Consider the following 121896-nt stretch of genomic DNA (forward strand, 5'->3'; position numbering starts at 1 on the left):
AGCGGTGCGGCTGCCTGCTGCAGGCCTCAACATTTTGCCCGGCACCTTTGCAGCGTTCTGTAAATTTCAGATGGCTGGCAGTGAAATTGAACTGTTTGAAACATAAATGGGATTAGATGATTTTTGTTCTTCAAAAAGAAAGCGAAGATAACCCCGTGTCCATTCTCCTCTGCTGGCTCTGCAGTGATAAAATGTGATTGATATTGATCATCTGATTATTTAATAATCTCACCTTACTGGCATGACATGGTTAGTGTGCAGTTTTACATGCCTTCCTGATAAGCAAGTAGAGAGGAGAGGGAACCGTTTTACTGTATATTTACCTCCATACCAGGTTTGCAGAGTATATGTGATTGTATTCAATTCGAATAGAATAGAATGAAATAGAATAGAACTTTAATTGTCATTATACATACAACGAAATTAATCATTATACAACAAATTATATAACGACGTTCCGTCACAATATAACGAAATTGGTTCGAAACAACCATCCATCAGAATTCTATTGAATACTTATATTCTGTTTAAAATAATATTTTCTTAATCTGTAAAAGCAACATATTTTTTATAATTCTAAATAATACAGTAATATCAGTATTTGTTAAACATTAATTGGAATCTATGATTGATCCTTTCATGGGGTTCACTACTAAAATGTTAATTTGGAGTTACTTCACAGGACTACACTGTTTTATATTCCATATTTAGAGAGTATAAACCTGCATTACATTGACACACATTTTGGAACCTTATCATGTTACCAAAGTATTTGATCAAATATTCTACAACAAAGCCTCAAACAATGCCAAAATACTTCACTCGCATTGCACCCAGTTCCCTCACAACAAAAGAGGGCTAAGCAGCCCCAAAAAGCTACCGTAAGCCCTTTCTTGGCTCAGCGGAGTTGAATCTCCAGCTGCGGAGATGCATTCTAAAATTAATGTGTGCATACATTAATAGGAATTCAACCTTTGTCAGAGACATTATCTTTCTTTTATGTCAGACTTTGTTTATCTGTCGCTGTCTGAACTGCCGCTCTATCTTGAATTCATTTTCAAGTTATATGGACCACTGGGCTTGAAGGATTTTCCTGTTTGTGTTTATAAGAATATTTTATTATGACTTTTTATCAATACACAATATAGACTACATAATATTACCATTACAGTGCATGCAAAGAAGCTTTACATGCATCCTTCCTATGTTTAAAGTCCACTCTCTCTCTCTCTCTCTCTCTCTCTCTCTCTCTCTCTCTCTCTCTCTCTCTCTCTCTCTCTCTCTCTCTCTCTCTCTCTCTCTCTCTCTCTCTCTCTCTCTCTCTCGACTTCCCTTGTAGATTTTGTGGATACAATCTTAACTGACAAGCTCAGCTGTTTTGCATGCAGGGTGGAAACATTAAAGACCGAGTTAATCCTCTCTGATTCCCTGCTGCTGTCACTCACACAGTCTCAGTAAAAGCCACAAAATGTTCCAGAATCAAATAACACAGCATCATACCTTTGATCCGCATGTAATTTAAGACTAAAATACAGTAATACTGCATCTTTTGAAAGGATTCCAATTGTTTTTGTGGTAATCACTTGGCAGATTACAAGGGAGGAAAAAAAAAAAGTACATGAACGGAGATGCTTTAGCTACCGCACATGAAAGATGATTCCATTGCAGGTTGAGCTGCCCCAAACCTTAAGGAGACATTTTGGGGTTCAAAGATTAAAAAAAAAAAGGAGAGGAAGGAGGAACAGCAAGAAGAAAGCAGAAGGTTGACAGGGTGCTCCTTGCTGAGCTTTGGATGCCTGTGATCAAGGTGCTTTCCAAGGTACATCTCAGAGTCCCCCTTGATTGTTGTTTTTGTCATTAATTTAATGATTAATCATTTAAAATCTTTCGGGAGCAACTTCCAAATTAATTTGCCTGCAGCAGCTCTGTTGCTGCTCATTAGCATATTGTGTTCCACTCCTTGCTAAATAAACTTGTCCAGTAAAAAGATCACACGCTTGTGTACATGCAAATACCCAAATGTGATTTTGGCACTAGTAGAACAGCAATGGAATAAAATATGTTCACTATAAAAAATCTATACAGTATAAATGTTTCATGGCACATGGAACTAATGTTGCTATTTGTGTAATACTTCTTTTGTTCATTTTTTTTTTTTTCACGAGAGCTCCACCCAGTTCTTCTGCCATTTATTTATGTGTCCATGGCCTGACTGTTGTTCTCAAATTCTTCTCAAAGTCATGCATTTAATGATCTGTCACATCAAAAGCCTAAATCCATGCAGCTTTCACTTGTTTACAGATTGTCTCCTTGTTGATGTGCAAATAAATCAAAGTGAGAGATAATGTCAAAGTGATGAACAACACATGCTGCTCAATATATCTTTTAAACTTGAGTATTTCACAGCAGATTAGAAAAGGACACAAATCCGCACATCAGTGTGACATTTAAAAGTATCTCAAGGTGAATGAGCATTTTGGCATTTCAGCCAAAATGTTTATGAAATGCAATATTGTTTGCATTCCAATAACCAATGTTAAACTCAGTAAGGATTAAATTATCACAAAAGTTCCTTTCATTGTAGAAATGGGATACAATCAGAGTAATGGGACTGCACCCACTTCCTTTTTACTGTTCTTTAAGTAACAGTTGTCTGGTTTAAAGATCCTCTGTGAAATGTTCAGAAAATCATTTTTAATAATGACACTGGTAGACATCAGTATCCTGGGCATCAGCCAAAATAAAAAAGTCACATACATGAAACTAAACGTGACTGACTGGCATTATTACTGAAGGTACACTGTTATTATGTTTTGATAATAATTTACATTTGACAGAATAAACTATATTTGACTCACCAGTCTGACACCATGCTAAAATGAAGTGTGGAGAGAAGTTTCTATGCTTTTAGTGCCATTTGAATTTGAGCCTCTGTTTCTAAGCTAACATTAGATAGTATTGCTGACAGGCAGCAGTGTAAGAAAGCACTTGGTAGTATAGATGGTATATAAATGATTGCTATAATCACCTGTTGTTTTTTTGAAGTCCTGTCTTGAAGCCTTGTCAGCATTTTGGCATCACAGTCTTGACAGGAGACGTCATGATTGAAGGATCTGGATCCAGATCTGATTGAAAAATCAGAAGGAAACAGAACACTGCACAATCATGTGACAGCAACGTTTGAAAGCTAAGCCCACCTTAAGCCATGCTCTCAAGCTAATAGCCACTAGTTACACAATGAAAATCGTGTTATACTCAATGAGCCTTGAAACTAGAGACTGAGACAATAAATTCATCAGGAACGTGTTGAATGAGGTCCCAGATCAAATGATCCAGACAGCTGCTTTCTACTAGACTTCTGTACAGTCAGACTTCTTTTTGCAACCAGCATCACTTCATCTGCTTGCTGGCCTTTTAGCTTGCAGCCAGGAACCTGAGACTGAGGACAGATGAGCTCATTGTGTGTTGTTTGTTTAGTGTGCGTCCTAAAAAGTTGCTCACTGGGGGCGCTCACTGAACTAAGCCAGCGTACTGAGCACAAAGACATGAGAAAAATCACATTTTTAAAAATGTCAGCAATAACTACATAAATGGATTTAAACAGGCTTTCACATTTTCACAGGAATCTTTGCAGTTCTGTGAAAACTTATTACATCCTTTCTGTTCCATAGGAATTAAAAAGGGCAAGTAGCAGCCAGGTACTGCTAATCAAATGTCCGACAACTAAAGCTTGGCCAGTACTGGGTCACACAAGAGGACAATGATCCCAAGCAATGCAACAGATTGACTGAAAAAGGTCAGAGTTCACACCTCATCTAATTGAAATACTTTGAAGGAAGCTTGAAACAGCTGTGAAGAAATGATTTCCCACAAACCTCAATGAACTGAAGCAACGTTGTGGGTCAAAAATTTCTCCACAACAATGTGACAGTGATAAAGTTACACCGAAAACAATTACTTCAAGTTATTGCTGCCAAAGGTGGTTCAACAAGCTGCTGAATCACAGGGTGTAATTAGTTTTTACAGGACTGGACATCTGGTATGGGTGGTTTTTGGTATTTAATGTGTGGAGGGCGTGGTAAAAAAGCATTCTACCCTTTGATAGTCAGATATAAATTCACAACATTTCTTTAAATAATGCAATGCACATTGAGCTTTGCTTCTTTCTTTAAAACATCACATCCTTGTTTTCCATGTCACAAATCTCACAGAGCATTTTCTGTAAACTGAAATTAAACACCAAGATGATATTTTCCTCAAAGGTCTGCTGCAAAGGGTTGGCTAACAGACAGTTACATCTAAAACAAGAAGCATTTAAGTGAAGACTTACTGATTATTTGTTTGGCTAAGGTCAGATCTATAATTCAGTTACCTCACTTAACTGCCCAACGTATTTAGTGAAAGGCCATTCTCTGTGAGACAGAGACATGTGTAGCACTGTGGACAAACAACAACATGTATTATTCAAAAGTCTCCACTTTTTCCTCTGCCTCAGTAATATATAGCCAGAATTTCTTTTCTCTTTTTGTTCCTGAAACATATCCCATAAGGGGAATTTACACCAACACACCACAAGCAACAAAACTCCATTGTGCTTTGCAAATCTAAAAATGTCCAAAAAAGAAAAAAAAAGAAAAAACAAAGAAGAAGAAAATAGTTTTTTGGGGGGAGTCGGGGCGGTCAGTTGTTGCTTTGCCGTGTATGGGTGCCTGTAAAGATTAACATAACATACATTGAACACTTTAATAAAATTTAATGGTTGGGCAAAAAAGTTATATGGCCCACAACCCTCCTGTTTATCAGTTATGATGTTGAATAACATCCATCCATTCATCCGTCTTCTTCCACTTATACAATTCAGGGTCACAGGAGTAGCTGTATCCTTTCTCAACTGCCACAGAAGAGGCAGGGTATACCTTAAACTGGTCACCAGCCTATTGTATGGCCAACACATGGAGACAAACAAGCATTCATGCCCATATTCACGTCCACAGCCAGTTTAAAATCACCAGTTAACCTAGCATACATATGTCTTTGGAGTGGGTGTTGCTGGTAGAATACTGTGATTAAATGGAGATAAGGACACACACAATTCAAAAATGTAAAAAAGTGGGTGACAGGCTAACAAACAAGTTAAAATAAAAGTAGAGTCCACACACTAGCAAAAGCTCCTGAATGATTTTTAATACAATACCACGTTCTGCTGGGAAACATTGGGTCTTGCCATCCATGTGGATGCTACTTCGACACATACCAGCTACCTAAGCACTGTTGCAAACCATGTACACCCTTTCACGGAAATGGTATTCCCTGATGGCTGTGGCTTCTTTCAGCAGGATAAAGCACACTGCCACAAAGCAAAATGGTTCAGGAATGGTTTGAGGAGGAGCAAACATCTTGGTGCAGATACCACAGCATACCTTCAGGGGTCTAGTGGACTCCATACCTGGACAGGTCAGGGCTGTTTTAGCAGCAAAAGGGGAACCAACACAATATTGGACAGGTGGTCATAATGTTATGCCTGATTGATGTATACTGTGACAGCACAGTGCTTACTGTACACAGTCATGTGAAAAAGAAAGTTTTCTAAGGACTGTCTACAGTCCCATGGAAAACTAAGTATACCCTATGATTCAGTAGCTCATAGGACCAGCTTCTACAAGGTTTAATCAGAATTATAGACAGTAAACTTGATTAGCAGTGGCCACTAATGAAAAATAAGGTGAAGATGTATGTTACTTCAAGACAAACAAGCATACTGTCAGCATTCATGCAAATTAAAAAATGCAATAACATATGGTTCCTTTTCAGTCTAATTATTTCTACATACTTCTCTGTACGATTATAACTTCCTCTCAGAGTTTGGAGTAATTCTTTGAAATGTCCAAATGTAGACACGACTAAACATGCATCATCTTCACTGACCTTTAAAGATGAATCCCTCTGCGTCTTCGATGCCTAGAAGTGGTTCAATAGTCCCTTAGAGAGTCGGCCTCATGATGGGCAAAATCAATAACCGGTTTTCACACAACATTCATCTTGGTGTTTATGTTTGCCTAATCAGCAATAGAAAAATCACTGACACTCTGTTCAACTCTCACAGGCCCCACTCAGTAATAATGCTGTGTGCTAATGCTAATCTGTTATCTTGTGTGCGCTGGCATTTTCTGCTGTGGAGTGCCTGATAATTGGCTGTGCTGCCCTGATGTTTGCTTATTAAAGCTATAGCTTTGGTCTTCTATCTTTGCTTCATGTCTTTAATTTGCACTGACCCTCTAACATACTCTGTAATTAGGATATTTACATAGCACTGTTATGAGCCTTTTATGGAATACTCAATTTTTAGGTTCTCTATATTTCTTTAAGCCATGGACACTGGGAATGCCAGGGCCAGATTTACATGTCTTTGTGCTGTCACTTCATGTTCATGCGCAGGAAGTGCTTTGAGTGCTCATGTAGAGTAGAAAAGTGCTATAAGAGAATCAGTCTATTTACTATTTACCAGGAAGTTTATATCTTTCTAATTGTTTGTGGTGAAAGTCACAAATAACAGTATGTATATGGTAATTATTTCAGTGACATATGGGGAAATTTTGCTTAGTGCACATAAAATGCAGAATAAAACACTGATGTTCTTTTTTTTTTTTTTTTTTTTTTTTTTAAAGCCTGTCATGTCTGGTAGATCTTGCAAGCAGAACTGTGATCTGAATGCGTTGTTGTGCCAAACATATTTGCTATTTCAAGATGAGCTCTATAGGTTCTCAATAGGCTCTTCTTGTTGATGTTTTAACCCTTTATTTTATTTATCTGAGTTATTTTTCCACATACTATGTAACAGCCAGAGCTGACAGGCTGAAGAAGAGGAAAATAAATATAATAAAAAGGGAGAGAGAAAGGGAGCAAAAAAAAAAGGGGAAAGAGCACAAGTCTATTAATCAGATACTTCATCACTTTAACATATAAAAAAATACTATCAATACTTGCAAAAATAAATTTGTGTGTGAAAAACAAAACTAACAAAGCATGTTACGCACCAACAATTTTGTTGAGTTGTGATTGAGTGGGCGTTTGTGTCTGTGTCATGTTTGTGTCTGTGTCATGGAACGTACTTACCAATGAGGGCAAAACGCTGCAGCTCCACCCATCAGAAGCCAGAGGCAGGTACGGAAAGCCCCCGGAACCCCAGGCCACCAGCAGCCCACCAAGAGCCAGGAAGACCCCCGGCCACTCAGTCCAAAGACAACCGCACACCTACCCCAGCAGACGGGAGAGGGTGGTCTCAGACGGAGCCCCCCCAGTCGAGGAGCGAGGGCTCCAGGGAACCCAAGGCGATGATAAGCCAGCCCCCCCCCAGCGGCCAGCCCCCGGCACTGGCCGGCGGCAGGGCTCCCGGGCCCACGGCACCCAAGGACCGCCCGACCCTCCACAGAGCCCCCCCCCCACACTGATGTTCTTAATTTTCCCCAGTGCTCATTTTCTACGAAAATCTTGCATTTTAAAGGAAAGCGTCAGAGAACTCAGACCTAACTGAGCATGCAGACAACAAATGAAACTGAACACGGGGAAAAACATGATTGGAAGCATCAAAGCTGCAGACAGAAACAAAAAAGAAACACAAAACATAATTTGAGAATGCTATTGCGGCACATTATTATCGAGTGAGGCCTGTGAAAGTCTGCACGCCCAAGCATGGGCGATACACGGAAAAATGATTTGGTTTGACACAGAGACTTCCACATCTGCATAACACCGCAAAAGCAGGGCTGATGTTTTTAGAGTACATGCATATCCATACGTCTTACCCTCTGATTTCTTTCCGCAGATGTTGGCACAAGGAGGCACCAGCCTTTAGTTAGTTTTCAATTAGCTCTTGCTCATTAACAACAGGAGTGGAACACTAATCTATCTCCTTGAGAATCTCGAATGCTTCCTGCAGTCACAGAGCCACACACATGATTGATGCATCCTCCTCGCTTTCTGTCACAGAGACTGAGCAAAGGTAATAACCAGACCGTAACCCTCTCAAAGACATTTCCTTTTGTCTTGGACACCTTTCTAATGCCACAAACATCCAGACCCAAACAGGAATAGAAGAGAAATGCAGTACATTCACAAACATACACCCCTGTCCTCTGGCGAATCACAGCTGTGAGTCAGCTATTGGAAATGTGGCAAGCAAGGCAAGCACTTGATATGCAGGCATCTGCTTTGTGGCTTATCTCCACTGCTCAACTGTGCAGAGCAGTTGCTGCTTGGCTGGCCCTGCAAAAAAGCTTTTTCTCATTTCTTTTTCTTTCCTTCTTTTACCTCATTTTCTCTGCCGTCTTTCCCGGTTTGGTTTTCTTTGGCTCCCAATGGCTTTGCTGCTCTTAATTGTTATTTTGGAAAGACATTATCAGAATAATTTCCAATTATGTCAACTGCAATCAAATGGATGATTCAACCTTAATGTGAAAGATGGTCCAGTGCCATCGCAAATTATGTTAGTGTTGAGGCAGGGTCGCTGATAGGAGAATGAGGGTAGGATGGAACGCGCGCAGGAAGGGAAAATAAAACGTTCCTAAAGTATAAGAGTGAAACAATAAGGTAACTAAAACCAGACATCAATGCCAAATTAATCCTAATTAATCCCAGTGATTATCTCCACTCCATTTCATCTGGTCACAATCACTCTGTGGGTTTGATGGTCTTGACCTTGTAGACATTTTCTCTAAAGCACATTCTTGCTGTGTGCCACATTTTCACATGCTTCAAGTTCTAAAAGTGAGACTCGCACCACATCTGTATATTTTTTTTCTGAAGTGCCTTTTTGTGAAGAGAGATAGAGACTGTCACACTTTTTTGACAACAGAAAAATGCCAATTTCTGGTTCAGCTGTAGGTCAAATTCTGTTTAGCAGCGTGAGCCACTTGAGTTTTCTGTACACTACAGTCTTGCAAACAAACCTGAGGTTTAATCTCAGTGCAGCCTCTTTTATTTCATACAATGAGAGGAAAAAAAGCTGCAGATTCAGCTGACTGTTCCCTGTATCAGTGCGTTTTCAGTTATAGCCACTTAACTGGGAAAATGTTTATACATAATTACTGAATTGTGTCATTTAGTCTCTATTCATTATTGATCATTTGTCTTAAAGACCTTCCCGTGCTTTCAGGTTTCTTGCATGACATCATTGCTCAGGAGTTGTCTGTCATAAAGGGTGTGATACAGCCACTGGTTGAAAAATATGTATCCCCTGACTGGTTGGTTCCCGGAGGTTGTTGGCGATCACTAAGTGAAACTGATTGCAAAGAGGGTGCTGCACCAAAAACCTCCTTGCAGTTACTTCGGTTGCTAGCAAATGCTCATAGTTTGCATGGAAGATACCAACTTCTCTGTAAACATTGAGGAACTATTCTCTAAGTTGTTGTAAAAGTGTGAAACATGCAACAGAAACCAGAATAAGCACGTGTTTACCTTCAAAGTAAAAGTCGAGCCTTTTGAAACGTGTTGGCTGCATCGCTGAGCCACAACTTTTCTGGTTTGCGTCACACTTTTTCAGTTTTTACTTCTATTCGACTAGTATTAAGTGAGTGTTTACAGATAAATCAGCTTCTTCCAAGCAAACTATAGACAACTGTGGCAATCTGCTACAGACCAAAACAATTACAAGCAGGTTGTTTCCTGCAGCACCCTCCTTTGTGGCCGATTTCAACCAGATGGTCGCTGACCTGTGTAAGGGAGGCTTTGTTCACTTGACCCAACAGCATCACACAACCAAACTGGCAGAAGAGTCGAGCGGTTGGTTGTTATGTGACTGAATATTCTGTAAGTAGGTTCCGTCTGACCAAGAATAAGAAAAAATAAGTTGTATAGACAGGAGAATGAATTTTAAGTTGTAGTCTTTAAGCGTTGACATCTGCTTACGCCACAACCAGAGAAACTGTAACTAGGAGAACTTTGCATTGGTGCAGACGTTTGAATCTGTCCAGTTAGTTAACTGATTCATCGAACACTGAGAACAGAATTCCTGGTTTCTCAGCTGGTCCAAAAAAGGACTGATCAACTATAGACTGCTCCTACTGTTGACTGTGTTTTCTCAATAAATCTCAATAAACATACCTATCCTGGAGACTGGAATATAAATGATTCTGAGATTTATCACAAATATCATACTGCAAATAGAATAAATTAAAAGATAATGTCAGAGTAAGTATTTTTTGTATAGAAATACAAAGAAATATAGCTTTAATGACCTAGTTAACATTACACACATTAAGAAATCCAAATCAGTGGCTCAAACGAACAGTGAGTCATAAAAATAGTCAAGTTGCCTCTACACATCATTACATTTGAGCTTTATTAGGAGGATATAATGAAATGAGTTCTTGTTGAATGCATGTTGTCTTTAGCTGTCCGGCTCTCCTTTAAAGCATCAGAGCACCATTTTTTTTTTTTCTTTCATCCCGTGGAGCAGATCTGAAATGTCACGGGGAGTGTAAGGAATGATCCAGCTCACGCAGCAGCTCAAATGAGAGATTAAAATATTAAAGTGAAGAAAAAAAGTTTAAGGTTTTCAGTGAATGGATGAAAAATGGTAAATATCCGGGGTCTAGTCAAATCTTGGCCGGTTTTGTATAATGTATTAAAATCTTCTGACTGTTAAAAGGACACAAAAAATAAAAATAAAAATACAGCAACACCTCTGAAGACGCAGAGGAGCTTTTGTGCTGTGTAGATTTTGAGCCTCACATGACTGTGGAATTAACTTCTGCCATATCAAATCTGACTGACTTAGAAATAAAAGACATCAAATCCACAATGGAATAAAAGTCACCAAATAATTGTTCTGCTCATAACTGTTTCTGACAGAATGAAAGGTAACTGTAATGCTCATAATTTCCCTTTGGCATGAACTACAAAAGGTAATTAATGTAAAGGAACTCCAGAGATGTGGTGAAGAAATGGTCATGGCAAGGCAAAAAAGTTTCTGATGAGCTTAATGTAGCAGCAAATATGTTTTCTTTTCAAATGTTTATGCACCGAGTTCCTGTGCCATTTAATAATCTTTGCTATCGTTCAATAATTCACCTTCGGGCGTGACTGAATTCATTCTGAACTATAACTGAATAACGCTGATCATTATCATTAAATAGCACAACTGAATTGTTTTGTTGCTGCTTCCTCAGCTTAATTTCTATCCTGCCTGGGGTCTAGCTTTCTCCTCTAAACCAAAGCGTGCATGACTTTATTTTTTACCTGTGCATATTTTCTTATATAACCTTCCATGTAGCGCCCTTTTTTTTTAATCCCCAGGCCCGTGTAACAAGGAGAAAGTAACAGACAAATGATAAAGGACTGTTTGTCAGTTATTCCCAGTTCAGAGCCATCCTATTACTTTTTTTTATGATGGCTTCTGACACATTTTCTTGTGCTCACATTTATCACTTAAAGTTTTCTTATGCTCTCCAGTAATAATCAGGTTGCTTGTGCCGTCTTTATGTAGTTCATTCAATGTCGTTTAAGGACAGGAAGAGATATTTGTAGCGCAGGCATAAAGTGAAAGTGGTTCTCAATGTTTTTCCTCTTAAGTCAATAAAAGACACGCATGATGTCAAAATTATGTATAGAGTCATGATATGCAATATATACAGTACTGTGCAAAAGTCTTTTTTAAGTGGTCTTGAGCAATAGTTCTCCAGGATTTCTGAACGTCTTTCAAAGTTTTTCTTTGGACTTTGGCTGCTTTTTCACTCAATTTCAGTCCAGTCCTTGTACCTGACCATTTTTAGAGATTTTTGTTTGTTTGTTTGTTTATTAGCCACTTAACACTGACAAACTCAAGGGCTGAACTAGTGCTGCCTCTGCACAGACAACTTAAAAAAGAACTTTTTTTGAATTTTAAATGCAATAAAAACAGTACTTTGTTAGCAGCCTGTTACAAAAATACATAATTTGTTCCCATTTCCTTAGTTGAATCTATGGAAAATGCCAAACATTGACAGGCACCAACAAGGTGATTCCTGAAGAGCTATTAGTCAAAAACTTGGTATGTCTCAGCAGGCTCTGCAGTGTGTCCTTAAAAAAATATGAGGAAACTGGACAAGTAGGGGACAAAAATAAAGAAGCACCATCTGTGAAACACAGTGGAGCCCCTGCTTTGGTTTGGGGCCGCATTTCAGCTAGTGTTGCTGTCAAAATTTCTGGAATTATGAACACAGAAAACCGCCATCACATTTTGATCCACCAATCAATACCATCTGGAAAGCATCTGATTGGCAGCAGCTTCATTTTTCAGCATGACAATGATCCCAAACATGCTGCCAATGCAGTAAAAGCATACCTGGATAGAAAAACACACAATAGAACGCTATCAGTCACGGATTGGTCTCCCCAGAGCCCGGACCTTACCATTATCGAGGCAGTGTGGGATCATCTTGACAGAGAACAGAATAAAAGTCAGTCAACATCCAAAGAAGAGCTTTGAATGTCCTTCAAGAAGCCTGGAGAACTATTCCTGAAGATTAAGAAATAACAAGAAAGCTGACTAAGAGAATTCAGGCTGTGTTGAAGAATAAGGGTGCACTTACCAAATACTGACTTGTAAGCTTGTTAGAATTGTACAACTACATTTTTGCCTTTCACCTGTATTTCCATGCATGCTTGGACGTGTTTCAATCAATCACTGTTCCCATTTTCCTATGCAAAATATGAAGAATGAGGAGCAACTCAAGACTTTTGCACTGTACTATATACCGGACTTAACATAAATAGTGCTTTCCAATTAAATCCCCCTCTAACTCCTGTAGCAACTCTCCGTTTCTCTTTCTGCGCCTCTTGTTTGATGTCAGTTATACTCCGAGCCATTTGCCATGCTGCCTCTGATTGCTCACTCTGGCTTCATTATGTATGTTTATTGAACAAATAGATTCACAGAGACCATTAACTCCTCATACACACCCAAATGTAAATGCTAATTGAAATGAGTCTCAAATTACGTTATCTTAGGGTGGTAATTTACCCCGAAGTATTTCCCCCTCGCAGTGTTTGTAGTGAACTATAATATAGTTATTCACTGACTGTCAGACTTAACAGTTGGTCCAGGAAGACAAGTGACACTGAGTACTTCTCTGGAGTCAGACTGAGTGCCTTGGGGGAGACTTTTAAGTGCAAGCTTGGTATAGCAGCTGTCTGAAAATTTGTTTGGTGAGACGTGGTCAGTATAACTGATTGTGCTGTACTTAATGGATCACATGTCATGTGTCAAATGACAACTGTTACCAAAAAAAAAAAGATTTTCTTTTTGTAAAGCAAAGAGACAAACCAGTAAGCTTTACATGAAGATGAATAAGACAATGAGCGCGGGTTTTTATTGCATATCAATCCACCTGCGTGACATCCATTACATTTGACAATGGCGGCATGAAATATGGGTGCAGTCCAACAGCGTGTGTGATTGATAATTGCTGTAGTGTGGCTGTCTGCCTGCCATCTCCACTGTGGCCTGCCAATTCATCAGGCATCAGAGGCAGATTGGGCTGATGACTAATGTCTGCGTCTGTCTGTGACAAACCATGGCTATATGTTTGCTGCTGCAGCTAGACAGCAGTCTCCTTGCAAATCTGCTTTATTAGTTGCGGTGACAGTCCAACTCTTGAACCTGGCATCAAATAATAAAACAAAAGGGAAAGAATTTGTTTGAAGTGTCTAACCCTTCTGAAACTTCAAAAGTAAACGTAGCTTAAACCACAGTCTCAACGTTTCGGCTACTTTGTGTGCTATTAGCATTTTTTAGCCCTTCTAGCAATTTTTTTATCCTTTTTTTTTAGTAACAAATAAGCAGGTACTAACAGCCACTTTCCATGCACTGCACCCCTGTAAATACAGCGAGGATAAACCAGCTCTCTCTGTTGTTTTCTGACTGACTTCCTATTTCAATCCCTAATCCTTCAGCAGGGCCTGGTATTAAACAAATTAACTGTTGCTCCAGTGAGCTTTGTTATCAGATAGCCACGACTGAAGGTTAATGACAGTGTTGTGCAATTGGGAAATTAAAATTCAGGGAGGACACCACCTAGCATGATGCCCTGTTTTGTACATGCGCCCTCTGACCTGCTGTCACCTGTCTCTGGAAGCCTGACTCTATGGGCATGCAGTCTGTTAGAACAGGCGGTGCCAGATGCTCAAATCTAAACAGAAACATCATTAATCAGGGCAGGGAAAGGTGCTCTTAGTTTACTTCTCACTTGAATTGTTTATTAGAGTAATGTTCACCGAGCAGGCAGGCTGGTTGTCATACGATAAATTAGCTGGCAGTCAAGGCAAAGGCAAACAAGATTCAGAGGCTGACTTGAGTGTGCCTAAGGTGGCTTCAAATTGAACACTAGGCTAGACTGTAATTTGCTGCACAGTTTCACACTATATAGTGGGTCCCAGGATTGTACTTCTCATTATTTTGTTATGTTAGGAATAATATTTTTGTGTGAAGATGCTTTGCTGGTGGCAAAATGGTAAAAAGTGACAGGACTCCTGACCTCAGAGCTACTCTTCAGCATCTGCAATTAAATGCTTTCCCTGCTTGATTTACTGTTACACCCTGAATAACATACTCCCTTGTACTATTATGTTGCTTAACTCTGTGGTAAATTGGTCATGTGCATTGTTAAAGCCATTTGCACAGCTCTATAATTAGGTTTTCTGTATTTCCCTGTCAAAGTGAACCAAGCAAAAAACAACTAAGGAGCTTCTCCTTTTGACAAATCCATAACCGCACCAAAAATCTTTTACCGCAGGTTAATTGCCACGTTTGAAAAGTCGAAATCCTTTGCCAGTCTTGAATGAATCCCTTTTTTTGTCTCCTGTGTGCCAAACATGAAAAGAAGAAAAATAAACAGCTAGAATCCTAAGGGTTGGCACTGCCAACAGACATTGTGCTTGGCTCGGTGCCTGGTTTCAAGAGAGGACTCTTTCATTTACAGCAGGCTTTCCTCACTCAACAGGAGGATAGAGGTGGATTTACCTGTAATGCTCCAGAAAATCATTCCTTTAATTTGAAATCTGGGTGATTTTGTTACTTAAGACTTTAGTGCAGAAATGTTACAACTTTTCTCTGATCAGCAGCTTAGTGCACATCATATTTAATTTGGTATTTTAGTATAATAAAGCACAGCAGAGGATTCAGGTGGGTGTTCATGTATCATTAACCCTCTTTATAACTGACTTATTCCCATTATTTAAAGAGTTATATAAACAGCTCATAGTAAACCAAAATTCTGGTTTAAAAAATGACCACAAAAACAGATGATGTTTCAATGTGGAGATTAGCAGTTACAATGCAAATGTCTGTCCTGCTGTGTATTTCTGTGATTTTCTCTCTGTGATTTTCAGCCTTGTGTTTGAGGGGTGGGACCCGCCAGGGTCTCAAGGTGATCACCTCACCTGATGCCACTATTTAAAGTGGGGTTCTGCGATCAGTCTTCGCTGGATTGTTAAACGTACCACAGTTAGTGAAGCCAGCTCCTTCTTAGTGACTGCTTTTGCTCTGGTCTCATCTTTGCTCAACTTACCTTGCTGTGTCCCCGTCATGTAGATACCCTGGAGGTTTGGAGAAGGAGAGGCTTCACTATTATGGAGAGACTGTGGATGAAGAAACTGTGGATTGATCCACCTGGCATGAAACAACCCAGGAGTCCGGATGTGAGCAGAAAATGCAGTTTTAATGCTGAAGTCTTTCCAAACAGGACACAAATAGGAAAAACTAGGAATTCAGACAAGGAACTGGGCCGGAACATAGTACAGCGTATGAGGGACAAGGCAACAAAGGGCAAGGGGACAATTTATAGACAAGGTGTAGGTGGGAACACAATGGAAACAGATCAGGAAAAACGAGACAGAGGAAGTCAAACTAGATACAAAGTACAAGCAGCAAAAGACCACCAAACTAAAACAGGAAGTCACAGATAACAAACTTACACATGCTAATTTACAGAGACAAAAGACAAATGCAGAGACAAGCCTGAAAGAAAAGAATGGAAACACCAAGGGCATAACAACTAACCTACTAGAGCAGGCGAGGAACTAAAGGCACAGAAAACAGGAAGAGAGACATAATCTAATGGGGGAGACAAGATTGACCAGACAACTAAACAGGAACCAAACAACACTGAGGACAGGATACAGAGAAACAAGACAGAAACAGAGACAATAAGGACAGAGACGAGACTAGGACAGACTGAACACAAAGGAACTAACGTCATCTAATGGGGAACACAGGGGAAGCATAATAACTAAACGAAGGGCAGAAAACAACAACTAATAACCAAGAAGAGAACCCTGATAACTAAGACTAAGAGGGTCTGAGAATATGCTTACCAAACAATGATATCAAGAACAAGGAAATAAGCACTGAGGCATTATCATTAGTTAGACACACCACACATAAGAAACCAAGACTAAACCAGACACGGAAACATAAGGGAGACACAGAGATGCAGAGAATACAAAATAAACTGAAACCACAAACAGAACTAGGTAAGGACCCTAAACCTAGTAATATAAATATAGAGAAACAAACCAGGAACTATTAGATAAGATAAGATAAGATAAGATAGTGTTTATTTGTCACATGCACAGTTATACACAGTACAATGCACAGTGAAATGTATTTTGTACCTGCAACCTAATAAACACACACATATAAATAAGAAGAATAAAAATAAAAAAAAGTAATTCACACTATACACTATACTCTATATACTATACACTATACACACTTTTTAAATTATAATATTTACATTGTGCAATAATGGTCCAGTTAGGGCTCAGAGTTGAGCAGACGGATGGCTTGTGGGTAAAAACTCTTCTTCAACCTTTCAGTCTTAGTCCTCAGGCAGCGGTAACGCCGGCCTGATGGGAGCAGGGAGAAGAGAGAGTGTCCGGGGTGGCTGGGCTGTTTTAGGATCTTCATGGCCCTCAGCCTGCACTGCTTGGTGTAAATGTCCTGCAGGTTGGGGAGGGTGGTTCTGATGGTCCGTTCAGCTGAACGAACCACCCTTTTTAGGGCCATGAAGTCCTGCTTGGTGCAGTTTCCCATCCAGGTGGTGATGCTCCCACGCATGATGCTCTCGATGGTGCAGGTGTAAAAGTTCCTGAGCACCTTGAGTGGGAGCTTGAAGTCTCTCAGCCGCCTGAGGAGGTAGAGACGCTGTCTGGCCTTCTTCACAGTGATGTTTATGTGATGAGTCCAGGACAGGTCCTGTGAGATGGTCACTCCCAGGTATTTGAAGGTGTCCACTCTTTCCACCTCAGCACCACTGATGACAAGTGGATGGTAGTCCCTCTGCTGCTTCCTGCTGAAGTCCACGATCAGTTCCTTTGTTTTGCTGACGTTGAGCAGGAGGTGGTTCTCCTGGCACCAGTTCTCCAGGCGGGAGACCTCTCTCCTGTAGGCTGTCTCCTCATTGTGAGAGATTAGTCCCACAACAGCAGTGTCGTCAGCAAACTTGATGATGACGTTGGACTCTGACGTGGCCTCGCAGTCATGGGGGTACAGTGAGTACAGCAGAGGGCTGAGCACACAGCCTTGGGGGGATCCAGTGTTGAGGGTGAGGGAGGATGAGGTGAGGTGACCCACTCGTACCACCTGTGGTCTGCTGGTCAGGAAGCTGTGAACCCACCTGCACAGGGATGGGCCCAGGCCCAGGTCCAGCAGCTTAGAGACCAGCCTGGAGGGAACTATGGTGTTGAATGCTGAGCTGTAATCTACAAACAGCACTCTCACATAGTTCCCCTTACCAGTGTCTATGTGTGAAAGGGTCTTGTGGAGGAGGAAGGATATGGCGTCGTCTGTGGATCTGTCTGGCCGGTATGCAAACTGTAGTGGGTCGAGGGTGGTGGGCAGTGAGGAGGTGATGAATGTCTTGATGAGTCTCTCAAAACACTTCATCACCACAGAGGTGAGTGCTATGGGCCTGAAGTCATTGGGGCTGCTGGGGTGTGGTTTCTTTGGGACAGGGACTATGATGGACTTTTTAAAGCAGGTGGGAATCACACACAGTTTCAGTGAGAGGTTGAATATCACTGTAAACACAGGTGCCAGCTGGTCAGCGCAGGTCTTAAGGACACGTCCACTAATACCGTCTGGTCCAGCCGCTTTCCTGGTGTTTACACGTATAAACGCCGTCCTCACGTCGCGCTCCGTCACAGTGAGTGTCTCCGCCCCTCTGGCCGGGAGCGCAGCGGGCTGTCGGCTTCCCGACTCAAAGCGCGCAAAGAAGATGTTGAGTTCATCAGCCAGAGAAGCGTCGGCACTCACCGGGTGTGTGTGTGGTGCTTTGTAGTCCGTGATGGTGCGTAGTCCCTGCCACAGTCCCCTGGGGTCAGACTGTTGTAGGTGCTGTTCCAGTCTGCGGCCGTAGCGATGTTTTGCCTCTTTCACCGCTCTGCGGACGTTGTATGATGCACCCTTGTAGTCCTCCATGTTCCCAGAGGCGAGGCCGGAGTTGTAGGCAACGGTGCGGGACCTCAGGGCGTCGCGGACAGATTTATCCACCCACGGCTTCTGGTTGGGAAAAGTCCTGATGGTCCTCCTAAGTGAAGTGTCTTCAACAACTTTCCCAATAAATCCCACAACAGTTTCCGTAAACTCCTCGATGTCTCCGCCCGCGCTGCTGCGAAACATGTCCCAGTCGGTTGAATCCAACGCACCCTGCAGAGCGGCCTCTGTTTGATCAGACCACCGTGTCACTTCTCTCACAGCAGGGGGTTCCTGCCTGAGCCGTTGTTTGTATTTCGGCATGAGAAGTACAGAGGTGTGGTCAGACTTCCCAAAAGGCGGAAGAGGCTTTGCTTTGTAGCCATCTTTGAATGGAGAATAGCAGTGGTCTAGGGTCCTCTCTCCTCTGGTGGGGCAGTCGATGTGTTGAATCAATTCCGGTATCACCTTTTTCAAGTTTGCACTGTTAAAGTCCCCGGCTACGATGAGAGCCGCATCACGCTGGTTAGCCTGATAGGTGGAAATAGCCTCATGTAGCTCGGATAGTGCAGTGTTTGTGTCCGCCTGAGGTGGAATATAGACGGCGCTGAAGATGACCGACGTAAACTCGCGGGGCAGGTAGTGGGGACGGCATTTCAGGGTTAGGAGCTCCAGGTTAGGTGAACATGATTGTTTCAGAAGGACAACATTCCTACTGTCACACCAGTTGTTATTAATCATTAGGCACACACCTCCTCCTCTTGATTTTCCAGACTCACTCGTTCTGTCCGTGCGATGAACACTGAAGAACTCCGACGGCTGTACGGCGTGGTCCGGTATGAGGGGAGTCAGCCATGTCTCCGTGAGACAGATGATGTTGCAGTCCCTTATGTCCCTCTGAAACTGTATCCTGGCCCTGAGTTCGTCCAGCTTGTTATCCAGTGACTGGACATTAGCCAACAGGATGCTCGGCAGTGGCGTTTGGTGCGCTCTGCGCCTCAGCCTCTCTCTTACGCCGGCTCTTTTCCCTCGGGGCCTTGTCCGTGACCTGGTCCGTCCTTTGTTTGAGCTGGCCCACTGGAAACGCAGTATGTCCTGAGGCCAAGTCGGGTCGGGAGAAAAAGGTGTCAGAATACAGCCAGAGTGCTGTATTCTGATATTAAAAAGAGTCTGTCTGTCATACGTGATATGACACAGAGCAAGACAAACTTAGTCCTAGACCCAGGGACTATGACAGCTTCCTGTTTTATTTTGCTGGTCTTGTGTCTCGTGTACGTTGTGTTCAGTTTTGCTTCTCCTTGTCTCAGAAGTTAGATTCTGTTCACTTGTGTCTTGTTTTCTCCAGCTGTGTCCTCTCTCCCAAATTACCTCAGGTTACCTCTTGTTGTCTTTATTTTTTTGCATTTCTGGCATCAGTGATATATAACATGTAGAACAAAAATCACAGAGTGCTGACAAATCTAACTGTCAACTGAGTATGCGAGAAAGTTTGCAGGAAGTATGATCAATGTTATAATAGCTGTATATTCCATTAAAAAAAAAAAATCATTTAAACTATACTCACTGGAACGTTGGGATGGAAAGATTCTGCCAAAGCCTTGAAAGCTAAAAAAAAAAAAAAATTGCTCAAAGAATTTAAGCATGCTTTGCCATTTCTCCAAATGGACTGTGGGCAAATAGCTCAATTTTAACTTCATCTGTCCAGTACACTTGATTCCAAAATAGTTCAGTGATTTTGCTCTTTTACTGCTTCACACTTGGACTTTTGTGATGAGGTTCCAGGTGAGGTTTTCTACTGATGACTCCTCTTTGTAGATCCTTTTATGCGTCAGTGCTGTACAATTCATCCATGCCAGTTAAACCTTCCTTCAGCTCTTTTGCAGACACAAGCAGTTTGCTTCCTTCCCGGTAGTTGTGTTTTAGGTCGGGGGGGACGCAAAATTTGGAAAGACTCTTGACCCTAAATTGCATTTTGTACAATGTTATATTATTCTACAGCGCAAGTATACAGTTAGGCCCATAATTTGTTGGCCAAAGACAATTTTTGTAGTTCTGCTTCTGTAGAACACTGAAGTGGATTTTAAATCAAATAATATGTGATCAAAGTGCAGACTTTCAGCTTTAATTCAAGGGGTGTAACAGAAATTTTGCAGGACTTTTTATACACAGCACCCCATTTTTAGAAGCTCAAAATTAATTCAACAAGTAGTAGGGGAAAATAGTATTACTCATTCAGACAATGTCCAGGAAACTTCAAGCTCCGTGGTGCAGGGAACACTTGTGATTAGCAAATGCAGGGACAACATCTTACCAAGTAAAGAACACTCTTGAGGAGGTAGGCATATCATTGTCAAGAGACAATCAAGAGACACCTTCATCAATGGAAATGCAGAGGGGTTAAAACAAGGTGCAAATCACTGGTTATACTCAAAAACAGGACGGACTGATTACACTTTGCCAGAAAACATCCAAAAGAGCCTGTGCAGTCTTGGAAACAAAATCTTTGGACAAATGTAACCAAGATGAACCAAGAAAAATGTGGAGAAGGAGAAAAACAGTTCATAATCAGAAGCATACCACATTATCTATCAAACACGGTGGAGCCAATGTTATGGCATGGGCACGTATGGCTGTCATTTGAACCATATCACTAGTGTTTATTGATGATGTGACTGCGGATAGAAGTAGCAGGATGAATTCTGAAGTATTCCAGGGCCATACTCAGTACAGATTCAGCCAAATGCTGCAAAACTGATTGGTCAGCGCTTCATAGTGTAAATGAATATTGACCCAAAGCATACTGCAAAAGCAACCCATTTGCCTTTCTCAAGGCAAATGGGATATTTAGTCACATGATCTCAATGCAATGGAAAACATGATTTTCAGTGATCAAAGATTAAGGCAGATCTTTGTCCATCAAATTATAGGATTAGCTGTAACATAAGCATTTTTAGGTTAGCTGTACTTACAATTAAGCTTGACAGGAAAGGCTTGACAGAGCTTCAAATAACGAGACACAAATTCTACAGGATTAAAAAGTACACTTAAATGTGTAGATACGCGTACATGTGACAGTTTTCTGTGTGGGTGAGCAGGTTAGTGCCTGTCTGTGGAAGGCTGGTTTTGAGAACAACACTACTGCAATTTTAAGTGGTGCTGCTGACACTAAAGCACCAGAAATGGCTTCTGTGGCTAAGAGGCAGTTTTTTGTGCTTTAAGGGGTCAAAAGGAGTCCTCTTTTCCTTTTGGCTTGCCTTCACACTGAGCACAGCCATCAACCAACTGCCACCCCCTTCATTTAAATGACATGTTGCAGCTTTTCTTTCTCAGTGGGAGGAGGGAGATGAGGAGGAACATCTTCTGTTGGACCTTGAAAGATCGACAATACTGAGTTCAGCGCAAGGAGACATTGATTGCCAGCTAGAGATGAGCCTGCCAGTCAGTCTTCATCTCTATACTCTTGAGAGTGTTGACATTTCTAGTGTGATGGGAGCGTTTGCTCATTTTTAACATTCAGTTGATGTTTTCACTCTGCAGATGATGCTTTTTAGCTTGCATGCAGGGCAAAGTTTGCCAGGCACATGATTAATTAGTTGTACACCAGATAATTACAAGAGATTAAAAGGTATATAAAACAATTCACAATGTCATTAAGTGCATTTTCACATGGAACAATCAATAAAGCAGCTAATAAACAAAATTAGCAAAACATTGATTAACCAATCACTCAATTAATGATTCATTATTCTCGCTTAGAGCACTGAATAAATTTCACAATGTATGAAAAGTAATTAGTTTTGGAGAATATTGTCAATCTAATTCACTGTTGCGAAACACAGTGTGCAGTTACAACATTGCCTTTATTGGCTGCATTAGACATTTTTTTCTATGGCATCAAGACAGAAACTCTTTATTATACAGGCTGCATCTAAAAAGCTTTAAACATGTAAAACTTTCCATTCTATTTTTGGGCTTACATCTTTAATGGAATTAGAAATATAGGAAAATAATCACATTGTAGACTATAGGGCTACGGTGCTCAAGTAGTCTTTAACCTCATGCTAATATGCTGTCTATATAGAGCAAAAATAGAAAAAAACAACTCTAATACTAAGTTACCTTTTATTGCCAGTTTGATTACTCATCATTGGTTTGTTGGCTTGATAAGATTAAATAGAGATACAGTGACGTTTCTGAGACAGAAAAGCCGCAGAATAACAATTATGTCACAAGTTATTGCTCTTTCTTCTTTTTCTCTTTTCTTCTGGCCTTTTCCAGCTGAACTGAGTTTGCCAGCACAACATCAGTGCTTTGGCCCACAATTTCAAACATTTTATCTTGCAGTGAGGAAGAGGAGTGAGCAATTAAACCCATAAATAAGAGGATAAGAGAGAAGCCCTAAACCAAAGGATGCCAGCTAGCCTGTTTTGTCATTGCACTGGGTTCACAACAAGGTCGATTGTTAATTATGGTCCGCCGTCCTGAAAAAGCAAAACTGTGGTGAGGATATCACAGTTGCAGGATTCAATTTTTATAACAAACAATTGTGTCAGAACACACATGCCACACTATCATTTTTAATGATTCATGTTATTCTTATGACAGTATATTTCTTGCTGCTGGAGTTGACCTATTTATCACTCCCACTGTAGGCAAAAAATGGTGTCTTACGTGCTGTATCCAAAGGACAATTGTCACCCGTTGTAACCCACCATGGAATGTTGTTCTGAATGCATAATTAATGCTGTGCAATTAAGTGGGATCAAGCAAGCTAGTGTGGCTTTTTCAGAATGTCAGATAGTTTGTTCTGCTTTCTTTATGTAGAACAAGTATGAGCAAATATGATACCCCAAGACATGAGATATTACTTGAAATTATCATATTTTCATGACTGGTCAGTGTAGTAATGTTAAAGTTGTACTTCCTGCTCACATTAAATGTATTTATTTACAACTTCCAATACTAATGAACTGATTATCTGTAATTTTTTTCAGGTATTCTGAATTCAATTATAAGTTCAGCACTTGTAACCATCATTCCTCTCTGACCAATGTGACAGTTTGGGTAGTTAACAAACACCAAGGTGGACTGAAGAATAAAATTAAAGGAGTGCATGTTAGACAGGTATAGCTTCAGTTTGACCTACATTGGCCCGACCTTTTCATTGCCAGCATGTTGTCTATGTCTTAACAGCAACAGCCTGAGAACCTCATCAGTCTGATGACTCAGCCTCTGGAGGCCGGGGCCAATGTTTTGAGGCTTGTAGTGTGGCCGGCATACACCTAGATGATGGATAGCTTATATCCAAGATTATGAGTTTTGCGTGGGACTTAGGGAAGGTATGACCTTGTGTCAAGGTCGGCTGCGTGGCAGGCGGGAGATGGACAAACAATGTCAGACTAGAAGACTAGGTGTAAACTCGAAAGCAGCTTTATTGCTGAGCTTTAGTAAATACAACAGTCCAAGTCTCAACCCAAAGCAGGTAGCAGGAGAGTTCTATTTGAGGAAAAACTCCAGATGATCGACCCATCCAAGTAGCAGTGCAGTGGAGCTGTTCAAGGGCTTAACCAGGGAACCAACAGAGGAGGCAAAACAGTTCAACCAGGCATCAAGGCAAAACTTAAGAATGGAGGCCAGAAGTGGGGAAAAAGCAGCTCTGGGGCCAGCTGCAAAGACAAAGGTGGCATGGCTGGAGGCCAACAATGATGGAGGAGGCTGGCATTGGCAGAGGTGGCGGCAGGACACTTCAAGAGGCTCGGCCAGCAGCCAAGACGGTGCCCATCAGGAGGCCGGACAGGTTGCCAGCAATGGCGAAGACGAAGCCCATCAAGAAGCCAGTGAAGGAGATGGAACTTCCCTGGTGGATGTTGATGGAGATGACATTCAGGAGGCCAGTGTCGGTGAAAGCGACAAAGGAGAAAGGGTTCCTCTGGAGGCCAGGATAGAGGCCGACAATAGTGGAGGCAACGGGACACCTCTGGAGACTTAGCAGATGACTGACAATAGCAGATGCAGAAACCCACAGGAGGCGCAGGACCCAGAGGCTTAAGCTCTGGCCCCCGCCATGCTCTGGCAGGGTGGAGACTGCAGGTTCGGGGCCCTGAGGCTCAGGGCCCTCGGGCTCAGGTTCAGACTCAGATCTGGGCTCAAGTGACATGGGACCCACTGGCTCTGGCTCAGGTGACACAGGACCCACTGGCTCTGGCTCTTGCCACACTGGACCCACTGGCTCAGGCACTGGGAGCACAGGATACTTGACTGGACTCATAGCCAACTCTGATGACTGGGGTTCTTGCAGGTCCAGCTCAGGCTTAGGATACTCAGGTGGCAAAGCAGACTGAGAGGCTGGGGCTGCACAGGGATCACAGCCAACTCTGCTGACAACCGGGGCTGACAGCTGACAGCCAATTCTGGAAGCTGAAGCTGAGGCTGGGGCCTGGCCGTCTTCACCCTGGGAACAGAAACGGGTGCAGGAACGGGCTGGGCCCTGGTAGCAAATACAGGTGCAGGATGTTCAATCTCGGAGCAACAGCTCCTTGCGGATGCCCTCGGCAGAGCTACAGTCTCAAAATTTTCTGCCTGAAGAATAACAACAGTCTCTGAAAAAGCAGGCCTTTTGGGGAATCCAAACAAACACAACAAACAATCTTAGAATGAGCTGACCGAGTGGCACAGAAAATTTTTTGAGCTAGTCAGTCTTAGAATGAACAGCCCGGGTCTTACTATTGACCGGCTCTTAAGCTGAAAACATTGTCTTTTTAGTTGCTGGCTCAAGAACTGAAAACATTATCTCTTTACTTGCCATCTCAACAATGGAAAACATTCTCTCTTCTTTACTTGTTAACATAGAATTAAAATAAGCAGAGGCCAGCTCAGAAACAAAACACTCACTGGCAGGCACAAAACACTAAACAGTATCTCACAATTGGCTGTTTTAGCAACACCAGACATTATTATATTATAGGCAGTCTCTAACACACCAGACAAAGTTTTGTTTACTGTTTTAGAAGCACAAAATACTGCGTTTTTATTATTTACTGACTCAAAAACAAAGCACACATCTTTAGCACTGATAGGCTCAGAAACAGAAAACTCAGTCTTTAATTCATCTGGCATAGCGCCGCACTTAACTGTCTTTAATCTTTTGGAACTGGGAATGACAGTCCTTATATTAATTTTTTCTGGCTCAGAGAAAGCATGAGAGATAAAGTCCATCTCATAAAGGACAAAGGGAGACTGAGACAATAAATACAAACATAGGATAGCAAGAGAATAGGAAACAGGTGGGAACACAGCTGGAGATAACGAACATAATGAGTTGGGAGGAAGTTAACCCAGACACAAGATACAGAAAAGAACAGTCACCAAAATAAAATGGGAAGAGAATCACATCTGAAGGGGAAGGCAAAACACACACACACACACACACACACACACACACACACACATACACACACACACACACACACACACACACACACACACATATATATATATATATATATATATATATTGTTTTGGTTTTGGGTAAGACTAAAAACAAATTCACAATTATTACCTAATAAAGATTACTTAATAAGAAAGTTTCAAATTATGCATCATATGTACAGCCATACATTGTAATGCTATCAGTACAAAGTGTAATGTCATTTTCAGATAGCTCAGTATCCCACACGTGCTATATGCACTGTAGAGCTGCTAATCCTACACTACAAAAAACGAAACTTACAGAAGGTGCAGAGCTCTTTTACTGGGACCCATGTAGCCTCTGAAGTATGATCCTTGCTACTACTTAACTTTAGATTATCTGACAGGGTAAAGTCCAAACCAGATTTTCAGTATAGCCTTGCACAGAAAATGGTATACTGTCTTTTGGTTGAAAATATACACTACATTGGACAAAGGTGCTGGGCCACCTACACCTACAGGAGCTGCTCAACCATGGAAATCCATGCCAAGAACTACTGGTGCACAGTTTTCATGCTGATGTTAATGCCAGAAGAGGTTTGGCGCTCTGCAGTAAGAGAAACCAGAGTACTGGAGACTTTTACGCACTATGGACCTCAGCAGTCAGCAACCCTGCTCTGTAATTTTACGTGGTCTGCCACTTCATGACTGAGTTGCTGCAGTTCTTAAATACTTCCACTTTGCAATAATACCACTTACAGTTGATTGTGGAACATTTAGGAGGGAAGAACTTTTTGCAATGGTGGTATCCTATTATAGCACAGCACTCTTTAGAATGATCCATTCTTTCACAGATGTTTGCAAAGGCAGACTGCTGGCGAGGTGGTTGATTCCATACACCTCTCAAAGATGAAACACTTGAATACAAAAATTAAGAGTGGTGGGCCAATACTTTTGTCCATATACACCTATATCAGGACGATAACTTGGGTTGAAATGTTCTAACATCTGTTAAATAGATGTTTACAATTTTGAATTTATAAGTTAGTGGCATAAAGATTTCTGCAAAATCAAATGGAGGTGCAGATTTTACATGAACTCCTTCATACAGTTGCTGGAAGTTTCAGAACTTTAAAAAAAAAATGAACAAACGCAGCTTTCACAGATTTCAATAACACTTTTGCAATGAGGTATTGGTTTTGGCTGAAAAGTCTCCTATTGTGTTGGATCATTTCCAGTTTCATCAGCAGTAACCATCTGAAGAAGTGAAAGCAGAGTCAGCAGGAAAAGCTGCTCAAACCATGAAACACAGCACACATAATCCAGCAAACATTTCTGCTTTTTATATTTTTGCCAAAAGCATTGTTATATGGTACTAGTGATTTCCTGAAGCCAATGATGTCATTAAATTTCCTGCCAATTCAAAGTTTATGCGATCATAATTCAAAGCTATTTCACATATTCAGTCAAGTGGATACTGTAAAATGCAGAATCTGTAGAAAGGAGACAATAGTTTTGATACATGAAACTTTCTGGTTTCCATTTGTTGTTCACATTTAGTCCAAATTCTATTGCCAAGTTATATTTAATGAGGGTTTAGCTTAATGCACGTAAACAGTCCATGTGAAAGGCGAAAGAGTGACTACATTTGTGGAAAGGCAAACATGAAACCACTGGCTGTCATCTGATGATAATTTGGCTTTTTTACTCTCTTTATTTATTTGGATTCATAAACACTGGCTCTTAGTGGTCTTAACCTAAATATCTGGCTGCCCTGAAATGTTGGCACATGGATATCACAATACCTACCTCATACAGCTATTTATCCTTTTGGCTTCACTGTCAGTTTGATATTTGCAATAATAAAAAAAAAAAATAGAAGACATGAGAAGACAGATGGCAAATGAGATCAAAGAAGAAGAGAAAAAGTTAAGGTCCGATAGAACGGAGAAGCTTAGAAAAGTGACAGACAACAGATTCTAGAAGAAAATAAAACCTTGCAGGAGAAGCTGTCTGTCAGTGAACATGAGCGCAGAAAGCTAAAGTGTGACCTCCACAAGGAAAACGAGAATATTAGCTTTCTTATCCACCATCTCTCTTCTCTGGAGAAAGCTGACAGTTGAGCAGGTCACCTCTCTTCAGCTGAGGGGCCAAGAGTCTCTGCTGTTGAATACAAAGATTGCAGCACGATGAAGCGTATGGAAGGTAGGTGGCAGAAAGAAAAAAAAGAAAAGGCAGCCAACTTGAAAATATCCTCAGCAAAAGGGACAAGCTGATCAGTGGGGCCAGAGAATAATGGAGCGCAAACACATGGTCACGCACAAGGTGGGGTGCGCTCTCAGCAAAGTGAGTTGCAAAGCTCTGAAGGAAACAGCTGGCTGCCAAAGAGCTACCAGAAGGACTTCCTTCTCTCTACAGAAGTGAGCTCTTCAAACTCTCAGAAAGCTGAAGGAGATCCCAGCATTTGGAGAAGAGGAGAGCGTGAACTGGTAAAGATGCTGCTGGCCAAATCCACAAGGATACAGAGAGAAGAGAACAGGCTACACTACAAAGCAAAATTATCCAGCTCTAAGTCATGATTCAAAAATTATATGAATGAGTTACTTATAGTAAGTTCTATGATAGTCCTGTGAAGGTGAGCTGTGCAGGGTTTACCCTACCTCTCGCCCTGTGACAGCAGAGATAGGTGCAGCCCAAAATTTGTCATGCTTTGAAGTTTTCAGCATTTTGTGTATTACTTTATCCTTTTGCATGTGAATCTGTGGTAGCCATATTGTCATACCACATATAATTAAAGTAGCACAAGTCATTAAACATTATTGCCTGCAACAATTTTACATTATGTTTAACCCTTTAACCTGAGGAGATTGCATAAACCTATATGGCAATTTTATGGCTGTTGCATTTTTCGATAAAGCCACATTTAACTAGAAATCCTGTGAGTGTGAACAATAACAACAAATTAATAGCAGGTGTATAATTTGCACTTAGAAGTAAATCAATAAAATACTCATTAGCTTCTTGATTCCAGGGTTATTTTTGAGAGTGAAATGTTGGAAAACTATTGTCATTTCTCTGGTGAATAATAAGAATTTATGTGTCTCCTATTTATTATTTTTAGCAGCTCAAAAACAACATGTGCCTTGGGATATGGGCTAAGTGGGAAAGAGGGGGCTGGGGAGTTGTGGTGGATGCTGTATGCTGTTGTTGTATGTGCTGAGTGATGAATTCAATTAGTGAACCAATTACAGGAACATCTGAGTGAACAGCACAAGGATAAAGAAAGCTATTCATCATTTAGACCTACAACAACTCTGTAGGTTATAATGGAAATACTCATTTATATTTAAACTTACTAAGAAAGGGTGGCCTGCATTGCTTTAACAGCAGCTTTAACAAGGATTGTAGTAAATGATTGAGTGAGTTGGCAAATACTATTGCTATTATGGGATGCCATACAAGATTGGAGAAGGCTTCTTTATTTTCAGCTTAATCCATCTCCTCTGCCCATCTCTTTAGCTCTTTGATTTCTGTGAATATTCTTCATATTGATTTTTCATCATACAAAAAAATTACAGGGATCCTGTTTTTCTTCCTTTCTCTGAGGGCAGTTTGACAGTAAAATGGTACAGAGAGGTAAAACAGTGACTCACCAAGAAAAGCTTTAGATTCCCACTTTGATTTTTAAACACATTACTGACCTTCTTTGTTTTTAAAAGTGAGAGAGAGAATGTGTGTGTGTGTGTGTGTGTGTGTGTGTGTGTGTGTGTGTGTGTGTGTGTGTGTGTGTGTGTGTGTGTGTGTGTGTGTGTGTGTGTGTGTGTGTGGGCGTACACTAAGGGCAAAATTTCCAGTGAAAGAGAGCTGACAGGATGGATACAGAAAGTTAACCTAAAATATGTGCTATTAGCCACCAGGACCATCGTGTTAGCTATGAGTCAGCTATCATAATGACTACAGACCTCCAAACCTCCACAGCTTCCTGGTGCTTGTTGGTGACTGCTTAGCTTTCCAGATATTAGTCTAAAATAACTTGTCTACAATCTAGCACTTCATCTCCAAATATTTCCACATGCAACACTTAGTGTATGTTTTATCCACATGTTGCAGTAGATGTCCAGCATGAGTCTTAATAAGCCCAAAATGAATACAGTAGCATGTAGCATTATGTCTTATTTGTAGAGTTACTCATGCTAGTGATACTTGGTGTGTATGTATGTGTATGTAAACTATAAGTGCCTCTACACCAGGTCCTTTGACCCAGTGATTTCAGTTTGGCATTGTGGCCATTTCAGTGTACATGAAAGTCTACAGAGATAATAAATATTTGAAGAAAACACAAATGGACACTCTCACACAGAAAGATCAAGCCACTGACAGCTCAATTCCAGCTTTAATTTGTTTCCCACGCATGACTCTGACTAAAATGCACAATGCTACATCCACGGTCTCCTATAGTCTTTATTCATAACAAGCAATTTAATTTGAAAAACATCAAGTGAAAAATGGGGCCTCTTCACTTCCTACAGATTATAGGTGACCACTTTATGACAGAGATATGCAAAGTTCTTAGTTTTTTTTTTTTTTTGCATATTTTTCACACTTACACGTTTCAGGTGATCAAAGAGATTTTAATATTAGCTAAAAAATCCTGAATTCTTAGTTAAATAAGAAGAATACAAAATGCAGTTTTTAAATGATGATTTATTAAGGGAAAAATGTTATCCAAACCTGGCTGGCCCTGTGTGAAAAAATGATTGTCCCTTAAACTTATTAACTGGGTGTGCCACCCTTGGCAACAAGAACTGCAATCAAGCGCTTGCAATAACTGGCAATGAGGCTTTTCCATTGCTCTGGAGGAAATTTGGCCCATTCTTCTTTGCAGAATTGTTTTAGTTCAGCCAGATTTGAGGGTTTTCAAGCACGAACGGCCCGGTTAAGGTCAGGCCAAACCATTTCAATCAGATTTAAGTCCAGACTTTGACTAGGTCACTCCAGAACCTTCATTTTATTTTGCTTTGTTATTTTGTTTGCTTGTTTATTTGTTTGTTTGTTTTGGGGGTTTTTTGGCCATTCAGTGGTGGACTTGCTGGTGTCTTTCGGGTCATTGTCCTGCTGCATAACCCAAGTCCTCTTGATCTTCAGGGCACGAACTGATGGCCGGACATTCCTCTTCAGGGTTTTCTGGTAGAGAGCAGAATTCATGGTTTCATCAATTACAGCAAGTCATCCAGGTCCTGAAGCAGCAAAGCAGCCCCAGCCATTACACTACCACCACCATGTTTACCTGTTGGTATGATATTCTTTTTTATGAAATGCTGTGTTAGTTTTACACCAGATATAACGGGATTCAAACCTTCCAAAAAGTTCAGCTTTTACCTCGTCAGTCTACAGAATATTTTCCCAAGAGTGTTTCTCAGATGTTATTTGATTTCTTTAGATACTGTGTTGCTTTTTAAGATGTTTTATCATAATTCATTTTGCCAGACAGGTTCTATTTAAGTGATTTCTTGATTTAGTAGTTCTAGCTGTAATCAGGCCTGGGTATGGCAAGTGAAATTGAACTCAGCTTTCCAAAAACTGCGGTTAATCGGTGTTAATTCGTGATTTAATTACTTTTTCACAAATGGTTTTGGTAGCATAATGCTCTGGGGTGATATGTGCAGCCTTCTAGACACTAGCTTATTGGTGGCAAGTGACAGCTGAGCGCTGTTACTTGAGCGCGGTTGTCGGAGCTGGAGATGCGGGGTGCTGTTTAATATGCATGGATTCACTAATTACGGCCCTCTTACTCTAACGATGTGGCCTTGAGACCACCATACTGAGGAAGGAGCTCCAATCTGCATGCCTGCATGTATACATGCATTTGGTCTGTTTGACACGCGCGTCTCCCTAAAACACACAACACAGCACCAGTTTGGCTAAGTTTGAATCAATGTGAGAAAGCCCTTGAGCAAATCAGCATGAAAGTGGAAATTTGAGAAGGTGTTGTGTAGGCTGGCACAGTACATGTGCCACAACAGATAAATTAGACTAGAAATAAACTCGGATTAAAAGACCAAAATGTAATAAAATAAAAGGTCTATCTACACGTGAAGATACTGTAGGAGCAGGAGACCAGAGGTTCAGAGAGACAAAATAATTTTATGGCATGCTGAGCTAAAATGACTAAAAAACACACATTACATGAACATGCCCAGAGAAAATTATAATGTCAACTGGCAGATCAGTTGGGTAATTGTGGTACATGAGGTGCTCATGCCGTTACTGCTCCAAAGCTGACAGCAGGACATAAACCTGGGATGCTGCCTCGCACACTGTCACCCAGTGTCAGTGAGAAATCTGCCTCCTGCCATCTATTCCTCTGTTTTCTTCAGCTCCCAAGAAAACACAGCCACAGCTCATAAGCGCACCCTTTCTGTCCACGCACAATTATCACCTCTCTTGAGTATGTTTCCATTCATATGGAAAGCATACATTTGTTTATCTTGCTCTTCTCCCACATATGCACACACACACACTTGCCAGCAGTTTCCAAAGGCATTCTGGGACCTTGTTGTGACAGACACTTTAAACACATGGAAGCAAAGCATCCTGTTTGAGCCGGGGCACACTGACACAACAATGCGGCGACGCTCTTTGATGAGCACTTATCCAAAATTTAGGAAAGAAATTTCAGCAGAAAATACCGCACACTCAGAAGCTGCCCGGTGTCGTGGGAGGTGACTGCATTGTGTTTGCGAAATGCAAATTAATAATTCACACAAGACAGAAACGTATTGCAGTTCCCACGCTCTGTTTGTGCAGCTATGAATTGTGCTGAATTAATTTATGGAGGGGGAAGTTTTTATATTTTATTTTTATTTATTTATTTTTTAGAAGTCTTGTATGAAGATGTACTGGCAAGTCCCTTGCGATAGCTCTGACTAAAATTGCAAGCGAGGCATCCAAATTGTTCCCCAGCCCTCAGCAGGGATTCAGCTCCTGGAATTCCACGGCTCCGTGCTGCACCGTGGCTAGCAATTGGGAGATTACAGCATTGTGAATGCTTTCTGAAGCCATATCTTCACCCTGCTCTGCGGGTGGTTTTCACACCCACAAAATGGGTCAATTATCCAGTCCACAGACACCCATCCACACCACTCACACACAATTAACTCAGCCAGACACATGACAAGAGTACTAGATGATTTGGGAACAGTTTCTTCGGTCATAAAATCGATCTAAATGCATACCCTCTCAATCTTTTCCAAAAAGAACAAATTTGTCTTTTCTTAAAATTTTTATTCTAGCACTCCTTCAGAGCCCATCTTCAATTCCCTCAGTATGATCCCTTAAATTTGACAGATGTGTCAAGTCCAAACAGTTTGGACTTGGACACCAGTAAAGCCCCCAGGCTGCAGTTGTTTGTACAATCTCCAGCAATGAGCCACTCGGCAAAGTCATATCTGTGACAAAGCGATATGCTCTAAATGTGAAAGCCCCCTGCTGTTCTTCTCATGTGGCTGACATAAAACACGGTGTTGCTTTAATTGCTTTCTTGTGCTGAGATATAGAGGACATGAAGGGGTGGAGATAATAATAATATCAACAGATAATTATTTATATTATTGCATAGATAGTGTCATTATATTTGTTTAATTTCCAGCTTGGTCCATCACATGCAGGGACAATCCTTCTAACCTAATACTGGTTCTATTACATGAAAAATGACCCGGCACTAAAGCAGGGAGGGGTTACCTATTATAACCCCGGATTCTATGAGCTGTTTTGCATCTGTAAGTATGACAAGTACTTTCAGGGCAGCATATTATGCAACCTTATACAGTTATTATCTGTTTTTGTTTGTTTATTTTGGCTTTTGTTTGTTTGTTTGTTTGTTTTTCTTGAAAAGAAGGCCTGGAAAATATTGACAGATTACTTGTAAGTTTAACCTAGATCATCAAGGGAGCCTTTAAACAAATTCAGATCCTCTACACCAACAAAAGCCACACATTTCATTTGCCAAGTGTGGTTTAACATGCAGCCAACATACATTTTTAAAGGTATTTATAATCTTCAAGCCTGACTGAAATACACCAGATGTGTCCGTGCACAGCCATGCAGCAGTCTGGTGAAAACCTGATTTGCATCAGTGAGCCTGTGCTTTTCATGTGTAACCGATCAAGTTGTGTATCAGGGATGCGTGCATGATTCATGGTGGAAACACACCTGACAGTTGCTTTTATTCTGTAACATATAAACCTATGTGAGAGTAGAAATCAGACCTGTGTGTGCTGATGTAATCTTTATGTCCTTGACTTTTCTTTAAACAGCTGCATGTACAGAAACCCGCATGACAGTTTTTTTTTACCAAAGCACGAGAAATGCAGCTTCCAGTAATTTCTTAGTACAACCCCAATTCCAAAAAATTTGGAAATGTCTGGACTGCAAGCAGGCCAGTTCAGCACCCGGACTCTTCTGCTATGAAGCCATGCTGTTGTATTAGCTGCAGCATGTAATTTATGATTGTCTTGCTGAAATATGTAAGGCCTTCTCTGAAAAAGGCTTCTGGATGGGAGTATCTGTTGTTCTAAAACTTGTATGTACCTTTCAGCAGTGACGGTGCCTTTCCAGATGTGCAAGCTGTCAGTTTCATAGGCACTGATGCGCCCCAATACCATGAGAGATGCAGCCTTTTGAACTCCGTGCTGATAATAAGCCAGATGGTCCTTCTACTCTTTAGTCCAGATGATAAAATGCACTTTTCCAACAAGAATTTCAGATTTCAATGTGTCTGACCACAGAACAGTTTTCCACTTTTCCTCAGTTCATTTTAAACGAGCTTTGACCCAGAGAAGACTGCAGTGGTTCTGGATCATGTTCACATATGGCTTCTTCTTTGTATCACAGAGCTTTAACGTACATTTGTGGATGGAACGGTGAACACACAGCACACACACACACACACACACACACACACACACACACACACACACACACACACACACACACACACACACAATGATTTCCGGAAGTGCTTCTGTGCAGTGCAGGAACACCTTCAGAAATCAATGCACAGCCTATGCAGTGATTTCATGACAGAATCATATCTGTTTTTAATACAGTGCCGCCTGATGGCCTGAAGATCACTAATATTGATTTTTGGCATTCTCCGGATTCTTTGACTCTTTTGATGACTCTTTGGCTAATTATTAAAACGTATCATTCATTTTCGTTTCTCCTTTGATACAGAAATGCATAAAAGCAAAGGTGAAAACTGTGCAGTCACCTCTCGCGCAGCCCACCATGAACTTGTGTGCTTGTGTGTTTGTGGCTGTGTGAAGGTAATGAAAGGAACAATAAGTACTGGAGGAGAAAGAAAGATGGAGGGAGCGAGAAAAATCCTTGGTAAAGGACAAAACTGCCTCAGGGCTCTGAAGCTGCAACAACTAGGTATCCTCATCATGCTCTGAGATGATCATCAAACAGCACAACAAGGAATAACAATATCAGCTGTGCTACATTCAGTGATCCTTACAAGAATTTATAAATGACATAGTCACATTGCAGCAATTACTTTGAGACAAACTTTTCAGAACAACTCACATTTCCATTAACATATGTTCAGCCAGACATTTTATTGCCTCCCTCGATTTTTTTATTGCTCCAGCAGATGTTCTAGTGGCTATCATCAAAGAGATTTATGCAAGCTGATTACAGCCAAAGAGTCCCCAGAACTGAATAAACATATTCAGGCCGGAAATGGACCCAGGCTCCTTCTGTAGCTAAATAAGGTCTGGTCTCCTTTGGTCTATACAGCTTAACCTGCATGTGCTGAGACACTGGGAAACATGTGTGCATGCAGAAATTGCAAATATGAGAAGTTGTGCTCAAAAACTGAATTCATTGTGCTTCAAAAGTAAACCTTGGGTTCGTAAAGTCAACTCTCACACACAGGATGTGAGTGCAGGAAAAGTGGCTACATATTAAGCCTTGCCTTTCTCCTCCTTTTTCTGCCCTTTGACACTGCAGCACATTGCAGAAATTTGTTATCATGTCATCCCTACTACCAACATGTATGCATTATTTACAAAAAAAACTTGCACTTTTGTTCTGCATTTGCAATAGCCTGCCTTAAACACATTCTGCTTTACTGCTGTTAAGAAGACCCCTAGTTATTCAGCTTTGCTTGGTTACATTGAACCAAGCAAACCCAGGACAATTCTGACCCAGTGTTTGTAATTTTCAATAGCAATGCAGAATTCCAGCATCAGAGGTGTGAAATGTAGCGCAACAGCATTGATGTCTAATATGATATATAACACAGGCACTGGAAATATCAATACTCCAAGCAAAGGATGTTGCTTTCAAAGCATGAAGCTTTGAATGTAGCTGTCTCCCTCTTTGCTGGGTTTCAAAAATGGCAGGTTTGATTCTTGTGAAGGAGTAGCTCTCATGACTCATGTAGTGATGCCCGGCCAATCAATGTCATGCATTCTGTTGATGGTACAATTTCAGCTTGACTTCGCTCGCTTGGGTGAGTTGGTACTGCTGAGTACCGACTCAGCAGTACCGACTCAGCAGTACCGACCGGTCGCAGCAGATGACTGCCCCTCCCTGAGCCTGGTTCTGCTGGAGGTTTCTTCCTGTTAAAAGGGAGTTTTTCCTTCCCACTGTCACCAAGTGCTGCTCATAGGGGGTCGTTTTGACTGTTGGGTTTTCTCTGTATTATTGTAGGGTCTTTACCCACAATATAAAGCGCCTTGAGGTGACTGTTTGTTGTGATTTGGCGCTATGTAAATAAAATTTAATTGAACTGAACAGAAAAGGCACTAAAAAAAATACTACCACCTAATGGAAAACCCTAAAAATCGAGCCAAGTCGGTTTTTAGTCGAGCTGAGTAGGTACTACTGGAAAGAGGCATTAGAGTTTGGTAAATCCTTAATCCTGAGGCTGACAACTCCCTGGCAACCACTGGTTGCTGGAGAAAAATGTGTATTGCCCAGCTGGTTGGTGAGTGTTTGCTAAAGGTTGTTGGCTGCTACTGATTGAAACTGGTCACAAATAGGTGCACAGTGCTGCACCGGAAACGTCCTTGTAATTGCTTTGGTCATTAGCAGATTGCCAGCAGTTGCATGAAAGATGCCAAGTACTTGCTGAGCAGCAGTGAAACTGTGAAAAGTGTGACCCATCTGGGAATGGAGACCATTGCGCCTTGTGAAATATATAAGGCACAGCTTTTACTTTAAGGCGACTGGCCTCTGTGTGTGTTGCCCTTTTCTAAGTTTTACTACTTCTCTGCGAGTAGTTAGTGAGTGTTTGCAGACAAGTTGGCATCTTCCATGCAAACTACAAGCGCCCATGCCAATCTGCTATGATCCAAAATAATCACAAGGTTTTCGGTTCAGCACTATATACCTTTTTGCAGGCAATGTTATATAGGGACTGCCAGCATCCTTTAGCAACCACTGAGCAACCGGTCAGTGAATGCAATTTTCCTTAGTGACCTGTAGTTGCCAGAGAGTCAGCAGCTGATCTCTGTGTGACTGGGGCCTAACTTATAAAACTTTTTTTTTCTTAAAGCAGCCTTCAAAGGCAGATGTAGGCCTACACCTGCTTCCAAAATTCATGGTTTTATTTATGTTTATTGGGAACAGGACTGAGCTTGAAATTATGAAGCATCTTGTTTATTTTAGATTAGAACAAGCAAACAAAAAATCTTGTAAATTACTGCTTTGTCACTAAAATATAAAACAAAATTATCCAGCACTTGCTAAGAAGGTAATTGTAAATGGAAGCCAATTCATTTCCTACACACTTTAAACCATAGCCGGCTGAATCTTAAAGTTAAAAAAAAATCTAATATTGGCTCAGCTTTAACTGGGCAACAAAAATCAGAAAGGTCAAGGTTGGTTTATTGCTGTCTGCACTTGTGTATTTATTTCCACATGTGTCCTCATGTACCTGCTGCCAGTGTTGGAGCCTTTAAGAGACCGTGAACAGCTCAGGCCAAGAGTAACAGCTGACAATGTTATGTGCTTGTTCCCACTCTGTGCCTGCACCGCCGAAGGCTGTGAATTAAGCGGTAAACAGGCTGTTTGTCTACAAGTTTGATTAGAAACTTTTGACTGCATGTCTCCAAATAAACACACAGTCCCAGTTGGCCTGTGCAGGCCTGTGGCCTGACCTATCTATCCTTATTCAACTCCTGGAAACATTCAGTGTTAAATGACACAAATTCATTATAGACAGACAGCGCCAGGGACCACCAAGTCTACTGCTGTTGTCTCTTGGGTTCTGAGTTGTGAATATGAAGGCTGGCGAAAAGGAAACAGCCAAAATCAGCAATCAGATAATAACTTTCTACATTTATTTAGGGCCAACTCTTAACTGATATAGTCAACTGTGACCTGTGTTGCTCTCTATGTGAAATTTAGAGTGGCTGCACAGCAAGAAGTCTGAGGTCTTTCTGTTGTCTGTGTGGAGTTTGCGTGTTCTTTCTGTGCCGGCATTGGGTTTCTCCACATACTCCAGGTCCCTTCCACAGACCAAAGACATTTCTGTTAGGTTAATTTACTGATTCTAAATTGTCAGCAGGTGTGAATATGAGCCTGCTTTTTTGTTTGTTTGTTTGTTTGTTTGTTGGTCTTTTGGTGTTGGTCTTGAGATGGACTAGCAACCCGTTCAGAGTGTACCCTCCTATGACAGACTGGGCAGGCCACTCTCTGTGGAATACATGAGAATGGATGATTATCAGGTCAGATATGTTGTATAATGTTCTATGTTTAATTACTTTACATCAACAATGCTATAAGCATAAGATGCAAACAAGCTCTCTGTCAAGTAATGCTGCTTTTGCATGTTGTTCAGCCAGTTTTGTTAGGCTGCCACACTATGAAATATATTTTTATGTTTCTACTCATAGTTTATATTTAGACTTTAAAAAAAAGGCATTGTTTACCAGAGAAGAGTCGTGCGTAATAGGATTTCTTTTCTTTCATTAAAAGCTTGACTAAAAATTATTTGCATGTAGCTGCTCGGATATTCATGTCTGATGTCTGGGTGCAACAAACGTTTTATTCTAACATCACAGGATCCTCTGAGCAATGATTGTCTCCTATTAGCAAGCAAAAATCTTATCACTTACTGACACAACACTATCCTTCCAAGTCTACAGGGAGTCTGCTGCTTTCATGATTAGCATTCAATGAATACAGAAGAGACTGATTAAAACACTAGAATTATGTCTCCTGCAGCACAGTTGAAATCATTGATTTTCTGGGGGGGTGTTTAAAGTTGATTTTTGTCCTCATTGATTGTTTGACCAACAATTATTGATTATTCTAACTGGTCTGAAACTATAGAGTATGATGACCCCCTTTTTTTTATAGTATTTTCAAACCATAAAGATTTGATTTTACATGTAAGGAATAGGTATAAAACATTCAGTGCATTAGCTAACTATGGTATGTCAGCACCTCCCGAAGTTGCAGTGTTAACATAACTAAGGTGCTTTCTTTTGAAAACAAGGAGGATATTGTTAGTTAGCAACATCACTTTGTGAGCTGGGACAGTGTTACCCACTGGTGCCTGCTCTGGATTATTTACCAGAATTTATTATTAGCAGCTACACTCCACAAACCCAAGCTTTCAAGCAAGCACTACCAAATAACAAATATAAAAAAATAATGTAATTTAGCCAATGAAATATAAATATTATAGTTTCTAAATCTGCTTTTTTTTTTTTAAATTACTATGTTAAGTTGATTTAGATTGCTGCACCAGATGCCTTTATGTACGTCTTCCTGCAATGATGAAATAATGTAAATGAACATACAAACAGGCCCACACACACTCACAGATGAGTCGGGTCTGAGTTGGTACGGGCGTGTGAAGCACCTTCTGCTCCCTGTGGCCTGCTGCTGCCTAAGCCTTTGCTAATTTCACGAGCCACCTTGGCCATACAGTCATCATTAATCATCTCTCGCTTCTCCTTCCCTTTCCTCTTGTCTCCTCCACCCTTCCCCCTCATCCTCTCCTTGTATTTTTCTACCCTGCTGTAGCTAGTGTTCCTGCATTTGTTAAGAGCTACAGTAAAGAGATATCGCCAATAAATAATGGCAAGATTTCAATAAAGTTGACAAAGAATCTAATAGATACAGATAATCCGGCTGTGCTGTTATGAACCACAGTTAACAAGAAAGTGCTATAAACCACAAAAAAAGGAGCTTTACATACCCATACAACCCATGTTGTTGGACTGTGGAACCACAGAGAACCTATGCAGACATGGGGGAAACGTGAAAACTCCACACAGAAAAGCCCCAGGTGGCAATCGAACCCAAGACCTTCTCGCTGTGAAGTGACAGTGCTACACTGCACCACTGTGCCACCCATTTGTTTTTCTCATATTCTTATTTGGAGTTGCAACGAAACTGCATGAGAAAAAGAGTCACACTCTGTCATGGCATTAGCAGTTATTCAAAGTGAACAAACCGATGCGCTCGAGTAAAGAAAATAAAAAAAAGAATCATCTACATGAAAGAGAAGAAAAATGACTCCTTGTCAGCATCACATGAAGTCTACATGTTTTCAGATTTCAGCAATGGCAAGAGCCTCCCTCTGAGATTAATTATTTAGCTGCCATATTGCAACATTTGGGCAAGACTATGATTCACACAAAGATCCATATGCTGCCATGGATTTTTTTTTTTTGGAAGGGGGAGGGGGGCATTAACAATATCTCTGTGGAAGTGTCTATTGTTCACGCCGCCTATTGTTCACTATTACATTACATTCCTTCTTACCTGACTCCTGGCTCTTGAAAATAATGCAAATATTATCTTTCATTAAGCTGTTTGATTGCTAAGGTGTAATATGCTGAATTGTTTTATTTTTTCTTTAATCAGTTTAATGCTGCCCCACTGACATCCACGGCCAATCCCCACTTAACAAGCACATATTTGAACAGCGGGAAGAAGCCAGAGTACTTTACCAGGAACAAACCCGCACAGGCGCGGTGATAAACTCCACAGGAGTGAAAGGCCCCAGCCGACTGGTGAACCCCGCAGCACCATGCTGCTGCCTCATGTGCGAGCCTGTAGGTTAGTTCCATGAAAACTGGTCCATGTTCCATGAAAAATGTTAAGATTTTTAATAAAAGGCAAACATGGAATCTTGCATTCAGTAGCGGAAAGAATGGTGAATGGTGTTTTCACACCAAATGTGAAGTGAAGTTTTTGAATGGCACAATTACACATAAAATCTATGCAGTGAATTGACCTGAATTCATGTTTGTGGTAGTTAAAATATTTCAGCTTCTGTGAAAAAGTTCACTTCACTCTGCACTGGAAACAACCCATCAGCTGGTATCGATGGCACCAACAATCAGAGATGGAGTGCAAGCTTGCTGATGCTGTTTCAGGGCAGCTGGAGATGTTCACTTTAGTTGTCTTCGATGGCCTTTGAGGCCTTTGATGTTGCTGATTTTGCATTCCTTCCTTTTAGGAAATGTATCAAATTATTGATTTGGCCTCTCCTAAAGTTTTTGCTGGCTCTCTCTAGCCTAGTTTATGATCACTGCATTGTGCAACAGGGGTGATGTCATCATCACCCCTATGCTGGCTTTGGTGCCTGAGGGCACGCCAGACTCGGTGGAGTCTTCTCCTAAATGATAGGGATTGGCACTCAGAATAAAGGTCCGCATCAGTGCGAAGTTTTCTGCAGAAAATCTCATCTTTTCACATATGCTTGTGTCTTGTGTGATAATTTTTGGCTCATGCCGCCTTCACAAGGGTGTTAATGACAATAATAAACTAAGTGCAAGGACATCCTCCTTCATTTACATGAACATTTCTTTGGACCACATTTTGAGAGTTCCAGTAAAAAGCTTTTGTTAACCCCATTGAAGTAAAGCTGAAAGTGTGCGCTTCAATCCCATATTGATTGTTTGAATTTATGCCCACTGGTCTGCAAAGGTAACATTGCAAAAGTTGTGACATGATGTTATGTGCATGGTTCTGTTTTGCTTTGGTGAGAGCTTGGTGAAATGTGAATGAACTTGCAGGACGTAAGAGTAACTTGTAAAAATATGCTTCTGTAATTTGTTTCCAGCCATCAGATTCTCTCCTCCTTGTTTCCTTGGCTCATATTTGTTCCACATCCAACATTATAATGGTGCATTCATCCCTAACATGATACAAATTTAGGGAGAGGTCATGGCATCATCAGCACCATCATGATCATAATAATAATAATGTAATTGGTATGGTGTTGCCTCACACTGTTGCCTCACAGACTGGAAACCTGTACAGGTGTACCCTGCCTCTCACTCTGTGACAGCTGGGATAGGCTCGTCTTTCGTTTTCTATAAATTCAGGTAAGTCAAAAGAGAAAATTAACACTCTATAGGAAGAACAGTAAGAATAAAAAACCTCTGCATGACTTTAGATATTCTTCCCAAGGAATCCAACTTGTGAGGCTGAACTTCAAAGTTGGTATAAAACTTTCTCTCCTTTTTCATTTAGACACAATTTCTTGATTTCTTCCATTATAGACATCAACTGGTGCCCTGCGCCCCAGAAAACTGAATTTGTCACACATCAGTGGTTCGGCTGCACATATCAATGAGTAGGTTAGGACTTTTTCACATCACACAGCTTCTACCCCAACAGTGCCTGTAAGGGAGATGAGAAAGCTCTTGTTGGAAAATCGTGTAATGTTATGTAACCATTTTTCTTTTATTTCTGCTTTCATGATATCAGAGTTTATAATTCTTAATACAGAACTGATCATAGCTGATTTATTTTTGGATCTGTGATCCGACTGGATTTCTATTGTATTTTATCCTGATGAACTTCTCCAAAGAAAACACATACTTCTCTCTGACATTTTCCATTGCACTGTCATTGACTGCAGTGCAACTGCTGAGTGAAATGTACCATGCGCAAACACTGTGGTTACCGACAATGGGAAAATTGAGCAAGGATGTTTAAGGGTGAGAGGATCTTAGCAGCCACCGTTTATCTTTAAACACAGGGTCATATATAAAAGGTCATCTCTCCCCAGTACACAGAACCCACCTGGCATTTCAGCAGAAATGATCTCTGTCCATGCCAGCTTACAGTGGGGCGTCACTGAGCACAGGATGAGGACCATTAACATTTTTACACTTCCACAGTTGGGAGTGAGGAGGTGAAAATTAAAAAAGACAAAAAAAAACATATTTGTAATGGTCATTTACAGAATGACCTCAACATGCCATTGCAGCTGACAGAATGCAGTTTACAGTCATAAACTTTTGTCATTTTACAGCAAATGAATCACTGATTCTACACCTTGCAGGTTTTATGAACTGTAGAGTAAATGATAGTTGAATTTTAATTTGTGTGAAAATGCGTACCTGTATATTCTGGGTTTTGCCAATTCAGATTTTCTTTCTAAGAACAATACCTGACAGGATATACGAGCAAAAATCTGCTTTTGTTAATTGCAAAGCATTATTTTTATAATAAAATAAATTATTAAACTTCATAATTTCCCCAAAATGCCCGTAAGCTACAGGACCTTTTCTGACTGAAACAACTGAAAATAAAGTGCTCTACTTATGGAAAGATGTCCAAATTATTAGCTGAAAATGAGCTGGACACCCTGACATATTTCACCTTACCAAACAAAAGCAGATTAAATAACAAAAGAAATGTCAGGTGCTTACATCATTTTCCAGTATGTTTGTATCTTCCCCAGATAGTGAACAGTGCTACCTTTTCTCTTTTTCACTCCTCTCCATATTTTTCCTCATAAATACTTTGATCCTCTGATTACTCGTGGAGGCTGCCGGCTTGTGGCTTCCTCTGAGCGCCGGATAGCTTTAGCCTTAGCATCTATGCCTTTTGTGGTGTCACTGGCCGGTCAATTGGTACATCTCTACAGAAAATATAGAAACAGCACTTTGTCCAAATAAAATATTGCATAATCTTACTCCCTTTTGCATTATAAAAAGTTTTGATTTTGACAAATAAAATGTGTGTGTTGGCAAATTTAATGTTATCCTGTTCATGTGTGTTTTTTTTTTTTTTTATATAACCTGTAACCCCCAAAATAATGTAGTTAGCTAGTGTCATGCTGCTTACCTTTTCAAAATACATATTTGATTGGTGTGAATAAACACCAGATAGCAGTCTGTGTCGCTGTAAGCTGTGATCCTGGTATCATTCCCTCGTCTAGTATATCAATCCAAAAAAAATCCTTTTTTTAGGTGTTGGTATTACATTGGTGGCCTTACTCCTGCGCTGGTGTTATTGCCCATGGAGTGTCACTCCACAGTGTCCATGGCACACGCACACACACACGCACACACACACACACACACACACACACACACACACACACACACACACACACACACACACACACACACACACACACACACACACACACACACACCCTTCCAAGTGGCTAATGAGGTCAAATGACGAATTACACAGTCAGTTTAACCAAGGGGCTCGGGACTTAATGCACAGAACAGATTTCAGAGGGTATGTTGGTACAAATTCTGTGAAACTACAAACCATTGCTTGCTTCATGCCTGATTGTATGGACAGGATGGTGGAGTGAAAAGCATGCGGAGGAAACACTCTAACAAAGAAGTACACTCACACACACATAACTCCTCTCTGTCCCGTAACTAGAGCAGAAATCTGCAGAGCAGACGTAGCAATTCAGCAGACATTTAGGTTCATAGACAGTGCAGCTGCCCCTCTTGGGCTGAGATTAATTGCTGGATGGATAAAGCTACAGTGACTGACGGACGAGGAGAAGCACTGAAGAGACTGAGAGATGAATGCGGAGCAGTTCAAAGGCAAATTTGTACTTAGTGTTTGGAGTTCCTCAAATTATGGTTTGCTGGAACCAAATGTTTGGAGTTGAAGATCATGAGAAGTCATCAACTGCCATAAAGACAGTGGGTGAGTTGTTGGCATTGCAGGTGTTTTTTTCTGTCTTCACTTGCTGACACTGTTAAGCAGTCAGTACTTAAAGAACTATATATTCATCTACGAGTAAGTATCCTGAGAGTGATGCTATTAATCTATCTTACGCCTGTGTGGTGCACAATACTGTGTCCTGTGTCCTTATATTTTAAAATATTCACCCCAAGGGCAGGTAGCTCATGTTGCATCCATCTTTAAATCTAATGGTGTGCCAAGGTAGCAAAGCATGTTTGACCTCTGAAGGTTCTATATACAGCATCATGTATGCACTGTGGAGCAAAATAAGAGCAAAATAAGGCATCAATTGCAGTCGATTTTGCAGCTTTGTTAAATGGATTACAGTCTGTCATTTGTTTTTAATTTGCCAAAGTTTGTTACATTTATACATCTACAATGAAAAGCTATAAAGATGAATGTTCAGTCATCTTTTTTTAAAAATACATTGTTTCTTTAACACGTCCCTGCTCATGATTCACTAATCATTCAAGATTCTCCCCAAGATTTTGCAAATACTGCAAGTGCATTTCTAGAAGAATGGTCAAAAATGATCATAAACACTCCTAAACCTTGTGGAAAGCCTTCCCAGAAGAGTTGAAGCTGTCATAGCTGCAAAAGGTGGATCGACATCACGTCACTCAAGTTAATATGCATGTTAAGGCAGATGAGTGAATACTTTTGGCAATATCGTGTTTATATATAATTCCCCACTCGCCCTGTGGATGGTCTTTAATTGTTTGTCCTCCAAGCTTGGGTCCTCTACCAGAGGCCGGAGAGCTTGAGGGTTCTGCGCAGTATCTTAGGTGTTCCCAGGACTGCACTCTTCTGGAGAGAGATCTTGGATGTCGTTTCTGGAATCTGCTGGAGCCACTCTCCCAGTTTGGGGTGGTGTCACTGCCCTGAGTATATTGATTATCACAGGCACCACTGGCACTTTCACCTTCCACATCCTCTCTAGCTCTTCTCTCAGCCCTTGGTATTTCTCGAGCTTCCCATGTTCCTTCTCTCGGATGTTGCTATCTCTCTGTATTGCTGCATCAATCACTACAGCCTTCTTCCTCTGCTTGTCAACTGGTTAGCCTACAACAGTTTGTCCGTCTGTATCTGGAAGTCCCACAGGATCTTAGCTCAGTCATTCTCAACCACCCTTGGGCTCTGGACATCCAGGCCATACTCAGCCAGCCATACTATGCCAGCCAGTTCATTATGGTATTCTTTGCATGCCCTGCCTGCTAGCATCTTGCACCCTGCTGTTATGTGCTGGATCTTCTCAGGGGCATCTCTGCACAGCCTGCACCCGGGGTCTTGCCTGGTGTGGTAGACCCCAGCCTCTACTGATCTTGTTCTTAGAGCTTGTTTCTGTGCTGCCATGAGTAGTGCCTCCGTGCTTTATCCAGCCATGGTAGGATTTTAAAGAAAAAAAAAATGATTAACTGGTTAATCCAGAGACTAAGCATCAGATTAACAAATAATGAAACTTATTTCTACTGAAGCATAACTTTAAATCTCCACTATATTAGAATTTGTCTTCTACATAACTGCAAAAGTATTGAATGTTATATTTTTCTGCTTTGTTTGTTTGTGTGTGTCAAATATAATTTACCTTCAATCTGATTTTTCACACCTTACCTCATTTTGCATAATTCAAGATGGTCTTTTTTGAGGTAGAGCACAGGACTTAAAATGACATGCTGCATTGCCACCACAAAACTGCCACAACAAACATAAAACCACAAGTAGTTTGTGGGTTATCATCTCATGGAATTATTTTCTTACTAGCTCCAGGTGCAGGGCCAGGATAAAGGCAGTGTATCACCAGAGACCCAGACAGCTAATGTAGCATAAAGAGCAGCTCAAAATTTGCCCGTGGATGGAGCAACCCTTTCTTGTAACTGGGTCCTGCTTAATGAACTACAAGGCGCCTCAAATGACAAATAAATTGTGTTTTTCTTTTTTTTTTTTTTTTTTAAGCCAACACACTGCTCAATGCATCACTAATAAGGTTAATTTGAGTCCCACTGGGCAAGAGGCATTAGCCTAAGTGTTTATCCGCTTTAGCACTGTCCCCTGTTAGAATGACAAAAAGAAAGAGTGTTGGCAGTGTCATCAGAATGACACTAAGTAGAAGGTGAATGCCCAATTTACTCATCAGGTCTGAGCCAAATGAACAGGAAGCAATCATGAATTACTTGCCGTTTTGTTTATGCAGCAGAATAATATACTTGTTGAAAGTGCATTTTTGCATGTTTTAAGTGAAGTTTATGAGCCTTGATGTTTTCAGTTTTGTGGAGGGGGTTGGGGGCGGGGTGGGGGGGGGGGGGGGGGGGCAGACTGCAGGAATGATATTGCCTTTGGACAATGAGCAATTGTGAAATTTAACTGAAGATAAAACAGCAACCAGAGCAGAACATGTGTAATGAATTGCTCCGTCGAACTGGCTGTTTAGCTATGCGCGTGCTGTAAGTAAAATGTATAGTTCCAGACCTGGATGTTCCCAATTCCCCAAACTGATTACAATTACAAATGTAGGTGAGGCCAACACAGCACAATACTTATCTCCAGCCAAATGATAGACTTCCTTAATTAAAAATGGCAGACTTTGAGACTGCTGTTGAATGAATTATTTCTCTGATATTCTCCCACTGCATGCGTGCTGTTGAGTCAGAGAGGCAGTTTATACAGCTAAACTGGAGGCAGCTGTTAAATTCACTAAGGCTACTGTTGCATACAGTGGGCTAGATAAGCCTCATTTGAATAATACCCATATAGCTCTGCTGCTTTATCTCTGAGTCTACCCATCACAAACGTGTGCTGTTGTGTTTATAAAGTTGTCAGATGACGCAGCATCACTGTTGATCAATAACAAGCTTTGGGCACCGCATTGTATGATTTTATTGGCATCCCTTCAGACTGTAAGGTCTATAATAAGCTTTGCCTTTGCTGAGAAATTGACATTTTAAAATCTTTTCAGCCCAGCATTTTTGTTGTGTTTGTGAAATTTTAGAGGGAGCGGAGCAAGCTACACTATGCAGCAGGCTACAGGTTTCATGGGAGTTTATTGTACAGTAGCAAGAAAGTGAGTGGCTAAGCTTTCGTTCTTGTGTGGGGGTCCAAATCCCAAGTCCATTAAATCACTCTATAACAGATTAGCGGGAGCCTATTAGTTGAAAAGAGTTGTGAGATTTTCCACTCCCACAAGCATTCTCAAAGTCAGCGTGGCACCTTCAAAGTCTACATTACCTGTTACAAAACCAAACACTTTTAGAGTAAAGAGTAACAAGCCAATCTCTGGAACAGGATGTAATTAAGAGAAGGACATTAGAGGCAAAAGTGAATCTTTATCTTATAAATCTCAGGAGATTTTATGACCTAGAAAGACATAGAGAGGAAAAGGGAGACAGGACAGGAAACAAAGTTGTACAAGATTCTGTCATGTTGCAAAAGATAAGGTATAAACATCCACTGTCACTAACAGTTTTGTTCAAGCTGCTCCACACTGCAGGGCAAATGCAAACCAGTAACAATAACATAGTCACAGAGAGACTGAGTCCAAGTTTGCCACTGCAGTAGGAGTATCAGAAGATGGATATTGTCTGATGGGAGCCAAAAACTATTTTGGGAGCCTGAGCCCCTGAGTTGTCCCTGGGCACCCTCTGATCAGCTTTGTCATCAGGTGTGAGAGTGACTACACGCTCAGTAGAAGAGTACAGATGCATCCTGACACTCACGCTTCAGGAAAGTCTTTGGCACTGTTTTGAAAAGAAAAGAAAAAAAGAAAGGCAGAAAGAAAGAAGTGCAGTGGAGTTTCTCTGCATCCTGTTATCTTTCCATTTCCTGTAGAAATTGAAAACATGAAGAGGAGAGCAGAATTTCTGAAGATGCCATCCCTGATAACTTTGAAGTGGATGGCAGGTCTAGTTGCTCTATACTGTGAAAGCCTGCTTATATATTTTAGGATAGCTTCCAAACAGAGCAGAAACAATTGAATGCCTTCTTAATCTGATGAAAGCAGGAGATATGGATTGTTTGAACCAATGAAATATGACTTGAGTTTCCTTTATGCTTAACGGTGCATTTTTCCGTTTGTTTGACCACGCACGTACACGTATGCGTTCCTTGCTTGTTTATTTCATTTCCCATCCTTTTGCCTTTTTCTGCTTACCTTTCCATTTCTGTTGCGAGGTGAAATGAACTCTGCAGAGGGTGCTTTACTGTTCAAACACATGCGCGCGTGTCGTGTGTGTGGATGAAGTCGTGTCCTGGAGAACTTTTCGGTGCGTGCGTCAAAAGTACGTGAGGATTGTGGCGCATTGGACGGCCGTAGTCAGTGCTGAATGAACGGGAGGAGGGAGAAGATCTTACATTAGCTCCTGCCGGCTGCGGGGACTCGAGCAGTTGACAGAAGCTCAGGCAGAGGGACACAGTGAGAACAACACAGACAGCTTTGTGAGAAACACGGGGGCGACAAATGAAACCCAAACGAAAATCCACTTAATTTGTTTGTTTGAGGGGTTTTTTGTTTTTCTTTTTGGCAATCTCTTATTTTCCAGAAGATTTTTACGCAGCGCAAAAGAGTACAGAAAACGCCGCAGAGATGAGTGCTGCGTGGTTCTACGTGCTCTTGAAGGATCCTCTCTCTTGATAAAGGGACCAAAGCGGACAAAACAAGGTTGCCTATGATATTTTCTAAAAGAAGATCGCAAAGGTGGAGCGATTAGAGAAGGGCTGATGAAGGGACTATTAATCCTTTCAGTGCATCAAACGCACCAAGGGGTACTAGAAACGTTTGGATGGAAATCGGGCGAGTGTTTGGAACTGTTTTTGGTTTTATATGAAACTGGTGATTAGTTGTTGTGACACATCTGAAAGGATTTTTTTTTTCACTGAGATTTTAATAAGGAGTAAATTTTCGCTTTTTTTCCCCCCACCGAAAGGTTTGATAACATGAGCTATTTCTCTGTGTGAATTCTCAAAAACTTACATCTCTATCTTTTTTTTTTTCTCTCTTTAAGTATTCCCAAATCTAAATGGAATTAGTTGAGCCTGAAGCCGTTTGTGAAAGGAACAGACATGCTACATGGGAACAGCTTCCATCACGGTAAGACATCCTTATTCATCAGCTGAAGCACACTTGCTGAAAAGCTTTTATTGTTTGTTCTACCCAAGCGCAAAAGCAGTATGATAATCTTTTAATCAGTTTATACGGACTGTAAATATCAGAGCAACAGATCGAAGTCAAAATAGCAATAAAATGGTGATTTAGTTGGGATAAACAAATATGAGGTGATACGGGTTGCACTGCATTCTGCAACCTGTAAACTCACAGTGAAGGTCACAGTCTAAGTTTTTATTATTTTTATTATTATGTTAACCTTCGAATGTATTTATGGCAGGAAATACTCGTATTAAGAAAATTGTGCGACTTGTTACAGTTTATAATGTGGGCCTATCGTTTTAAAAATATGATTTTGAAGCCTATGACTAACAGGGTTTGTATACAGGATTAGTGTGCGCTTGAATAGACTTTAGTAGCAGCCTGCAGGTTATGTTCTGAGGTAATGTACTATTATTATTCCAGGTACTGTGTGCTTTTTAAAAAAAAAATAAAATAAATAAAAAAATTCTTTAGGTCAGGACAGAGTTAGTACAGTGTGTAATTTAATACCAGGAAGGTGTTCCACGGTTAGTAAAGGGGAGGTTTTCAAAAAAATATATATTAATGTATCTTTGTGTTCTTATAGTTGTTGCAAGTCTACTCATACTTGGGTTGTGTGGGGCAACAAAGAAGGATACAGCAGGTAATCATCACCAGTTTGTCTCTCTTTTTAGCCCAAATATGTTCTCTTCAAATATTTAACCTCTTTTACTTTTCGTGTAATTTTTCTTTCACTTTCATATGTGTATATATATATATAATATGTGCATGTGTGTACATTTCAGTGAAAAACAATTCTGGAGTAAAGCCTGCAGGTCAATGTGGAACGTGGGTAAAGGAACCAGAAGGAGGGCTCTTCACTTCTCCCAATTACCCAAACAAATACCCCCCAGACACAGAGTGTGTTTACATCCTTGAAGGTAAATCGTCTCTTTAAACACAGCAGTGGTGAAGAAAAGAGGCAACGAGAGCTAGCTGTTTATTCTCAACTAAAGCATTATTGGGGCTATCCTCAGTGAGTGGTCATATATATTGGGTTTAGACAGTGAGTGGCAAGCCTGGGAAGCCTTTTTTAAACTTGAAAAGATGATATTTGATTCATCAGTGCACATAGTCTCATTAAAGTAGTACCAAAGCGAATGTGGAAATAACATCTCTCGTGATTTAGAGTTGAATTGACTACCAGCCAGAGTTTGAGGTGAATGCTGATAATGAAACAAGCTGAACATTCACCACCGAAAGTATGACTAATAGTTTACGGCATTCTTTGTGCTACATAGTAATTCTTTTCACTGTGTCTTACAGCTCCCCCAAGACAGTGTATCGACCTACACTTTGAGGAGAATTATTCAATCGAGTCCTCTTGGGAATGTAAATTTGACAACATTGAGGTACGAGATGGACCGTTTGGCTTCTCCCCGATACTTGGACGGTACTGCGGTCAGCACAGCCCGCCTGACATCAGGAGTAGCGGCAGATATCTATGGATAAAATTTGTTACAGATGGTGAACTGGAAGCAGTGGGATTTTCAGCAAGTTACAACTTCACAGCAGGTACGACTGCTTTTGTACCTTTTTAGGCCCCCCTTTTATTTTTACTTCTTTCATAAGCATATTCAGAATTTATAGCTCTAACAGCAGGTTCCCAAATGAATAACAAACATCATTCGGGGAGCTCGGCCTTGTGGAAACCTCTTAGACTTTTATTGATTGTCTGTCTGCACACGCTCACTGCTACTATTGGCATTATGCTGTCATTGGCTGGGACATTGCTTGCGACTCGTTTGTCTGTTCTTGCTTTTCTCTCTATATGTGGAGGGACGTGGAACAGCTTCATCAGGACTGATTCAGAGGGAGAAGCTAACTGATCTGTGCTGTCGACACCAACCTCGGCATTTTTTAATTTACCTCATCTTTGGTCATGATCGCGTTACTGAAGCCGCATGAGGATTGATGACAAAGAATCAGGGCATAACAATGATTTAATATTCACTCACCCACACTTGACTGGGTTTAATAACACTGTCAACTTTTTTGTAGTGTGTTTGAGGCTTGAAAGGCATAGTGCCAGGAAACGCATAGAGTATGACAATTTATCTCCACACCTTCGGGGGAATTTTAGCATTGGATATTTGCGTGTGTCATTGTTTAAATAATGAACACATGTGCAGTACATCAGCCTTTCATCTGAAAAAACATGCTATTAGCTGCAGGCAGTTGAAAAGAAAGCTATTGGGGTGAAGAGTGGGGGTTGCAGATTTATCTCCAATTGCTTTGTGGGTCCTGTCATTGTGGAGCTCTTCATTGTAAATTGTGGGCTGTTAGATTGTATTGATGAAGTAGCCCAGGGATAAACCCAACTTTTACCTAAGGAAGCATTTCCATTTAATGCTTTTCGTGCTGAATCCTCTTCACCTCTGTTCACACAACAGCAGGATAGTCTTTGCCCATCGTGTCATTGTGTTCAATTTGCATCCAAATGTGCCATGTCTACAATTTGGCTTTGGTTTATCTGAGTCTAAACACACAATTAAGTTCACTCATAAACACAAAGATTATCTTATATTTATCTTTGATCAGCGGTACTGAATTTCAGTTTTCATATGGCAAACTGTCTAAACTAGCCAGCGCCTGGTGATATCCTTATATTCACATTCAGAGGGTGGTGTCAGTTTTCTTATCTCTTGACAAAAATTAGTAGCTATATATGTGAAATAGGCATAATTTCCAAAATGCCAGACTTCTTTTTATTAAAGGTGATTGTAAAACACTGATAGTACTATTTTCTGAGGTTTTATTCTGATTAAGTCTGCAAAGCTTTCTTCCCTGATGGGTGGGAATAAGAATTCACATGCAGTGAGTGCAATTAACATCTGCACTTTCATTTCCAAAAATACTCCTAAAAAAAGAGTCATACATGAAGGATCTTTTTTTTGTTTGTTTGTTTTTTTATCCCTGATAGTCAAAGACTCTTTTTCTCATAGTGTGTAATTCAAGTATTGTTTCTTCTTCCTGCTTCTCCGGGAAGCCCTATTGAAAATTTGCTTAGAGAACAGTGAAAAGCTTTGCCTTTTGACTTGATAGGAAATATGAAGCATGTGATTTCCATAATTAATGAAGATAAAAGTCTTGAATTCACTCGACTCGATGCTCTGAAACCTGGCAGTGTGAATAGTGTCTCACATCTGCAGCTGCTCTGCTAACCATGCTAATTTACACAGCCCTCCTCTGATGAATGGAAGCCAAAAAAAGAAAAAAGAAAAGAAGATGTGGCAACAAAGGTGACATGAATCAGGTCCTCTCGCTCTCTTTCCTCAGTCATTTTAGCAGCTGCGAGATAAAGAAAAAAACTGTGAGCCTCTCCTTCACATTCTGCTAGTGTCCTTTCAGAGCTTTTGATGACTAATTCGATTAATACAGCAGCCAGTGGATGAATAACCAGTGACTGGCATCTATCGATATCTACTGTCATATCATACATGCTGAGGTACTTGAAGTCTGAAGATGCTATGTATATACAGTAAGAGATAGACAGTAGAGATTCAAATATAACAGTCTTAGATTAACTTAGCCTTTCCTGTGATGTGATGCCTTGTATACAGTCTGTTGTGTCACAGAACTTTTACAGCAATCTTTTGATTCACCTCTGCAGACTGTATTGTAGTTTGGTTTTTGCAAAGAAATAAAAGTTATGTTGGGCTTTGACAGATATTTTGGAAGTATATGTACAGCACTTTCCTACTGAATTGTTTAGTCACTCAGACACATTTTTAATTATAATATTTCTTGGCACCTTTGCAAGATTTATAATAGGAGCTTACCAGGCCATGCCAAGCTGCCTGTGTGACTCACTTTAAGCCACCTGACTGAATTAGCACACCTTACACCTAACACATATGGAGGTTTATCACTCGGCGGCATGCGCACCTTGCTCGAGAGTTGTCCGCCATATTGGATGTGATAAAAACGCCAGTTGTGAGGGGAAGAATGTGTATTCTCCAAATGGTTGGTGAGCGGTTCCTGGATGTTGCTGGCTGTCGCTAGGTGAAATCAGTCGGAAGGAGAGTGCTGCACCAAAAATCTCCTTGGGATTCTTTTGATTGCTGGCAGATGACTGCAATCAGATCTAGTTTGGTCTAATTCACTTGACCTTACATTGTCACACATTCAAAATGATGGCCAAGTTAACTTTGCATAGTTAGCGGTCATGTGACTGCACAACCTCAGTAGGTGCCCCAGTCCCCGAATTGCAGGCCGTTTCAAACATGGGGTGTGTAACTCTGTGGGCCTCATGCTTTGTGACAGTTTCATTCAGATGTACCAACAACAGTGACGGAAAGAGCCACGGTGCTCGTGTAATTGTTGCCATACCTTGAAAAGTCTTGTTGCAGTTGTTGGCAAAACATCAGTATGAACGCCAGTGAAGTGTAACTACACTTTTAAACATTTAGTGCACTCCACCACACTCATTAAGAGCAGGGTTTCTGTGTGTGTGCTGCATACAGAAACCCTGCCTCACACACACACACATACACACAGTCTGTAAGAGAAAAACTGTTTGTCTGAAGTGGGAATAGTGATGCACTGTAGACAGATTTCTAAAGCTCACTTTGAATTAGAGGCAGGGTTGGTGAGATAAGATGCTATTATGTACATTTTATTGCTTTTTTAGTGGAATTTCCAGTTTTGTATTGTGTTGCTTGTTTTAGGTTTTTAAGCTGAGCAACTTGCACAAGTGTCATGTTCAGTGTTAATCCTTCATATGTCTCTCTGCTTATGCAAAAGCATGCAGTCCAGACCTGCTAGTCATGCTATTATCTACTGGTGCCCACACTGCAAGAAGTAACCATTTTCCAGCCTTCGCACTAAGCTAAAAGGTTATTGGTGAGACTGGTAGAAGCTTAAAAACGTGTGAGTGGCTTCAGTCTTGGCACCTAACTCTTTGCAAGGGAGCAATTTCACCAGCATATTTCTTAAAATGTAACTCCAGTCTCTCAAAAACATCAAAATGCTGTACACTTAGTAACACCACTTTGAAACAGTACACAGAACTAAGTGTATCTCAGTTTTCATCGCATTCTACTGTCTCAGTAATTCCAAAATAAAACTGGTTTAAGAAAGAAGAGGAACACCTGAGGCTTCTTGTGTTTTAATTTGTGGGATAAGTTTCTTTCCTTTTCATTACAGTGCCTGAATATATTCATGGCAGAACCGTAATGTAATTGTGAACTAGTGGCAAAATGTAAAAGTGTGATATTGAGCCGTTGTGTGCTAAAATCTGTTGTGTGGTGCTATGAAAGGAGCTGAACTATAATGAGCACAATTTAGCTGTCTGTCATAAAAGCCAGCACAGTAATAAGCTTGTTATGCTCTAAAAGCACATGTGAAGTTGCCGCCAATAGATTTGCATCATCAGGTAATGTGCCACATTGACGGGCAGCCTTGTAGTAATGTTGTATAATATGAAATTGCAAGTGGAAGAGTTGAATACAGCATGCGCATCAGAGGAAATTGCTCAGCAGAGGAACCATGGTATGTGTATTTCTGTGTGTAGGTGTGCATTCAAGGCCGTTGGGGGGATTTCAGCAGCACTCTGCTATTCAGGTTGTCCTAGGGCACTGTGACCTTGGACCCTTGTGGACTGGTAGATTAAGTGGTGTTTCAGCACCTTAAGCGAAAGCCAGAGCAAATAAAAGCTGCAAGTTCTCCCCCTCTTGCTCCCCGAACTTGGCTGTTTGCAGAGCCAAGACCTGGAACTGAGACAGATGCTGTTTGGTTTGTGATAAAATATGGAGACTGTGGTGCTCCATGAAAAGTGACCATACATTTATAATGTTGAATATTTTAACGGTTTTCATTGGATCTTTTTGTAATGTTTACCAGACACAATCTAATATTTATCATTGTTTAAACTGCTCAGGAAACAGCTGTTAACAGTACATCTTCTTAATGTTTTTTCCTGCTTAAAATTCAGACATGCCTAATAATCAAGATGACACTGAGTGATCAGGGTGCTTCAGAGCCAACTAAGCTCTAACTGGGCTGAGAATTTTTTTGGCATTTTAATGGCATTTAGTATTATATCTGGAATAGGATGTATGGGCCTATCACAAAGGAGGCAGGGTCATGAGATTGAACCTAGATGGGCTCCAACAGGAAAATTGGAAATTGAACCACAGAGATTGACTTGTCTCTCTTGGAAGCAGCTGAGTGCAGCAGCACCATCGCTGGGGCTGGGTAGAAAGTTCAGCAACTTCCCAGTAACACATCTCTTTCCAAAGGCATTTGCCAGCAACTGACATTTAAATGTTTGAGTCACATTTTGTTTAATTGCATGCACCAAACTCTCAGAGTGAAATTTCTAAAGACACTGAAATTCAGCAGACAGGCTGAGAGATATATATAATAATTAAGAATAGTTGTTTTTTATGGTATTTTATGTGGAACATTAACATAGTCTCACAGGTGGTTTAACTAATAGTAAGGATCTTTTTAAGGGAGTTTTTCCAGAGCATGCCTATAGAGAGAGTTTTGGGTTCAGGGCTCTGTTGGAAAGGGTTTAATGAACTATAGATCTATGGAAATAATCAATAGAAGATGTAGAACAAATATAACTCTGAACTAGCGTAGAAGATTTATGACATATTTTATATGTGAAAACTCACTATGTGTCATGAAAATGAATAAAAAAATAGAAGTGGGATTCACAGAGCATCATCACGATGTGTTGCCCCTGGTTATGATCCTATCATGATGCAGCAATTCTGTGATCTTCAGAAACTGGTAACATAGTTATCTGTGATGTATCACAATAGCTGTGTAACTGGAGAAGGAAAAAAAATAACAACAATCAAGTGGAAAAAGCAGGGATTGTATATTTTTACGTTGCGCTGTAGCGTTTGAGTGTATTGTGTCGTTCAGTTATGTGTCGTACCTGCTAATTTTTTCTCCTCCACTGTAGTTTCTGTTCACTTTACACACGTTTACTTGATAAGTGCCACCAGAAGAAGTCATAGTCACTCTGGTAAGTCAGTCTGAATCCAATGAGCACCTCAATATTTGGTGGCAATATAGCGGTAATTATCAAGACGAAACAATGAAATGTATTGCTGTATCGAAATTTTGAATATAATTGTTGTCTGGACTGTTCTCCCCTGATAACTATTTTTCACCTACTACTGACTAGGTGGATTTTGCAGTTGTTCCTCGCAGCTTTTTGTTTCCAAAAGACAAAAAAAACGATGATGGCTTTTTTTAAAAAAATTAAAGTACTAAACATGCATCCAGTTGTGGGCTGATAACACTTACTTCAAACACATTTGATTCTTGTAGCTTGTGCTTGTGAAATGTGGTCCACCTGCCACCATAAATCCAATAAAAACATTGTCAAAATTGTCCCACACTGGCATAGCACCTAAGGTAGTGGGAGTTAAATTTCAGTTTCCATGGCCCAGCAGTGGTAGGGTTTGAAATTCAGTGGAGCACAGAGAACAGGTAGAAATGAAGAGAGAAATCTCCCGTGGTACATTTTTTTGGGTGTTCTCCAAAGACCTCAGTGTGTTTGCCTGAATAAGATTCTTGCATATAGTCATTACTAATAAATCACAAAGCCACCACCACCAACAAAATGATCTCTCTTCTTATGATTTGCTCCAATGCTTATTGCCATTAGTGCTGCCTACAGTGCAGGTCACATTCTCTGGGAGTTTCCTCCCTGTTTGCTCAGGGCTGCCTGCTGTTTCTCTGATTATTATGGGTTTTTCTTTTTCTTACTGGGAAACCATGTAGGTGTACATTTGTTATGTGTTGTATTGTTTCACCAAAGGAATGCTATCAGGCTAAAGGTTTTGGCAAAGACAAAAAAAGTGAGTGAATAGACACTCTTATGTATATTCCTCTGTGGAGTTTCTTTTCTAACTTTCTGTCTTTGAGTAGTTCCTGCTAAAAAAAAAAAAAAAAAAAAATCTAATTTCAAGAAGAATCTCATGTGCTCGCATCTGATGAAATGGGTAGAATGACAGTTCGAGCTCAGCTGAAGACTCTTTCCGCTTCACACTGAGCAAAACGAGACGGATGGAGCGAGTTAGCATTGCAGGCACACCTCTTGCAGCTGTGGATGAGGTCAGCCGTGCCCTCACTCTCCTCACTCATCTCTCTCTGTTTTCGGCTAACACACTACCTCTTTTCTTCTCTTCTGTTTTCTCTCATGCCATGCATGGTTCAGGCCTTCTATGTGATTCACACCAATTTTATCAAAGGGAAGAGGCGGCGTTCTTGCTTTCTGTGATGCTTCTAAAATTGCAAACTTACATGTTTGAAATACTAAGTAAGCCTCATATATTATAACCAGTGTATTTTTAAAACATATATAATTCATTCCCATTTATGATATTTACACTGCATTGTTTGGATAAAATACAATGGCAACTGAAACCTTTCTGGTGGCACATGGTGGCCCTATCAAGACACTCATTTTCATTTTTTCCTTTAATTTCTCACCTGCGTAGCTCAGAGAACTATTGCAACTAACTATTGCGACTAACTAGCTGGTGTGTTAGTAGTTAGCTCAAAAGCCAGCTATGTAAACTGCTACTAAGTTATGTCTTGTAAAATTGCATACACTGCAAAAACTAGTATAACTTAGCTGTGCCACTTCTCATCTGCCCCACTCAACTCCTCTCACATCCTTTGCTCTGATATTACACCTTGCTCCTTCCTGCTCAGCATTGGAGTCTAGGCACAGAGTGTTCCCTCGCTTATCTGACAACAAGCCTTCACTCAGGGGACAACCAGTCACAGTTTATCGCTCTTGTGGAACTTAACTGACTATCCAGTGGGATAGTTGATATTTGCGTCCTCTGGCTGTTACAGCCACTCCTAGCCAATTACGCTGCAGATCAATCAACAGCTCAGCCTGCCTCCTGCTTCTATCCTCTGTGGCGGTTTGTTAGCCAGGCCTGCTGTTCAGCTACAGATGCTTCGGGGGTCAGGGCATCTCTCTGTTGTAGCTGGAAGTCTGCAGTAATGTAAACTATGCTTGGTGTGGTGGTTTATTTGTAGCACGGTTTGGGGATTGGAGTAGCGTGTGTGTGTGTGTGTGTGTGTGTGTGTGTGTGTGTGTGTGTGTGTGTGTGTGTGTGTGTGTGTGTGTGTGTGTGTGTGTGTGTGTGTGTGTGTGCATGTGTTTGTCTACACCATACAATTCTCCAATCTGTAACAAAATCTTGGCTGCCTTCCTGTTCAAACCCCTGTGTCCTTCCTGTGCTACATCCACAATAGAGTGCGCTAGTGTGTATGCACACTGTTTGCTACAGTGTGCACATGATGCATATGGTCTCCACTGCATTGGAAATGATCTCGATTGTTGTAAGTCTTTTTTTTTTTCCTGTATGCTTCCTACCTCTGTAGGTATAACAGCTTGCCTAGGGCTCTTTGTTTCATTAGCCTATCACAGTGGTGCATCCTTCGCTGTCATGCTGAGAGCCTGACTCCCTCCATTATGCTGTATTAGGCAGGAATGAGATTGAGCTGTGTGTTTTATCTCTATACACATTAAGGCCTCAACCCATCGAAAATGTCTAAGAGAATTATTCCCTTAAGAGCTGATTGAAGAGGTCTTTTGATTTTTTTGGAAGGTGAAGGAGTTTTGTTTGTTCATCACTCCTGATTTGTACCTCTGATTCCATATGACATCACGGAGCAGATTGCTTTCCATGCTTGATGGATTTTACTTTTATTTTCATCTCCTCATCAGTAGGGCACTTCCTTAGGGATGAATGATGAATGCTCTGTTTTCATGATCTACACTTTGCTCCCCCATTTTCTTACATCCAGTTTGGCAGCGGCTTGGACTTTAAATTCCCAGCTTATCATCTAAGAGCAAATGTCCAATTCCAAAGGGACCTAAATCACATTTGGCTTCAGGGTAATCTAATAGGTAATGGCAGGCTTTTGTGTGGCTACTGGAAGAATGATGTCAACAATGAAGGAGGGCAGGACCATGATGGGATTATGAAATGTGGAATGTCGGTAATCCTCGTAATATTTCAGAATAATAAAATAGTTGCAGATGGCCAAACCGATATATAATACTCCCTTATAGGAAATGACAATAAAATGAGTTGATGGTACATTTCATGAACTAATAGTGCAGCTTGGGTCACATACCAGCTATTCCACTTCATACACTGCTGAGACTGTGATGGAGGTTTAATGTATATCATTACCATCTGTTAGGCTTACGGGCAAACCATGACAAGTGGTTTATGGTTTACAACTGAATGAGCTTCCTCTCATTTCAACTTGTTTTATTTATTCTTCTTTTCAAGGTTCAACCACGGAACAAATAGTCAATATGATCACAGCAGAACAAAATTTTTATACAAAGCAGAACATAATGGAGGGACTATGATGCTCAGCAACGCTCACTTTTCCCTCTTGGTTCAGCTGCCTCATCCTGTCTTATCTGTGCAAAGGGTTGCTATGGCACCCAGAGGATCCATTAAGTGAACTTGCAGGGTCATAAATTGTTCTTATAAGAAAGGCCAGTTTAAATTTGACTGCTGGTCAAAGTGCGTGTGACATTTGGTTTCACAGCGGTGTAAACTGGATTGCATGGTATTCATGTGTTATGCTGTCTCAGTTTCCTTTCAGCCGTTTTTGCTGGAGGTGTCAAACATTTTTACTGGCTCTGTATCCTTGAGTCACAGACCTTCAAAAAACTGTCAAAAAGACAAACTTGAATGCATCTTCTTTCATCCTTGTCAAAGCTCAAATTGCTCATTCAGCTACTGTTTTTGAGGTTCGTGCAGGAGAATTTGATTTCCTTCTCAGACCATTGACTGTACGCCAAGTGTGGTGCAGCAAGTCATTTAAGGTCATCGTCTTTCAGTGAGCGACTGAAGTCTGTCTGGCAGATTGGAAGGACCTGGAAAAGTCAGAAAGTTGATCATGTGTTTATCTCTGTTTCTCTCTCAAACAAACACTAACAGTGTGTTGAACAGCATGGCCTTGCTGGCATTTTCATTTTCCATTTGGCAAGCTCGATTAATCACAGCAGTCCTATACAGTGCGACGCACATGGCCACCCACTGCTGCTGGCTCTTATTATTCCCCAGCGTGGAAAAATGTACAGCAAGGAAAACGATGGCAAGAAGAAGAGCAAGAAGAATTCTATACAGGGGGGGATGCTATGTATATATGTATGCATACATGGGTAATAAAAGGAACAGGGAAAGGAGAACAAGTGACAAAGACGGAAGAAATGAAAGAAAGATGCAGTGATACAGAGAGAGGTTTGGATTGCTGTGAATAGGTTATGGCTGCGCTGTGAGGAAGACTGATAAAAGACTGGGGCTGCTCCATGTCCCCTCAAGGCTTCTGCTTCTATCTGAATATTCATTGAGCTGACACTGGCTTTTCTCGCCACCATCTATAAAAGGATGCCAATTGGCTTTTACCTTGTGGCTTCTAATAAGCCTGTGTGCCTAACATGCATACAAATGACTCTTCATAATACACAAACGCTCATAGTAGTTCCACCAACCTTCTCATGAGCAGTCTCAACGCGGCTTAAAGTACCATAACAGTTTGCTCTCAGTATGTTTAAATTGCTGTGCATTAAAAAGAAATTACTACTTTTTTTTTTTTTTTTGTCTTTAATGCCAGTTGTTTGGCTTTATATCTCCGGCACTGAAATTGAGACTTGCTGACTTTATCTGCTTTTGTGCATGCAGTATGATTGTTTATTCTTTATTCATAATGAAATATCTGATCTGCTGCAGGGGAATAAAATTGTTTTAGGAAGTCCTTCAGTTTGTCAAAAAGCAGATTATTCATCCGTTCAGCACATCTGTATCATTTTTACTCAGATATGATCCTGGATAGTCAGGTTTACAATAATGTTTATGATCACATTGCATATTGCGCAGGAGGGCAGATATCTTTGCTGGCAGCGCTGAGTATAAATCTGTTCACTGGAGAATCTGCACTCCGCAGGTGCAACAGCTTTTCTGTGCAAACAACTTTATTTTTAAGGTTTGGTTGTCACTGTTCACGTGGATGGCCGTAGACATACAATCTTGCTCTTTTTGTGCGTGTGTGTGTGGGTGTGTGTGTGGAGAGGATATTTCTCATCCAAGAGTTGAGTCAATCTGGATTTTGGTTGGGCGAAACTGCTCAAATCTGTATGCTGTTCCTAATCCCTGCGCACAAACACAGACATACACTCTGGACCTCCGCTGAGCGGCTACATCTGAACCCTCAGATCAAAAAATCCTTTTCATTTTGTACTCCACTTTATTTGTAGGGGTGACGTTGGTAGGACATTGGTTGGTTGGAATGATGTGAAGAATAAAATGATGTGAACTAGCTGAGCAGCAGAGCTTTATCTTCAAGTGGAATACACACAGTACAATGCTCCACACATTTTGTCAATGTGCACTGGACAATCTTAAATGTTCAGGCTTAATCCTTTTGGGGCTCTGCTGGTAAAATGTAGAATTCAAGTGAGATTTGAATCATTGTCCTTTCCCTAGATAACTTGGTGCCACAAGGACATAATTTCCTTTTCTTAAATTAGAAAAGATGAGGTTGAATCTGCAGAGCTCGGCTGAAAATTTTGTCACCCTCTGGGCAACACTGTATTTCCTAGTATTTCAAACGTCTGCCAACTTTTACCTTCTGACTTATTAGATATTTCACACTCTGTCTCTGCTGTAGAAAGGGGGATTATGTGTATAGGTTGCTGTACTTGTGAGAATGAATTGGACCACCACTTAAATTACACAAGAACACAGAATCCACACTTTCCTGTGTTTCTGATTGCACATCTATGTCCTAAACACCACAGCACAAAGCAAGGTAAGAGGGCTGGAAACAGCATTATAGGGTCATACATCAGATGGAGAAATAAAGAAAAGTGGGAGCTGGAAGATGGGATTAGATTTAAAACCTCCCCTAAAGAAAAAAAAAAAACTTGTTATGTGTTTGTAGCTTATAGAAGAGACTGACTGCGATCAAGAAGAAAGTCTGAGTCATTGATTTTATCGTGCTGTGCCTCTGAAGAGCGAGGCTTTGTGGAAACTTAGATTTTAGTAGAAAAAGCTCAGTGAAAATGCCTAAATTGAGTGCTTGGAGAGGAGGGCTTTGGTGTGGCTTAAATATTCATTTGCTAGTGGCAGTAGCTCTGGAGTAAGGTTTTAGCTCCAAGCAGTGGATCTCTTGACACACTATTTGTCAGACATCAGTGATTTTTGCCCTGTGGGCTGAAGCAAAGCTGATTTCCAAAGCAAGGGGTTTAAATGTTGAGTTACAGAAACATTTATTGTTTTCCTATTAAAAATGAGGTGTTTTTGTGTGTCCATAAAGAGGTTTGCTTCAGTACTTTAGAAACAGTACTGTAAGTGGTGTGTGGAAAGGTGGGTATGCTGTTTCTTTACATTAACTTTCTGGAAATCCGTCGCCCTCTTGCTCTCATTGACAACATTTATTGCTGTGTCTCAAATTGTGTACTTACATACTTATGTTCATTATTTTGAGTGCATAAGTGTGCACAATAAGTACAAGTATCTGGTCCACTTTGGAATGCTTTAGACTGTGGACCACTCAATAGATGTCATGCATCTTGGCTATACAGAGGAAAGGGAGGGACCACCAAACAGCAGGCAGAAGGACTCTACACTATACTGGCAAAAGTATTTGCTCGTCTGCCTTCACACACATAAGAAATTCACTGATATCCCATTTTTAATCCACAGGGTTTAATATGATGTTGGCCCACACTTTGTGGCTATAACAGCTTCAACTCTTCTCGGAAGGCTTTCCTCAAGGTTTAGGAGTGTTTATGGGAATTTTTAACCATTCTTCTAGAAGTGCGATTGAGAGATCAGACACTGATGTTGGACGAGAAGACCTGGCTCGCAGTTATCACTCTAATTCATCCCAAAGGTGTTCTGTTGGGTTGAGGTCAGGATTCTGTGCAGGTCAGTCAAGTTCTTCCAAAGGTGTGCAGGCTTATTGGAACAGGAAGGGGGCCATCCCCAAGCTGTTCCCAAGTTGGGAACATGCAATTGTTCAAAATGTCTTGGTATGCTGAAGCATTAAGAGTTCATTTCATTGGAACTAAGGGGCCAAGGCCAACTCCTGAAAAACACCCCCACACCATAATCCCCCCTCCACCAAACTTTACACTTGGCACAATGCAGTCAGACAGGTACTGTTCTCCTGGTAACCACCAAACTCAGACATGTGATTCATCACTCCAGAGAACACGTCTCCACTGCTCTAAAGTCCAGTGGCAGCGTGCTTTACACCACTGCATCTGAAACTTTTCATTGCGCTTGGTGATGTAAGGCTTGGATGCAGCTGATCAGCCATGGATCTCAACATCTAATCATGACTGGAAATTAATTCCAAATCGAAAGTTGGACTGAAGTCGCAGACGTTACCACAAAATCAGTTTGAGGTACTTCTTAGACATTGCCTAGACATTCTTGTTAGACTTTCTAGCAAGAGAACATTTGTTTTCTACTGTCGCTTTATTGTTTAGAATAAAGTGAAATAAAAAAACAACAAAAAAAATAGATTCTTGATAGAAAGTTTGAGAGCAGAAAAGAAGCAAATTCACAACCTCATGCTTTTGGGTCTACCACGTATCCTACTGAGTTAACTGACTTCACATTTGCATCATAGAGTTCCTGAGTTTAAGCTGCTGTCATAAAAGTCAGATCCATTAAGTTCACCATGCAGTAAATGAAATATGATTTAGATGTGCAAAAATGCAAATAGCAGACTATGTGCCTCCATTCAAGCCTCAACAGTCTATAACACATTCTTTTACAGAATTATTTGGATCCACTTACTGTATTTAAGTAGGCAAATATATTACTTTGCTATGAGTATGCCTTTCTGACACAACTTTCCCCATTTATTGGAGAACCCTGGCTTGTGCCCCCAGTTCCTTAGGCTGTAACACAAGTGTTACAGGTTGTTGCTGCGTGTTGGAAACAGTTTTGTGAAGTTCACCCTTTCACAGCTTCTCAGTATTGGCAAATTTTGAGTCTTAGATGTTCTTTGGTTCTATTCAATAAAGGGAACAATATCCTACTGGGTTCTTATCCTGTGTGCACCTCACACTGCGTTTGTTAAAATGCAAAGCTTCAGGTATCACTGCTTTGAACCATATTCTGAGATTCTGGTGGTAGAGAAAAGATTTTTTTTTTCCTCCTCTGCTGCCAGTACACCACCTTATAAAAAGCTTTATTTGAAGATTAAATCTGCAATTTTCAGCTCATAAATGACTTCTTCCTAAATGGCTTCTTCCTAATGGACAAAGTCATTTATGTCATGCCATTTATGCCAATGGCATGACTTACAGCAACAAAGCTGGATGCTCAGATGTTGGTTAGACTGCAGCTATGAATATGAATTAGTCTCCCCTAAAAAACGTGCCTGTTAACAGTGAAAATACTATGCTCATGTGATATATTTTGATCCTTTAAGTTTAACCATGTTTAAATTTGCTCTTTTGGTGCAACCATGCAAATGGGTATACTATATTGATGATGTCAACAAAACAGCTTTGCAGATATTAGCTTTAAAGGTTAAGTACACTATATTGCCAAAAGTATTCACTCACCCATCCAAATCATTGAATTCAGGTGTTCCAATCACTGTTTTTCAGGAGTTGGGCTTGACCCCTTAGTCCCCCCCTTTTTAGTGAAAAGAACTCTTAATGCTTCAGCATACCAAGACATTTGGGACAATTTCATGCCTTGTGGGAATTAGAGAGAAGACTGTGAGCCAGGCCTTCTAGAAGAATGGTCAAAAATTCCCATAAAAACATTCCTAAACCTTGAGGAAAGCCTTCCCAGAAGAGTTGAAGCTGTTAGAGCAGTAAAAGGGCGGGCCAACATCATGTTAAACCCTATGGATTAAGAATGGTATATCTGTGAAGTTCGTAAGTGTGTGAAGGCAGACAAGCAAATACTTTTGGCAATATAGTGTATGTCTTAACCATAAGAGACACTTGTAGCATTTTAACCATTTTTTTTTTAGCACAGCTTGTGTTTTGTCAGTGCACTGGAAAATCTCTTCTGGGTGTTCTTGGTGCAATGCTGATTGGGACTGGGTTCTTCTTTTCATTAAATATGATAGGGATTTCATCACCTGAAGGCAACAGCTTGCCTGGGGTTCAGATGTGTGAAGCAACAGCAACTATAGTATTTTCCTAAACTAGCAGATGGGATTATAAGATCAGCATTATGAGTGACAAAAGAGTTTACATGAGGGCAGGATATGTAAACCAGTAAGTTCTTCCTCTGCGGGAGGGGAGGCGAGTCCTTATTTAGGCATATTCGATTCCCACCTCTGTCATTGGACTTTTTTTTCTTTTTCACTGCAAGCATCGCTGCTGCAACACGGCCGGCATAATTAGCCAGCGCACCAAAGAGCAGTGTTTCATTACACTGGAGTGAGATCTTTATTTGATCTTTCTCTTTTAGAACATTTCCCTGTTAATACCCCGTCTGATGCCTGATTAAAACTCTCACAGTAATGGGCATACAACCCCCCACCCACGTACACACACACTCCCACATACGCACCCTCTATCAGACACAAAAAGCCAATTTAAGAAAATTAAAAATCTTTTAAAAGGATGTAGTTATCTCACTTTTTTCCAGCGGACATTTTTATGTAACTCAATTGATGCATGACTGTTTCCATTAACTTCTGAACCCTAAGTTGGTATAAATACTCTTTTCAATTTAGATAGCAGCGAGTGGTGAATGGGGCGTTGCATTGGCATGCATGTAGCATACCGACCTCCACCAGAATTCTTGACAAATCTTTCATTCTTTTTTGATTAAGCTGATGTTGCTCTTTGCTCTGCCTGCACGTTTGGAGAACCAGCTGTTTCCAGTTACACACAGATATACAGTACAGCTTTTAATTGCTGTATGGCAGCAATTGCAAATCATTTGCAACACATCTCTGTCATTTTTTTTTCCAGTCAATTTGCCCTCCTCTTCTGTAAGCAAAAGTATCTTATCTTTTATCCGCTTCTTTACTTACTTACCCAGGTTTTATACAGCATCCGAGCAACCTTGTATTTTTGCCCTCAAATCTGTTCCTTTGAGAGTCATAGCATGTAAGCGCTTGCGAGAAAGAGAGAGGGGGAGTTAACGACAGTCTAATAGGGTTTATCAAAGTCAACCTGAGTACACTAACAATCTGGGCCTGGACATCAAAGCAGCTCCACTGCCAACTACTCTGGGCATCCATCAAGCAGGGGAAAGCCTAAATTGACTTAACTGGATGACGGAAATGTTTGCATTGTAGGGACAGATACTGCGATGAAGGTGTAATCCCAGACTGTCATTGTGACTGTGAATAAACCTGACATTTTGAAGAATTAGCTTGCAGGTGTCGCAAGAATCTCTGTCCTATTTGAAACTGTGTGAAAGAGCCAGGAAGCAGCCGTCCTTATCAGTAGAAAATGCCAGAATGCTGCAAGGTCTTCCCCAACATACTTTACGACATGCTATCGATTCAAGAGGAGATGAAAGGAAATGCTGTGTGATTTGATTTTTCATTCATTGGTCTTAATTCCCCCTGACACACATTGAGAAACAGACGGTCCTTTTGATTGCAGTGAATCTGACCAACAGGGTTATTCTCTCTAGGAGATCAGAGTGTTTCTTCCCATTTTTATGAGACTTCAAAGGTTACATGCAGAAATAAATGCAGCTCATATACAGAGGATATATATTCATCTTCTGGTAGCTGTGGATGCACTTTAATCCATCATGAATCTGCATATTTGTGTGAGTCATGCAAATCAATGTTTGCATACTTTCCTGGCAGTAAAAATTAAACAAAATTATAAAAACAAACACGGAGGTTTTGCATAGTAAACCCATCTAAGGGATAAAAATCCATTATGTGAACTGCACTTTGTACTCTCCACAGGTCGCAGAAACAGATATTTGCATATGGTTGATCCTGCTTAACTTTGAATGTGTAGTAACAGCTCGTCTTATATTTTGCCACTCTGAAATGAAGCTTTCTGGTTAGGATTGGCTACAAAATAGGAGAGGATTTTAGTATTCTTCGGCTTCTCAGCGAGATTATAGCCCCTCTCCCTGAGCGTATTTATATCTCTAATGTCTGGAAAGTAGATGAGTTAAGGTGACCATATTGACTGCGTGATTCAGTTTGTGGTGAAGTAGAGCAGGCATAATGCAATCTGTCTTAATTAGTTTAAATCATTTCTAGAAAGTTGTTCCAAATTAATAAAATTTACAGTGTGTCCGCACTGAAGCCATTGTCCGTGTCACGCGCATATCACAGAGCAGATATGCTTCTATTTTAATCAGTCAAGTTGGCTCGTGTCTTACACGCGCCATACATCACATCCAGGAGAGCTACTACTGCTACATTTCATGATAAAATCTGTTCTGCAGAGCTTCTTTCTAGCACGAACTGCAGCATGTTAAACAGAATAGGTTAGCTTGAAGAATTCGAAAAGTAGCACTAAATACAAAATATTTTCTTTTGTGTTTTTTTTTTCATTAGTATTGGACAGGTAAAAATTACCACCTCTTGATTGTACTTCAGTACAATATCATAGGGGATATGATCAATCAAATTTCATGTCACAGTCCCAGTTGATGTAAGTTTGCACTTGAAACCACCACAGTGATTATTGCCGAATCATCAAAGTTATTAGAATAAATCAGGGAATCCAGCAGCAGTTCATAGAGTACTTGTGGAGATGTTTCAGATATGGTGATGATGGTGCATATGTGGGCTAATAAGCAACAAAAAATGGCAGTGCATAAAACTAGCAATACCCCAATACACAGCACTGACAAGAGAATTTTTCAGTTTTAAATGGTACCACTCGGCATTAAAAATGATAATCTGAAGAATCTAAGGCATTGTTTCCCGTGATAGACTGGTGACTTATGTTTTATGAGAGCTGGGGTGTACCCTGAAGTGGATATGCAGTTAAGAAAATGGATGGACCTTTCACCAAAACATTGCGACTAAATTTTCTTGAACTAATATTAATACTGCCATCAGTATAGATTCCAAAATTTGAGTGTCAGTCAGGTTATCTCCATCACGGAGATATATCAAGTGACGGGCAGACCAGCATTGCCATCCCCAGAGTGAGTCTGCTGGCAGAAGTTAAAAATTATAGAGAGTCATCTACAAATTCACATGTCATCCACATATCATATATTTCTATCATAGTGCAGCTACACAGATGCAGTGTAAGCACAACTGCAAAGGCCAGCGCAGGAGTAGCTCACATACACACACAAGCATGCACCCACACCTTAACCGTGTAGTTATTGATTGCTCATCTCTATTTTGCTGAGACAGATGCTGTTTCTCCCAGGATGGTGCTAGACCACTTGGCTGGTGGCTGGTTTCCTGCTAGAAAGCTATCCTTCATCAGCAGCCACACACACACACACACACCCATACCTCGAGTCATCACATCACTACTAATGACCTGCCTCTCTCATCTGAATGTAGACAGCTTGCAGTCCTTTTTCTTTTTTTTTCCCTATCTTTCTTTGCTTCTGTCAGGCGCTGTTTTACCCACTTCCCATCACTAGCTTTTCCCATTTCTCAGTACTGTTTAATAGCCTGGATTTTTTCCTCTTCCCTACTCTCCAGCTCCCACTGTTTCCCAACACTCCGCTGTTTCCATCTCCTCTTTCTACTCCATACCCCCTCCGTGTGTCTGTTTCTCTCTCACTTTCTGTTTCTTGAAAGCCTGGGCCAGTTTGTTTTTTTGTTTTTTCTGGCCCTTGTCAGTCTTTGTGTGTCAGCCTGTTTTTCATTTTGCAGGTGGACAGGTGCTACCCTGCCTCTGTCTCTTAGTACCACATTGGGTAGCTCACTGACTGTGTCATAGTAGATGATTTACTAAGCTTCTGTGATACTTGTCTTCCTTTAGCTATGGGACTAGAGACTGCCACACATCATTTTAGTTTAGAACAAAACTCATTTCTACAAATCATCACAGGGCATCACTATTGATTAGTATGTTTAAATTTCATTAATTGCTTTGTCTACGGTATAAAATTACAGAAAATGTAGAAAAACATCCTAAAGAGACATTTTCAAAAAGTCGCTTGTGTTATCTGGCAAAAGCTATAAATAGGTATTAGTTTCTATTCACAAATAGACATCTTTATTTACATTAAGTTCCTGTTGGCAGCAACTGCCATGGATTCTGATTAACTGGATCGGAGACAGAACACCAAAGCTGATATAAAACCATGTAAGGCAGGGAAACTTGTGTACTGAGTTGGGAATCACTGCCTTTAGATAGACTTGATTCACCTTAAAATCCTTGCTTTCCTTTAAGAGAGCAAGAAGTGTCCCTGTACCTTCACTTCAGATTATAGAACATATACTGCTGAAAAAAATCAAAGGAACACTTTTTAATCAGAGTACGGCATCAAGTCAGTTAAACTTCTGGGATGCTGATCTGGTCAGTTAAGTAGCAGAGGTGGAGGCCACTTTTTCCCCTCCTCATCTTTTCTGACTGATATTTCACTAGTTTAGCATTTGGCTAGGGTCAGTGTCACTACCGGCAGCATGAGGCGATACCTGAGGTACAGAGGTTGCACAGGCAGTCCAACTCCTGCAGGATTGCCAGATGATTTGCTGTGTCTCCCAGCACAGTCTCAAGAGCATGGAGGAAATTCCAGGAGGCAGTTACTCTAGGAGAGCTGGGCAGGGCTGTAGAAAGTCCTCACCTCATCAGCACGACCGGTTTCTGCTCCTTTGTGCAAGGAGGGAGGGGGTGACCCAGAGCCCTACAAAATGACCTCCAGCAGGCCAAATCCTTGGACCCACTGTCAGACCCTACGCTGGTGCAGTGGGTCCTCGGTCCTTGTGGTGCCAGGCCTCCTGTGGTGAGAGTATGCAGGCAGTTCCTGGAGAATGAAGGAATTAATACCATTGACTGCCCCCCCACGCTCACCTCTGGGACATTATGTTTCAGTCCATCCGGTGCCACCAGGTTCCACCTCAGACTGTTCAGGAGCTCATTTATGCCCTGGTCCAGATCTGGGAGGACATCCCCCAGGATACCATCTGTCATCTCATTAGGAGCATGGCCCAGTGTTGTCAGGCATTCATACATATGGGGGTCATACAATCTACTGAGTACCATTTTGAGTTGCTGCAGTGAAATTTTGGCAAAATGGACACTATCCTGCTGCCTCATTTTTCACTTTGATTTTCAGTCTGTCTTTGAATTCAGCTGTCTATAGGTTGATCATCCATCAAACAATGTGGCATCCTTTCATTTCTAACACATCACCCAGTCCATGTCAGTATACATATCCAGCATGATTTTTTTTCCCCCATTGATATCTGATGTGTTTTCAAAGTTTTCCTTTAATTTTATGAGCAGTGGTGCTTGACAACAGACCAATGGCCCTCATTGGTCCTCATTGGTCTGTTCATCAATCTGCATGAATCCATGCAAATTGATGCCTTCATCTTTCCTCTGCACTGGCCTCCAAGTAGGGCTGTGCAATTAATCAAATTTTGATTTCAATTTAAATTTTGGCTCCAAACAATCACTAAATAGTGTAATCGACAAAAATAAAAAGAATATTAATAAAATTATGTTGTCACATTACGCTCCGTATACTCTTAGCCCTGATTTATTCTACCCTACAACGTAACCTACGCAAGTGGCCAACGACGTTGCTTGCACTTAAGCTTGTGCAGGTGCATTAATTACCATTAATTAATTACCATTAATTATCAAACTCTATGTTCCTACCAATGTTAATACCAAACCTTTTGAATACATGTGCAGAATCTGTCAGTATGTTGTGGCACTAAAATGTGAGCAAATTTATTCGGTCTAATTAACTTACTTTAATTTCTTCCTAGTACTATTAATCGTGATAACTGGAATTACCTTACAATTTATTTATCTGTTTATTTATTAATTGTGTTCAATTTGTAATGTATTTATATATATTGCAATTTATTTATGTATTTTAATTTTATTTATATTTTATTTATTTTCTAATTTTAGTATTTATTTTCAAGAGATTGCAGAAATGCACTAGATTTCAAAGTATTCACTGTTCTTTAAGTGCAATAAAAGTGCAATAAATGCAGTTTTTACAATGTCAATGAGTGATTGCTTTAAATAATTGTGTTTTCAATATTGATCAAAATAATCGTGATTATGATTTTTTTTTTCCATAACGAGCAGCCCTACCTTTTAGTCTTCTTGTTAACAGGAATGACAAAACATTTCTTTTCATCCTCAGGTTTTGATCCTGACCAGAAAACTTTGAGCAATATCACATCAGTCACTAAATTTGCTCATAAAGAGGACTCTGCCCTCAACACAGTCCTTAGTAGATCATTAGCAACTGCGCTAAAAGTAATTTACGCCCTGTCCATATTTTTATTATCTTCATAGTCATGATTTGCAATTATTATTGCCATATACAGAACTGGATTTCTGCCAGTGCTTTAAGCAAGTATGAATAAATTGTTGAAATCAAATCTTACCACAGCCAAATCCAGTGGTCAGTCTCTCTAACCTCAGATCACTAGTTTATTTTATAAAATGAAGTTAAGGGTGACCCAAAGAAGACTCAAACCTATTTTCCCCATGTTTTTGTGGATAATTTGATGGACAATTTGAAATACTGTCATTTCCAATATTTGAAACTGGTCTAGCTTGAGCCACAGTTCAGCATTTTCAGTGTGCATCTACTAAAACATGCTTATTTTTTTTCTACTGACTTATTATGGGAATAATCACTACAGAATATTACCCCTTTTTTTAGGTAGTGCCTGATTTTATTTTTTTTTAACTTCTACTTTTTCAAGTGGAATACTGTAAAATCTGTTGAGCTGTTAGCCACTTATTGTGTACACTAACTGAGGTAAGCTAGAAAATTACCGTATGGAGAGCCCTGATTGCTAAATATTAAGTTCCCATTCTAGAAGTGCATTATCAGATTACTTTTAAGAAATCAGTGTGTTGTGCATTGTTGCTCTCACAAGTGTACATGTTACTTTCTCATTGTGCAGATGTGCACATGCCCATCACTGCTGCTTGGTCGCTGATGGGTAGTGCTACATTTACCATACAAAAAATACAATGTAAAATGTTGCAAAGTGGCGCTGAGTTATTCTACACATTCTATGCTGTATGTCTGAGTAGGTCTTGTGAAAGCTATCCCACCAGGATGTGACTCGCTGATTGCATGGCATGCTTTTGACAAGTACAGAGAGATTCAACTGTGGCTTTCACTTTGTTCAGCAAGGTGCTACTGAGCACAACCGTGTCTCTGACTTTTTTGTGTTATGTTCAGCCCCATGATTCATAATAGATAAAAGGAATGTGTAGCATTTACACTACATTGTCAAAAGTATTCACTCGCCCATCCAAATCATTGAATTCAGGCGTTCCAGTCACTTCCATGGCCACAGGTGTATAAAACCAAGCACCCAGGCATGCAGACTGTTTCTACAAACATTTGTGAAAGAATGGGTCGCTCTCAGGAGCTCAGTGAATTCTAGCGTGGTACCATGATAGGATGCCACCTGTGCAACAAATCCAGTCATGAAATTTCCTCGCTACTAAATATTCCACAGTCAACTGTTAGTGGTATTATAACAATGTGAGAGTGATTGGGAGCAAAAGCAACTCAGCAACGAAGTGGTAGGCCATGTAAAATCACAGCGGGGTCAGCGGATGCTGAGGCACATAGTGTGCAGAAATTGCTGACTTTCTGCAGAGTCAATTCCAAACTTCATTCCTACACTGCTAAATCTTGGAGAAAGCCTTTCCAGGAGAGCTGAAACTGTTATAGCTGCAAAGGGTGAACTGACATCATTTTAAACCCTATGGATTAAGAATGGGATGTCACTCAAGTTCATATGTGTGTGAAGGCAGACGAGCGAATAATTTTGGTAATATAGTGTAGCCTACGTCTTAACCATAAATAACTGTTGTCGTGTTTGTTGAATTTATTAATACTGAATTTTTAAAACTGCCTTTTGCAAATTCACAGTAAAAAAAAAATGTCCTTAATGCAGGATAAATTTTCTTTTCAGATTGCACATACTCTGTGTGCAAAAATTCCAAATTTTAAAAAGTGTTTATTAAATTTCACCACTACTAGGGCCCTAAATTATGTTCTGGGCTGCCTTCTGGTCCACAGAAGGCTCCCTTGTTTTCTAACAAGTGAACTGTGACCTGTTGAGCAATTTGGTTGTGGGAACCACAGTTGGAACAGCTTAACCAGCAGTAATCTCTTCATCTGGCACCATGTGCTGTGTCAAACACAAGTGGGGCTTCATTTCACTTATTCGCTGGCATCCATCAAAAATGGATAGAACTATTTTTAACTTGGCATATGTGAAATAATGCATGTGAGGAAAGGATAATGAATGATCATAGCAGGTGTCAGAAGTATTCTGGTGTAAAGCCTTGGGGCTAAGGGAAAATTGGACTGATCTTGCTGCATTTATTTATTCATGCTCAAATCTGGCAGACATGTAGCAAAAGCTATGTTGCAGTACAGCTTCCCTGCTGCTTTGAACCTTACAGCTAGTGCTGAGAGCTAGTGCTTGGCTAGCGTCCTGTTGCCTTCTTATTGTGCTGGTGGCAGGCAAGAGTCCCACTGCCAACTGGGCCTTATCCTTCCTTTTTATATATATATATATATATATATATATATATATATATATAAATATATATATATATATATATATATATATATATATATATATATATATATATATATATATATATATATATATATATATATATATATATATATATATATATAAAATTTTGGGGGGCATCACTGCTGTTGCATGGGGCTTTTTTAATTCCTTCAAACTCAAACTGAAGATAAACATTAACTCTCAAAGTAGTTTTGCCTTTTCAAAGAACAGCTGTTATTTATCTTTCTAAGACTGTAAAGATTACGTGTGTATTTCTCCATGCTCTGATAAAATCTCACTCAAAGTGAGGTAAAATTGAAGGAAATCAGCACCTCCAGTGTTAGTTTTGACAGACTTGAAATGTATATGCTGGTCGAGGAAAGTAAGCCTAATTTGAATTTGAATTATGGAAAAGTTCTGGAAAGCCTAAGAAGTAAATTAATTCAGTTGTACTTGCTTATTTCAGCAGGCACGTAGCTGCCTTTTTTCATTGTGCACTTTTGCAAACCTGTCGCAGAAATCATCAGAATCACCACTGACAGAAAGATGACACTTTCTCATTTTAGTAACTTCTGTGTGTTCCTGTGTGTCTTCAGCAAAATCAGGAAACCTTAAGCTTAAATCTGTATTTAATCTTCCTTGTGGCTGCAAAGGGTGCTGAGAATACTGTTAATGGATACTATAAATTATGTACCAAATTGCAAGTATTTACTGTACCTTTGTGTGCACAGCTACCATGCATACATGCACATGCACTACACACACAGGCCTTAAACAAACCCGCACACGCCAACCCGTATAATCGAATCCACCTCTCCTTTCAAATTTGCCCTCATAAAGCTCATGATGCAAACTCATAAACTGGCACTTATATATAAAGCTGTTGATTTAAAAATGTGCAAATCTGTGATAAAAGTTTTATGAAGTGAAAGAACGCTCATATCTTTGTCATATCTCTATGTCCTGTTGCACTTTATTGGTATGTGGGAAGTTTGTGGAACAGTTGTGTAGCTCTTAGCACCATAAACTACACAATCTGAACTGCTGAGCATGCAGTAGTTTGACATCTCAGGAAACTTAAGAGGGTACTTCTTTCAGGTAAGCACAAGCTGTCAATATCAAAACTGTGATATGAAGAAGACACACAGAGGGCAATGGGGAAGAGCTTGAGTGGTTTTAGAGTTCATTTAGAAACCTTGTTGTCAACATAATCTGCTCTGCAGCTTTGATTCAGCCTTGCTGGTCATCACCATACTCATATATCTGACAGTGTGAAGTATGTGACTTGAATTAAAATGCTTGGCTGCAAATATCTTACAAATGAAACCCACATTGCTGGCTGAGACTGGCAGACTGAATGGCGTAAGACAGTTTAGATGCGATTCACTCGCACGGACACGAAACCCATGAACAATCTGAGGTGCATAATTACTACATGGAAAGTGCCATCACAGAAAGAAAGAAATAAAGATACACTAAATGAATTAAATAGATGAGATTTTTTATTTCCAGGCTTTGGATCATTTTCCACATTTATTTTTATTGTGTGTATAATTAAAATTTCTTCATTTTGAACAAATTGCAAACAGCTTAATTATCATTGCCAGCAACTGCCACTTGTCATAATGAAATTATACTTACTGACTGGCAATATTAAATTAAAGCTGCCCTCTGGAGTTTTTGACCACTATTAGCACAAAGTAGGTTAGTTGTCATCGTTGTTTGTTTGGTTGCTTGGTTGTTGTGGTTTTCTTTTGTTTTTTTTATTTTGCACATGCATGAGGGCAAACATGCAGAGGATTTTTCTTGCTACTTGCATAGTTTTTTCTGGACACTTTGCAGGATCTGCACATTTGAGTGGGTATAGTTCGAACAGACGCTGAAGTGCTCATAATATCACACAGAAAGTATGAATGCACATGGCTGCCCATCAAATTGGGTGTCTTGACAGAGATGTCACTCTGCTAACAGAGAAACAGGCCAGCATCTCTGCCGCAAAGTGATGCGAGGCATGTGTGTGACATGTTGAAATGATGCAAACCTCTGGGCCTCGGTCTGCTGTCTTTGTTTCTGGGTTGTCATCATTCTCATGAGTCCAAGGCTGCTGACCTTAGACCTTCACAATGACAGCGGGACACTGAAACAACAGACCTAGAACCCTATACTAAAGTTAAAGATGTCAGACACGTGAACTCCAGGATATGAAGCTTGGATGTCAAATAGTAACTAATACAATGCCTGCATGGGACATTCAATTTGATGGGTGAAAATGTTGACAGTGTGACATATAATGGTGCAAAGACTGTCGGTTTGACATTTGCAAGTCAGAAATGATGGGCAAAGGCAGGAAGATGAAGGGGGAGAGGGAGGGGAAGAGAGGCTTTCCTAACCTCTCTCTGTTCTGCACCATGGGATAGAGAGCACAAGCAGAGAGAGGTTGACGGGACAGGAAGGAGAAAGGCTGGCATGTTGACAGCTGAAATTTCTCTCTTTCCCTCTCTTTTCCACTCTCTCTCTCTCACACACACATACACACACACACACAAACACACTCTCACGAGTATGCATTTGATTACACAAACAGAACGGAGCCGATTTTTTTATTCAAAAGAGGCATTTACTGTATGCATTAGGCCTCACTCCATTTGTACCTTCTGACTTCTGTCAGAGGTCTGGCATGTGGCTCTTCTCTTAATTTGTTTTAAAGAAAAGCAGGTGCCCTGTCAACACCATCACCTTGACGAATGAACTATGAAGCAAGCTTTTAGAATGCAGAGTGCACCAGCAGCTCCCTGAAGAGCACTTTTAAAATATTTCAGCAGGATATTATTAAAAGTGTACGATGGGAGCAGTGAGAAAGCAAAGCCATCAAAACAAAAAGTGCAGAGCCCATAGAAAGGACTCAGCAAAGATTTAAAAAAAAAAAAAGTTTTCTAGATTAAAACAAACCAAACCCATACTGCAACATTTTGGATGATCAAGAAAAAACTTGTTTTGTTTTGTGGCCGAATCATGCATATAAAGCAAAATACAGCTCAAAGGGGGAAAATGCATTGTTCTGTTATGGACTGCCTCCGCTGAGAGCGCTATGATAAAAAATTCTGCAATTTCACCTTGTCTGCAAGAAATGAAGATTATTGTATCAATATCCACTGAAACAGTTTCTCTCCTTTTATCTGCTCGAAACAGAGAGATATTTCAGTATCCATGGGGCTCAGTCCAGTGGCTCACAATAGAGATTGGAAATAGACAGTTACTAAAGAAAGGTTCATGAAAAAAAAAAAGAAACAGGATATGAATAAGGTCCAAAAAAGAAGCAGATCCACATTCAGTAATTAGACCTTTCACCCCTATTCTCAAGCCTCTGAGTCCCCTGGGTGTCCAGGCTTAGCATCACTACATTTCATGGACATTGTAAGCACCAGGGACACATATAGATTAGCCCTCAAGGGCAGTCTCACACTGCGACTATTGCTCCTCACTGATTATAGATTCAGCTCGAATGTTCCGCTTCCGCTTCAACAAAGGATATCAGTACCAGGGGTTCACTCCGCTCAATTCATTTCTTCCTAAAGTCACAGTGAACATTATTGTAAATATTCACCAAATGCTATCACAGGTGTCTTATAGACATTATTTACCCCTTTTGACAACTCTATTTTACATTCATATGCAGTTCTAAGCCTTTTTTCTCCTCACTTGGAGCCACTGCCAGGAGTTTAAAATGTGCTGTTGTAGTTCAAGTTAAGTAAGTTTCAGCTATTCATGCTCTTCTCTCAGATTTGCACCACTGTCAGCCTCCATCGATCATCCATCCATCCATCCATCCATCCATCCTCTTCCACTTATCCTTTTCAACGTCGTGGGGAGGCTGGAGCCTATCCCCTCATAGGGCGAGAGGAAGGGTACAGCTAGAAGACATGCCATCATAGTCATGAGAAGACCAGAGCTTGAGAACATGCTAAAAGATTGAGAAAATGAAGTGTTTAATAACTGTGAATGATTTTCTTTATGGATGCTGATCAGTTTGTAAGGATGGCAACACTGAAAAGGGATGGATGTGGTTGTGCGTCGTTGCTTCTAGTGTAACGTCTGGCAGTAGTCCAGTCTTATAAAAAGGCATTTCAGCGGCCTTTGCTGACTGAATGATGAGACCGTCACTAAAGACGTGCCCTTATGGGAGCATGGGCGAGCAGTCATAAAAGCAATGACAGAACAAAATACAACAAAATGGAACATCTGGATGTTCAAAGCTGGAGACGCGTGCAAATCTCGAAAGCACACATGCAGCCATGTAATTGGATAAAGGTCCTTATATATGTAGCACATTCCCGCATGTTCATTTTTAGACTCAAAAAAGAAAAACCCCACACTACTGCATGATCTCTTAACTACAGTTTGATCAACCAGAACACCATAACAATCTCATATCTCACCCTTCTCTCAATGAACTCCGTCAGCGCCGACAGTGATCACTCGTGTGCAGTGTGATGACGGCGTAATGAAATCTGGTGTGTGACACTCAAGCATCTCTACCCTGTAGCACAATGACGGCGAGAGTGAGGTGTGAAGAGACGATATGGACACAGTGCTATGTGGGTGGCTTTTAGATGATAGTTCATCAGTAGCTCTGTGTGCATGTAGATATTTGTTGCTGTGCCAACAGGGACTTAATCAAGTGTCACTACAGTGAGTGGAGCCCGAGGTATATTTATGTGTGCAAAGCTATTTGTGCCTGTTTGATAAAGTGGGGGGATTAAACACCTTGTTCTGTTGTAGTGTATAAATCTCAAGTCTTTTCTACTGTGCAGGTGTTGATTTAATGGAACAGTTCGACATTTTGGGAAATAAACTTGTACAGTTTCTTGTCTGTACAGTAAATATGTGGCATACCTCAGCCTTCTCCCCCTGTTTTCCTTCCTTAAGGAAGACAGCCACCCTTCTACTGAGGCCATTTCTAATGAGGCTTCAGTGAACAGTAGAAGGATCAGTTGCAGGGCCAGATGCATTTCTCAGGTCCTGTGTCAGGTCTTTGCTGGATTTTTACCTATTTCTTAAGGACATGATTTTCAGACACTGTTCATCTTCTGCAGATCATTTTTTAGGCATGCCACTTCTTCCTTTGTCCTCCACTTGTCCAGTTTCTTCAGGTTTTTAAGGAGACACTTCACACCAGATATGCCAGGGTTTCAGCAAATTGCTCTTAAGAATCACCTTGTTGGTGCAAAATTACTATTTTATATTGTCAAACTGTGTTTTCTTTGGTATTTTTCATACATTCAGCTAAAGAAATGGAAACAAATTATGCATTTTTGCAACAGGCTGCTAGCAACAAAGTGCCTAAAGATACAATTTAAAATGAGATCTTTGCTAGGTTGTCTGTTATGTGCAGACAAAACACTGGTTAATTCCTTTAGTTGGATGCCTTTTTTATGCTTGTATGATTTACAGGTCAGTGTTAAATAGCTTAGCAAACAAAAAACATTCCTCTGAAAATGGTCAGGTACAAGAACAAAAATGAGTGACAAGCAGCCAATGTCCAAAGAACACCTTTGAAAGATCTTTAGAAAGCCTGGAGAACTATTGCTCAAGACCACTTTGAAAAACTGCAAGTCTGGCTTCTTGGAAGCAAAATATAAAGAAATGAGTGGTGCCTCAAGACTTTTACACAGTAGTGGTAGTGATCTTTCTATCTTTCTATGACTTGTGAAAGAAAAGTAATGAAAGTTTTACTGACAAATCAAAGTATTACTTTAACTGACAGACTAAATATTTGTGAGCCAGATCAGAGGTAGCTATGAACTGGATTAATTGGGTCTTGCCCGCTAAGTCCAAAAAATTGTTCAGCCAATCAAACAAAACAAAACAAAACAAAGAAATAACCCTGAATGTCTTCTAACTTCCAATTGGCAGCCTACCTCCCCCCCCCCTTCTTGTCATGTTCAAGACACACAGATCTTTAAAAACAGGCAAGCTAGGTCTCACTCAGGTCAGCACCTCTTGGTGTCACATTTAATCCACCTTTTAGCATTATTTTTTCTTAACATGCAGAGTTAACATTGTCCATGGACGTATCCAAACACTAATCTTTTCCTAAACTCTATGCAGTAGTTGCATTTGATGCCCTAGTATTGGGTATTGAGGATATTCTATCAGGGATTGGGGTTAGAGTTTACAGGGTTTATAGGGTTAGGGTAATTGGTGATACTAAATTGCCCATAGGTATGAATGTGAGTGTGAATGGTTGCCTGTCTCTTTCTCTGCATTAGCCCTGCAACAGACTGGACCAGAGTGTACCCTGCCTCACAACCCTGAATTGGATAAGCGGAAGAAAATGGATGAATGGATGGATGGATATTTGTGTCTACAGTACAGTATGTATGTGTGCATGTTGGTGTGCTCAGGCCTTAAATGTACATTGCTTGTTATTGATTACTGTCTTCCACTGAGATTGCAGTTAAGGTAGATGAAAACAGTGTGAAAGTACAGAAGTGCTGAGGTTTTAGACCTGGATCAGTATGAGAGGAATTGACAAATCATCAGACATCCTAACCTGGTGTGCCTCACTGTGAGTCCAGCAGGAACTGCTTCTGTCAGCTTTTTTATGCACTCTAGTAGCTGCTGTGAAAGACATCCACCTCTGTATGGATTTTTTACTTGCAGGACACCAGCAAGATTTTCCCAACAGGTCATCATTAGGATAAAACAAGCATGGCTAAGTAGCAGTGTAAAATGTGCGACTTTGGCAGGAGTTTCTGGGTTATGAAAATTAGCTCTCAGTTGACATTCAGCACATCCAGGATTTACCTCAAACAACCTGGGTGAATTTATAATATGACAGATGCATTCTCAAGTACTTGCTGCTGCTCCAAACCTGTCATTATGGGCACAGGTCAAATTTCCTTGGCTCATATTCCACACAAACCTTGATTATCAGTTCATTTTTCAACCTTTTATTGCCATCACTACCATTAAAAAGGGATTAAAGGCAAATACGGTATGGATTCAGATTACTGAACTATTTAATAGAATGAACATCTAAAGCAAGTCAGGCAAGTTAGGCACTGCAGTTCCTTCATTATTCCGAAATTACTGGCAAAATGTAGTCAAACACAAGGGTCACCCATTACTCTACTCTGCTCTGCTGAGAGCTGTGTGAAACACTTTCAATGTGCACATAGAAATTTAAATTCTATTAGTATGTAACTATGGTGCTATTCCACCCTCCAAAAGCCCCCCCCCCCCCCCCCCACACACACACACACACACACACTGTTGATTGCATTTACTTATTTGGATGTAATGGAACTGGCTTGAAAATATGCTATGCTGCATGGAAAGCTCTCTGCTTGGAAATTTGCCATCATTATGCTTAACCACTCTGGGTGATTACTTACCTGCCAATTTCATCTGATTTCATACTTCATGCAACATTATGGGAAGAAATGGCATAGACTATGATGTATAAAAACTGAATTTTCATTCCCCTCCCCGCCAAACAACATCCATAGAAATGATGGTCACGATGGATGTGAAGTCGGATTTGGCAGTTTGCTCCCAGTCACTCTGTCTGAGTAGTCTTTCCAAGAATAAATTGCTGACTGGCGTAAATATTTTCCGGATGTTATGGCCTTAATGCACAATCATGGTTGGACGGCTGCTAAATTTTAACAGGCTGGGGTGTTTTGGAAATAGACTGTGTAGAGAAAGTCAAGGAGGATGAGAGCAAGTTAATGGCAAGTAGTTTAGCCCAGAAACAGTATGTTACATTATTTCTATTACGAGCTCAACAAGAAGAAGTGAGTCCAACTGAGTCCAGTTAAAACTGATCAAACCCTCCTATATTTTTTATGAAATAATGATTTTGGGGAGTTTTTTTGTTTGTTTCTTTGTTTGTTTGTTTTTGTTTTTTTACCGAGATAGGAAATAAAACCTTTTTAAATGAAATAAGCAATAATCGAATTAGAGGGTCAAATATGGATCTATGTGACCCCCGCTACTGGGTAAAAAAAGCCTAGCACTGATTATCATCCAGGCTCATGTGGGATAGACTATATCCCAACAACTAGATAACTAATGTAACACCTGGGTAGGTGGCATACCATACCAACATTTGAGCTAAGGTGACTCTGAAGCAGGTGTTTCTCATCAAAGGTAGAAACTGTGAGCTGAGAAATAGCCAAGAAGTGAGTGACATGCAACAAGTTAGCCTCATTTAGCAGCTACAAAGACAGTGGAGGAAAAAATAGTGCAGAGTGAATATTAGACTTACTTATTACTCAGCTGGACAGAATTACAGGTCAAAATGAGAATAAATGAAGATCAGTGTCTGCTGGATGTATAAAAACTTGCTTGCTGGTAAGTTTACCACATACACTTGAAAAGTGGACATATATACAATATTACACTGGCTCCAAGTAACTGAAAAAAGATCAGGCATTTCATGCTTTTTTTTTTTTTTTTTTTTAATGGTCAAAATCAGTGCAGAAGAGTATAAGAGCTCCTGTCTTTTATTCCTATGGTAAACACTGGATGCTACATTTCCCAAAAAGCTACTTTATAGCTATTTTCCAGGAAAGAAGAAAAAACACATTTCCATTCCAGCTTCTCAAGCTTGACAAAGCTCCTTCTGAGCCACAGAATATATTATATAACAGTTTTCCTCCCCATGAATCCCTTTGATGTGTACAGTCAGTGGAGAATCCCCTAAAACTTTATAAATGATGTGTGTTTTTAAACAGATTCCTGTGCTGGTTTCCATAATTGATTTAAAATATTCATCAATTTATTCACCACTGGTGCAAAATCCTGAAAGTAATCCAGTATGTAAGGATATAAAGGTGGATTTTAGCTGCTGTTCACCAAAGTCTTTGCCTAATTAAATTATCTAATTCTTTATTGTAAAAACCAACCATCCAAACCTGTGATTCTGTATGTATTCTGACTGTAAACTCCTGCTGCACACTGCCAGGCTTGTTACTAGAAAAATATAGTAGAAGTAGCTGGTGCAAGTAGTCCATGTGTTGTTGGGATTATGTTCTCAAAGGGAACATGAATGTTGGAAATGTATCAGCATGGCTGACAGTTGTGACTGTTACCAGAACTGTAGATTTTATAGCTTTTTCTGCCTTTGTTCTAATGACCAGTTCCCTTAAGAGCTCTTGTTGTGCTGCACAGCTGCACTGGAGGTGTAATATTCTTAATGCAGCTGTCAATCCTATTATGGTCCGTCACTTTTGTGATGGAAAAGTGTGAGCAGCTGTGGAGTTTGGGAGACAAAATCTCACTCTGCATCTTTCTCTCAGTTTCTTAATCTCTTCCTCATAATCCCTCCTTCCTCAGTCAGTCCCTCACTCTCTCTGTAATTACAGATTTTACTGTCAGATTGCAGTTTTACTGTTTACGCCCCTCATTTTTCTTAGGTTTCACTCTCCTCACTAACTCTGGGTTTGTTTAAGGGCGAATATTGCACACAATGTAATCACATTATGACTAATCTTAAACCTGTTACTGAGCTAACATGGCAAAAACAAATGTTTAGCAATCCCGTGTTTACATTGGCTGCTAGTTGAAGTATGTTAGCCTGTATTTTATCACCCCAGTGGGTCAAATTGTTGCCTGTTGTTGGTATAGAAATGTCTGTGAGCCATCGATTCCTCCCCGGGCCCTCTGGAACAGATGCACAGCGGCAGTGAAAATTGAAACAAGAGTCTGCTACCTCTCATAATTCCATGACAGTGAAATGAAACACATCTCAAGAAAGCAATCAGACTCTCAAATTACCTTTCTTGGGGGGGCATTGTTTGCAGATCAGCAGAACTATCCTTGTTCTGTCCCTTTATGTCATTGTATCGCTCTCTCAGTCTCTCTCCCTGCCTCTCACATACTCTGCGTGCAGTAATGAGTGGCAGAATGGCGATGTTGTGTTGATTTATTGCATGGTTGCCCAAATGGAACCTGGATGGAATTTGTCTGTCATTGGGGCGTCACTTAGATAGAAACACCTGTGATGCCTAGGGACAACTAACCGCTCCATCAGGAATGGGTTCCCGACTGAGCCATCAGCCTATCCTAGATGCGCACACACAAGTTTACACAGGTACACAATTGACCGCACCAGTACTGAAAATAAAATATATGCACTGTACTGACAAACCTACACAGTCATTTGCACAGATTTCCTCATCATCCAATGAAGCTACGCACACACAGTACCTGAAGTGTAATGAGGTGTGTATGCTGATTTATTCAACCGCAGAAGGTTCTGACTATAGAATGCAGGCCTTGTTTATCAGCAGAAGAAGAGAAGTCCACAGTAACCTAGGAACAAGCACATTTAACAATAACCGTGATCTTTTACAAACCCAATTCAATTTTATCTGTAGTACCAAATCAGAACAAATGGTTGCTATAAAGGTGCTTTATATTGTAAGTAGTGGTGTGCGATACTGCAAGATTTGGTTTTGATCCGATACCAAGTAAATACAGGGCAGTATTGCCGATACTTATACCGATACCGATACATTTTAATAATTATGAAGAATTTTATGAAATTTTATGAAGTGTTTTGTGATTTTTTTTTTCCATTGGATCATTAATTAGTTAAAAACCAGGATAGAATTGGGCAAAGTTTATAGGTAAATAGAAAATACTTTATCAAAATAAAAGTTTTTGTTCTGAAACATTAAAACAGTATGAAAACAATTTTCCCCATACATTGTGATGTCTGGATTTTTTTTCTTAAATAAACTGTACAAAATGATCACTCAAGAACAAATTAAAACTTTTTTCAGGTAGAGTGTTCAGGAAAGTATAATACCAAATGGAATAAAAAATATCCCTTCATTCACAAAATTATCACTCCACAACGTTATAAAACATTTACACTTCCGGCCCACGATTTGATGTAAAAAATATAAGACAATTTGGCCCTTTAAGTTACTTTTTTTGACATTTCGCCAACTCTTCTTAATTGGAGGGGAAAGCGAAATGTCAAAAAAGTAACTTAAAGGGCTAAATTGTCTTATATTTTTTACATCAAATCGTGGGCCAGAAGTAGGGGGTGGGGTCGTAAGTGGCCCGTGAGCCGCTGACAAATTCCTTTTTTCCCAAGTAAAATATGTTACGTGTCACATGATGGTATAACGTCAAAACACTGTGGGGAGGGGAGGAGCAAAGTGTGCCTGCTCTATGCTGTGACAGGAGCAGCACTTGAACAGTTGGCTCACAACTTTAACGAAAGCACAGCACTGCATACAGGAGAGAAACTGAAGCTAAAGTATCGATCTCATTACACTGGTATTGATCAATATCAATACCAATGTTGGTATCGATATTATTGATATTTGGATCGATCCGCCCACCACTAATTGTAAGGTAAAGACCATACAATAATTACAGAGAAAACACAACAATCAAAACGACCCCTTTTGAGCAGCACTTGGTGACAGTGACAAGGAAAAACTCCCTTTTAACAGGAAGAAACCTCCAGCCGAACCAAACTCAGGGATTTGCAGTCATCTGGCGCAGCCGGTTGTGAGTGAGGGGAGTGATACAGGGCAAAAGACATGCTGTGGAAGTGAGCCAGAGATTAATAATAACTAATAAATAGAGTGATGTATAAACACATAGAGAGTGAACAGAGGGGAGTGAAAAAGAAATCATTCATCATCATGCATCATGGGAAGCCCCCAACAGCCTAGGCCTATTCCAGCATAACTAAAGGAAGGTTCATGGTTCGCCCAATCCAGCCCTAACAATAAGCTTGATCATTAAGGAAAGTTTTAAGCCTAATCTTAAAAATAGAGAGGGTGTCTGCTCCCGAATCCAAGCTGGGAGCTGGTTCCACAGAAGAGTTTGGATATGAATTATGGCCAGCTTGTCTGAAAAGTGAAGCCAGTGCAGAAGAACCTTAGATCAGCCATTCTTTCTAATGACCAATGGCGGGAGTGACTTATCTAGTTGCACAAACAATTACATTTAGTCCAACACATTGTCAGTTAAAACTATACCACACTAAAATAGTTAAAAGTCTGCCTACCTATATACTGCTTCGCCATTGTTTAACACCATATTCACACGTCCTTTACTAGGATGGGGGAATGTTGTTGGCAAGGTGCTGGAGTAGCGTTGCATTAGCTCTGTGTCCTTGTCATTGTTCCCCAGGGTATTCTGGAAAGAAAGAGGAGGAGAGAAGGAGGAGAGCAGTTAACAATTTGATCAATGGAAGAGATGGAGGAGCATGCACACACATGCACATAGAGCTATGGGCACACACAAACACACAACCATAAACAGATTTCTCCAATCCATCATTGTTAATTAGAGAGGAAAATAATGTAAAACTCCAACCCAGTGACCAAATTCTCCCAGAAATCTGGATGGACACATTTCTTCAATACAGCATATACAGTGTGAGAGTTTATGTGTATGAAACTCCTCATACTAGCTTTGTTAAAGGAGCATAATGCAGTACAGGGGGATATGAGGGCAGAAAGATGGATGAATGGACTGTCGAGTATATTAATTAATAGTCTTCCTCTTCAGTGGTCTGGAGAGAGGAATGACATTTCAGCCCATGAAACCAAAACTAATTAAGACAGTAAATGAACAAAATGCATAATGAAATACATTACAACACTTTTGTATATTTTTATAATGCAATGCAGACTGTAGAGGTTTGGAGCTGTAATTCACTACCAGAGGCACTTCCGCGATACGTCTACATCTGCTCATATATGATAGGATGGCAGAGTGGCTCATAAAAGTGACTGACCTTATCATAAATGGAACTGACCTGTTACTCAAAGTGGCCATGGCCCTTTTCATGCAGACTTTAAGCATTAATACAGTGTAAACCAGTAATTTATAGTATATAAATGTTCAAGGTGGGATTAGCTATATAGACCAAAACACGTAAACCTGTATTTCTGCTCTGAAGTTGGGCATTTTGCAGGAATTGATTCACTTTTGGAGCCAAACTCAAGTGGCCACTCTTGGAACTGCAGTCTTTGGTGCTAATGCATTGTCTTGATATGTTAATTAAGTTGCTATGTTATGTTCACTTAGTAGTGGTATGAGCCATCTTAATTGAACACTGATATCTGAATACTGAAAAGACAGCATTCATTTTTATATCATCCAGATGCAACATGGTGAATGGTGTCAATCAAGGTATGGTTTACCTCATCTGACAGGACTGTGGAACAAAAAAAAAACCTTTAGAGGTTAAAAATAAACCAGATGACCCCAAGAGTCATGTTTTTCCTGCTGAAATGTCCTTGGTTGAGACACTGTATCTCTGAGAGCTTTTCTATAGCTGTTTCCCTTATGAAGATCAATAATGTATCATGTGAATCATAAGTTTGCCTACAAGGGCAAAGATCACCCTATTCTTGTAATCTATATGCCTCTGAAAATGCTGTAACAGGCAGTCTTTCAGCTGCTGACAGAGGATTTTTTTTTTCCAAACTGAGATTTATGGATACTGAACACCTCCACTAGAAAATATCAAGGGTTAAGTGCTTTGCTCAAGGGCACTTGAACCATTGATGTTTGAAGTAGGGGTGGAAATCACTAGTTGCGTTGACCCTTGTGGATTTTTCTTTCTCGGTTACAAGCTCACCTCAGCCGTTTACAGAGTATATTTTTACATTCGCAGGTCAATGACATCTTATCCCATCATGTTGTGCACCATAAGCACAAGATGAACTCTCTTTTTTTATATACTCTCTTTTTCCTTCGCACACTAGCTCAATACAGTTCTTAGCAGGCACACTGATGTGTGGCACTGGGATACACATCAGTGCTAATCACTGTTTGGGGCGAAGACCCAGCTCACTGGCCATGACACCCAGGGTGTGGTGAATCCTATCAGTCCCCAGCAGATCCTGTGCCCCCCTCTTTTTACAGCTACTCCTCTGTATAGTTGGGCTGTCATCCGCAGGGTCAACAAAACACTGTCGAGTGTGTATTAGCTATATGGCTAATCTTTACAGCTCCATTTCATCAAAAGAGGCTTTCACAATGGGCTTTTGTTTGCTCAGGCAAACAGTCCAGTATGTAACTTTTTTTTTTTTTTTTTGGCAGTTGAAAGCCGGTTGAACTCCTAGAATGAAAAGTGCACTCAAAACAGGAAACCGTAACAGTATGTCACACACAATCGCCTCTGCCAGAATTGTTCTTTAGATTGAACTGATTGAAAGGGCTGCACCGTGGAAAATCTTTTGTTTTCAGTCCCTCACTTTCTCACTTGGCCTCTTCCTCTGTCTGTCTTTTGAACTCCGTCCACAGCTATGTCGGGTGTGATTAATGGCAGCCATTCATTAACTTGATCAACCACTTTAGCAGAGATTATTAATCAGATGCTTATTTAAATGTCACCGCCGAGCAGCTGAGAGGAAATGAGGCCACTGGGAAATTGAGTTTTTGGGCTGCTTGTCTGCGTGCGTGCGCGTTTGTGCAGCCTGCATGTTTGCTTCCTGGAATATTTTCTCACACCGATAACCTTGAACTCATTCATGTGCTGTTATACATACATTTGGGGGAGCAGCTAATACTGAAGGGATGTGTAGCAATGAAGCCTAATGTTCAATTCCAAATGAGACGTATTGTGTTTCATTAATAAAACATTTTGCTGTGCCTGCATTATGAAGAGCAATACAATGCTTATGGGACTGTACAGTTATTAGAAATTCACACCTCCTGACAGCTTTGCAGTGCTCTGGTTCATTTCTATGTGTGGGCCTAAAGTATGGGCTATGTGTCCTGTATAAAGAGCATTTATAGAGAATATTTTTCACAAAGCATGCTGCCAAATAGGGATAATCAGGACCTACTTACCATTTGTTTCAGAAATTTTTACCACAACAAATTCCTAATGATTGTTTTCATGTCAGGAATTACCACTGCCAAACTGCAAGTATAAACATGTTTTGAAGAAATGTAATGAGCAAATTTGAGCTGGCATTTGCAAGCTGCTCATGTTTGCTTCTGGGGGCATTTGCACATACAGTCCAGACTGTGTGTATTTGCACAGCTACATTTTTTTTTTTTTTTGCTCTATCAGTGCTCTGCTTCAGTGCATTCAGCTTGAAATGAAATATTGGATATTACACTGAAGTCCCAAGTCTTTGCTAAAATTTGAGCAGAATTATGCCAATATTGAGAGAATTGTGTGGGGGGTTTTTTTGCACATAAGGTCGAGATTTTTGGGGATCTAAGTGACATGAAGTCAGAAAAAATGAAATATTCTGTGGAAAAAAAACAAACTTCAATGACAGCCTGAACTCTGACACACAGACCAGGCACTTTCCATCTTCCCTGGCATTGCTCACGCAGGCCTTCAACTTTTTGCTTATTGTGGGAAGATTTCCTGCATTCACCCTTTCTTATACAATGAACCCAGCTATTTGTGTAAGTCTTATTGTGTCATACTTGTATGGTCACCACTCCTCATATTCACTCTACCTCAGACTGACAAATAACTCTGAACTCTAGATTTAAAGTACTTCCCCAGAAAACAGCAGAATATGTTTTCTGTGTTTTCTGTGGCTGTTATTTGAACCCATAGTTACTTTTAAAAAATAATGACAACTAGAGACCATTTGAATATTTGCAACTTAAATGTGTAGCTCTAAACCTAATCAGTTAGTTTTTATGCCTGACTATAAACACATATGTGTAGTGCCTCTTCTTTGTCTTTTGCCTGGTCCCTTTAGGGGCTCCCACAGTAGATCATCTAACTCCATCTCACCCTAAGCCTACCATCCCAAGAGTTGTAGTGTCTAAACCTAACCAAACAATGAGTTTGAGCAGAAATTGAAAATGTTCAGAGACTAGAGTCTCACAGTTGAATGTCTGGTATGCTTGTGCCACCTTCAGTATTCTTGCCTCGAAAACTGACTTTGTTGGTCCTTTTAAGTAGACATTCTTATATGTAATTTAAGGGATTCTTGTATGAATAGTTTCAGAGAGTGAGACCAAATGACTGATATGAGACATTAGGCAGTAAGTGCACAATTTTTTTCATACCTATAGGCTTTGGACCTGTCTATTAAACCAAGCTATATCTTGCACTTATTATTGACATAAATTTAATGAAGTACTTACCATACAGATCATAGCTTCTGTGAATTCTGCTGTCTCTGGAAATTGCATTGGTTTTGCCAACATTCTTTTTTATTTACTATACATGTAGTACATATGCATAGTATAGCAAAAGATAATTAATGTGATTAGGATTGCACTGTATGTTTGAGATGTTTTTCTCTTTACGTTGCTTGTGCATGAAGAGCACATGCAGGGCAACTTAAAGTCTGTGTCCCGGGCTGTAAAGAGAACACTTCTGTGTTGCAAAGGGTAAATGCAGTAAGCCCCAGATTACACTCTCTGTTGAGCTTTATGGAGAGAGAAGAGGGTGTGGCCACATGTGGATGTGCTCTGAATCCAGCTTGCTCATTCAAAGGCGTTTGTGCAATATGGTGCAGAAAGCGGGGACTTTAAAGAAGCTGCAGTGAATACGCTGATCCCACATGTCAGCTTGCTGTGATGAAATCTCTATCTTATGATGTTTACCTTCACTGCAGCAACATACAGTGATGCTTCTGACATTTCATGCTCACACCATAATCAATATTAATATTGTTGCTGAGCTGATGCATCCAACCTAACAGGGTGAAATCAGCTGCAGCGGAAAGAGTACACGTCTCCTTTATATGGTTCGTCAATCATTTAATCAATCCGTGTAATTGATTAAACTGATTAATCAAGGAGGGCAGAGGAGGAGAGGATGTGATGGATGTTGAGAGGGATGGCACCTATCAGAATGAAATTCAGGAGCTGAAGTTTAAGAAGGTCAAAGGTCTTATAAGTGACATTTATAGGCACAGCACCCTCTTTATTGTTGATGTTAAAAATAACCTTTATCAAAGGTTCATGAATGTGCATGGGTTTGTGCGTGCTTGCGTGTGTGTGTGTGTGTGTGTGTGTGTGTGTGTGTGTGTGTGTGTGTGTGTGTGTGTGTGTGTGTGTGTGTGTGTGTGTGTGTGTGTGTGTGCGCGCATTGCCATAGATACATGTATTCCACTTAGGTTACATGCCCTTGTGATCGTGTTTGGGTAAGTGATGCCAAAGCACAATAATAAATCTGTGCAGCAACTATCATCGATGACCTGAAGGTTACCGTTTCATTAAGTGTCTTCCACTTTGATTTTCTCATCCCTCACGCCCGTCTGATCTCCATGCTTGCCTAACTCCCCACTACACCTACTAAAGATGCTTTGAGAGGCAACATAGACACAGATAAAGAGAAAGAAGGCTTTAGTAAGTGGTGCACTGGGCAAGCTTTGAGGAATGCATTGACATTTAAAGAAATACACTGATTAACTTTCTGGCTCAGTCTAGTTTATTATAGTGGGTGTGAAAATTTCCTCTCAGCCTTGTACACAGTCCAGATGAGATAAATGTTTAACTCTATTAATGTCTTTTATTAGTTGATAAGTGCTGATTTTTACCATACCATATAGCAGACCTAGTTTTTTAATATACGTAGTTTTTAGGGCTGTCAATCGATTAAAATCCTTAATCGCAATTAATCGCATGATTGTCCATAGTTAACTTGCAATTAATTTCAGATTTTATGTTCTAAATGTACCATAACAGGATATTTTCATGTTTTAATGGACAAATATTCTTGCTTTATCCAAATGTATGTTTATTATTACCTTATTAAAGGTACTGCATGCTCATAAAATATGCCAAAAGTACACTTAAGCATATACTCCCACACAGTCTAATTGTGTTTAACCTAGCATGGACAAAAATTAAGAATCACAAAAAACATCCCCTTCTAAGTAGGATCAAAACAGGCAGACACAACAACACAAATTAGAAAATGAATTGTCCAGACATCCAGCATGGTCGGCCTTTGGCGACGGGGAGGAGGACATCAGCTGCGTGCTTGGCCAGGAAGTGGTATTTGAGACTCGACGTACTACAGCGGAAACTCATTTCACATCGACAGTAAATACAAATAACTTTGGTCTGGTCAAGAGAAGCATTTGGCAGAGCTTTAAAGCTAAACTTGCTGTTCTTTATCCATTTCTGCTTACCATCCGCAACAGCACTGTTGTTTGATGATGTAGCAAAAGTCTTTTTCTCACAATGCACTGAGTGTGAACAGTTGAGCAACAACAGTCTGAACATTATTTTTCTTGTTATGCGTGACACCTTCCACAGCAGTGGGCCTTAATGAAAAAAGATGCTAGCAGGCTAAGAGTAATATCAAGGGAGTGTTGCTATATGTGTTGTAGCAGGCATTAGCTAGATTATGCAATAAAACTATTTAACTCTGCCCATCGCTGGGATCTCTTGAAACAAGTGAACTGCAGCCTGGTGTGTGAATCAGTAAACACACCAGCAGTCCGCTGCTACTGAAGTCATTTCTGTTGTCTGCAACTTTTGCTTCAGTTCCCCTTTGTGTAGTTTCTGCAGTGTCATCTGAAGCGACAGTAGCTTCAGGGCCAGGCATGTAAATATATTCAAAGGATGAAATGACTGTCAATCAGCCCAACTCAACGACCCACACTGACAAGAAGCACAAAAAGTGACTTTATCAATAAGAACCAATGTGGGAGATGCCTTCCTCTGGAAAGCACATCCAACCACCCATTTTCTTCCAGTTTTCCAGTTCAGGGTGTATGAGTGTACCCACGGCATATTTAGACAATAGCACTGAATACAGTGTGAGGTGTGAGTTTTCTTTCTTCTTTTTTTCTTTTGATCAACCAACTTTGAATGTGGGTCATACATGTCATAAAACTATCATATGCATTAATCATTTATATCTAGTATTTGTAAACATGAAAGTAGTTTAAATGATCAGAGGATTAAATTTGCTAAATGAACTGAAATGGTTCTAAACGTGTAGTTTTTAACATCAATTGATATCAATATTATACAAAAAAATAGGCCACACTCCTTTCATTCACTAATTTGATAAATGATTACAGTAAATTCCTGTGATTTCTTCTTTTGAAAGGACAAAAAAATATCACTTATAATGAAATATATGGCATCTCTCACCATCTCTCCAGATGGAAAGAGGACGAGTGGGTGGATTTGTTTGAAATGTACAAGCAAAGCACTGCTTTCCCCAAAAGTTAAAAAAAAGAAAGTGTTTACTACCACTTAGCTGTCCGAGACCAGAGCAGTCAGTTTTAAAATTGTGTGGTATTCCCCATTTAGCTCTTTAGAGATTGAATCATTTGAGTCAAGCTGAATGTAACAATTAATCAGGAGGGGAGTGTAGTAAAAGCCTCAGGAGAAACTCTCGAGTACACTCTAACCACGTCTCCTGACTGCTTTTGTGCTCACATGAATGTTTTACTGTCCCAGACGGCGTTAAAGTGCCAAAGAGAGAAGGGGTTTCTGCAGTCTTGCTAGATTTGTCACAGGTGTTCAACAGGCTCTTCTTTTCACCATTCGGGGAGGTTCACCTCTTCTGAATGCAAGAGACCAAAGCAGAAATTGAGTATCTATCTGAATCCTATCTCTTCCACCATTTGACTCCCTATTTTATTTAATTTTTTATTTTTATCACCACGAAGCATGCATCACCAGAATGTTTTTCGTGTCCAACGTGCTCACACTCAAGTACCGACTCATGTCTAGACAGAAAAATTAGGGCATACATACAGACAAAAAAAACTTTGACATTTAAACAAGGTGTTCCTGCTGTGCAATCAGACCTCATTTTCCACACTGAGCTCAGTCAATGGGAGCCATGTCTTGATTTGGCGAGGAACAATCACATTTAATGTGAAGCCTTTTTTGTGTTTCTTCTCTCCGCTGACTCTGTCCTCAAAAGAATGCAGCCCAAAGATCACAGCTAACGGCATATCTTTGAAAGCCCCGACTGCTCTGTTACCAGGCTGGAATAAAATGGGATCTGCAGGAATGTATTGTAATTCTGCAGAGGTTTTACTTCAAAGAAAATGCTGCATGTCAGGGCAGGTGACATGCAGTGCTGTAATAGTGGAATGCTGTATCGGGGAAAAAATAGCCTAATAACGTCATTGTTATTTCCTTTTATTGAAAAATGGTCATAAATAATCACACTAATCCTAGACTGATTGCAATTCCCATGTATTTCAGATGCATTTATTCTGTTAGACTGCAATGAGTAAAATCACACAAACCTCCTTGACAAGATACACACACTGAAATGATGACGTGAAAGAACAGCGAGAGTGTTCAAGAGTCGATTTCTGTCTTCTGTGAAGTCATCTGAACAGTGATATTGAGTCTTTGGGGATAAGGGATGAGACTGTGATGTTGCTCTAGCAGGAGGAGGGAACACAGCTCAGAAAGGCTGGGCTTGTTGATGTAATTTATTGCAACATTATTCAGGAAAAAACTGCTCAAAACCTTTCACTTCAAGCTGACTTTTTAAACTTTACATGACACGTTCCTTATCATGTACAGCTGGCAAGATGTAAAGCCTTTAAGTTTGATTTTTGGGCTGAAAAAGATGGTTAAGGATTTCCGTCACAGTCTGCTAAAATTCTAAAACCTTTCTTTAGGACATATTTAATGTTTCTTCTCTTCCATGTAGGTCTGTTAAGCCTCATTTCTGTTTTGTTCTGCCACTGCTAAATGGAACAAAGATAAGACTTAAACTTATGTGTAGAGCTCAGAGGAGAAAGAAATTTGTATTCTTACTGAGGCTTACAGCATCATCTGCACAGGAAGCACGGTCAGGTTAGATCATTTAAATGTTGCGAGTTACTGAATAACAAGTTACTGAATAGGGGCAGCACGGTGGCATGGTGGTTAGCACTGCTGCCTCACAGCTAGAAGGTTAGATCATTTAAATGATTCTGGTTTCGAATCCACCATGGCCCAGGCCTTTCTGTGTGGAGTTTGCATGTTCTCCCCGTGTCTGCGTGAGTTTCTTCCCACAGTCCAAAGGCATGCAGTTACTGGGGTTAGGTTAATTGGTGATTCTAAATTGCCCATAGGTGTGAGTGTGTTTCTGTCTCTGTGTCAGCCTTGCAACAGACTGGCAACCTGTACAGAGTGTACCCTGCTTCTCACCCTATGACAGCTGGGATAGGCTCCTGCAACCCTGAACAGGATAAACGGAAGAGGATGGATGTAGTTATTGAATATATATACATATATATACTACTGAAGTATAAAAAATGCAATCAAATCTGAATTACTTTGAAATATAACCAAAATTATTGCTTGATATTGTATTGCACAAATCGCACTAGATCTATACTGCATTCTTTTTACCTCAGATGTTAGAGCTGGGAGTGACATCCCATCGGACTGGGGTAGTAATAAAGTTGGAAAAGTGAGGACAAACAGGATTTGTTTTGCTTCCTAGCAAGGTAAAGTCATTCATCCATCAACAGCAATACAGCACTGTGCCTGCTTTTTGCTCTTAAAAACACAGCTGCAGCGCGGTCACAGACAGAGGCTGGCCAGTGCTCTGGGTATGTCTTCTGTAGTGAGTCACAAATACACAACAGCAGTAGTACAGATTCCAAATGTACAGTTTCACTAATGTTTGCATGCACTGCCGCCGTTGCGGATTGTGAAGTTACAGCCGGTGGAGCTTCTCTGGCTTTCCGAAAACTCTGACTCAAAAGTCGTGATTTCCGAGTTCTCACTTCAAATGGAGCACAGCTGTAGAGCTTGTTGTGGTGCGCATTTTTGAAAGTCACAGTTTCTGTTTTTTTTTACCCCTCCATAACGTTAAAACATTTATCTAAGAAACATAAATGTTGGGCATCATTATTGTAAATTAATAAACAGAATTTGTTACCAGATTCTTAAAAATGTTTTTCCTCCTCTAAGGATGTACTCAAGATAGAATCAAATAATCCTAATTTCATTTTATTTTTATTTAATCAGGGCTGATTTTGCTTTTTTTTTTTTTTTGTAATGCAACCGTGACTGTGAGTAAACACTAACTTGACAGTGAGCTTATGTCGGCATAAATAAGATGGCTGTTACACTTCACAAAATCAGCACTCGCCTTGGTTTGAAACCAAATTACTGTAAAACACAGCTGTAATGTGCTGATAACAATATTGAACTGAAACCCAAGAGCACGTTCACCTTGATCCTCTGAATCTTTTGATTTTGTGTAATAAATGTCTGATAAGGACATTTTACTGCAAGGTTGTTTTGCTGTTTTGGTCAGGGTTTATTTTATTGCAGTATATGACTCTGCATGTGATTGGAGTAGATTTTTATAGAACTACTGTAAAGAAATTTAAAAAGGGGAATTTTTAATTACGCCTTAGGTTCGATTAGAGGAATTGCGTTTCAGTTTACTAAATTTATGAGCTGCTCTTTATCATTTTCGAAAGTTTTTGTCCTTTGGTTCTGTGGTTTTAGCTAGACTCATTATCAGTCATGGTAAATGCCTTGCAACGGTTTAGGAGTTCACACTCAGTTACATTTCCTACACTGTTTATCTCTAATTAGCAGATGTGAACGTGCTAAAGTGCTAAACTAAACATGGATATAGTGAGAATTCTAGCATGGTGATGTTAGCATTTAGCTTAAGGCACTTCTTGTGTAAGTACAGGCTTACAAGATAGATAGATAGATAGATAGATAGATAGATAGATAGATAGATAGATAGATAGATAGATAGATAGATAGATAGATAGATAGATAGATAGATAGATAGATAGATAGATAGATAGATAGATAGATAGATAGATAGATAGATAGATAGATAGATGGTGGCTTCAAAGAAGAAAAAGCAGCAAAGCATTTAGGGAAGCCAAAATAATTTATGTGTGAGGACAGCAGTTTGTTGTCTTTGCAGGAAGTTCCTCAGTACATTGTTACACTTTGTTGTGTTTGCCTCTATGAAGATTTAGATTTTGTAATCATGTATTAAAAATGAATGCCCCTATGTTTCCCCCTCCCCTTTTCTGTTCTCTCCTCAGATCCAGACTTTGCAGACTTGGGAATACCCCCACCTCTGCCCTGTAGGTACACTCCCTCTCTCTCCCTCTTTCAGCCTTTTTTTTTTCCTCTCTCTTGTTTTTACATTCACTCTTCTTCTCAGTGCTCTGTTTGTGTCTCTAAAGTCTATTTATCGTGTGTTACTTCCACTTATATACATATTGTGTTTTGGTTCTCCCAATGTTTGCACATGTGTATGTGTAATACATGTGAATCCATGTTTGTCTGCATGATTCACACATGTGTGCATGAATGTTTTTGGGTGTGTTTATACACACGTGTGTGTTTCAGCCTGTCAGTACGACATGGTTGGTCCAGAAGGTATCGTCGAGTCTCATCAGATCACCAGAGATGGAAAGGCCGGTGCTGCCGAGGCCGTCGACTGTAAATGGTACATCCGTGCTCCGCCGCGTTCCAAGGTCAGTGACGTAAGCTACGCTCCCATCAAACTGTGCATTTGATTTGAAGCCAAATTTTGAAATGTCACATGAAATAAAATAGAAATGAAATTGCATCCCCATTAGCTGGGCTGCTGACAGCACAACATAGTTACATCAGACAGACTGATGTTCAGCTGACAAATCCTGGATATATTCTTTGTGAAATTTCCGGCTGTTGAGATATTCAGGATATTTTTTTTTCTTATTAATTATCTGTTTCCTTTCTATATTTCGCCACACATGCAGTAAGATCTGGGGTTGCATCAGGAAGCTTTGATATTACATGTCAGTTTATCTGCAGCTGTCAGCAGTATCCCGATGTGAGTGTTTGTGGCTGGGGGGAGGATTTCTTTCCCCCCGAGGGTCAGACAGATAGGCAGAAGGGTTTATTTGGGGTCAGGCCCATTTTTTTAATCAGCGAGCTGTTGCCAAGAGGAACAGAGAGAGGGAAGAAAAAAGAGAGGGATCCAGAAGGAGAGAAGACTGGACAAACAAAGAGAGGCAGGAAGCGTTACTATTGATAAAATAGTTTCACTTTGCAGTTTGACCCTGAGGCCTTCAACAGCCTGCATTTGTTTTCCTGGCCAGTGTTTTGTACACATCCTTTCATGCATATACAAATACAGGACATGCATATAGACACACACCTTTGCTCCAACTCCTAGCACACTAGACATGCTGCCTTATCTACTAGAGGTACCTGTGCTGCATTAATGCATGGGATTAAATGTTTCCTAAGGGCAGAGCAGCAGTGCAGAAAAAGGCTATATTTTACAAACGTTACCACCTCTCATATGAGTCTATACGGCTTGATCCTGTACATCCATGACTGCAGTAAATCTGCTTCTCAAATAGTGTTGGCCCTCTTCTGGGTGCATTTGAGGGGTTTGATTTAATAGTATAAGGCCACAATTTTACTTTGACTTTCATGGCTAGAACAATTCTTTCAAGGACATAAAGTATTTTGATGTCTGCATGGTAAAAATGTTAAAATATTCTCTCTTATAATACTACAATTACAATGGCTTCTGTAAGCTCTCATGCAATAATTACATATGAAATAGTGACTTACACTAATTTAAAGGTACAGTGTATAAAATCTCACAGCTAAAAAATACTGTTTGTGTAAAAAAAAAGACATTTCTGCACACACCTTGTTTTGACATGTTTGAATTAGCAATAAATCAGGAATTAAAGAAACCTCAGAAACTCTGGACTCCAGTCATTGTGAGTGTACTCAGATAGCAAAGTGACTCCAGATCCAGATCCGCCTCAGAGTCTTTTGCTTCTGGGTAAGCTGTCAGTCCACTGTTTACCGCATGCCAGGTGAAAAGCATCCACGTCTATTTACTCTGGAGGAGGCTGTAAAACTTTGTGAAAGGAGTCCAAAAAAAAAAAAAGCTCACTTCTGTCGGATGACAGCTATATTGAGGTGAGCTGTTGGAGGATATCCTGACCTTTTCTGTCAGTAAGCACTGCTGTCAGCCGGTATCAATGAATTTGTCATTTCCGCTTCTTTGGTGAAGGGGACCTCTTCTCAGATGATAAAACATAGGTATACAAATTAAAATTAGCCTCCATGGCAAGTGGATACCTACGAGTTCTTTTCTCCTCCATGTCTGGCGTGCTACGTGTTTGGCCAGTTTCCAGCCACATAAATAAAACACAATTAGGTGGAACGGCGATGTCCGTCTTGGCCACTGTATTCAAGATGACAGGGCAACATGGCGGCTTCCACAAACCAGCATCCGCTCCTGTGTATTTTTAATGGATTAATTCTAAGTCATAAGAATGCATCAGTTTGATGGAAGATGTAATTACACACTAATCAATGTATATTTATGAGTACAGTATTTTTTTTCTATTAAATAAACTCAAAAAAATGACTGACTGCACCTTTAATGTTAATAGGGATCCATTTTTCTGAGTTTGTGCATTGGTCTGTTATTCCAAAGGGGTGAGATAAGGTAGTTCAATTGTCAACTTTACTGTGTCACTATTAGTTACACTGATTCAGTGCTTATTAGTTATGCCATGCTATTATGGTCACTGTAGAGATCTTTTAAGAGTTATAGAATACACATTAGGGAAGCTATTAAGCCATGGTTTATATCAGATAGAAGCTGTGATTAGGTTCATAGTATTTCTGCACAGGTTTTTCATACTGAACTGCGTGCTCCCTGTACTACACACACACACACACACACAGGCTTATGATATGACTGGCTGATAACAGTGGCCCGACTGTTATTCATGGGCACAGTACTTGTTCTTATCTGGCATATTTCCTGCTAATACTCTTGTTTCCCTTCACAAATGACCTTCGGATTCAGCTGTTTTAAAACTCAAGGCCACAGGAATTATATAACTGCATCATCAATCCAGAGACTTACTCTTAGATGTCACATGGAGCCATACAATAAGTGTTACATTGAAACGGTTATTAGCACGGAGTCTGGCCATAGTCAAATGTCCTGCTGAATTTAAAAAGAAAAAAAAAAAACTGCACTTAGAGGACTGTCAGCTGGTGCATTATCAGTGCGGCATCAAAACAGACAAGTCAATTTTGCTCACATCACACACATGCTCCATGTGCGAATAAGTTGGTTATGTGCATGAAAGAGTAGCAAAGCAAGCACAGCTGGCAGTATGATATATTGGTTTGAATAAGTGTCACATTTCGCACTGCAGAAGTGCCTCACAGGCCAAGTCATGGGCCAGAGGCTGACATTCATCTGCACTGATGGACAAGGCAGCAAATCAAATTTTTAGTACAACTCTGTCTTCTGAAAATCACGGTCCTGAAGCTCCCACCTGCACTGCAACTGTCCACACTCAGACATAAAAAATAAAAACCTACAGTATCTCTCTTTGTCTGCTTTGGTTCCTCACTTCCTCTGTCAAACAGACACATGCATGCGCGCATGCTGCTGCAGCGAAGGGGACCGCATTACTGTGTGTACTCATGCATGGAGGTTGCACTGTGTGTAAGGCAAGGTGTTAATTTCCCTATGCTTATATACTACTGCACTATACCCAGTGTGCCAGAAACAGCAGAGAGATAATGACATCCTATACCGGAGGCTCTAATTAGACTGCACCGGAGCACTCCAGAGAGAAGCCAGGAGAAGGGGGTAGAGAGGAGGTGGAAGCATGAGAAAGGAGGGGATAAGGGAAAGCAGTACTTAATAATGCATTTTATTGAAGATCTTAAATGTATAGGGATGGAGTTTAGAGGTGAGATGGCAGATGGCAGAGAGAGGAATGGCATAAAAAGGAAAGGAAGGGGAGACTGACTGAAAGACATACCTGCAAGTAAGCAGTAATGACCATGTGTTGTTGCCAGAAGTCACAGCACTGCACCAAATTTAACGCCATCATGTTACTTTAGACCAACGTTCTTCCTTTTCATTTCAGCTTTTGCCATGAATTGAATACCAGTGAAGCGCAATCTGAGTAACAGTTCATGTACATGTCTGTGCAATTAAAGCCTACAAAGAGTGATTTACAAAAATGTTTTACTTAAATTGCATTATTTTTCATCTCCTCCGATCATCAGCAGTCCGTTTGTCTAGGTTCATTTCTATTTGGCCATCTGTCCAGATTGAGCTAAAAGTTAACTATACTGAGAAATAAATTCAGTTGCCTCATCAGTTTCTGTGTTTTCCACAGACCATTTCTGTCCTATCTGTTTTACACAGTCTGAATCTTTCTTGCCCACACTGTCTGACACCTTCTACATCTTTTCAAGATAATGGTCAAAATTTGGACATTCATTCTGACTGTAATGAACAGCACGCGCTGTTACAGACACCCTTTAGCAGCATAGAGAGCATATTCTTCCCCCGGTCAATGATGGATTCGGCGTCATTATTGGGCGCTGCAATCAATGAAGAAGCAGCCTATTTCCCTGCTGGAGCCAATCTCTCACCGTACAAATTGGTGATTGTATCTATCTTATCCATTGCTGTCATTCTGTTTTGTGATGCCATCTGCACTCGGATTTTTTTTTTTTTTTCCTTCATCATCGGGCTGTTAGGGTTTAGGAGCCGCAGAAAAACAACATCAAAAGCTTTTATTTGTGAATTTGTTCGTTTCTGTTATATATTTGTCACATAATGAGCCCTTCCTGTTCACCTTCCAGTCAGTGCAAGACACTAACTACATTTGTGAGATAATGATTTTGTGTATGCAACAGCTGAGCAAAGATAATGCTACAAAGAAGAATATGAGTTTTTATGAGCTTTTCTTATTTTTTTTCCGCACACACTTGCACCTTTGGCATGGTGCACCTGACTCAATTGGATGTTAATATGGCCTGGAATACAAAAGGACCTAAGACCGTAAGGTTTTTTGGTTTGTTTTAACAATATAAAGGATTTGTGTTGTCTCAGTTTAACATGTGACCATGCTTACATTCTAAACTCTCACCCTAGTAAGCCATCAGCTAGTCTGATCTCTTAACCTCTGGGAGAAAATGGCCAATATTTCAGCTTCCTGCTCAGTATTCAAGCAAATTAAAAGCTAGATTTTTCAGACGATTACCAGTGGTTTTGAATTATATCTCACCAAATGCATTCCCACATTTGCTCTCCAACGAGAATATTTACCTGCAGCACCAACCAAGTTGCGCAAATGCGATAACAAACCTTTGCCCACAGGTTCTGCATATTCATATGATTACAAAGCAAGCCTAAAGTAGCGCTGACATAGTTGTCAACAAATAGTTTCTCACAGTTTGCTCATAAACCAGCTTTAAAACCAAGAATCTATGCACAATTTTATGCCAGTCCGTCCGTGAAATGTTCAGGTATTTCATTGTGATCGGTGTGGAAACAGATACCTCCTTCCTCAACACCACCACTGTCACGCTTCCATCCAGAAACAGTTATGAGGGTCAAGACTGGGCATTATGCTCTTTAGCGACTATAGTTTTATTGCTTTAATTAGCCATTAGCACCAGTTGAAGTCTGTGCCAAAATCCTAATGTTCATTATGTCAACATTGTTTTGCATTTGCAATTAGTCTCTTCTGACTAAAAAAAAAACTTTTATTGGTTACAGATGGCTGCATTTAATGCATTCTTTGTGCTGTAGGTGGAAAATTTCATGTCTAATTCACCCACTATTCGCTGACAATAAAAAAGACTGGGCCAAGTGTCCTAATTAACATGCTCACTGGTACTTTTTCCAATTATCTGCTTCTTCAACTCTAAAACAAATGAAAAATTTGGCAGAGAGTGCCTAACTATAGCCTTAACTTTCACTATAACCTTAAAGTTTCCACATTAAACCTAACATCATTGATCTCCCACATGGAATGGAGCCACCGTCCACTTGTAATAAATTCTTTGTTCTTAGAGTGATTTCTGACAGTTTCCTCTTAATGCAAAGTTTCCCATATTCTTAAAAACATTTTTCATTTTACTACAATGTCAAGTGAAGTTCTTCGCAGATCACTAACTTAATCACGGCATCATCCCCACTGCTGAGAAACCACATTTTAGGCACTTACTGCATGCATATCCAGTCTGAAGCTTTCAATCATATTTCAGGCTCTGTGCTGGAAATCTTTATAATATTGACAAAACCACAACAGCACTCAAAGAGACGTCTTCTAAATATGTTTTCAGAGTGTCTCCCCTCGTCCAAGTTAATATGATATAATCCATACACTCCCCGGAACAAATTACTTTTAGTCACATACTACCCCTGTGATAGAGTATACAACTGCATATATACTATATATATATATATCTTTGCATCAGAAAGCCTGCAGTGAAATTGAATGGTAATTATTTCACGATCACGGTATAGCAGACAAAATAAACTGCCCTCATTCCAGTGACAATGTAGCTGAATATGATTATTTTTTATTAGACTGATTGTTGACATCAGTGTGAGACCTCGGGAGAATTGGCTAGCTTGTTTTCCTCCTCCAGTCCATTTCGCTTGTCATGTTGTTGAAGCCAAGTTGACATTGCAGGGTCCATTATCCTGCTCCATCTGCAGCTTTTGTCTTTGGGTATTTAAAGCATCAAATTTCCCTGTCACAGTCCAGGAGCCGTCCGCTCATTAACCGTAATGATGGCGAGTGCTGTGCGCGGTGGGCCGGAACCATAGCTGTGATTGGGGGATCTCAGCCTGATGAATGAGTGACAGAAAATGGTGCGGAGACAGTTAGGAAGTGCAGAATGGCTACTATAAAGAGTCAAGGTGGATAGCAAGGTGGATATTTCACTCAACAAGGGGATGTTAGGATATTAAAACAGTGCATATAGTGTATCTGTCACAGTTTGCTTCATAATTAGTTAGACATAAGGTAAGTCTGTTATATCCCGAGGATGTCCTTTGGTGTGTAAGTTCTTTGATTTTTAAAGGATGACATTCTCTTGGACATCCAAAGCTGGTGGCAAAATGTCCAACATCTCCTTAAAGTTTAACAAGGTTGTAGGTTTTATGTAATTCTTTATTTCAACAGATATGGATAATAAGTCCAAAGCTAATAGACTCCGTCTGTCTTTGAATCTTCATTTGATATGCGTATGTAATGACTTTGTGCTAGCTGCAGTCTGTCAGTCTTATTTCATTACAGGGCTGCTATATCAGGCACTTGGATAATGACTGAGATGCCCAGGCAATAATAGGAAGGAGCTGAAATCTTTTCTCTCACTTGTCTCTCTTCTCCTCTGTTTGGTTCACAGCTTTCCTCTGTCGCTTCCAAATGTTACAGTGTCCTTTAATTTTCCTCCCTTGATCTCTTTTTTTTCTCTTTGTTTTGTTTTTTTCCCTCCTCTCCGCCTCCTCGGACAGATCTACCTGCGTTTTCTCGACTATGAGATGGCAAATTCCAATGAATGCAAGCGCAACTTTGTGGCAGTGTATGATGGTGGCAGGTGTGACTCTTTTGACATCTTTAATGTGATGTGCTCTTGTTGCCCGAGAGGTCTCTGTTTCAGATCTTCAATTGTATAAATGTGGCTTAACAATCCGCAATTTTATAATTACTTGATATAACTTTAAAAAATTTGTGATTCGTCTTTGTCCTATTCTGTTAATATGGGTTAGTCTTACATGATTTTCTGATCTGAAAACTTTGAATTGCAATTGCGTTAAAAAAAAAAAAGTCAGATTTTAATTTAACAGGAATTCATTTCTGACAAAAGGAAATAATTGAAGTAGTTTTAGTGAGTTAAAGGGTAATCACATATTGGCTTTGGTGATGAAAGATAGATGGAAAGATTGATGCTACTCATGTCTATATAACATATACATATAAGATTTTAGGCAGTAAGCTTTAAAGGATCTGGTTGCTGTTTTTATGACCTGTGGGCAGAAGCAGGTCACAGTAGCTCTTCTCCCCTGTTTCCAGTCCTCACCATAAGCTGAACTAACCAACAGCTGACTGTAGATTTGCAATTCAAGGACAGATATGAGAGTGGTATTGATCTTCTTATCTAACTCTCAGCAAGCAAGTTGCACACTTGCTTCGCACACACTTCTCGCAAACAAGTCTGTTAATATAAGTAACCTGTTTTTAATCTCAAAATAATGAGATTTTAAAATCCAGATTAAAGAAAACAATATTTGATACACTGAGATAAGGATATAATTGAATCACTATCTTCAATACACTTGAGCTCAGCGGCAGTTTGTTATCTTGAGATAGAATATTTAGCAGTGATCAGACGATAAGAGGCTAGAAAAAAAAACATTAAAGCAACCACAGCTGCTCTTTTCGACACTGTGGATTATTAAGATGCAGAGTGAATGCCTATGTTACTGGATAATAAAATATGCATGCTTATCTCATCCCGTCCTGTCTCAGTTCAGTGGAAGACCTAAAGAGCAAGTTCTGTTCCACGGTGGCCAACGACATCATGCTGGTTTCCACGCTGGGAGTCATCCGAATGTGGGCAGACGAGGCCAGCCGCAAAAGTCGCTTCCGCATCCTTTTCACAACCTACCAAGAACGTAAGCTGATGTTTACTGTAATATATATTCGTCATCGGAAAGGGGCAATAATAGGTTTCCATTTCGATTTATAGTGATGTAAACAGCAGCAAACTGAGGAACGTGATTTCCATCATGGGAAATCTCGCCTGTGGTTAAGTGTGAAGATGACAGCACGAGCGGATTTGAGTTCAGTTCTGCTGCATTAACACAGGTGGAGCATCTGCACCAGCTAACTCCTTTGTTTAAAATAGGTAGAGACTGTGCCTGTGCCAGAACTACAATATGTTCACATCTACCCGTTTTCTTTGAGCCAAAAAATCTGGGCGAGATTGAAATTCACACAAACGCACTGAAAGTCTTTCTGTTTCTCATTCACTGGATTCTCATTGATGGAGATTTGGAGAGGACACTCTTTGTACTAGTGACATGAATGAAGAGGGTCTGAGACCCATCAGCCTACACTGTGTCAGTGTCAGTCAGTGCCTTTTAATGACAAGGACACAAGCAACACAACTGCACGCACAGGCTTAGTACACTACTGAGCATTTTCAGAAATTGAGCGGGGCTTCTCTCTGAATGCAAACAGGATGAGAAAAAACTTGAAACAACAAAGAGCTGCCAAGAGGACTGGAACCACTGAGATTATCCTTTTTGGGAAGAAGCAGTAACTCACAAAGGCACATATATCAAGAGTCAAAAGTCAAATGAATCATAAAAGGCTGAAGTGCAATCTAAACCTTGTCTGCATGGCTTTGTGTGTTTATTGCAGCTAGTGCTTCGCTTAATCAGTGAGCGACAGCAATAGCAGCAGAGTTGTTTATGTTGTGAAATCAGTGTCCCCTTTGTGAGGCCTTTTCACCAAGCAGAGCCAGGATGTGCTGTTGCCGGGGCAACGCCTCTGCCTAAGTCACTCAGGCGATCCCCGGCCAGACCTCAGCCTTTAGAGCAGCATCCACCACAGCTCAGCAGCACTGCAGCAGCCCTGTCAACAGTGAATGCACTAATGTAACAGAGCAGAGGAAAACACAAACAGCGAAACAAGTAATTCAGACTTTACTTGTTTTACGCTCTTTATCTATTCCCCATATGGATCTAATTGTTTCATAAATTGGAAAAAAAAAAAAAACAAGTGTTGCTCGTACTCAAAAAGTGATGCAAAAGATTTAAATGCATGTTCTTACTTTCTGAAAATATAAGAAATCACTTTTATCATGTTATTAAAAAGCAAAACAAAAAAATTTTATATTGTATATTAAGCATACAGTGGTTATCACATTTATTAGGCCATCACCATAATTATTTGTGTGCTCTTTTTTTCTGTTGTTTCAGTTACATGAAGAAAATATTGCATTTTCTTTTTTTCTTTTTTTTTACATTTTAGTAAATAAAATAAAAATCATAACATTCACAATTGCCATAATATTCATATATTTCATATATTTAAATGAAGTGAACATTTAGTACAAACAGAACTGGAAAAAATTGTTCTTTTGGACTTTATATTTAATATTAACAAATAAAAATTACCTTTTTTTTTACACTGAAGTATTTTGTTTCATCACAAAAAAAATCTAACTTATTTTATAATATGAAATATTTTACTAGTAAGAATTTAATCAGTCTTAGTAGGGATACCTTATATGGAATACATTTATAGAACCTGAAAATGGATACATGTTATCATAATAAGTAAATTTTAGTATCAAAGCAAAAAGTGTTCAGAGCAGCCAAAACCAGCTGATGTGAAGAAAAAAAATGGTGTAAATCTGCACATGCACGCAGCTGCTTATAAGCCAGTTCTTACCATAAGTGCTCCCCAGTAGATCCTAAGCATTGAATGTTTGTTCCCAGCCGTTGGTTCCCACTGGAACCAGCGCCTCTTAGAGAACCATTCAGAGCTGCTGACACCCAGCAAACTGCTCATGTGGGAAACGCAATGTTCTCAAACACAAACATCCAGCTTTACCATCTGTGAAGAGTTTACACCTGCTGACACGAGTACTGAACTTTACTGTTTGCATCCTCTCTCTCTGTCACAGACACACACACACACACACAGCCCTGCTATGAAGGCCTGTAGTATATAGTTACAAATGTGAAGCACAAGAAAGTGATACCTACCCCTACCCAAGAACCAATTATGTCTTAGGTGATAAATGTGCGCTTGTGACATCTCAGCTGTCAGTATTGTTACGGCTCATCTGCAACACGTCTCCGAGGTTGCAGATGGAAATTTGCTCTGGCTTCACTACACATGTCACTTTTTCCTTCTAGGAAAGCTTCTTTTACTGAATGCATGAAAGCATTTGAGACCAACAAATATGCTAATGTCTGTCAGCATGCTTGGTCTGAGATTAGATTATATCATCTGTTGGCACTTTGGTTGCTTTGCAGTTGGGAAGAATGCGTTGGGAAGATTATGGGGAGATTGTAGCACTGTACATCGAGGGAAAAAAAATCAGTACCAGATGCACTCTGCTGGGTAGAGTTACTGTATTTATTATCTGGCATATTGAAATTTTGATAATCATGGCAGGAAATAAAAATGTAGCATGGAAAAGTCTCTGGAGTAACAAAAAATAACTCTATGAGTAAAAAAATCAAGACTCGGGTAGGTGTTGACTGTACCAAATCACCTCAAGTGAGAGACTTTATTATTGCAGGTGTGAGCACCCAAAAAAAAAAACAAAAAAAAAAAAACGAAATCTTTGTTGCAAAAAAGAAAACCACACAACATGACATGACAAAATACAGCTAAAGACTCATCATCTGCACATCTCGTAGAAAAAGCATAACTACACCCTAAATCAAAACCACATGCAGCCCTGATCTACAATACTTTAATTTTAAAAATTCATGATAACCAGGTGTTGCTTATAGCACTTCACTGCAGATGCCTCTTTGCTCTCAGAGCCCCGCTCTGCAGAGACACCCAGACTATTTTCATCAGCCACTCATTTACGAGTTAATTTATGCTTCCAGCAGTGACTGTGAACATTTCTGTGTGGGCAAAAGGGCACTTTTATTACAGAATGTCTTGAAATTAATTTTGCAGGAGATTAGTGCGGCTCACACTCCTTATAACATCTGGTCTCACGCTGCCTTGAGCAGAAAATGAGAAGGAGTGGGCTCCCTCTGGTGGCTGTTAGCAAAAGCAAACTGTTGCAGCTTTGGTGTAGACTGTACTACATGACATAAAGGATTAGAAAAATAGACAGAGGTTGGGGGGAGAAAATGAGAAGAAGAGTATTAGAACACACAGAGAGAGCCAGTATGACTCAGGAAATGCTGGCAAAGGCCCAGACAGGATGGGTTACAGAGAGAGATACAGATAAGTCACTCTAATTTGGTGTGTTATTAGTCACTTGGGATGAGAGCTCGGATGAAAACAGTCATACATCACAGTGGTAACACTGTCAAATAGTCCCCAGTTCTGCTATACCACTGGCAAGCTGCTTTAGTACCAGTGCCAGTGTTGTGTGTGAGTGGGGAGAAGGTGAGAGATAAAGAGAGACAATAAGAGACATGCAAGAGACAGGGGAAGGATAGCTCCTCCACAACCAAACAGCCAGCAGCTAAACAGAGCCATCCGTTCTGTTCACATCTCAGTAACATTTGAAATACAGAGTAACTGAAAGTGATCTCAAACTACTTCTGCTTTCTGTGTACTTTTTCCACACAAAGCCATGTGCAAAAGAGATTGTACACGACATAAAGGAGTTTATACGATATTAAACACAGCAGAAAGCTCTTACATGAAACCTAGAAAAAGGTCAGCAGATCTGATTTGGTGTAGAAGATGTGTATACAAATATTATTGTCCATTTATGAGTTTCACTACACTAAAAGTATACTGCTTAAAAAGTTTTTGGAACACTTTGAAAACACATCAGATATCAATGGGGAAAAAAACAATCATGCTGGATATCTAAACTGATATGGAATGGGGAATATGTGAGGAACAAAAAGATGCCGCATCATTTAATAGAAATTAAATTTCTACCCTACAGAAGGCTGTAGACATCCGGTAAATCAAAGTGAAAAAAAAAATCATGTAGCAGGCCAGTCCATTTTGCCAAAATTTCATTGCAGCAACTCAAAATGTTACTCAGTAGTTTGTTTGGCCCCCACATGCTTGTATGCATGCCTGACAACATTGGGACATGCTCCTAATGGGATGACGGATGGTTGCTACACAGTGGTAAACATGGCCTTGTCCAAACTTGTTTGAGACATGTTGCTGCCATCAAATTCAAAATGGCCATATTTATTAAAAGTACATTTTTTTTGTTGTTTAAACATCTGATATGTTTTCTATGTTCTCTTGTGAATAAAACATGGGTTTATGAGATTTGCAAATCATTGCATTCTGTTTTTATTTACAGTTTACACAGCATTCCAACTTTTTTGGAATTGGGGTTGTATTTCCAAAGAAAAACTTCTTCAATCTGCTTTTGTGATTGCAACTTAACAATGCTCAAAAAAAAGCAGACGCAGGATGTAACCTAATTGCTGGTCTCTGTTGATCACTGGTTTTGCCTCTGCATGGCACTATTCTTCTCTGTGATTGACAGATGAAGACAATGAATTGACCATTTAGCTGGCTCATGCATTAGTATGATTGGATCAAGGGCACAATAGTGCTAAGTTCTGTAGCTCCACTTCTACATAAGCAGTCCTTTGGAAAACTAATAATAATGATATATATAATGCAGTACCTTGCAGAACCACCTTTAGTAGCAATAACTTGAAGTAAGCTTGAAGTCTGGATTTTGACTGTGCCACTGCAGCACTTTGATTCTTTTCTTTTTCAACCATTCTGATGTAGATTTGCTGCTGTGCTTGGGATCATTGTCCTGTTGTACGACCCAGTTTCAACCCAGCTTTAGCTGTCAGACAGATGGCTTCACATTTGACTCTAGAATACTTTGGTTTACAGGGGAGTTCATGGTCAACTCAATGACTGCAAGGTACCCAGGTCCTGTGGCTGTAAAACAAATCCAAATCATCATCCCTCCACCACTGTGCTTACTGCTGGAATGAGGTGTTTGTGCTGATATGCTGGGTTTGGTTTTCACCAAATGATGAGCTTTGCTCTGAACATCTCAACACTGGTCTCATGTGTCCAAAGGATATTGTTACAGAAGTCTTATGTTTGTTCAGATTCAACTTTGCAAACCTTAGCTGTGAAGAGGCTTTCTCCTGACAATCCTTTGAAAGAAGCCATACTTGTTCAGTCTTTTTCTAATTGTATTATCATGAGCTTTAACACTTAACATGCTAACTGAGGCCTGTAGAGCCTGAGATGTACCTCTTGTTTTTTGGGGGGGTGAGGTTTCCTGGGAAGTTTTTGGGGGGGTTTCCTGGGAAGATTGCAGTATTGTGTCATTGCACAACTGAATGTTGCAGATCAGCAAACTGCCAAAATCTCTACTTTTATGGAGGTGCTCACATTTGCTGATGATCAGTTAATCAAGTGCATTTGATTAACAGCACCCGGCTACTACTCACCCTCTTAATTCCTATGGAAGCAGTAAGGGTGTACTTAGCTTTTCACAGTCATATGAAAACTTTCTTTTTCACATAAAAGTACAGTCTGTAATAGCCTGTGACATTAGCACACTGATTTTATGGCCATGCCCTGCCGATTGATGGCTCTTCTGCCTCAGACTGTCGTGAGACATAATACATGAATGCTGTATCTCCGACAGGTCACACCACGAGGGCAGGTGTCAGAATGGACAAATAAACAACATCCAGTATAAATAAAAAGGGTTTGTTTTGGGTGTGTGTGTGTGTGCAAATGATTGTAAAATGTCATGGCTTTCTCTCCAGACACCCCACACACTCACATGCAGTTCTCACACATATACACACACACATTACAAGAAATTCATTCATATCCACAAGTTGTCTCTGCAAATGTTTGAAGAGCAGGGTGTGAATGAAAATTCATGAAGAACAGATGGGTTCAGAGGAAACAGGTTTGAACTGAGTAATGCCCATCCAAATATATTTCCTGAAAATCTGGCGCACTGGAGCGTCTCTTCTGCTGTACTTCTAACACTAACTAGTATAGTAGCGTATGTAAGCGTCCTTCAGATTTGCTGTTTTTTTTTAAAGATGGTAAATGTTCTAAACATTGCATTTAACTTCTTTCTGTGAACTGAATAATATAAATAAACTTCTCTAACATCTTAATTACTTACTGTGCTCTCTCCCCTTCCAGCTCCATGTGATGCAGATGCCTTCTTCTGTCACAGTAACATGTGCATAAATAACACACTCGTGTGTAATGGCATGCAGAACTGTGTCTACCCCTGGGATGAGAACCAGTGTAAAGGTGAGATGTTTGTATTTGTACTTATTTGACCCCTTGAGAGTTCATAGCATAGCTTTAGCAAATTTCCAACTCCTAGTTGCAGCACCATCCGAAGAGAAGGCACGTTGAAATGTTTCAGGACCATGGAGAGTGACGCAGAGAGAAGCTTGCCATTTTTCGCTGCATGCCATCCTCTTCTTTCTCCTCCTTGTTCTGCCTCACACAAATTTGAACCCACCTTCAAACTAACCCATTTTCTCATTGCAATGTCTTAAATGCTACTGAGTGAATTAGCAGACAGGTGTAAGGATTGGGTAGTTTTTTGTTTTTTGTTTTGAATTATATTACCTGTTCATTTGTTTTCCATTAACTTTTGACCCTTCACTCCACTCTAAATATGTATGAAATCCATAGTGCAGTTTCCTGCTTATGTGATGTGTTTTTGATATCTATTACACTGTTGTCACTGGTTTTGCAAGTGAGGTGTGTTCTTGCTGCATCTTTTATCTTCTCCCTCATATAGAAAAGTTGCACAGAAAAGATACTTGCGTATTCTGAGTGTGTACTCTAACTTTCTGAAGCTTTAAGCAGAACCACTGACAAATTTTATCAATTAGGTAAATCCTGCATGACCTATTACACACTCAGACTACCAGATACCTTTCCAGCCTACAGTCTGAGTTTGAAATTGTGCAGAACTCAGCAAGAAGAGGCCTTGTCTCTCAGTTTGTTACTCTGAGTTCCTGCTTCTCTCTGCTCTGGTAGTGTATTGGGCCCACATTTGTCCTCATTAGTGGTAAAATGTCAAGTTTAATTTCTTTCTCCTTTACGCGTCTGACTGTAACCATTTGCTGTCATTGACAGTCAGCGTACTGTGCTACAAGTTCATTCAGCATTTAAATGTCACGATCTTCCCACTGATTGGCTCTTTATACTCTGTGTGTGTGTGTGTGTGTGTGTGTGTGTGTGTGTGTGTGTGTGTGTGTGTGTGTGTGTGTGTGTGTGTGTGTGTGTGTGTGTGTGTGTGTGTGCACTATGCTTTGTAGAGACATGTGTAATAAATAGCTGTGATCTGTATGAGATTTATGTCAATCTGTTTGAGAGCTCATGGAAGTCTGCACTTAGTTTTGTACAAGTTAAAAACAATTCGCACAAAAAATAGTTTATTTCCCCTTTTGCTCTTTATAAGGACATACATGACCAGTTGCTAATCCCACTACTAATTTCCATTTAGAAATTCTTCAAAGAATTTATATAATTGGTCTTTAATTTCAGACAAAAGCAGACCTCAAATTTCACTGTAAGTGGCAGGTTTTATGTTGCTAGATAGCTAGGCAACTGAGATAATTAGCACTAAAAAGCTTCATTAGTTGGTTGAAAACACAAATCTCTAATGGATGTTTTAATGTGACAGGCTTGTTTGTCTTAAAATAAAAAGAATAAAGATTTCATAAATGTAGACTGGATGACCATGGCAGTGGATATTATGCTATAAGTATAAAGTAAAGCTTGGCTAAATCTCAACATCAAACAGTGTTTATGTTTCACAGTTTAGAGATGTTTACTTCTGGCTTTTGCAAATGTGTGCTGTTGACATAGTTAATGGTTAAGTTTGGTTGGGCTGTGAATGATGGCTAACAGTGCTACCCCACAAAATAACTAGTATGAAACCCTCATAGTGATGGAAATAATGCTTGCTAGCAAGACTAGTTCTTTATTACAGTAAGTAAGCAAAGCATGCTAACTAACTTATACTTCATTCCGCTCCTCTTAGAAAGGGTTAAAAGAAAAACCCAAAGTGTGCAGCTGACTGTTTAAGATTTCTGCACTCCCTGTGTGACTTCATAAGTTACTGGACCATTATTTCATCCACCGGTCAACAGTCAAGTGCAGAGTTTGTTAGAATTGGCGTACAAAGAAAACGAAGTGTTTCAAGAATCAATATAGATGTTACAGGCTGTTCTAGCTGTTGAGATTGGCAGGAGAAAGTCATTTGTGAAAGGACATAAGACAAAATGAAAACGAAACAACACACTGTTTTCCTTTTCGTTTTCCTTAAGGAATAGGTATGATTAGCATGTTGTCTACAAAAGATATGTGGCTAAATGTGTGAAGTGGTTAAATGATCAAATCACAGTGTGTCTTGGTGGTTGTTTGAACATATAATCAGTGCTGTCCAAGATGCATTTTAAAACCAAGTTTAATCAGGTTCTTAGTGTTAACACTTTATAATTACTGTTTCCTGGAGGGTTTCATCTTGGTAAATTAACTGTGAGTACATTTAGTAATCAAAGTTCTGCTTTCCTATCCTTTTTCTCTGTGTTATTGTAGGGTCTTTACCTTACAATGTACACGGATCAAGCATATCATTATGACCGCTGACAGGTGAAGTAAATAACACTGATTATCTCTTCAACATGGCACCTGTTACTGGGTGGGATATATTAGGGAACAAGTGAACATTTTGTCCTCAAAGTTGATGTTTTAGAAGCAGGAAAAAAGGGCAAACACAAGGAACTGAGCAAGTTTAACAGGGCTCAAATTGTGATGGTTGGATGACTTCTCTAAACCTGCAGCTCTTGTTGGGTGTTCCTGGTCTGCAGTGGTCAGTATCTAACAAAAGAGGTCTAAGGAAGAAACAGTGGTGAACCAGCGACAGGGTCATGGGAAGCCAAGGCTCACTGACCAGTCAGGGTGCCCATGCTGACCCCTGTTCACTGCCAAAAACACCAACAATGAACTGAACCACAGAATAATGGAAGAAGGTTGCCTGGTCTAATGAATCACATTTTCTTTTCACAACAATGGGGCGTTAACTTGGCCTCCAAATTCCCCAAATCTCGAACCAATCGAGCATCTGTGGGATGCACTAGACCCACAGGGCCGATCCATGGAGGTCCCATCTTGGTGCCAGATGCCACATCACACCTTCAGGGGTAAACTGGAGTCCATGCCTCGACGGGTCAGGGCTGTTTTGGAAGCAAAAGTGGGACCAACACAATATTAGCCAGGTGGTCATAATGTTATTCTTGATCGGTGTAAAGCACCTTGAGGTGTGATTTGGTGCTATATAAATAGAACTGACCTGAACTGAATTGAATTGAATTGAACTGATGATGAGCTTAATAACCCTTACAGGACATATCTTCTCAGGATTATATTATATTCTCATAAACATTGCCTTTTCTGGTCTGTTGTTTTTCTCCTACACTACAGAAAATAGGAAAGCCAACATTCTGGACAACCTGAACAACACTAATGGGACCATAATTGGCGTCACCTGTTGCATTGTCTTCATTCTCCTCATCATCTCTGTCATTGTCCAGATTAAGCAGCCACGTAAAAAGTATATCTTACGACGCGAGGACTTTGACCCCACCATGTTCCAGGAGGTCTTTGAGCCCCCTCACTATGAGCTGTGTACGTTACGGAGTGCCACCACACCCACAGCGGCCTCAGCAGATTTAGTTGACCTGGCGGAAGACTTTGAGAACTACCACGCCCTTCGCCGTGCCTCCTCGCGGTGCGTCCATGATCACCACTGTGGCTCCTCTTCCAACCCGGGCTCTGCGCACATATCCCAGCTGTCACTCAGTGGACGAGAGAGCCGCGGCAACTTGAGCAGCCGTGATGCAGCGGCTGCCACTCTGCTCACAGACCTTCCGCAGCCTCCCATGGCAGTGCGGCCGTTGTTGCCGGCCACGGGAAACCGCAGGAGCATCTTGGTCATGAAGCACAGCTACTCACAAGAGGCAGCAGACAATGGATGCGACCTGGATGACGACCTGGAAGAAGTTCCCACCACCAGCCACCGGCTTTCACGCCACGAAAAGGCAGTACAGCGGTCAGTATCCATAGATTTCTGATCAGGGAAGAGCAGCAACCCCAGAGTTAACTATGGGGATGCTTGAAATGTGTGTGGGATATTTACATTTATTTTTGCATTCCTCTTATTTTAGCTTCCTCTTTTCTTTCATTATTTTAATATATCAGTAATCTTTATTTTTGCATTGATCCTTGTTATTTCCCCTTTATCTACATTAAAAAAACTCAAAGGGCTGCAATACTAAAGAAAAATATGTCCCTTCTTGCATGTTAATCCTTGAAAATGTCAAACACTTCTCCCAGCTAGCTTTTTATGAATGTTGATTCATAGCTTTCCTACTATAAACTTTACTGTGCTTTGAGGTTTGTCAGATTTAAGAAAATACAGACCTCATTTTAGCAGATGATAATTAAGTGATAGTCTGGGTTTGACCGTTTTCCACAAGGGCTTGAATCGGTGCCTCACACAGATCTCTAATTCACTGACATCCACTGACATGAATGCAGTTTGCTATAAAATACACATTTGTATTTCTAACTGTGATAACTGAAAAATCCATAACTTGTAATCTCTATCCAGTAGCACAGCATTTTTGGCATGAACAAGATTTTCTACAGACAAAAGATTTTACTCTGTACTTGTACTTTGACTGCTTGAAAAGCAACTGTATATGTTTACAAAATCACCATGTGAAGGTATCAGAGTACATTTTTGTGGAGGAAAAACTTTAAAAGTGCAACATTTTCCTGCATGCACTCTATGTGCTCTTTCCAGAGTGTTCCTGACTGAATTCATTTTTTTTTTACCAAGCCTGCATGCAAGGCTCTTAGATGCCATCAAAGCACTAATGACGTTTATTGCTGTTATGTAGCACATTATGCATTTTGACCTCTCTATGCAAACGGAGTTTGATATTAAATGAAAGAGCCATGATATTTCAGGTTCTGCCTCATTGGCTCTTTGAGCAAACATGAATCAGAGTACAACACAACTAGGGTCTAAGAGACAATCTCAAGGTAAGCACCCTTATCCAACAATCAACATCTTTATATGTTGTTGTGTATTCATCATTTGCCCAGTTAGTATATACTTTTATGTATTTTTTTTTCTTTTTCTGTGATTTCTTTTTATTTATTTATTTTTGGCACAGGTTTATATTTAATTTTTTTTATGTTTATGTTATTAATTGTTCATTTTCAACAAGATGGTTTTCTTGCTTGCAGCCATCTTGGCCCTGTTAGTGAGTTTGTTTGAAGTCTTTGTGATGCTCAAGTTTACTATATGTCCTTTTCCCCTTGAAGGCATACATTATATCACTCAGTGAATATTCATTAGCATGGACTTTTCCAGTCATCTTTAGTTGGTGCTGTTATCAGTTAGTATGTCTAACCCCTTCATAGCGCTCCTTGTAAGCCTACAGCAAATCATACTTATCATTAATGTAACTTGTGAAGTCCACATAAAGGTGCAAAAGGGAAAAGCACACACTCAAATGTTTTTTTTATTAAATGACATTTTACATGCATTAAAGAAAGCACATTGAGATAATGTAAATATCCTATTTGTCTTTACTTATCACACACTCATACAGAAGTTCTCTGTAGATTTGCATGATTTGTGCCAGTGATAGTGTTTGATTTTATGTTTGGTTAATTACGAAGCATAGTGTGCGTAACATTTCATGTGCACATGCTCCTTAACTGTGCTTTCATGAAGTTGCAAAAAGCACCGTCTGAAATAATGATGGAGATGCATACATTTGAAATGTTCTGATTCATGTTTTAATCTAACTGATAATTAAAAGTTGAATTTGGTGAAAATGCAATGCACACATATACGATCATGCTCGCAGCTTCATGCCTGCATCAAATGGAGTAGCCACATAAAGTGCTACCCATTGTTTTGTCTTCTACTGTGGAAAAAAAAAAGTGCTGTCCTGATGTGTGTGTGTGTGTGTGTGTGTTTGTGTTTGTGTGTGTCTGCTTATGTTCTACATTATGTTGCATTGTCTCCATCATGTAGACTTCTAGAGAATAGTGCGATCCTGGATCAGTACGAACGGGCGTCACTGACATGTGAAAAAGCGGAGCGGAGATTTACACCAGCATGATGATGATGCTGCTACTGCTGCTGCTGATGACGAAGGGACAATTTGACGAAACAAACTAAATGTGCAAAGATTAACACAAGGACTAGATGAAAATGCTCCAGATGCAAAGCGGCAACGTTTTGAAAATCATTCCGCCCTGTGCTCTACGTACTGTAGCCAATGTAGATGTTTTGTCTCGCTGCAGAGATATGGACTTTTACAACGAACGTGATTACTGAACTTTAGATTTGGGACATTTAGTAACATATCTGCCATCATCATAGATTCTTCACTAAAATTAAAGTGATCAGGAATCTTCCAGTTCGTTTTAAGCATGTAATTTTGTAGCATTCATATCATAAGTTTGGTAGCTAATTATAGATGCTTGCAGGTTTTCAAATCTAGAAAGATTTATTTTAGTCAGAACTGGAATTAAACTAATTACTAACCAAACTGAATTTAATACTATTGGACTACCTTTAATTTGGATAACAACTGAAGGTTGAGTTATATGGCTTGTGCATGCTCCCTCTATATCCATTAAAGCATTAACATACTAACAATCAAGTAGGAAATTGCGCATCTACTAATAATACGTGAGTCATATAGGCATAAGATGTGGTTTAAAAGGCATCTTCAAACTAGATTAATTACACTGCATGTTGTTGTGTGGCTGAATCATTACAGAGCACTGCTCCAATCAATTTCCAACATAAGTTCAACTCAAGCTACCTTTTAACTACGCTAACTTTCCGACAGGCATTTTTATTTTAACGGAGTGCTTGATTTTTTTTTTTTTTCTTTTTTGGGAACTTAATTTCCTTCAAATGTGTTTAACTTTGAATTCTCTTCTACTGTGGAAGCTTAATATCTTTGTATTACAACAGATTTTTATACTAAGGCAAATTGAAAAGGTGGAGGTTTTAACAGTTACTCAAGTTATCTGTCAGGGCTGATTTTACTGATGCTTTATAAAATAAATAACACTGAAGCTTCACCTTTTTCCCCCCCCATTTTGTTTTATTAGCTTTTGGTCAGTAGTTCTTCTGTCCATTGAGCATGTCCTCAATCTGTCAGCACACCTCATTCACCTCAATCATTTAGATGTTGCTCTATTTTTTTTTTTTCTTTTTTTGGGACTGACTTGCTTCAGAGGAAGAGCAGACTCAGACTGTGAGGATTTATTTCACTAAGCGGTACACTTATTTTCAGTCTCTGTGAGTTTAAATAATTCCAGGTACTCAAGGTATCTGACAGGCAAGTTAATTGACTTTTTTTGTGTTTACCCAACTTCATCAGAAGCGAAGGATCAGCCTTGCACTCTGATAGCACTTGCTGCTGGCAGGCTGGTTAATAGAAGACAACATACACTATGTGGAGAGGAAAATAAGTGGATCTGAACACAGTGACTGAACACAATGACACGTGCAACACAAACATCTTTTTTTCCTGCTCTCTGTCATTGTGTGATTACCTATATTTGTGGGAATTTGAATTTACCATCTATGTGTACTTTATTTTTCTGTGTTTAGTGTCATGTGTGTCATTATTTAGTGTCATTACTCACATTCATGCTCTCCACTCTTTTTATTCCTTCCATATGCACACAGTCATGCACATACATATATATTCCTGCAAATACCAAATAAAATGTTTTTCTTTGCTGCGCACACATTTGCACCTCCTGTTCTGTGTGTTGTCTCTCTGCTTCACACTTCTGTCAACACAACTGTTCAGCGCAGGCACCACATATCCATTCTCTCTCTGCCTTTGTCTTCTTTACTCTCTAAAACACACACAGACACACACACACACACACACAGTCTCAAACTCATCTGCCAGTTTATAGATGGAGGCGGACACGCTGCTAATTAAGTAAGTCTGAATCAATTCGATCAAGCAGCAGCAGTAAGCAGATGAGAAAAGCGGAGGGCCCAGGACAGACTTAAAGTAATAGTGTTTTCATTTCTCTGCAGATACATCAGACAGATGCATCATTCCTCTGCATCTTGCCAAGTTTGACAGCATTCGGAGCTAAGGTTTCTCTGTCATGTGCATCTTGAGTGAACTGTTGCCCTGAGCAACTTTACCAATGTAGAGTGTTGTGATGAGAAAATTCCTTAAATTACAAAAAAAAAAAGAAAAAAAAAAAAGGTTTGTGACGTATGAATCAAGTTTTTCTTCTTTGCTTTGGACTAAAGGTGCATTTGCTCAACCTGAGCTCCACACACACCTGGCTTGGATTGAACGGCCATGGAGCGCTGATAAGTTCAGATGCAGGACTGAAAAAGGTTTTTTTTTTTTTGGAAATTTAGAGTACCTTTAATGTAAAGTGGTTTATTGAGGGGGGGAAAAAATACAATCAGGTTTTTACATCGTTTTCATGTAACCATCAAAATATGAAACTGCATATTTCAGCTGCTGATTTGACATATTTTTCCTGTTTTGATGCCATGTCTTTACAGTAGATAATCAGGTTGTTTTTATATCAAGTAGAGAAGACGACAGAAGAGGACGTATGAGTAATGTTAAACTTCATAAATGGGTGCATACATGATTGTACCTGCCTTTCATCGAACATCCATTTTTTTTTTTTTTTTTACTGATACTTTTACCTATTTGTTTTTCTGTCTCCTGGTCAATAATCATAGCTTTGTGATGTTTTTTAAAAATTATTATTTACATGCATTTTTAACTGAAAACACACTAAGAAAATGCTGGACTGAATGTTTTCAATAAACTAATGTTTACTGATATTTTTTGTGATGATTTATTTAATAAATGAGTACAAACTCAGATTCCATATTAGTGTAGCATGCTGTCATCATATTTTGATATATGCTAATGATATTGCTATTGGTAGAGGCCATACCATGAGATGTAGGAGGTTGTTTTTGTGTCTTGAAATGGCTTATTGTTATGGATTTATGCATAGGGTTGTTGTCAAGCTTATTGTTTGATCAGACTCCTCCATGATGATATTGCACAGTGTGGGAACCTGAACCTTTAAAGTGCCAAATTAGACAATATGCAGTTTGCTTATTTTTATGGTAGTTTCTTTTTTTAATGGAGAGACAGAATAAAAGTAAATAAATAAAAGTGACAAGATTATGTTTAAGAGGTGACCCTGACCCTGTTGTGTATATATTTCTGGGAGTTCCTTTCTCAAGGTGTAAAATATATGGAGGACAAAATTAACGTGAATGTGGTGAAGTCGTCCTGTACCCTTAGCAGAAAAAACACCTCCAAAGCATAATGCTTCCACCTCTGTGCTTGATTGTGGGGATGGTGTTCTTTGGGTCATACTCAGCATTTTTCTTCCTCCAAGCATGGCAGGACGACTTGATGCCAAAGAGCTTGATTTTGGTTTCATCTGACCACAGCACTTTCTCCCAAGCCTTCTCTGAATCATTAAGATGTTCACTGGCAAACTTAAGACAGGCCTGTACATGTGCCTTCTCGAGCAGGGGGACTTTGCAGGCGCTGCAAGATTTCAGTCCATTACAGTGTAGTGTGTTTCCAGTGGTGTTCTTGGTGACTGTGGTC

At 40.1% G+C, this 121896-nt stretch overlaps 1 protein-coding gene across 2 annotated transcripts; it reads left to right on the forward strand.

The window, feature by feature from the left end:
* The first annotated feature begins 49235 nt into the window (after positions 1-49235).
* On the forward strand, positions 49236-120920 carry neto1l (neuropilin (NRP) and tolloid (TLL)-like 1, like). 2 transcript variants are annotated; one of them, XM_030756605.1, is made up of 12 exons: positions 49693-49922; positions 50566-50622; positions 50765-50899; positions 51285-51533; positions 97700-97741; positions 98010-98137; positions 104971-105053; positions 105986-106131; positions 112343-112456; positions 115652-116279; positions 117203-117277; positions 120327-120920. In XM_030756605.1, exons 1-11 carry the CDS (start codon positions 49895-49897, stop codon positions 117261-117263), a joined length of 1671 nt encoding a protein of 556 aa, XP_030612465.1. In that variant the 5' UTR covers positions 49693-49894; the 3' UTR covers positions 117264-117277; positions 120327-120920. The 2 variants fall into 2 exon arrangements, 1 of the variants encoding a protein (XP_030612465.1); XR_004021571.1 differs by lacking the exons at positions 112343-112456; positions 115652-116279; positions 117203-117277; positions 120327-120920 and having other exon boundaries at positions 49236-49922; positions 97700-97745; positions 105986-106013.
* The last annotated feature ends 976 nt before the right edge of the window (positions 120921-121896 follow it).

The sequence above is a fragment of the Archocentrus centrarchus genome, chromosome 20, assembly GCF_007364275.1.
Source record: "Archocentrus centrarchus isolate MPI-CPG fArcCen1 chromosome 20, fArcCen1, whole genome shotgun sequence".
NCBI lineage: Eukaryota > Metazoa > Chordata > Actinopteri > Cichliformes > Cichlidae > Archocentrus > Archocentrus centrarchus.

Coding starts and splice junctions, on each gene's coding strand:
- neto1l (XM_030756605.1), top strand. CDS start 49,895: ATGCTACATGGGAACAGCTTCCATCACG. Junction 49,923..50,565: donor TGGGAACAGCTTCCATCACG/GTAAGACATCCT, acceptor GTGTTCTTATAG/TTGTTGCAAGTCTACTCATA. Junction 98,138..104,970: donor GTGCTCCGCCGCGTTCCAAG/GTCAGTGACGTA, acceptor CTCCTCGGACAG/ATCTACCTGCGTTTTCTCGA.